This window comes from Lepidothrix coronata, unplaced genomic scaffold (genome assembly GCF_001604755.1).
Source record: "Lepidothrix coronata isolate B3197 unplaced genomic scaffold, Lepidothrix_coronata-1.0 Scaffold107, whole genome shotgun sequence".
In the NCBI taxonomy this organism is placed as follows: domain Eukaryota; kingdom Metazoa; phylum Chordata; class Aves; order Passeriformes; family Pipridae; genus Lepidothrix; species Lepidothrix coronata.
Genome location: NW_016690287.1, coordinates 3,972,958 through 4,101,969, shown reverse-complemented (window position 1 = coordinate 4,101,969; position 129,012 = coordinate 3,972,958). Strand labels below are relative to the sequence as shown.

Genomic DNA, 129,012 nt, shown 5'->3' with positions numbered 1-129,012 from the left:
ATCCACATGCTTGTACAGGACTGCACAGACTGAAGTCAAAAGGAGAACTCATATGCTTAGAGTTAAGGACATGCTTAAATATTTCCTGGACTGGGGCCTGCCTTCTCCCAGTGGAGAATTATGCTCTTACACGGGTTTTTGCCCCAGTGTGCCTGTGGAAATCTGGCCCTTTAAGTTCTGCAGAGCAGAACTGCTCCAGTCTTTCCGTAGCCATTTTGCAAGTGCTGACTGCTGGGAGCCTGTTCTGCCTCCCAACTGGTACCTGTCGTGCTTTTCCACAGCCCTCTCCTGATTTCTGCATCTCACATATGGGATCAAAAAAGGTTCATCTAGAGGTAAGTCTGACTTTTCTTACGTGTTTGATCATGGTGAAAATGCTGTAGCACATCATTTGCTGGTATGAATATCCATAGCCTTGAAAAATTGTCTCTATTCTTTAGCCAGTACTGAAGAGCAGGGTTTGTTCCAGGATGCAGCATTTTGCCAGATTACACTGATAAAGCAGTCCTCTGTAGGCTACTTCTCTTGCAATTTGAAGCAATATTTTTGTTTTTCCCTCTAGCTCAGGCAGCTCAGTGCTTCACTGTCATTAGTAAATGCCTAAAACAGGTGCAAGGCAGGTGTCCTGTTTATTGCATAAGCAAAGTTCAGTGTTCTTGGATTTGAAAATCCAAGGCAGAGGTAGCAGCTGAAGGTAATAAGAGGCACGGTAGCTAAAAGGGCTGTGATGTGTCAAACAGATGTCAATGGATGCCGCTCTCAGATCTTCTGTGATTCACTAACCAGCAGCAGCAAATGTTGCCACCTTTGATACAAACCATATTATGTCAGCTAAAAATATTGATTCCACTGAATGGTTTAAAACTAGTTCCTGAAGAGTAATAGATTATAACACTGGGATAATAAGGATACTGGAATAATAAGGGTATTGGAATAATAACTTCCGAATAATAAAGAATAGTATTTGCAAAAAAAAAAAAGGAAACAAATTTGGAAGCCTGATTTCCATCAAAAACCAGAATTTTTAATCGAAAGAGCTGACAGGCTTGTCTACAAATTAATGTTTGATGAAGCAGTAGGGGATCTACACAGTCTTCTTGTATGAATGTGGTTAGTCTGCAGGAAATTCATAAGTAAGCTCAGCAATCTACCCTTTCCTTCCAGCATGCCAGCAGCTTATCCAGGGAAAATGTGAGTAGCAGCTACTATGTCATAAAGCAGTCACTGGTTATGCTGTAAGATGATGATCTTTTTCTGCCTTGTTCCTTTTTCAAGCTTTGCAGGAGATTTAGGAAAAGCTACTAAGAGTTTAAGATAAAAACCCACAGAAGCTGTCGCTGTTCTGTTGTGTACCACAGCTTGAAGGAAAAATCTGAAACTTTTTGACTTAAACTCAGTGGGGAACACTGAGCTGGCAGAAAGCAGAGTGCAGAGATGCAGACAGTGTCAGTGGCTGTGTCCTCTGCTGCTACAAAATGTGATGCTTGGGAAGTGCTAGGAGTGTTTTCAGCTCCTGAGCCTGCAGTCTCTTGGATCTTGTGACCTGTGATTCTTCTGTGGTTCTTTGAGCATTGCCAGTCTTCACTGTCAAACAGAGGAGCCACTGACAGATGAACTCCTTGCTGCATTGCACCTGTTGCACTTCTGGAGTGCACAAATGCTCTGCAATCAGCCTGAGCTGGGGTACAGTTCATGTCTGTGCTCTGCCTGGGGTCAGTCACTGCAGTCACAGAATCACAGGATGGGTCACATTGGAAGGGACCACAGTGGGGCATTTAGTCTCACCTCCCTACTCCAGCAGGGTCATCCCAGAGCACATGGCACAGGACTGTGTCCAGACAGCTTTGGAATATCCCCAGTGAGGAAGACTCCACACCCTCTCTGGGCAATCTGTTCAGTGCTCGGTCACTGCACAGCAAAGAAGTTCTTCCTCATGTCCAGCTGGAACTTCCTGGGCATCAGTTCCTGCCCGAGGCCTCTTGTGCCATTGCTGGGCACCCCCGAGCAGAGCCTGGTCCATCCTCTGTCCCCTCCCTGCACACACTGACACACATGGATGAGGTCCCCTCTCAGTGTCTCCTCTGGAGGCTGAACAGCCCCAGCTCCCTCAGCCTTTCCTCCTCAGGGAGATGCTCCAGTCCCTGAATCATCTTTGCAGCCTCTGCTGGACCCTCTCCAGGAGCTCCATATTTCTCTTGAGGAGACAGAACTGGACACAACATTCCAGATGTGGCCTCACCAGGGCTGAGTAAAGGGGCAGGATCAGCCCCTTTGACCTGCTGACAATTCTCTTCCCAGTGCACCCTGGGATCCCACTGACCTTCTTGGCCTTTAGGACACACTGCTGGCTCATGGACAGTCACAGCAATCCTAAATCACGGGGCCAGGTGTTGCCCTGGGGGCAGTGGAAATGGTCAGAGTGGCACTGGGGCAGAATGAGAGTGTTCATCCCTCTGGGGTTCAACATGCCCCTGGGCTTCACTAATTACTTCAAACACCAGCAGCAATGAAGGCTGCTTTCCCAGCATCCTGCTTTTGGTGCAGGTGCCACAGGAAGATTTTTCCGTGGACTTGCTGCCCAAATGTTGCCTTTACAGGCACTAGAAAGCATTATCTGGTACAGAAGAGACGCCTGCTCCCAAGTGCATGCAAATGTGTTTTGATGTGCTGCCTTCCTACTCCTTGGCTGGTGTTATGGGAACAACATCAATATAGTGGGAAATCCTTTTAAAACGTCTAATATTTCACTGTTACTTTGAAGACTGCTGCCCTGGCCTGTGGGACAGAGCTGTGCTGCCACCCTGGAGGAATGTGATCCTGCCTTTCTCTCCACGAAACCGCCCTGGCTGAGGGCCTGGCAGAGCCTATTTCTGATAAAGCAGACGGTGTCTTCCCATTCAACCACCTTTCATTCAACCACCAAAGAAAACTTTGTTCTGCCTTGCTGTACAGCTGTTATTTTACAGTGCTGTGTTTCCAGATTCAGGAATCGGTTATATTTTTAACTTCCAAAATGTCTTTCCCATTAGTGCTTTCCCATTTGATCTGAGTGGGTGGCCTTCAGCTCCTTGGCCTCAATCAATGCTTAACCTTGCTTGGTCTTTTTACTGATTTATCCTGTCCCCTGCCCAGCCCAGAAATGGTTGATTGTCTTGCACCCAATTTGTCACTTCTATTGTAAACTGCTCATTTGAGGACTGGCATTTTGTCCCCATTGCCCAATGTCCAAAGATGTCTCTTCCCCTCTGCTCTCTCCTGCCCTCCCTCTCTCTCTCCACACCTCTCTTTTTTCACTCTTTGAAGCTGTTTGCCCTTTGGATTTCCATCTCCTATTCACCCTTCTGCATAACCCCTTTAATTTTCAATCAGTGTTAACACCTTTAACTTCATTTTCAGAGCTCACACTTGTGCTGCAAACACCTGAGTCTTCCTCTTGACAGAACACCTTAATTCAAAATGCTGGCCTTGTGCTTCTCACTCCATGCCACTTTCCTTTTCCTAACAGGGATTTGTAGATAAACCATAGTAGGGACAAGTCTTCCAGCCTGTGGAAGGCTTTTGGAATTGCAGAGCCCAGTAGGTCTGTAAAAAAAGAAATCAAAAATCACAGCCATCTCATGGGGCAAAAGGTAACCAATAACTATATAAATGTATATTTACCTTTGATTAACTATTATATTTTTAATTATTTTAAGAGAAAACTAATACCTTTATGAGATAGGTTCATGTTGTCTCAGCATTTGACTGCCAGTACCAAAGATCTCTCTCAATTAGCCCAAACACCCCAAAAGTAAGAAGCTCTTACTTTTAATCTGTAGGTGCACATCAAGCTGGGAGGAAAGTGGTCTGCAGATTGGGTTGTGATCTTGATAGATCCTCTTTTTGTCTTTCTTTTAAGTCTTTGATGGAATTCATCACTCCCTAAGACAGGGATGCCCAGCCTGTAGCACACAAGCTGCTTCCAGCTGGCCAAATAATTAATCTCACAGTCCGGTTTGGCCACCTTTCCTTAGAGTCCCTCACATATGAGTGACAAGCTGATAAATTAATCTGGAGAATTAATTAGGACAGAAAAGAACAGAAAAGGAAACAACCAGGAAACATGAACATCCAGAACATCCATCCAGAACATGAAGTTAACTGTTAGGGAAGAGAGATTTTAAGGCAAGTGTGAGCATTGTCCAACAGCAGTTTGTCAGCTGCAGTGACAACTATTAGTCCTTTGTTTTGAACACCTCTGGATCTCCACAGTGAAGGATGTTCACCTATCCTGATATCCAGGATGACATCAAACAGCATTTAAGTCAAAAATCACAGGAAGGAGCCATACAGGAGGATGCAGAAAGGAAATAACCTGACACAGATTGCCCAGAGAATTTGTGGCTCCCCCATCCCTGGAAGTGCTCAAGGCCAGGTTGGATGGGGCTCTGAGCAGCCTGGTCTAGTGGAAGATGTCCTTGCCCATGGCAGGGGATTGGAAGGAGGTGATCTTTGAGACTCCTTCCAACTGAAGCCATTCTGTGATTCTTTGATTCAAAGTACTTTCATTATCCCACATAAAGTTTAAGGATCTGGAGTACTAGTCAGATCACAAGAGACAAAAAGAGGGTGAGTGTTTGTTCACCCATTTCTCCTATTACATAGTGTCCTCTGCTGGTAAGAACCCCAAATCTCCCAAGCTCTCTTGTCATGGTCCTATCCAAATTCCATCTTCAAACATTTGAAAAGTCTCCTCGATGGTTTTATCCTTCTGCTGCCAAAGTAGTGTCTGTGCTGGAGTAGTTTGCACTGGGTGGGGAGGAGATCTCCAAAGTGCCCCATTAACAAGTACTTGCCTTTCTGCTCCTAAAGGGCAGATCATATGTTCCTTTTCCAGCAGCCATCAAGAGCTGTGGCTGGGCAAAAGCTGGGCACTGAAGAAAGTCTGCATGGATCATCTGCATGGCACTCGCTGCCAGCAAGACAGGAGGCTGGAATCAGCTATTTTTAATGGAAATAATGCCACTAAACATTGCTTCTTTTTGCTTGTGTTTGTCCCATATATGTTAAACTGGGAGAGGGAGGAGCAATCGTGTTGTACAACTGATATCTTACTTTTTCAGGCCACTTTAGGCTTGATCCACTTCCCTCTGGAAGAGATGGGTGCTGTGTTTTGGCCCCACTGCACCTAATCTGACACCTTGATGCAAAGTGCTCATGATTGTGAGCTGGGGAGGCCAAGCTGCAGATCTGTGTCCCAGTCTCTGCCACTCAACTTATAGTGACAATCACTTCTAATAAGGGGAGCAACAGCTTTTTTTGGCTCTGAGTTAAGGCAATACTGAGCCCAGCTGTCAACAGAAGGGGAAAGGTAAGAAAATGGGACCTGTTTTGCCTATAAGACACTCCATTTGTAAGTGGATGGTGATTTCCTCCCTTATCTATAAAACAAACACTCACCAAAACAGTATGAGAAGGCAAAAGTGCTCAACGTTGCTTGGGGTGACCCCACTCCCAGGTCTCTTGCTATGTAGGGAGAAGAAAAGTTACTTCTGTGACAAGGACTCTTTTAGTCTAGACAAGCAGTCTAATGCTGGAAGAATCTTTCAGCTTTCTGTGTGCTTGCTTTAAATCTTCCAGAGATTTCTGGAGCCGTCCATTAAGGACCTGGAAGGGCTTAGGACCTCGTTGTTCCAACTCAAGTGTTGAATGGGGTGTATTAAGGGTAGGAGGGAAAAATTCAGAGAAACAGCAGGGAAGTTTCTTGGACATGTAACTAAAATATTCACCTGCAGTTGTAGAACCTCCCAAGCAGCTCTATGAACAAGAGTCATGAGGCAAGGACAAAGTAATCTCAGATCATTACCTGAAACATTTTCTGTTTCCTCAGCACCTTTTAGAAAGTGCTGGTGTCAAACCCCTTATTTTAAGGGAAGTGTCCAATTTGCCTTCAAATATTGATGTGGGCACCTAAGTCACTAGGGTGGTCTTGAGAATTTCAGCCCAGACCTAAGGCTTTTTCCACAGTTACCCACTGAATGACTTCTTCCCTTGGAATTTCCAGTTACCTTTGCATGTAACTCATATCCCTTTCCCAAACACCCTGTCCAGGCAGCCACATTCATACCCAAGTCTATTTGAATGACTTTTTAAAGTGAGAATTTGTGAAGTACTGCCAAGTGCTTTACTGCTAATTTTGTGGTCTGATTTCTAAATACAATGAATGATCAGGGTTTTATTTTAGGTGTTTTGTTTTCTTTGTCCTATAAATCCATGGCACGCTATTGATCATGGTTCAATTACTAAGCACATAATTCAGGACTCACTAGAAATTTTTTTAAGCTTTTTGCAAAATTCCATAGACCTTGAATCATATCTTAAATGATTGTAGATTGTATTCCAGGATTTTTAAGCAAAATTTATAGGATGGGAACTATTAATCTTGCTCATATTACTGTTGCATGTGGTTTTTCTTTTTAGTGAATAGCTATCATTTCCAGGAATAAAACCCCTAAGGAACGTTATTATTACCCCAGGCCCTAAAATATTTGTCCATGTGCTCAGCTTTAAGCACAGGGTTAATTTTACCAGCTTCTAGACGGCTCTTCTTCTCTTTAAAACTGAATATAATCTTAAGGGCTATTTTGGATCAAGACCTGTGCAAGCAGGCTGAGTGAACTAAATCCATTTAACTGGCTCTCAGTAAATCCTGATCCTGATTGTGGTTTGTTTTTTTTTGGGCGGGGAAATGGATCTATAAACCACTCCTACAGAGACTCTCAGCAGAGACCCACTAAATGCTTTAAGGATGAAAACCTTCCTGACAGCAGAATTTCAGCTCAAGCTGTTATATTTTACTTTCATTGGAAAGGGATGGATTTTACAAGGCAGTAATCAGAGAAGAATGAACCCTATGAGGAAAAAAAAATAAAAATCAAAGGTCAGCTGATCTTTTGTCCTAAGATTGTAAATTTTGGATTTTTTTTTTTTTTTTCTCAGCTTCTACTTTTCTCTTCTATAGTTGTCCTTATTAAATTATGGTTTTGGCTTTGCAGTGAGTTTCCTGGTATCAGCTTTTGTGTTATTTGCTGTATTCACACCTCCTGAGCTGTAGTTTTTCACTTATGGAACCTGCACTGTTCCCACTGAACAAGGCATTGCTTGGGGCAATGGAATATTTAGTAAACACTTCGTGGAATAATGGATAACCTCAGGCCTGACAGAAGCAGACACTTTAGATTATGTTTGGGGATCATAAAATTTTTGGTATTTATGAAGATATTATGGAGAAGCAGATGAAGAGAAAAATCTCAGTGAAATTTTTCCAAGCCCACAAATTCAAGCTGTACACTCTAGTTTGCAGACCAAGTAAGTGCTAAAGGCTGGTAAAGGCTACAAAATTCAGGATGTGATGCTTACCCATAATTAGTCATTTAAGTTTATTTCAGATTATAGTTCTGGGATGTTTCTCATATTGTGAAAGTTATCATGCTAATTATACTCCATATTTACCTATGGAAAAAAGCTTGAAAAAGACAAAACATGAAGTTTGTGGTGAATGAAAAAGAAGCTGAGGTAGGCAGCTCTGTTCAGTAGGACTGGGATCTTTGTCTGCTGTTGTCTAGAGCAGTTGTGTTTCTGAACAAGAGCATCTTCACCGAGCTTGTAGTGTGTATATGCTATCTTAATTTCCCAGTGTTTCCCTTGTTGACAATAGCTAGGAATTTCAGAATTTAATTCTGAATGTCAGTACCTGCAAATCTAATTTTGAGTTCTTTCCATTTCTGCAAGCAAAACAAGGCCACTGAAGTTCCATCTGAAGCAAGAATCGGAGTTAATTTTGAATGCTCTGCGTTGTGGTTCTCAGGGGAGACTATTCAGGGAAAGCCCCTGGGGTTTGCCTGGGGAGCTGCACTGAATCAGTCTCAGATCTGACAGCACTATCCCTCCTTGCAGGGCAGATGTAGTTTAAAGCATAGAAGTGTAGGCCCCTATAATCTATCAGATTAAATAATTCCATTGGCATTCATCACGTAGCTATACAGACAGCAGTCATGTGGTATATAGAAATTGAGAGTCTGAACTAGTACAGAGCTGACCACCTGCTCTAAAATGTCACAGATGTAATCCCAAGCTTTATTGCATCAGTAAAAACTGGGATAAATCCCACTGAAGTCAGACATTAAACCTGCGTGAGATCGGAATAAAGGTTTTATTAGTTGTATGTGTGATTTAAACACTTCCCACTATTCACATTGGTTTTTTTCGTACATCCTAGATGCAAGTTAAACTGTTCAAGAGTAAATATTGCTAAAAAAATCCCACCCACTTTTGCCTTCCTCGTTAGTCTTTCACTTTGTGTGAGCTAGGTCTATGCTGCAGCATTGCCTTGATATTTCCTAAACTTGATGTGTGAAATGGCAGTATGGATCCTTCCCTTAGAGATCCCATGGAAGGAGGTGAAGGACCTGTCTGGGATCAGCCTCTGAGAAAATGGAATTGACACCCTCAAGTCTCTCTGGAATTTAGAAAAAGCCCCTCTCCTCAATCCATCACAGTACTGCTGTGCTTTTGGTTTCCACTCACATGCAAATCCTCCCCTCAGCAAGATCTGCATCAGAAGACTTCACCACACAATCTTGTAGTGAACCACCACCACTGTAGGAGGAAGCCTAAAGAGAAAATAGATCATTACTAATGAGAATTTTCCTCTTTCTGTCAAAGTTCTGCTCTCCAGCTCCCTCGTATCACTCTGAGAAAACTACATGCAGCAGGCCTTTCTCAGAAAGCCGTATCTTCCATTTCTGTGGAAAAAAGAAACCAAAACAAAATAAGAAAAAACCATGAGAGTTTGAGACAAAACTGTTCCCATGAGAACTCCCTTTTCCATAATTGCTGTTATCTGATTATTGTGGGAGAAGGGGGTTTTTTTCACCTTTACCCCCGCCTAGGACAAGTACCATGTCCCGATGCCAAGTCTCAGGAATCCAAGACGGCCGAGATTATTGACCCAGGGAATATGTGCCTCTGAGTCAGATCCTGAGGTCAGGAGGATCCTGACAGCTGTGTTTTATGTGTTTGAAGGATCTAATTTTCAAGGAAGCAGGGTAACAGTTATTGCCCCCCATCCCACTCTTTCTACCCTTCAGCTCTCCAGCTGATCAGATCCTACCCCCTCAGGACTTGACTATCCTTGTGATATGGCACAGACACTGTGACTGCGGCAGCTGAGCTCTCACTCCCTGCCGAACAGAAATATTTCCTTCCTGGTAGCTTTTACCTTAGGATATAAGTCCAGAGATCCTGCTCTGCCCTGTTCTTTGCCTCATCTATTGGGGTTATTCTGCGTGCTCTGCCAGCAGCGTGGAAATGAGCAAATTTCTGTTTTCTGAACTTAACGAGAATCACATTTAGTAGATTTGTGCAACAATGAAGATTAAAAAAAATTATCCTCCATATGACCAGTGGGTTGTGTCACATGCAAATCTGACTAGGGCTATTTGTAATAACTTGACAAAAGCTGTCATTCGATATTTTAAAACATATTTAATCTCGGAGCCTGAGAAACCAATTCTGTCACTTTCACACATTTGGTTTCACTGTCTACTGTACAAATGTGGGACTTGAAACTTCTACATTGCCCAGCAGCTTTAGAGCCATGTTTCTGCTTCATTATCCACAAAGACTGCACACCACAAACATCTATGAGCGGTAAGTTGAGGTGGTTATTGTACAAAATATGGTATGTAAAACAAAACCAAGATTCGTATTAAAATTCCTTTCTCAGACACTGAGAACATAAATAAGAATCAACAGAGGTTATTTACAGTGCTAGACAATATTTTACTGCATACTTCCATTTACAGGGTTTTTTTCTTTTGTAAATTGCTGCTAAATATGTGTGTACTGGTCATACCAGACAGTTCAAAACTTTCTTTAAAACCTAAATCTCTGAAACTGTACAAAGTAATGAACAATTTTTATGACACTGATGTTAAAAAACCTTGGCTTGTGTTGTGTGGTAGATAATGCTTTTAATTTAGGCTCCCCCTTATGCATTCAATTTGGATTTAATACCTTCTGAGCCAAATTCTGCCCTCACTTAAGAGCCTCATCATCCCAAGTGCTGACAATGGGGACTGCAGAGGATAAGTGAGAGCAAGGCTTCATCATTTGTGCTCAGTGAGCGTGGTTAATTCCTCATCAACACAGCGAGATTAACCCCAATTAATAGAGGTTCATTTTCCTTTTGAATTACTGTTTCAGATGATCTAATGGTATTTATTTAACCCTTATCATAGCAGGAAAGAGCCTTTCATCTGATGTTACTGTTGAGCAGCTGAATTCTCCTTTGCTTTCCTAAATCTCTGCAAGAGGTTTGCTACCCAACAGTTTTGACTCCCTATTTTTTTCTGCACTTACTTTCCTTTTTTCACACCCTCCATGGGTGTGAAATATTTTTGCTTAGAGGAAAGGAATATCCTACATTCTTCCTTAGGGGCATCTTCTGGACGCACTGATGTTTTCTGTTAAATGGTCTCAACATAATGTACAAATAATGGAGCGGGTCTGTCAATGATTCTCTCTCCTCCCTGTGACACAGCTAAAGAGTCACAACATGCTGTGTTTTAGAGAGGGTCAATCGATCTGCTGCAACCACAGCATCCTTTTACAGAAGATCTATCCAGATTCACATAAGGCATGTTCCTGGGCATGGAAAAAATGTGATCTGAGAAACTGTCCTTTGTCCAAGATCACCCCTGGCAGTGTCCAAGGCCAGGTTGGATGGGGCTCTGAGCAACCTGGTCAAGTGGAAGGTGTCCCTGCCCATGGCAGGGGAGTTGGAACGAGGTGATCTTTGGATCCCTTCCAACTTAAAGCATTCTATGATTCTGTGATCTACTGGGCATCTGAACCCTGGGACATGCAGAAAGAAAGCTTTGATCACCGGCCCTTGATTGTGCAACTTGCAGCTCAGAAATGAAGGGTGTGTGAAGGTGGATGTGAAGATGGCCCAGGGCTGCCCCACTCTCTCTTTGCTCCTTGCTGTTGTGTACACAGACACTTCTCGACCGTGATTTAGAGCAGCCTGGTCATGGTTTCATCCAATTGTGTGGGTAAGAGCTCCAAAATAGGACCCTGTGATCAAAATGTCCGGAAACATGAGGTCATGACATCAAAAGGCCAGTTCCGTAGTGAAAGTATGGCTTTCAGGTGCCGCTGCCTTCAAAGGTCAGCAATAAAACAAAGGAGAAATCTATATTTGGGAACATTCATGCAAAGCACTACCGTTTGCTGTTTGCCAGAGGTACCAAGGCAATTAGAGATTACAAAAAAAAAAAAACAACAAAAAAAACCCCAAACAAACAAAAAACCCCCAATCCAACCTAACAAACAAAACCAACCAAACAAAACCCAAAACAACAACAACAACAACAATAAAAAAAAAAAAGGAAAAAAATTTTCCAACTCGTAGAAGTAAGAAACAGAGGTTAGTTACATAATTAAACTAGGAATGTCATTACTGAGCTCTGCAATAACCTGCACAGAGCTGCATGGACCTACAGTGGTAGCGAATGGCCAACTTTCCCGGGAAAGTTTTTTGTTATCCTTGTATTGCTTGGTTTTTTTACACCACATCTGTGCTTGCTTCGTCATTCTGCCATCTGCTGTAACAAAATACAGACAAAGCATTTCAGAGAACAACCTCTCCACACTTTAAAATGCTCCAAGCCAGAGAACAGCCTTTTATTTCTCACAAGCTGTAGTGCTTATCATCCTATCCTCCTCCTCCTCCTCTTCCTCCTCCCCCTGCCCCACATGCATGATGAATTACACACGCTTACCAAGCGTGGAGAACACAGAATCCCATTGATTTTGCCACAATGTTTCTATTAAAGGAAATGAATGTTTCTGCGCTTTTGCTTCGCTGAAAGGTCAGAAATAGCAGGTCATTATCATCAAATTTTTAATTTTGAAACTCCCAATCAGGCTCGTTTCCTGTTTGGTATTGTCTGCAGATACACAATGTACAGCAGAGAGAAGGACTCGGGTTGCTAAAGGATGGAAATAACAGAGTATGAGGAGAGTGGTTTTGAGCACACACTCTGTAAAGTCCAGTCAAAGTTTCTTCCTGGTGCAGCCGCACAAATCTCTTGGTAGCAGTAAACTCGCTGCACAGACTTCATTCCTGAACACATGTTCAAAGGTGATAAAATAAATGCAGATGGTTTCCCAAAACCTCGGTGGAGCATTTTTTGCTGTTACTAAATGGACTGTAAAAAAACCAGGGGGAAAAAAACCAGAGAAAATACAGTTTGACACAGACAGGCAATTTCAGAATAGCATTTGGTCATCTGGGAGAAAATCTAAATAAAATGTGTGTTTATAAGATCCATTGGCAAAACAATATTGACAGAGCATCTGAGCTGCCTATTGGAAGTGATTTTTAGAATGGTTAAATTAAACAAGCGTTGCGAGCTGAATATTTTACTTATTTACTTAACACATCCAAACAAATAGTTGGATAGGAATTTTGAATTCATTGTGCCACGACCCAAAGTTGACAATAAAACCATCCCCAGCTACAGTGAAAGCAGAATTAGACCTTAACAAATTTATTACAGGCTTTGTTTACAAACTTGTTACAAAATTATACAGCATCTTATGCGTACACAGGATTTACAGGAACGCGTTACTGATGTGTGTGATTGCTCCACTCTCTGGTCAAGATCTGCAGGTTTTTCTTCACCTGAGGCCTGATCCAGCTTCCACTGGAGAAGGTGAGATTTTTTTTTTCCATGGACTTTAGTGGAAGCTGGATCAGATCCAGAGGGTAACACTTCCGTTCATTGTTTTCCTGGGGTGGGAAAGAGGCAGCTGACCTAACAACCTTACACACCACGCTTCTTTCTCATTTCATGTGTTTCAGATGACAGGAGTGTTTACTCTGAGACATTTTTGCTGGCTGCTTGTGTTAGAGTTAAGAGTCAAAGACCAGTTCCTCTTACTGGATCTACAGTGGAAAACAACAACTGGTTTTTTTTTGAACCCTTAAAGAATGAACCTCCCTTGATTTTCACTGAGAAGAAACTAAGGTATTAGGATCAACTCTGATGTTGTTTACATTGCTATAAAGCTACATTTTCTCCACTGTCTTCAAGAGAATTTCTCTGGATTTACAGTGATGTAAATAAAAGTGGCATCCTCACTGCAGCAACAAGGTAGTTTGTGATTAACAGGATTTAACCAAACTAAGTTAGTCTTCCTATCTCCTCTTCTCACATGGAGATAGACCTGTCTGGCATGGTGAAACAAGATTTCTAAACTTAATGATCCATGACAATATCAGCTCTCAACTACTTCCAGCATCTGCAAATGATCTTTATTTGGGAATTCAGGGTGCAAAATTAGGCTTTTAACTTGCAAAAAAAATCCAGTGGGACAAGACTCTGAAAAATATGCTTTTACGCCCAAGCTAAAAAATTTTAGTTGAAATTTAAGCTTTCCTACTATTAAAACTAGCAAAAGCTCTGTGGGGGATTTTTTTTTTTTAATGTTTGCCAGGGAATGAGAAAACTGGAAATATTCTAGTCAGATCTATCAGATACTGAGTTCCTTGTTATATTACATCCTCTCATCTTAACGATTGCCTTGGTATGGAACCTCTGAAGCTCTTATTGCTTGAAGCAAAGTAAGGATTTAGTACTGCAAGGTGATGATATTTCCTGGGAGGTAAATACCCTGGCCTCATGCTGAGAATTGAGATGGTTCTCAGAAACCTTGCTTATGGCCTCCCCTGCAGAAACACCACCTACACTCTCCAGCCTGGCTTCCAGAGACAGGACTATTCCAGTGCTTGGCCTCATGGGCAACCTGTCTGGTTCTCCGGCGGGTTTATGGTGTGTAACACTCTCTGTAAGGGATTAGGGGAGACCACACAATTTGCTGCCTGTCACGGCCTGCTGCAGGTTTGAAGTTGGTTTTCCAGGAGTGAAAGCTGCACGAACAAAAGAATCCTGAAACCTCGGGTTTGAGTGCTCTGATCTCATTTTCACTTGTGATGCTGAACACACAGAGAAAGCCAGAGTGGAAAACCTTCAGACACTACAGCTGTAAAGCTGTTTGAGTGGCTGCTGTTTTCCAGCCCTGCCTGGGTGTTAGATCTATCTGGACACAGATAACATACAGTCCAATCTTAATTCTGTTGATAGCCATGGACTCTCCTTTATTTTATGGGAGTGGGATCCCATCCAGGGCATTACACAGCTAGCGTGTAATAGACCTTCTCTTCAAGTAGTGTCATTATTCCTGTCCCCAGTGGAGCTATATGACAATCCAAAGAAGAGTTTGAGGTATATATTTGCAAGTACATTTGTCTGTCCTAAGCAACAAATCTGTTTAATTGAGGAACTTCATTATTACTACAGACTCTGTGGATTTTAGTCACCATCCATTTCAAGTTCCTGTGAAAGGTACCAGGTTTCTCCAGCAGTTCTAAACATTTTTCACCCTGTGAAAAATGAAGACTGGATTGTTGAGAAGAATGGCTTTGTATGGGTGTGTGGCTTTGATATCCATGCCAGGATATTGTATCTTTCTTTTCTACAATTTCCAAGCCAAGGGCTCTTTTCAGGTCGAGACACCACCCGCTTTGTTTCCAATTTAAAAACTCTGACAGAGAGAAACGATCCCGCAATGCAAGCAGAAGATAATGATTCATGTGAGGAGAAGGAGGCTGATCACAATAAACCATCTTTCATGTATTATATTCATGATCCGTTTAGATTGGTCCTTGGCTTCAGTAAGTTTCAGCTACAAATATTTTATATTTTTTCATATTTTTTCAATGATGCACTGGCAGCATTAGAAACAGTTGCAAAACAAATGTGCTACAGAAACATAAACGGAAGTTGCTGGATTATTAGCAGCCATCCTGAAATGCTAACAGAGGAAAAATGGTAATTTCACTGGCAAAACTGGTATAATACACAGAAACTATTTTAGGGCTACCTGACGTCTGTAAATTTGACATCATCTGCAGGCTACAGCACGTACTTTGGTCCATGTTTGTTTTGGCGGTGAGGAGTCAACATTGCATCCAATTAAATGTGAATGTATAGAGCAGGGAATATAAATATGTACACAACTCTTGGCATTGATCTGATTTTTAACAAGTTTACTAAATGACAGTCACTGGTTTGACAATACTGAATGAAAAATACTGATTTTACACAGATTTTACAGGAAGGTTACGGTATGCTGCCGACAAGCAGTGTCACAAACATAGTCTAAAAAAAACCTGGAGCTGCCCACAGCAGAGGCACACACCCTTTGCTCTTGTTTATTGAGAGAGAAAGCTTATATACTGTAGATTTGCTGAAGTTTAATAAATAAGGTCAACTTATAATATATATAAAACAATATAAACATTTATATGCTACATGCATATCATATAATTTAAAGTAATAATTTATATAGCAAAGAGATGCAGATTTATGTTCTTCCTATTTTCCTCGACAACGCGCACACGCAGGAGGTGTCTATCCTTATCCATCTCCAGCCTACCAGTTTGTTGTTTTCTGAAGTCAGTGCTCTAACATAAGTTTGGGATGTCTTGCATTGGGAATTCCAGTGCTTGTCATCGATGCCACGGCAGCCGTTTTTCACGGGCTTGGCTTCTTTACACCTCGTTTCATAAAAGTATTGCTTAACTGGAGAGTTGCCCGTTTTAATTTCTCCCAGAACAGTTACCTGGTGTCCTCTGATGTCGATGGCAGAGGATTTGTCCGTGACCCACAAACTTTCACTGTCACAAACGGAATATTCCCCTCGGTGGCCCTTGTGCTCCGCGTACCTCTTCCGCCGGGAGGTTCTGTTCACCACGGAATTCCCAATATAATCCTCCATGAGGTACAGCGGCGGCGGCTCCAGCGGCGTGTTGTCACTCAAGAGGACTCGGGGAGAGTTGTAGCGTCTCTGCTGCCTCAAGAGATCTGTATCCACTGAGATAACTGGCTGGAAGTCTGATTTCACATTTTCCTCTCCGTCCATGTCTTGCTGAGTGTCTGCTTTCTGCACCGTGTTTTGATAGTTTTCCTTAATATCTACCATCTGCTTGGAAAGCTTGTTTTTTAAAATGTCTGCTTGGATAAGTTTGATAATAAGAGAATTTATCGAATCTTCTGGCAAACTCCTTTGATCCATGTTGGTAGACTGGATGCCACGAAGATAAGCGAGAAATATCACATAAAACAAGATGGACATCACCTTGTTCACCTGTAAGATCTGCAAAGAAACAGAAAGTCAACATAAAAACAATTAAAGGAGGAAGTTTTTCAGAGGCTGTTAGCATGAAAATTGAGAATTTTTATTATAACATCTGCACTTTATAGATGCAGATATATATAGATACAGAAACACAGGCTATGGGTTTCTTTGAAAATATTTGTTACACTTTATAAAGAGTGTAACTCATTTCTGAGGGGTTTTTTTCATTCTCTTTCTCTCTATGGTGCTATAAGGGAAAGTACTCTTGAAGGAAAATCGTGCAGACAAGCAGCGAAATGGAGTTTTTTGTATTTTGAACTTCAGAAAATACTAGCTAGGCCCCTGTAGTAAAAGTAGGGAATTCAGATGGATCCACAGATCTTTTGGTAGTGATTTTTTGCAGAGCTGGAACCTGTTGTTTTAATTTGTTCAATTTGGGGTTTTTTGTTAAAGGAAGTTGCTTCATTACATTTATATAAAATGGAACAAAACTGACAGTAATTAGAAATATTCAAGAGCAGGTGGAGGACACCCCTCTCCCCACCCCCCTCAAAAAAGAAGAATTTAGTTCAAAGGTTGAAGATTTTGAAAACTGTGCATAAAAACGTGTTATTTCTTTGCCATCCACTGCTATATGTAGATTCCTGTGGGTGTCCTTTCAATTACAGCTTCAGACCATATTCTAGAAGCTCCCTTGTAATTTCTTTTTAAGCCTTTGTGGGGTTTTTTTGTGTAGTTGAGAACCATGCACATCCATCTAAGGAGGTGTTTTTATTTCCTGTGGACACCTGTATATTTTGTATTAGCACCCATACTCAAAGGAAATCAATTTTCAATGTAAAAATACTGATGGAAGCAAACCATTCACTTCAGAGCACACCTCCTTTATAAACTTGTTGCAGAAGTAGTGGATTGAAGAATGAAATATCAAACTGAGAGCACCTTCATCCCATGTAATGAACTCTGGCTGTAGCACTGATTCAACTGACTCCGAACAGTCTTGAATATGATTCTCCTGCACTGCCAACACATCCACCACACGTCTGATACCACCAGCACTCTGGGATGAGGGCACAGAGTCACAGATCATGGAACAGATGGAGCTGAAAGGATCCTCAGGACATCATCTAGACCAATCCCACTGCTCAGAGTAGCATCAGCCAGGGCAGCTTGCACAGAGCTGTGCCTAGTCAGGTTTGGAATATCTCCATGGATAGAGACTCCACAAGCCCTCTAGGCAACCTGTTCCAGTGTTTGACCACCCTTGCACTTAAAAAAAAAAAATTGTTATGTTTCAGTAATATTTCCTATATCTCATTTGTTCTCATTGCCTATTGTCTTTTCATGGGACACCTCTAAGAAGAGTTTTGCCCCATCTTTTTTACTGCCTCCCATCAGATATTTCTGCACTTCAATAAGATCCCCCTGAGCCTTCTCTTCTCCAGCATGAATAGCCCTAGGTCTCTCAGCCATTCCTCATATGGCAGTTGCCCTAATCCCTTAATCATTTGCATTGACTAGCTCCTGTATATCCAGGTCTCTCCTGTACATCCATGTCTCTCTTGTACTGGTTGGCCAGAACTGGACACAGCACTGCAGACGTGGCCTCCCCAGTGCTGAGTCGAGGGGAAAGATCCCCTCCCTTGACCTGCTGGCAACACTCTGAGCACTCTGTTTTTTTCACAGGAGAAACTGTGGAAATATCAGACATATTGAACAGAAAATTTTCCACTTTAAAAAAAAAAAATAAAAGAAATCATAATTTTCTGTTTAAAAGAGTGAACCATTTTCTGTATAAGAAGGCAAAGAAAAAAAAGATGAAAAAAATTTTACTGCACAACCCTCTATCCACAATAAGTAAAATTCCTTTTTGCAAGATTGAGTCCCCACTTCATAGTTTGGAACTGCAGCAAAATCAGAGCTACCCTCTGTGGATGTGTGAGCTGCCCTTTTATGGACAAGAAATGTGTTTTCTCCGTTCTCAGTTTGTCACAGTATGAGTTCACCTAAATCTAGACTGTTGCTTGCAGCAATGTTTTGCTTTGGGGGGAAAAAAATCTAAGATGTTCAGTTACCATACAATTACTGTCACACCTAAATAAATACTAACTTAATGTAGATGGATCTCAGAGCCCAGACTGTACTGTATGAAAAATTGCAGAGCAATTTAGTCTTCTCTCAGAAAATTATTTGCTTTTAAAAACAGTAATAATATTATTAAACAGATGTCATTCAGCAGATTTCTTGCAGCACTCAGGAGAGCAAACCCACATGCAGCATGACACACAAATCTATAGGATGGTGAGCAAAGCTCTGACAACGCTCTGCTCAAAGGCTGAAAGCATTATTCATGCCAACGTGCAGCTGCATGCAATCACTGCTCTGCTTAGTCTCAAAACTAAGTGGCACTAGCAAAATACACAAGTTGGAGCAGGTGATGAGGTGGGAAAAGTAAGATTGGAGTTCCTGCAGACTCTCTTTAATGTCATACTGCACACAAAAAGGAAGGGCTGGGGACGTCGGAGTTGGAACAGTTCAAATAAGCTATTTTTCTTGTCCATGGAGGAACCCCATTAATGGGAAAAATGCCTAAAAGTATTTTGCTGAACTTCATGTGATATGTCCTGTGGATTTGGTGGGAAAGATGTTAACCTACTCTGAAGTTTGATGTGTAGTTTGATTTACAGTTGGCAAATTATTTGCTGCAAAGGTAAAAATATGCCAGAACAAACCTTTATCCTTTTTCTGGATGCAAAATTTTGACAGGAGACACAAACGTTTGGTAAGATTACAATTTTCAGGGAGTTCTTCCGAGACAATTCACCAGGAAGGTTCATCAGTGGTGTTCAGAAATTCCAGGACTAGAAACAGTCAGTCTGTCCATAAAGTCCAGCACCTCAGAATATAAGACACTGTTTTAGGTGGGAGAAATGGACATTACTGGGAAACCACAGCTGTTTTATGGCCTTGGCTCTAATATGGTCATAAGACACCTTAAAAGTATATCGGTTTGTAGGTCTGGGGAGAATTGCTTTTGATAAATGGCCCATTTGCCCAAAATGGAACATTGTGCTTGTCCGAACTGAAGATAATTTGAAATTATTTTTTTTGGCATATGTGTTGTTAAATCCATAAAAAGCAGAGGAAAATGTAAAACTTCAAAATATTTATGTTTTCATATTTTCAAAGAAAATCATTCTGATGTTTCTGAACATGCTTCAGATGTTACACAATGGAATTCACAAAGCAGAGCAAGTGCTTACTCAGAGTAGCCCAGCGAGTAAGTTATCTATGGAGGAGACTTGTATTAAAGGTAAGATTTCAACACAGGTATCCTGTCTAAGAGAAGACTGACTTAACTTCCAGGCTCCTGGGGCGTGGGCTTATATGGATCTCAGGAGAAGTTCTTTCTTTGGCCTTTTGAAGAATGGTATAAAAATCTCCCAAGTATTTAGCCCTTCACATGACTTCTTCTTTTCTTTCGTTAATTTTTTCTTAAATTCAAATGATTCATTTCAGGTAGAAAGACAGATTTTGTTCAAGCCAAAGTTTTCTTGGTCAGCTGATATCAGTGAGATATTTTCATTGTTCTACAGGGTTCTTCTTGAGATTTTCCACATGTAAATTCCTAACAAAAGTATATTTTGGCTGTCCATGTGGACTGTTGGTAGTCAAGTAAATGTGCTGAATGGCCCTAGAAATGGACAGAATACATATTTACACTCCTACAGGTAGCACAGATTAGATTACATTTAGGATCTCAGTTTGGGTCCCAAAGCCATTCCACTGGGAAGTCATTCCCACTTGTCCTGTTGCTAAAATTCCTGATAAAGAGCCCCTCTCTGGCTTCCTTGTAGGTCCCTTCAGACACAGGAAGGCTGCTATGAGGTCTCCATGCACCAGTCTTCTCTGCTCCATGCTGAACAGCTCCAATATTCCAGAAAACTGTTTTTCCTGAGCTGCTGAGAAGGTATGCACCAGTTCTGCTGTCGTGCTCTGCTATTCTTTGTGCCCTTCAAGATGTTGGGTCACACCTTTGATGCTTTGAGCTCTAGCTAGAAGTAATTAAAAAGAGGGTGAGGAGCATATGGCTCTCATATCAGCCCTTGAGTGCGCTTGGAAAACACTCTGCTACGTGCAGTTTGGAAAAGCACTGGACATCAAGGTAGGAGGATTCTTAGAGTTTGTCCCTTTGCAGAGCTCTTCTTTCAGAAATACACTGGCTTTCAAAAGTGACTACAGACTTGGCAACAGAAACAAAGAAGATCCTGAAGGGAACAAGGACTATAACTAAGTGACATTAAGCATCATGAATGGTCCAAAGGATTTGTGGGAGAATATATCACAGCATGGCTGGAAAACCAGTATATCCTGGTAGTAGACTGCTAATTTGCACTAAGCAAGTTTGACTCAAACATTGCTGACATTGTGGCACAGCAGGTAAAAGCAAACAGCAGAGAAAAGGAAAGGTCATGCATTGCAAAGCTGCTTGGTCTTCTAACTGTGGCTTAGTTTTACTTTATTTTAATGGTTTATATTCCTGCCTATCACTACAGTGCCAGTGGGGTACTAATGTTGTCTGGTGGTCCAAGGAAGGTCTAAATTTAGGAGAAGTAAATAAGGTTACCTCTTCCCTCCATCAATAAATTAAATCCTCAATAACCTCTGGCAAATCACTTTCTGCTCTTTTCAGACTCGACACTTTATGTAGTAGAGGAAAGCTTGGCTTCATTTTGGAAAAAATAAATAGATTACTTTACTTTGATCAGTCTCTGAACAGTCTACACAGCTGAGGAGCAAAGCATCATCTAAAATATTCTGTGAAAAGAATGAAATCCTAGTACTGTGAAAATTCCTTAAGTATTTACTTGTAAGTCATTGCTAAGAGGAACTGGAATAGAAGGAAAAGTAACAGGTGAATTTTACATTCAGCACTGGAATCACAGAATCACAGAATCACAGCATATGATAAGTTGGAAGGGACCCTCAAGAATCATTGAGTCCAACTCAACTCTGCACAGGACCATCCCCAGGAGTCAGACCATGTGCCTGAGGGTATCATCCAAATGCTTCTTGAGCTCTGTCAGCCTTGGTGCTGTGCCCACTGCCCTGAGAAGCCTGTTCAGTGCCCAACCACCCTCTGGGGGGAAGAACCTTTTTCTAATATTCAACCTGAATCTCCCCTGACACAACTCCAGGCCATTGCCTGTGTCCTGTCCCTGGTCCCCACAGAGCAGAGTTCAGTGCCTGCCCATCCTCTTCCCCTCCTGAGGAAGTTGTAGCTGCAATGAGGTCTCTTCTCAGTCTCCTCTTCTCCAGCTGAACACACCAAGTGCCCTCAGTGTCCTCACACGACTTCCCCTCAGGGCCCTTCACCATCTTCACAGCCTCTTTTGGACACTCTCTAATGGCTTCATATCTTTCTGATATTGCAGTGCCCAAAACTGCCCCAATGTTGCAGGTGAGGCCGCCCCAGGTCAGAGCAGAGCGGGACAATCCCCTCCCTGGCCCGGCCGGCCATGCTGGGCCTGATGCCCCCAGGACAGGGTTGTCCCTCCTGGCTGCCAGGGCACTGCTGACTGGTGTCCAACTGGCCGCTGACCAGGACTCCCAGGGCCCTTTCCCAACACTGCTCTCTAGCATCACATTCCCCAGTCTGTTTGTACATCCAGGGGCAGAATTCGGCACTTCCCTTGTTGAACTTCAAATGGTTGGTGATTGCCCAGCACTCTAATTTATCAGGGTCTCTCTGCAGGGTCTCCCTGCTTTTGAGGGACACAACAGCTCCGCCCAGTTTTGTATCATCTGCAAACTTGCTCAGTGTCCCTTCCAGTCCTAGGTCTAAGTCATTTATGAGGATGTTGAAGAGCACTGGGCCTAAGATGGAGCCCTGTGGAACCCCATTAGTGAAGGTCCCTCCTCTGATGCCACCCCAGTCACTGTCAGCCTCTGTACTAGACTCATGAGCCTATTGCTCCCCCACCACACGATGAGTTTATCCAGCTGTGGAATGGACATTTTGTCCAGAAGGATACTGGGAGAGACAGTATCCAAAGCTTTACTGAAATCCAAAAAGATCACATAAGCTGGCTTCCCCTGATCAACCAGGTGGGTCACCTTGTCCCAAAAGAAAATCAGGTTTGATCAGCAGGACTTTCCCCTCATGAAGCCATGCTGGCTGTGACCAATGACTGTGTTATCTTTCAGGTGTTTTTCAATACTTCCCAGAGTAATCCTCTCCATAACTTTATCAGGCACTGAAGTGAGACTGACAGGACTGTAGTTTCCGAGGTCCTGCTTCTTGCCCTTCAGGGCAATGTTTGCCAGCTTCCAGGTAGCTGGGACCTCTCTGGATTCCCAAGACTGATCAAAAATCATCAAAAGAGGTTTTGCAATGACATCAGCAGCTCTTTCAGGATTCTTGGATAAATCCCATCAGGCTCCATAGATTTGTAGGGATCCAGCTGGAGCAGCAGATCCCACACAATTTCAGGGTCGACTGGGAGTTGATCATTCTTGCAGTCAAGGGCACTGAGACCCCCTTGGTCTGTCATCCATGTTGAAGACTGAAGCAAAGAAAGTATTAAACACCACTGCCTTGTCTGTCCCTGTTTGTAAAGTGACCATCCCCATCCTGTAACAGGCCAAGGATATTTCTATGCTGCCTATTGCCATTAAATATTTGAGAAAATTCTTTTTATTGTCTCCCATATTTCTGGCAGCTTCAACTCCAGTCGAGCTTCGGGCACACAGATTTTCTCCCTACAGCAGCAAGCAGCATCTCCGAATTCTTCCCGTGTCACTTGACCTTGCTTCTACTGGGCATACATCTTCCTTTTTTTGCCTTATTTCCAAGACAAGATCCCTGTTCAGCCAAGCCAGCCTTCTGCCTCGCCTGCTTGCCTTTCAACATTTGGGAATTGCCTGCTCCTGTGCCCTTAGGAGGTGATGTTTGAAAAGTGACCAGTGCTGATGGACCCCAGCACCTGCAAAAACATTTTCCCAGGGGACCTTACTTACTAATTCCCTGAGCAGCCTGAAGTCTGCTACCCGGCATGATTTGTGTAAGTCCGCTTGAAGCATTTGCTACTTTCTAAAAAATTTAGGAGCAGCTTCTGTTCTTCAGACCAAGCAACTAATGATCATTTGTGGTGATTGACAGCTTTTTCAGGCTTTCACCAAAGTGTAATTAATTTAATTACATAACTGTAATTAAACTCACTGCTTGCTAAGCACTGCTTTCCCATACTCTCAAGTAGTAGAAAGCCCTGTTGATTCTCTCTTCCTAATAACTATGTTGAGAAGAAATACATCTCTTCTCCTTTGTGCTTAGGGGAAAATGCAGAAGGTACAGAATAAGAAAAGTGTCACTGCATTCTCAATGTTCAAAAAGATGGGAATATGAAATAATTGCATATGAAAATTTGCACCGTAGTTCAGAGTAGTAATCGACTATTTGCACAACATGTGCCTGCAGAAGGATTTATTGAACTAGATTGCTGCAGAGTGCTGAATGTCCCTACAGGCACTATGACCCTCCTGAACGTTTCTACTTCTCAGGATACGGAAATTTCAACACATATGGATTGAAGCTGAAGCTTTCACAAGAGCCAGACCCTCTAAGAAGCCAAAGAATTCAGAGACAAAAATCTAGTGGGACTGAGTTATGGCAGCCTTGAGTGTTAACCCTCCCATCCTGGGTGCCAACCAAACTGTAGTTAGAGAGAAGGAATTTAAAACTAATTCATTCTTCTTGCAGATGGGCAGGGGAGAGCGGTTGCACACTACAACTGGGGGAGACCACCAAAGTTTCTTAATTTCTGCAGCAGGTCAATTGCCTTTAATAATGCTTTACTCAAGGCTATTTTCAAAAAAGACACATCTGAGCACTAAGCCCAAACAGCCTCCAGTGACTGGTATATACCTAATCTCTCATGGAAATGGAGTTCAGCCTACTGAGTTACTGACATTTCCTTTTCCTCTTTAAATGACTGGCGGAGCAAAACACAGCAGGACAGCTGCTCACTCCAGCACAAAAAACTCATCTGCACTTTGAACCAATCTACAATGCTACTTATGATTATCATTGTGACCATGACCCTACTTGTCATTGAAGAAAGCTTTCCCAACTGGTGACATCTTCCTGAGGAACACTTTTGCAATAATACATCTTCTGCAAGCAGCAATCTGTTCTTGGAGCAGTTAAATGAGCTATGTAGAGTCACAGCAACATCTATTCATTCACACAGGTGATTGCAACAGCATGTGTGTCTACATTTGATCTTTCCACCACAAATATATCTATATCTTTTTGGGGATGAAGATGTGGTTGCCTTACACGTACCTGCCCTTTTCTAAGAGAAAGGTCAAGAGCAGTTCCTCAGTGCTTACCTCACTGTTTGGAACAGCAGCTGCTTCTCACACCTTGTGCACAGTTAATTCTGTTAGGTTTTGGCCCTGCACCTCCCTCCCCCGCCACCAACATCGGGTGGTGTTCAGGGCACTTAAGACCTCCTTGGAGGCATTTGACACTCCCCAGCATCCTCTCGCCATCCCACTGAGGGGCTCAGTCATGAATAATGTCCGGTATAATGTCAGCCATATAAGCTCCATCCCCAGCTGTATAATCAGCCACAGAAGTTTCCTCAGTCACAATGAGGTTCTTCTCTGGTTTAATTCCTTTCCTCCCTGACATTTATGTGACACGTTTACATATTTACACCTGTCTGTCTCTGCTCCGACTGCCATGGTATGATTTTGCATTAACCAGTCAACTGATTCCTCTGTGTATTGAGAAGGTCGGAAGAAGTTTGAAGGCTGGGATCCCAGTTTCTCTGATTTGTTGGAAGAGTTTGGCCTAGTCTAAATCTCTTTTCATTATTTTCTATATCTGCAAAGAAAGAAATTCTGTGCAATGATGTTGGGGGTTTATCACCCTAGATATATACCCTGGTATCCTTTGTTTTTTCACTCCAAGAACTGCCTGTTTTTCCCCTACTGAGAGAACAAAAGTAAGGATTTCTTCTCTCCACACAAGGCACAATAGCAGTGCAGTAGGATACCCTGTGTGCTGCATGTCTGTTTTGAGAGTAACAAGACATCTTAACAAATATATTTCCATAAATGTACACAGTGTAAATCATCCTCTGGGTACTTTTACCATTCTTGAGGATGAACAGCTGGAGACCAGCTGTGGGGAGAATGACTTGGGGGTGCTGGTGGGTGAGAGGCTGGACCTGCCCTGGCTGTGTTCGCTGGCACCCAGAAAGCCCCCGTGCCCTGGGCTGCACCCAAAGCAGCGTGGGGAGCAGGGGAGGGGGGGATTCTGCCCCTCTGCCCCACTCCGAGGAGACCCCCCTGCAGTGCTGCCTCCAGCTCTGGGGGCCCAGCACAGCAAGGACATGGAGGTGTTGGAGTGAGTCCAGAGGAGACTGTGAAGTTGGTAAGGGGACTGGAGCAGCTCTGCTGTGAGGAAAGGTGAGAGAGTTGGGATTGTTCAGCCTGGAGAAGAGAAGGCTTTGAGGTGACCTAATTGTGGCCTTCCAGGACCTGAAGGGAGCCTAGAATGAAGATGGAGAGAGACTATTTCCAAGGGTCTGGAGTGACAGGACAAGGAGGAATGGCTTCAAACTGACAGAGACCAGGTTTAGATTGGATATTAGGGAGAAATTCTTCCCTGTGAGGGTGGGGAGGCCCCGGTACAGGTTTCCCAGAGAAGGTGTGGCTGCCCCATCCCTGGCAGTGTCCAAGGCCAGGTTGGATGGGGCTCTGAGCAACCTGGGCTAGTGGAAGGTGTCCCTGCCCGTGGCAGGGGGTTGAACAAGATGGTCTTTAAGGTGCCTTCCAACCTAAACCATTCTATGAGTCTCACATCACTGATATTTGAACAGTCCATAAACATTTATCTTGATTAATTCTGACAAAGTAGGAGGGATGCCATTGCTCCCATTTTAAAAGAGCATAAACCGGAATACTCAGAAGTTACATGATATTTGTAATGTCATACAGATTGGGGTTTTCATGTTGCATTGACTGGTCAGGGAAGTCAACCTGCAATACTGTATGGAAGTTTGGTTGATCAATGACAAGAGTAAAATGCAAGGAAATGAAAAACAAAGCCATTTTCTTAGTCATGGCAAAGAAATAAAGCTGTGGTTGAGCAAACAATTTCCACAAAAGCTGAAGTATTTCTACATATTATTCACTGTGTAGCTCTGAAAACTGCCCAAAGTAAATCATGGTAGCAGATAATTTAAGCTGATATACTGTGTGTTAGTTAATATTTTCATTACTCTTTGTTAATAGCATCAGGGCCAAGCAGCAAACAAATTAAATTTGCAGCTGAATTTGGAGGGGATGCAAACAGCAGTAAGCAAAGAGAAATACAATCTCTGCTGTGGAGATGGAGACATAAAATATTGGCAGAAAATTGCAAAATGAAAGTCAAAGTAGAAATTAAAAGCTAACATGCTGTGGGAATGCTGGTATTGAACAGTGATATACAGAGGGGGAAAGAAACTTAGAAAGGAGCAATACCTGATCAGACCCAGGAATGAACTAAAATTTTTGGAAAAGCACAGTATTTAATAAAGGTAAATACTGAGGCATTTCTTTGCAGAGCTAAAAGGGAATTGTAGCTTTTTGTAGCACAGGAGTGAAAGTGGGAAAGCTGCTTGAAAGGTGGAAGGTATTGTCATATGAAAACAAAATCGGGAAAGAACAGTAAAAATTACTGAAAGGGTTGGAAAACTGACCTCTGAGGAAATTGCCTTGAAGGTGCAAGGCTTTGCTATGAGCTGACAGAAAGGCCATGAGAAAAAACCCAGAGTAAAGATCTGGAAAGCATGAGCATTGGTGAAAGAGAACATTCACTTTGGGGTGGGGCAAAAGAGTGCAATCAGGAAAACTGGGATTAAGCTAAGGAAAGGGAAGTTAGGCTGATCATCAAAAGCAGTTTTCCAGCTCTGCAAGATGTTTGTAACAAACCCAAAGCCACACCAAAGAGGCCTGGTTTCATGTTTCGTCTCAGCCCTGAAACTCCATCTAAGTCTTTTTTTGAAACAGTTTGAAGATCCATTAACCTTTCAAGTCAACCTGCACCTACTTTGGCTCAACCACGGCTGATTAATTGTTTTGTATTAAAATCAGGCCATTGAGGGCTTAAGTTTTCCATAATTAAAGTTGAGAGCAGTCTCCCAGACGAAACTCGCTTCTTTCACCTCCCCACAATTCTGAGGGGTTCAAGCCTGGCTTTATAAGAGATTATTCTCACTGTTCTATTTATAAATGCCAGAGGTGGGTTTTGTCTGTTTAGGTAGCAGGAGGCGAAAGGGAAACATCTCTCAGATGATTAGAATTTTGTCCCTCTCCTTAGGCTATGAAAGGCCAGCCTCCTGGAGACCCTGTGATGTAGGATGATCTGGAATGTTTTTGCATTTACATTCCCACTGGCCAATTCATTTTTTTGGAAAAAAAAAGTTACAGAAAGAAACTAAAAAGAGAGTTTTAAACTGCTATTTGTTAGTTTTTCTGATATTAGGAATCTCAAAGGGACAACTTAAAGTTTCAATTTCAATATATCATTATTTTGCAAGATTTTGCATGGAGAGCAAAAGCTTTCTCTTTTCTTTTCGTTCAGAAGCTGAAAACTTCCTCTTCTATCTTTTTTAATACCTTCCATTTCTGTTTTCATTTATGAAGTAGAGAAAACAGTGAAATCAAGCAAGCAAAGAGAAAAAAGCAAGGAGTCCAACTTCAAAAATGTTAGTCTCATTGTGAAAAATCTTGCATACCTAATCCCAGTTTATGGGTACAGACAGGACTCCCACCCATGAGGAAACAGAAATACTGTAATAGGGAATACTAGTTAGAAATGAAATAAGCTTTTGTTCAGTTAGAATTAAAATAGATCCTGAAGTTAACCTAAGACCAAGAAAAAAAAAGGATTTATTTGGTTTTCTGACAGCTCTGCTGTGACCCTTGAATACAGATGTTCGCATTGAGAGTATGGAATCACAGAATCATTAAGGTGGGAAAAGATCGCCAAGATCATCGAGTCCAGCCCTGACTGATCATCACCTTGTCAACTAAACCAGATCACTGAGTGCCTCATCCGGTTGCTTCTTGAACACCTCCAGAGATGGGGACTCCACCACCTCACTGGGCAGCCCCTGCCAATGCCTGACCACCCTTTCAGTGAACAAATTCTTCCTCATGTCCAACCTGAACCTCCGCTAGCCCAATTTGCGGTTATTTCCTCTTGTCCTGTTGCTTGTTCCCTGGGAACAGAGCCTGACTCCCACCTGGGTGCAACCTCCTGCCAGGGAGTTGTAGAGAGCAATAAGATCTCCCCCTGAGCCTCCTTTTCTCCAGGTTGAGCATCCCCAGCTCCCTCAGCTGCTCCTCGCAGGACTTGTGCTCCAGACCCTTCCCCAGCTCCGTTGCCCGTCTCTGGACATGCTCCAGCCTCTCAATGCCCTTCCTGCAGTGAAGGCCCAGAACTGGACACAGGATTTGAGGTGTGGCCTCACCAGTGCCCAGGACAGAGGGTATGGTGTGAGAGCAGCACCAGCTCTTACAAGGCCCAGACAGATTTTTTAGGTACCATTTGCTCAGAAGGAACAGCTTTGCTCCTCGAGAGTTTGTCCCGGTCACTGACTCTGTGTGAGCCTTGCTGTACCTCCTCATGCCACGCGTGCTCCATGGGACTGGGACTGAGACAAACTGTGACACAAGAGGCTTGGTGGGGAAGATATGCTTCATTTCATCCAAAACTACACCTGTGTTTGCTTTTCAAAAGCCCGTGACTCTGGGTTTCTCTGAAACCACACAAATACATCCATGGCCACTTCGTGAATCAAAGTCTGCTTTCTGAATGTTCCCTGTTCCTCAAAGGTTCACAAACCTCCAAATAAAAAATTCTTGTTAGGCTTGCAGGTGCAAAGTATCTGATGCAGCATTCTCTAGCAAAGGACCCTAGGCCTGATCCATATACCTTAAAACCACCAACAGGAACTCACTGAATTCAGCACGAATTGGACAAAGCTTTTGCACAGTGAGGGGTGTGGGGGAATGACAATGTGAACACACACAGTTGATGTTTGATCCTTATTTTATCATACATGCAGCACGTGAGCAATTAGAATAGCTTTGTATAATTAGTATCTTTTCCGTGCCATTTGCACAGGTGCAGTAGCTTGCTCACAACCAACTTAAAATTAGGTTTTTAAAGTTATTCTCAGAGAAAAGGGAGTCTTGTATTTCTGATGAAATACAGGTTAGTGCTTTGGAGGGAAAAGAGGAAAAGTGTGCTTCCTTGCAAAAGATATAAGACTTCAAAAAGAGCTTGTATAAGTAAAAGCTTTTCTATTCTGACCAGCTAAGTAAGCTGGTTAAGAGGAGAGATCACCTCTACCAAAAACCCTTCTCACTTTTACACTGTGAAATCATGAGGGCTCTCCCAGAACTGCTCCCAGCCATACAATGAGACCCCTGAATCCTTCCTGTGGAGAAGAGCTCATGAATACAATGTGTGCCCATGAAAGGCTTGTGTTTTTTCACGTTGTGTCTGATTCTTTCAAAAAGCCATTGCCCATTTAGAGAAAAAAGTCATTCTACTAATTGGCATTACTTTATAGCAAATTGTTTACATGTAGGCCTGTCCTGAGGGTAAAGACCGTTCTGGTAAATCGGGCTACTCTGCATTTTTTTTGCTTGTAAAAATCTGCCTGAAGTGGAACTTTGCTTGTGAGTCCCCTAGTTCATCAATGTGCATGTGGATAAAATTTCCAGTATGCAGTTCTCCTCGAGACATGGAAGTTTTCCAATTTTAACTCTCAGTTAACACTTTGCTGTGAGTTTGACTATATTTAGGGGTTAATGCTCAAGGGGTGGAGAGATTATTCTGGTCTCAGGCTAGCAGTGTATGATTTTTAAATTTGTGTGTTGCCCTGATGCAATGTAGATTGCTCACACATTCGGCTCATGGTTGAATGCTTTGCTAAATTGCATCCAAAATCTTCTAATTTGCAGACAAATTAGGGTCTCTACAAGCATTTCTGAAGTCAAAGAATGATCTCTGTGTTCTCCTGTTGTGCTAATGCAAGCTCTGCCCCTCTGCCAGGTCCAAAGCTCATCTGAAAACTGCCTTGGGTTTTGCTTTATCCTTATCTTTTAATCTAGATGCCATTTTGCTGTTGATACACAATGCCTTCCCCCTCTCCCCTGCCAAAAATCTTTGAAAGGGGAATTTTAGAACTGGGAATGCTTTAACACATGTTTTCTCTCACCAAGCATATGATCTCCAGATATTTCATAGAAAAGCAAGGTTTTAACTGGGCATGTGAGGGAGGCAAATGAGACGCACAGCAGCTGGCCTTGCCTCTCCTCATACAGTCAGTAATTAGTATATCTTTTTAGAAAATTTCTTCTTACTGAAGAAATTCTGGTCATGAAAAAAAATTATAGAAGGTCAGGATTAAAGTAACTTTCAGGGTATGAGAACAAGGAATGGAAACTAATTTTTTTAATAGACTTTTGTTCACCTCTTGTTGTATGCACACTTAGTTCATGTCATGAAAAAATCCTACTGACATCTAACCACCACAAAATTCATAGAATCACAGAGTCATAGAATGATTTGGGTAAGAAGGGGCCTTAAAGATCATCTAGTTCAACCCTCTTGCTAACAGAGGGTAAGAAGAGGCTGCTGGCAGCCTTGCTGCAGGCACGGCAGATTTTCTTCATAACTAAGAGTGGCTTTGTTGACCAAGTGCTTTTGCTGTTGTTTTACAGTTTAGAAACTAAAGCCCAGGCAGGTTGTGTGACTTTTCCTAGATCATGGGAGGCCAAGGTCATGTGAGAAGACAGTTGGAGAGTGGGCATTCAGATCTTCCTCTCTTGAAGTGTAGGCTGTGGTTAGTTCTACACCCTGGACTAACCTCTTCCTTCAGGTTCTTCCCCAAACTCTGCTGGACTCAACCAAAGTCCACTGAGTCAGCTAGCCAAAACCAAAAGTAATTCCATGCAATATTTCTTCCTACTGAAGTGGTAAGGAAAGGAAACAGTCCTTACTCTAGCAAAGTCAAAAGTGACTGGGAAGCAAGCAAAGGGAGGAAAAAGGATGTGGAAAACATTGCCAAAGGTGTCCACGGCTGGCTCTTGCAGAAGATGTCAGGTGCCTTGAGGAATTAAGAATAACTTGGAATGAGCTTTAAAAAAGGATCAGGCCAATGTAAATCGGCTGTAACAGTTCAGTAGTTTTCCCCAGGAACCAACAAAACAATCAAGGGAGGGATTTTTAATTCTGCACTTAGGAAAAGCCTGGTCCTAGACTTCAATTTGCACAGTAGAAATCCCTGATTAAAAAGGAGCCAAAGACCGTTGTGTTTCAGGAAGTAGGAGAATTAGGAATGCTTACTTTGGACGATGGTGTAACTTTACAGTGTAGCCTATACGAGGGGAGATGCACAGCTGCATCTCCCCAGGAGCAGAGCACAGAATATATTGTGAGTCAGTCACAGTTCCTCCCTATCTTCCCTCCACCACCACATGCACTCCCTTTGCTCTGCTACAAAAGTCAATTACTTCATCCTTATTTTTTTTTTTTTCATGGAGCAGTTTTCTCTCCCATGCTCCCAGCCAGCTCCTTTGGCTAGCAAGGAAGCGGAGTGGGGTGAAGCCTGGGCTCTCTGCACTTCTGTCATCTCAGCATCCCCTCTCCACCCACTTCCTCTCAGCAGGGAGTATTGGGTGAGCAGTCCCTGCTCCTCTTGCTGCAGGCAGAGTTGTATTAACTTTAACAGTCCTGGGAGCAAAGCTGGGGGAGAGGGAGGGACACTCCTTCCTCATTCCCTCCCTTCCTCTCTCTTATATTCCTGTCTGAATGCCAGCACTGGCAACCTGTGGTGACTTTAACCCAGCAAGTGCATTCAGTATAGATTCCCAAGTAAAGACCCATGTCAAAATGAGACAGGATGTTACCAGAGCTGGAAAATGAGGGCACATGTATCCTGAAACCTGTGAAAGACCAGCCTCTTCCTAACCTGCTCTCAGTCTGTTGCTAGAAAATATGGAAGGGAGCCCATTGCACAAACAAAACAAAGCAATCACATCCTTAGGAACTTTGGGGAGGCAAACATATGGGGAAACTCTTTACTCAAGGTGAGAGGTCAGTCAACATCTTGGGATAACTGCATGTAAAGGGGATAGAAAGTTCTCAGGCCTTTCTGACGGTGGGAACGCAAAGAGCTTTGCTGAGCTACATGCAGGAGTAAAGGGCTTTTTCAAGGGTAGGCAACTTTTCCTGTGGCTGGCTCTGATGGGAAGCTTACACACGTTCAGGAAATATCTCCTGTACCCTCCTAGGAAAAAACAAAACCCCTCACATATGCCTCTTTTCTGACCTGTGCTCCCATCATCTCCCCCTAAACCAGCATCTCGGGGTTGGAAACACTTCAATCCTTAGAAGCTTCTTCCTTGACCATGTCATGAAGACCTCTTTCTTGTCAGCACACATAAGGCGGGTACCGTTTGTGATTTCAGGCTTTCAGTATAGCTTTGATTAGGATATAGGTGAATGGATAGCAGAATAGAACCTGGCAGGTCAAGCCTGGGGGATTGAGACCATTTGGACTGTGGAACTCGAGTGCATGTGCAGAAATCATATTTACAAGCAAAATAATTTGCTAGAGATATCTAGAAAAGATAAGACACATATTTGTGGACTGCTAGAAATTAAGGAAAGTTACTGGGAACATTTATTCCCGTTTTAAACAATTAAATGGTATTATGCTTGGAGACAGTTGTGTGTATGGAACTCTTAAAAATCAAAGCTCGAGGCCAAATTCTGCTCTTGGTCACGCAGAAAGCAGGCGACTGTGGACTGAGTTGCATGTAACTGAGGTCATAATCTGGCATTGAGTCCGAGCTGGCTCGGTTTTCTACTAAGCTAAAATCAGTCCTGGTAAGTTGTTCTGAGGAAATCCAATAGGGAATGGGTCCGGTGCTAATGCTCACCAGCAACATGATTCCAAATAAACTGGAGGAATTTAAGAAACAATGGTGTGTCTTCTGATTAAAAGTTGTTCATACAGACTTAAAATAACTCTGTAGACTTGAGTGGTGCTACTTCAGATTTACCTGGAGAAAATGTGACTTTGTGTTTGGAAGACCTTCCGTGACAGATCTCAAACAAAAGTACTTAGAAAGCGTATAGAAAATTCTGAACATTGTAGTAAACCCAACTTATTTTCTTTTTCTCTTTTCTATGCTCTGTCAACAAGTTAAAACTAAGATCAGCATTTCTCCAAATTCTTTCCTTTTCCTTAAATTTGGGAAAAATTCTGAGCCTCCACTGTAAAGCTTGAAGTGGTCTGTTTTGCTGGTTCACGTGGTCTACAGCTATGTGAAAGGAAAAAAAAATAGCATTACTGCAAGAAAGGGGACTGGTTTGTCTGCATTCTAATGAAAGAAATTCCTTAAAATGCAAGTATCACTGCACAAAAACATATAGTAATTTTCCTGCATTCTTCCTAACCTTGCAGTGAAAAATAGAGTTTTATGCACAGAATAAAGACAATATATGATCTCTGAATTGTCCTTTATTTGTTTCTAACTGAAGAGAAATTTTAATACTAAAATAAGATATTAGGTTAGAGATTTGAAATAAAAGTTCTGGATTAACAGAAGGACAGAAGGACATTGATCTTTTGGAGGAGTCCAGAGGAGTCCATCAAGATGATCAGAGGGATGGGGCAGCTCTGCTGTGAGGAGGGGCTGAGATAATTGGGATTGTTTAGCCTTGAGAAGAGAAGGCTTCAAAGTGACCTTATTGCCCCATGTCTTGTTCTGGTGATTGCCTTCTGGTGTCTAATTCAAGACAGATTAAACCATGAGAACATTTCCAGGACATGAATTTTTTTCCAGACAGGTAAAAAAAAAAATGCCCATTTTGTATGGGAGAAGTCTTATAGAACTCCTAGTGAAAACAAAAGAGAATATAAAGAAAGAAGATTGTAAAACATTACATGATGAACATTAAAAAAAAATAACCTTTAAAATGTTATTAGCTCCTGTCCTTTGTGTTCTGGGAAGGCAAAATTGCAGCCAAATGAAAACAGAAGAAACTAAACTCTACAAACAGCACAGAAAGGTGAAAAGAAGAATGAAGAATGTTTATCATTATTTCTCTTCAGAACACAGATAATGACTGACTCTCCTAAATAAATACATAAATAAATAAGAATTGTATTCCTTTTGAAGCTTCCATGGTTAGAAATTTCCTTATGGAGTTCCCTGTCATTTTCTTTCTTGAAAACATTCATGCTCTTTGCTTTAGTTACCCTTTAGGGTAACATGTTCCATATGTCACATAGCCTTTGTATGAAACAGTTTAGACACAAACCTCCTTTCCTCCCCCTGACCCAATTTTAAGGTCTTACTGCTGTGGAGGACTAATCTGGACCAATTTGATCAGACCCTCCTATGTTATAAACGTCATTCAACTCACCACAACTTTTTTTCCCCCCTTTCCATAACAATAAGACCAACCAAGTTGTTCTTTGGTAAGTGTTGCTATTATAAACTCCCTTAAACTCTACCTCTAATTGAACAGTGCTTCCTGACTCAGTTCATTATTGTACTACTTGCTTTCATGCAAGTGAGTTTTTAGAGTAATGCAACACAGAAGCTTATTATCTTCTTTTTTTCCTGGTTACTATTCTCTGGAGTAGATGCCAAAGAGGATTTGGTTTTGCTAACAGTGGCTTCCCAAGTATTTTTTTATGCTTTCCATACAACACAAATTTTTTCCTGCTCAAATACTTCTTTTGATCTGATTTCTTGGAATAAATTGCATTTAGCATCTTCACAAGCTTTTTTTTCTTTATGCTTTCTCATTAGTCTTCTGTGTAAGAAATGTATGCACTAAAAATTGTTCAGATTGTTCAGTTCACTGATTCAAAAATTCTCTCTTGTTCCCTGTGCCTCACCTCTTTCTCTAACACTAGTTTAGACTGGAGGAAGCTCCAGTGCAGCTGATAAAATGAAACTTGTGCAAACCAAGCACACACGAGAAAAGAAGGGCCCCCTCTCTTTCCGATTCTGTTCTCCCAATATTCACATTCTTCAAATATCCAAAACTATAACCCTGACAAAGTGTCTTTTCAGTGAGTTAATCTGCTTGCTATCAGTTTAGCTCGTGTTTGTTCTACTGGTAGGAAAAAAGGATCAAACAAATTGTTTTAGAATGGATCACATAGGAAAGTTGCACCAGTTCAAATTTTAACTGAGCCTGTATCAAAACCACACTGGTTTATACCAGGATCAGTCAGGGACTGCACTGTTAGGAAAAATTTCTTCATGGAAAGTATTGTAAAGCATTGGAGCAGATTGTACAGGAAAGTAGTGGAGTCACCATCCCTGGAAGTGTCCAAAAAACATGTGGATATGGCACTTGAGGACACAGGTTAGTGGTGAACACAGTAGAACTGGGTTACCAGTTGGACTCAATGATCTTAGGTCTTTTGCAACCTTAACAATTCTTTCTTCTTGCCTTTGACACAACTATATGGGCAGAAGGTTCTCTAAATCCCTCCTGGCAAAAGTGGATTTTCCCTTCTCCAGTGTGATTTGCTGGTGGAAAATAGCCCCATCTACACATGATTTTGCCTCTGGTGGCTGTTTCTTGATGGAATCAAGCCAGCAAACACACTGTAGGCCCAGGCCAGACCTACACATGTTTTAAAATGAACAGCATGGACACAGATGTGCTGCTGCAAAGGCCTTGTGTTGTACAGTTTATTCTTGGGAAAGGGCATGGCTCTGTTGGTAGTTAAATCCCTTTTCTTGTCATGTGCTGTCATCCCATTAGAGAGCTTTGTTGGCAGGGGCGACAGGTGGAATCATGGCTCCAGACAACCCCTTCTGTTCTCCTCAGCTTTAGAAAACTTGTGATTTGGTATCTCCATAGTGTGTACTTTCATGATATTCCCATCAAACTGAACTCTTCTCCAATTATTCCTGTTTTCCAGGTGCAAATCTGTCTGACAAAGAGACGAGCTGACCTGCCAAGGCCTGCAGGAGGCCCGTGGTGTGCCAGCATTGGACTGAAATGAGCCAAAGTAAGCAATGGCCAGAGAAGCTTCTGGGTTTGAACCTGCTGATTCCTGCAGCAGAACACTTCCTTGAGTAGTACCAAATTGTTTTGCTGTAACGTAGTGTCTTGTGGTTGGATTCTTTGGTTTCCTAAAAAGTCAAACCGCAACCGAAACTCCTGCAGCAGTTGGGATGTTCTTAAATTCTTATGCTGCAGGGATTGTCTGCTCCTGATGTCTCCAGGATTCGCTCTCCTGGCTGGACTTGTCTCAGTGAGAGCACTAACACAGCACTCCCACCTTTTCTCTCTGCCCTTCTGTTTCCATGACCTTTAAAAAAGTCAAACACCTTAAGATCCTCTCTCAACAATGGCCAAGTTAAAAGTTTATTAGGAGGAACTGAGGAACAGACACATAGAATTTATCACCAAATAAGCCTCACATATTACAGAAATTGCTGGAAACTGGGTGAGAAGAGCTAAGACATGGAGATCACTTCTGGGTTTTGCCCCTTTACCAACAGCCTCTGTTGCACAGAGCTGTTATTTCATTCTCTCTACTGCAGCCTCAATTCCTCCTGGTGTCTACTCTACCAATAGTCCTGAGCAACATCAGGAAACATTCCTCTCTGCCATCTCTGCAGAACAGCTTCCAGAGGAAAGGATAGGAGCTGCAAAATCTAGGCCCCTGCTCCCCTGCTGTTAGGCAGGTACATTCTTACTCCAGAGAAGCTCCTGAAAGCTTTAATTCAGGTAGGCAAAGGAGGACAGGCTTTGAAAGCAGAAAATTGAGCAAATTAGCAGGCAACAACTGAAGTTTCCACCTCTACCCTAATTCTTACACTGGTTTATAGTCACTTAGAGCCCTGCAAAGTTGAGATGGTGTTGAGAAGTACAGAAGAAATTGGTGTTAGGATATTAGCTACTTGGAATTTTTCTGGTTCTGAGAGAACAGCAGTCTGACATCCCCTCAAACATCATTTGTGATGCACCACTTCTGTAGTGTTCAGGAATAGTGCATGTCTTTGATTTGAGTACAAATTGGCTCTCGGGCATAAATAAAGATTGAGAAGCCAAAGTCTGTGTCAGGATCTCAGTTTTGAACTCAGTATCCTTGGAACTGAATCTGTGCTTTGATTTATCACTTTTGTTGCAGCTTGAATTATGTTATAACCAGAACCTGCACGAATTCCTTCTCAGGTATTTCTGTTCTTTATCATTATCTTGATTTGTTTCTATAGAATATTTAAGACAAAGCCCTTCATGAAAGGATGAGAAATCCTCTATTCACACTCAGGAGAAATGTCTGCCACAATGCTGACTTTTCTGAGTAGACTGCAGGATTCTGTCAGCCTGTTTAAGCTCAGAAAAAAAGTTTACTTCGCTGAACAGTCTTTTTTTAGTGTAAAGAAGAGTAGAACATTCTTTCAAAATGAAGAAAACTTTAAAAATCCCACCAAATCAAAGTGCAGTCACATACTCTACTGATGAAGAGAGTGTAGGAACCTATATTGACTACAATTGTATGTAGAGAAAGAAACAACATTTAACATAAAACAAACAAACAAAGTAAGCGGCATTTCTTAAAGCTAAATTTAGGAATTGCAAAGAGTCAAAAATGCTTTAAATCACTGGAACTTGTTTCAGGTACAAAGAAACTAATTGGGATTTGAAGTACTATTTATTATGGAGAAGAGTGATCCCGAAAGCTGAGAGAGTGTCAAAGAGTTAAAAGTTATGAATTTGCCAAGGAAAAACATGAGTCAATATCAAAAAGTTTCCAAGTTGACCATCTGAAAATATTTTGGGTTCAATTCAACAGATCAAAATGGCTTGCTTGACTTGAACTTTAAAAGAAATATAAAAAAAATAGGTTTAGAAGTACAAGTTGTTTAATTGTTTGAAGTGAACAGGCTTTCCTTCCACACAGTTTGAATTTAATTTATTAGAGTTTTCTGATTCAAAACCATTTCATGAATTTGGGAAGACTGGGCTGTATGGTGCGTTTATTGCAAAGTGAGAATCTCATCTGGTTGCTGCAAGTCAATGCAGTCAATCCTTGACCTGAAGGATAATGCCATTACAGAGGAATCATAAGATCTTACAATATTGTCCAAAGGATCTGAGGGACAAGTATGTAAAAGCCTTGGAAGTCTATTTTGTCTGACAATACAGGCATCTGAATTTTGTCTAGAAGGTTATATTTTCTGCAGTTTAACGTCACTGACTAGTGGTTTGCATCCCTGTGAGGATCTGGCCCTTAACTGAAAATATTCCAATGCTTTGTGAAATTATATCATTCAGTGAAAAAAAACCAACAAATCTTGATTGTCAGCATGTGTCACGCAGGAGCTGTTTTTTGGTTTGGTGCCAGTGCACTTTTTCAGCAGTTCTGAGATTGGCAAATGTATTTCTTCATGATAAATTAAAAAAAATAAAATAAATCTCCTCTCCTCCCTCCTACCCATCTTTGCTCTTCTCCCAGCTGTCATCACTGTTTACAGTTTGAGTAAGCAAAAATATATATATTTACAAGTACAGCTTGCTGCTGTGTTTGCTGGTATAGACTGCCTGGGGGCATATCTGTGAATGGAGCACATACATAAATATACCCCCTTCTCCTGTCAGCCTCTCCCCTCCCCTGCCTTGTTTTCTTAAGCTGTGTGTTAAATCTCTTCTGTTGGATTCTGTTGGATTCCAATTTTGGAGGGGGACTAACGTCTTCCCTCATGGCTATTCGTGAGTGCTGTCAGATCTTGGGCACTAAGCATGAGGTTCCCACCACTCCCAAACCTCCTGTCCTTCCCAAACACTGCAGTTCCCTCTCTCCTGCCCTGTGAACCTGCCCGCTGGATTAACTGAGGTCACGGAGCAGGAGGAACGTCATGTTGCAGCTGAACTGTTCCACCTCTTGGGGTTGTGTGTGAAAGTAGGAGAAGATTTTATTTTCAGCTGCAGCCTCATGCTAGTGGCCCTTCTCCTGACTGGATATGTGCCCATTGGACAATCCCAGAGCATCCTGGTTGCCTGCCAGCCCCAGATGCCAGAAGCATGTCCCCACTTCCTCTCCCCTTGCATGATGAAGTCTGCGGGGTCTCATCCACCAGAAGGCAGGAAAGTTGCATCTTGCATGCTTTTGGGGCAGTGGATCCTTACGAAGGCCTCCAGATGTTATTGTAACAGCAATTAAAAATCTACCATAACTAACTGAATAATGGACAATAAATTTAAAATTGGGCTTTTTATATGGTTTTATAAAAATGTGACAAACATCCGTGGTCTCATCAGAAGTAGGCTTCAGCATCGTGTTTGTGGCATTCCAACCGCTCCCGACTGCAAGTCCTGCTGAGGCCAACTGAAAGCTGATGGTTCCAGGAAGTTTTGCAGGATTTCTTCTCAGTGCTCATCTAGTCAGGAAGCAGTCACAGCACCAAACCTGACACAGTTCAAGAAGCGTTCGGACAATACTCCCAGGCACGTGGTGTGACTCTTGGGGATGGTCCTGTGCTCGGCCAGGAGCTGGACTCAGTGGTCTTTATGAGTCCCTTCCAACTCAGCATACTCTGTGATTCTGAGTGTCTAGCAGTTAAATTCACTAACCTGTGTTCAGTCCCTAACTCCCATGGGAATTGCCCTTATAAGTTTGGGAAAGACATTAAGGACTTGTTTACGCTGCTAAAATTAATTTGATTTTTTTACTCCAGTGTTACTGATGAACACGTAGCTGCTACATGTTATACCAGTAAAGACAAAACATGTTAGTTTTAGTCTGAAGTGTATTTGCTGAAGTTGATTCAGTAGCACAGTTGAAGATTTTATTTGTTTATTTTGTAACTAGGATGCATTTAGTGGTTCTGAAGTAAAAGAAGAATGCAGCTTTCTAAAGATACTTTTCTACCTAGGAAATGGGCATGATAGTAATTAAATTTCTCTCCATGACACTGTTGAGTACAGTGTAAAAGCTGACAGACTGTATTTGTTGTGGGAGCCATTGTGGGAGATGAAGATAACTCTGTACCCAAGGTTCCCAGGATATATTCATATATGGACAAAAATATATTTAGATATTTGTTTCAACTCTGCATTTCACTCATCTGTGTCACGATAACTAAAAATAAAAACTACAGGGAAACTAGGCTATTGCTTGCCACTCTTTTCCTATCTGCAGGGTATCTGTAGCAAAGGTTTACACGAATGTAGCTGTAAATTATCCTGATAGACACAGACCTGGTAGACTTGTGATTGATGTACACAGTGATCACGTGGTCTGTGGGTAGTCTGAACAGGGCTTGAGAAAGGTGTGGACCCACTCACTCCTCACCTCCACAAGGATACTAACAGTGTTTTCTGCTGATGGTGCAGTAGATCATAAAATCACAGAATCATAGAATGGCCTGGGGTGGAAGGGAGCTTAAAGATCACTTAGTCCCAACCCCCGTGCTATGGGCAGGGACACCTTCCACCAGATCAGGTTGCTCAGAGCCCCATCCAGCCTGGCCTTCATATATTTGGGCTTGGTTTTAATACTGATGATGATACTGATCTTGCTAACAAGATTTATCTAGGCACTAACTTTGGATCACAGATTCTTATTCGATTTTTGGAAGGCCACGTAGAATCAATCTCTTTCAGTTGCCAGAAGTGCTTTGGTGCTTTTACAGGTCTCAGAACAAATTACCAAACACTCTGGGAAGTGAAAATAACTTTAAAGCCCCCATCCTCTGATGGCCTTTGAAAAATGGCTCAACCTTTTTAAACAGTATAGATATTTGAGGAGTATTACTGAGATAGTGCTCTATGCTTTGCATCCACCGTCTGGACAAGTCCTGATGTTATGCCGTCTGTCAAAGACGCAGATTTCCTGGAATGTGGAATTGATAAAAAATAGAATCCGGTGTTATATTCCCTACACAGATAAACTGTATCAACAACAGATTTAGCACATGAAGTTCGAGTAGAACTACCTTTGGCTGATAAGTTTGTTCTGCAAAAAAATACGTTTCTTGGTTAATGTGTGGAATCACTGCGATATTTTTCATCAAGTCCTCTCCTCCAGTTTTCACACTAAATTGATAACAGAAAGCATGAAAGTGGTTTCTAGTTGATAAATTATGTTAGTGGAAAAAAACCCCAATTTATCACCCTAAAAAATGGACACAGTGAAGTGAATTAGAAGTCTGAAGTGTTAAGTGGTCATAGTTTCACTGATCCCAAGGGCAGACTTTCCTTGTTTTTCTTTCATGCAGGTTACATGACATAATCAGAGACTGTGATCCTGTGTTTTTCTCCATCTTTTATGACTATTTTGTTGATCATTGATTTATAATCTGACAGTCAGACACATGAAAAATAAAATGAACACAATGTATAAAAAAAGAATTCCAGCTAAGGACCATCCATGCACTTTGTCAATTGTTTTTAGCTATTTTTTGGGCTTCTAAGCAAACAGCTGTGTATACCCTATACAACATGTTTCAGGACCAATCCAGCTCCAAAAGAAATTAGTGGGAGTCTGCCTGTCTCCTTTTGGAGACATGGAATGGGACTGATAAAGCTGTGAGAAACACTGGGGAAACCTTTGGGGACACTTACTCAGAATTACTTAATGAGTCAGGATGAAAATACACAATCCCTCTGGTATTCCCTAATCCTTCATATTTTCAGTACTACAATATGTCAACATGCTGGAGACCAGAATTTATCCTCTAAACACACTATACCCACAGTGATACCAAACAGCGGGGGCTGTAATCTCTTTACATCATTCATGTCAGCACTGTGTCCAAGGGATGCAAGTTCTGTGAGTTGAAGAGTGAGATCACTCATGTCTCCTCCACCTTTTGGTCCCTAACGCTCCCAGGCATGACTACATCCAGGATGGCATGGATTACCAGTTTAGGAATATTAACTATCCAGTGTGAATGGTCCTCTGCATTCTTAGGCTAAGCTCTAACTGTTGGTACTTTCAAATACATTACCTGACATAATTTCTGCTTTGAAGGCCTGAAAAGCCTGGCAACGTCTATGAATTCAAATCTTGGTCGCCTATATATGTATGAACACATTCCTGATGTCTTTGCCCTTCCTTTTTAAAGCATCACTTTTTTTCCCAAGACTTAACGTGCTCAGAATGTGTTTTTTATCCACAGTATTGTCCCATTAAAATGGCAACTTTATGACTGTCTGTCACTCCTGTTTGAGCCGGACCGTCTGCTGCAACGTCTGACTGATGGCTGACCCACTTTGCACCCTCAAATCTTACAGCAGGGACTTCTGAAATAACAAATCAGGATCTCGTTTGCCTGACAGATATTAATTGTGACTAAGCCATCACAGTGTGGCACAGCAAGAGAAATGCTGCTTTATATTTGAACCATCTGGGAACAAGGACCTCAACAGGCACAAATGAAAGTTTTCTTTAAAAAGAACACACGAGTCACTCCAAACAAGTAATCTTTCAAAATGCCCTGAGGAAGGAAACACAGTCACTATGTCCTGTAAAGCTCAAAGCAAATAAGAAGAGCTAAGTATAAATAAAGTAAATTGAGGATGAGTACTGAAGAAACTCAACACAGATAAAGCAGAAAAAGTGATGCAATTCTGCCATAAATAGGTCATGCTAACTACCTATGTATAATATTTATACTTAACAATAAAGGAAATTCATCCAAAGGCAAGCATTCATAAAAACTAGTAACATTTTCATTAAAAACAGACTAAGGCTTGTCTTCATGTTAAGCCCATTATGCTGCAAAAGTGTAATTAAATGAATTTCAGCAACTCTATACCTCTTCATTTTTTCAGGAGTCTAGGGCTACTTAATAAGCCAGCATCATTGCAACTGTTTCTTGTTTTTACAAACACAAAGTCAAACCACTAAAGGAGAAACTCTTAGAAACAATTTTTCAGTATTGAGTTTTACCTGCAAATTCAGTTTTTCAGGATTTACTCTGTATGTAACAGGGGGTGGGCTCCTTCTCGTGGTGCATGGAAGTGCATGGAAGAAGAGACATGGAGCTTCAGTTTTATGCTTTACTCAGAAAGAAGTGAGGCAAAACAGATTTGGTTGCCTTAACTCCTAGGTTTTCAAACGGGGTACAAATGTTCCTCATGTTTTTTAAAGGTTTGTACTATCAACAATGATTATTAATCCTCCATTTCATTTTTCACCAGAAGTGATTGTAAGAGGGTGGATGAAATACTCCAGGGATCCTGTTCTCGCATTCCAGCCCTGGGATCAAACACAGATTTCACCTCCTAAAGTGATTCCATCTTACAGTTGAAAGCTACACTGTCTGGGGAGGCCACAACCCAAGTTGTGGACTGTAGAAGTTTCTCTCAGCACAGGCAAATCTTCAGATTTCTCATCCAGGTTTTTTGTTTTCATTTTTTTATGTTGCCTTCATTTGGCTCCAGTTGGCACACCAGTAGATCAGAGGCGTCAAGTTTCTCCTCACAAATCGTAATAGCCATAAGGACTGTATTTAATGAAGTGACTCCCACCTCAGCAGAATGAGACTGCTTTGACTATATTATTATGATAATCAACAATTAAGTTGGCATTTGCCAGCCATAACCACAGATGTCTTCCTTGAAGTGTGGGAGAAACAGCGCTAATGTCAAATACCACAGTGTGGGAACACTTGGCACACAACACCAGCATAAGAAAGTGGAGCATTTGGCCATGCTCCTGGAAGATACTGTGATTGAAGTGACATAAATACTTAATTAGGAGAATCCATGCATCAACAAGCACTGCACCTACTTTACTGTAAAAGTGTTGGAGAAATCGCAGCATTTTTCGTTATTCTTCAGCTCTTCTGCCATGGAGGTATCTGAGACAAACATATGCCTGACTCTGATTTTAAGAAGGCTGCTGAGAGGCCCTCCTTTATCTTTGATCTCTACATGTACAATAAGCAGAGCCTCCACAGCAATGCCTTTGAGCGGCGAACCACCTCTAAATCACAGCCCAGTAGTAGTGTTCATATTTGGCTTGTGCATGTCTTTCTCAGTTCCAGTACAGTAAGTTCAATCGGCTTGGAGCTGAACTGCAGCACAGCCATTAATCAAAAACCCTATAAAATTGAGTTCCAGGAATTTATAAATACATAATACAAATATGAGCTGTGGGATCCTTTTCTGTAAACACTCCATCTCAGCAACGCTTCATGTCTCCCTGAGCACCATAACTTCACCAGCCAGAATAGCTCGTTCTTGATTTCTATCTGTCTCAACACTATTACCTTGCTTTGTGCCTCTTTTCAGTTTAGAGTCATTGTGAAGGGGAGAGAGGAAGAAAAGTGCCATCACCACAAAAGCCTACCTATTTTTTTCCATGGGACAAGCAGGTCATGACTCATAGGTTTGTATTCAACTGTTTTTGTTATTTCTGGAATGAGATGGACAGGACTGGATCCCTCCTACCCACATTCCACTAGCCTGTCCAAGAAGTTCAGTGTAACTCTAAAGTCCATCAAAGTACCTAGGATTCTCTCCACTAACTTCGTCTGGATTGGTCTATGGGGTACTAATATCTTTGCTTTCAGAATGGGCAAAAAAAACCAACTACTTTTTGTTTTTTTTCTGAAAGAATGTTCTCTCTGTTTATGATTTCCTTTTATACGAAAACTCTCCTTTCTTTCCCTTCACTGCTATTCTGTATTAAAACCCCCATTTTCAGCTGTCATAGGGGATGATCTAATACTGAAAGTTTTTCCATTGCTTCCATCTCCTGCAGACATCGCTTGACTTGACATTCTGAAATGCTGCTGGGTGATTGTTTTGCAGAGTGCTGAGTATGGAGATCGGTTTCTTTGCCTTCCAGGATTGACCTGCAAAGGGCTTTCCCAGTGAGTTAATTTGCTTTCGTGTACTCTGCAATGCTTTGTTTTGTCCTGTCTTATTCAGACTACACTATGATGGCATAAGCACATGTTGGTCTCTGACTCAAGAAGTCTTGTAAAGTGGAGAGAAGGGTTTTCTTGTAGGTGTTTGGGTTTTTTACTTTTTACTTCTAGTTTGGAATGTAAGCTGGACTCGGTAATTCATAAAGCACAGAAGATATTCATTGTAACCAAAGTAAGTGGAGTTAATGTTTAATTTTTCATTTTTAAGTGCTGATTCAGAACATAACACTGCATATGCAGTTTGCAAGGCTCCCACCACTAGCATTTGGACTCCATTTTAAACATATAAATCATAAGCTAAGTATAGTGCTTGTTTGCGTCTGTTAAATATTTCCCTCTCGTTTGTTCTTATCAACATCCACTAATGATATATACATATGTCATGCAAGACAGCAAATATGTAGAGGTTTCAAGGAAAAGTTCTGTGCCATATCTCTGCTGATTAATGTGTAAATGTGCATAAAATCTAGGACAGTGATAACCTTTAGCATAGGCCGGAGGAAAGAACACAGCAGATAAATGTGCTTCTATGAAAAGCGAGACAGCAAAACTTATGTGCCACCCAGCCTCCATTTCAGGGACTCCAGATGATTGTGTTCCTTAGTCCTGTTCATTCCCAGGTGTATTTCACTCAGTCTGAGAGGCAGGAAATTGCATTTTCATCTTTATTCTTCCGCCAGCTGTAAGCTAAACCCATACTTGAAGGCTATAGCAACAAATCCATTAAGCACAGAAATCTCCTGCCACTGTGCTCATCCGTCATTTTAACTCTGTGCTTCTATTTTCCATGGTTGTACCATATGGAAGAGGAGTCTTGCCTACATGATGCATCTGTGAGAAGTAGCAGGTGAGGCTTTGCACAGTGCTGCTGGTGCTAGAACTAGCAAGAGTAGGTTTAGACTAGATATTAGGAAAAATTCTTCCCTGTGAGGGTGGTGAGGCACTGGCACAGGTTTCCCAGAGAAACTGTGGATGCCCCTCCCTGGAAGTGTTGAAGGCCAGGTTGGATGGGGTTCTGAGCAAACCTGGTCTAGTGGAAGGTGTCCCTGCCCATGGCAGGGGGTTGGAACGAGATGATCTTTCAGGTCCCTTCCAACCCAAACCATTCTACGATTCTGTGATTAAGAAATGGAGAAGATCCTCGACTGCATACCTGAGGATCAAGCCAAATGATGCATTGGAGACCAAGAGATCGTATAAACAACCTGTTCAGCAAACTTGTGCTAATTTTCCATCCAAATCCACCTACTGATACAACCTGGTTACAGAGTGAGACCTTACTTATACCTCTCTTTCTAAGTGATTGTTTCATGAGGAAAAAATTAAGATATGAGCCAAAAAAAATGCATGGAAATAAGTGTAGATATTTCCTGATACTTCTCAACACAGGAACCAGTGGAGTAAAGACCATTTGCCTTGTAACTGTCCCAAGACAGATAAGGGCTTTACTCAGGTGCTCACCCACTGGTGTTTCTTTCCATTCAATATTCCCAAAGGAATTCTGCAGAGTCTCCAATAAGACACACTGCTCCAGAAGGGTCTTTGATAAATTAGAACAAACTTTGCATGGATGTTTCAGGCATCTCATACAGTTCTTAAGACATTCAAAAACATGAACTTTTTTCCTGACTGGCTACGAGAAGGAATCCCAGTGATGTTGCAACAAACAACCCCTTGCTTTACTTTTCCAAGGTATGTGGCATTAACAATGTATTTCACATGAGAAAAGTCATAGTTCATGCTTTCCAGATCTTGCCATGTGGGTTTCCCTTGCTGATAATTAGCTCAAGCTGCTGGTACAGATTTTTGTCCCTCCTAATGCGACAGTGAAGCAAGAGAACTGCTTGGCTGAAGGATCAGGCAGGCACAGGACGTCCTTCTAACAACAACAAGTTTCTTAGAAAACATTTAGTTTTCTTCACAGGAGGTGACCAAGAACAGGATAGATGAACAGATATTTATTCACAGAAAGAGTCTTTGAGCCAGAGGATGGTGATCTCCTCATTTCCATTTATGACCCTGTGGGATTTTCTTAACTGGATCTTTTACTTTCTGAGAGCTCTAGGGCTGCTGCAAGAGGAGAGAGAGTTGTGTCTCATGCACAAGAACGTGTTTGCAAATTTATGGTTAACAGATGACAGAACTTGCACAGAAATACTATGATATGTTATTTCAAGTTATGTATGAATGTCTATTTCTCAATTCACTGCCTTTGTAAACTCACTGGAAAGCAAAAGGTAACAGATCCTAAAAAAAAAAAAAATCTAAGTCCCAAAACTACCAGATTAAGTTTGCTGGATTTCCTAAACTTTTTTTTTCCTTTACTTATTTATGTATCACTGTGTAAGAAAAACACTGAACATCACACTGATTCTGAACCCACACTGTGTATGGGCAGAAATCCAGGTTTGCCAGCCTGAGAGGGAATGCATTTGGCCCTGTATCTGTCTGTCTTACTAAAATAGTTATTGAGAACTGGTAAACAAAACATGTAACAATGATTTCATAACTTCCTTGGATAATTGTATGCAACCACGTATAATTACAATTATCAAAAATGTCCTCTGTTTACATGACACCTCAGTAGATCTGCTGACTTCTCTGCAGCCTCTATACGTACAGTGCCATGAAATGCAAACACTTGCATCTTCCTAAACAGCCATTAGCAAACATGCTGTGAAAGGCTGTGTATGGAGGGGGATATCAGCCAAGAATATCATAGTCTGGGTTTATAAGGAAGAGCTCAGAATCTTTTATGCCTGCATGAATTATGGTTAAGTAGTTCCATTGTAAGAACAGAAAACATCCAGTAAGAATCTCACAAATACTTCAAAATTCATAGAAAACCGAAACAAACTTGTTGGAAAGGAAAAACTGGGATGAGGACAATGTTTTACCCACAGTCACAGGTAACAATAGGAACTGTAAGTATCCCATCCTTGCAGAAAGCCAACAAGCCCTCTAGTAGAAGTCTAGCACATAGCAGGTGTTGAAAATGGAAATGCAATTTCCCAGCTAGGCAGACATCCAATATTTATGAGTCAAGTCTGTGGAAATAGCAAACTGCCAATAGGGACAGAATAATTTAACGGAAAATCAAGGAAGTTTTCCACTTCAAGAAAAACTGTCATTCACCTTGTGTCTGATCTTACTCCTACTGCTGTCTGAATGCATTGTCTGGTGATGAAGCAATCACACAAGGTACTAACACAAAGACAGTATCCTCATGGCTGGAGCTGACCACAGCTATGTAAGCATTTGGAAGAGCCAAGGGATGAATGGGTGAGAAACAGAAAAAAAATCACAGGCACCTGACAGGAAAAAACAGCCTCCTGACTTGCAGCAGCACCTCTCCTACTTCCTAAACAGTGCTTTAGACCCAGTTTAAATGCAATCCAGTGTTGAATTTATATTTTCTTTTGACAATGTTGCAGTTTTGTCAGATATGCTTAGAAACTTCTGCCATATTGGGTGGAAATATTCCATGGGAAACAAAAGGTGCTGTGAGATTTCTGGAGCATGGAAGTGTGACCCTTGCACTTTTGGATCAAGGTCAGAACCAGCACTGCATAACTAGAATGGCTCTGGAGAGCCAGGCCTTGAATACACCTCCTGCCCAGGCAGAATCTGAAGGCACTTGGATTTGCTCTGTAGTTATAAGGGAGAAGAATTGATAATTGCCAGACAGAGGGATCTGTGCCTGTCAACACTCCTAACTCGAAAGTCAACTCCCAAATTTGCTTGAGAATTTCCTGTCTCCTTCTGATAAGGCTCCTGACTGCTTTTGGCAGGCTATCTACACGGAACTGCCAAACTATGCATAACAAGCCGTGTTTCATGGGTATTATCACAAATTTGGATACTGCTGGCACCACCACACATGGCCCAGATATCACTGGATCAATGCGGAACATTAAGGTGTGGAGAACTGAATGAATATGTCAAAAATATTAATATATTCAATGAATTCCCCTTTTTCCTTCTGTCTGAAACTCCCTCTGCTAGAAGACTAGGAAGGAGGCTGGGCTCAGGGAAAACTCTTGGAAAAACAGGCCATGTGATCAATTTGGTGAAAGAGCCCATGGCCGGGTCTCTGTCAGGGGTGAACTTCAGCTTTCAGAACTAGTTTTAAGTGAATTATGACACCCCTGCCACCACCCCAGTGTGTTTGTTATTCAGGCAGACGCGCCAAATAACCTCCGCGAAGCGACTGTTTTTTTGAGCTGGAACTCATTCCTGGAGAGTTTGTTGTAAGCACTTGGTCAGAGTCACAGCAAGACGCTTTGGAGCCTGTTTTGGCAACCCTTCCCCCTCCCTTCCCTCTGCTTTGGGCTCCTTCCAGCTGTTGCCAGCAAAGACTCCTGCACCCCCAAAGATCTCCAGGCCCTCCTGTTGGAGAAGGGCAATGGCTCTGCCATGTGTCCCTTTTGAAGCCTCTCTGAAGTGATGACCCTGATCACCTTATTCCTTGCTTGGCTGTATATGAACTGCTTAAATGTCAGGCTGTACTGTTAAATATATGAAATGGGTTTGTCCCACCCTCTCCAACACACTCCACTTTCAAGAAGTCTCCACACAGATACTTATTTTTACGGATTTACGATAACTACTCTCAGCTCAAAGTCCAGAATTCCTTCAAAAGTGCATGAACTTAAAGGAGTGATTATGGAAAGCAAACCAAAAAGGGACACTAAACACTGGCAAAATGATCTTGATAGGCAATTCTTTTTCTGTTCATGAAAAAATGTTTCTGTTCCTCAAACTGTAGTTATTAATATTTATTTTTTTTAGGAGACGCATCACCTATAACCTGGAACTACATAGGTCAACATAAAAGGCATTTTTATATCTAGAAAGCAAGGTGGGTTGTATCAATGAGTCCACAAAATTTATCCTGTGGAGTTTTAGAGATGGAGGCTGAACAGAGCTTTGCACCTGATCCATGAAAGGTGAAGTCTGATCCGGCTGAAATCCCTCAAAACCTTTCTGTTCATCTCAGTGAATCTCAAGGGCTGAGTGTAGAAATGGAAAAGTGTAAAGAAATCAACCTACCCCGAAAATAAAAGAAACAAGAATGAATGAATGAATGAATAAACAACTGAATGAATGACAGAAGGCTAAGCTGGGTTTTAGCAATGCATTACTAATAAGAGCCAATGGAAGGGTGTTTAAATATGCAGTACTTGGGTTCTAGCAATGCATTACTAATTACAGCTCAAGAAATCTTCCTTGAAGCATTCACTCAAACTGGTTTGGATGTGAGTTAATCTGTGTGGATGTGACATTGGCAGACCACTGCCTGAGAGATTCTCACCCCAAAATATTTGTAATGCAAGAGTTCGACATGAAAATACATATCCTAAGGAGTCAATACTTGGGGATTTAAAAACACATGGTAAAGGTAATCCAATTTTTTTTTTAAAGAATATAGGGATTTTGCTGTGATGAGCATTAGCTGTCTGTCAACTGGTATCTTCAACCCATGACTTGAAGGCTCTCACCCAGTTATATGGGAAACTCAGCTGGAATTCGACAGATGAAGTCCTATGAAAAGATTTCGCACTATAATATGATACATTGGGTAGTACCTTTTCTTTTGGGAAAAAATCACATCCCCATGCCCAGTGAGAAGGGCTGCATTTTTCAGATGCACACCCTTCTACAGTCTAGTAATAAAAGGAATTTACTCACTTAAAGCTATGAGCTAGTGCAAGTTCCTACTTGCTGTGGGTGAAAGGGCCTGAAAGCTTTGGTCCCAGTCTTCTCCAACAGCACAGGTATGAACTCTCATGGACTGCTGATCCCTCTGAAAGAGCTGTACTGATCAGGATGTCAGACAAATACATTTCCACTACCAAGGCCCCACTAAAACCTTTGAATTCACTGGGTTTACAGAGGCAGTAAATAAGACAACTGTACACACTGGGCCGTCAGCACTGAAGATCACAAGTTTAGGCTGTGAATGGCTGCTTCCCTTGATGCAATGTGCACTGAATAAACTTAAACAGGACAACAAATTAACCTTGTTTATGAACTAAAAGAGAAAGCTATCTTCAAATTATTTGGGTGTAAGCAACCATCAGAAAACAAAACAAAAATAAGAATCAAGAGGTGGCTGGACTTCCAGAATTTCCCAACACAGAGACAGTCTGGACTAACTCCCAGTTGCTCCTAAATAGTGGTTAAAAATAGGTATGATCACAAAATAAACATGAAAATATTTCTTGGAACAGAAATATTCTTTAGCCATATAGTTATTGCTTTAGAATTGGGATTGTTCAGCCTGGAGAAGAGAAGGTTTTGGGGTGATCTGTTTGTAGCCTTGCCGTACCTGAAGAGAGCCCGCAGGAAGGATGGAGAGAGACTATTTCCAAGAGCAGGAGTGACAGGAAAAGGAAGAATGACCTCATATTGACAGAGAGTAGGGTTAGATTGGATATTAGAGTGAAATTTTTCCCTGTGAGGGTGGTGAGGCCCTGGAACAGGTTGCCCAGAGAAGCTGTGGCTGCCCCATCCCTGGAAGTGTTCCAGGCCAGGTTGGATGGGGCTTTGAGCAATCTGGTCTAGTGGAAGGTGTCCTCCTGCCCATGGCAGGGGAGTTGGAGTTAGATAATCTTTAGGGTCCCTTGCAACCCAAACTATTCCATGATTCTATAATTTTATGATTAATGCTGTACCCTGCAGATCCCCCTATGCACTCCCACTGCGCCTTTCTAGCCTGTTTTGTCAAGGAAAAAATTTTTCAGGATCACATTGCCTCTAATCCCTCCCACTAATTTCTAAATACTCAGGTTCATTTCAAGCAAATCCGCTAGTGTGCAAAATTCTGAAAAACACCAAGTTCCTATGAGTTTCATGATAACTGGTGGAAAAGGACACTCAGCGTAGTGTCTGTCTCAGTAGCTTTTAAACTGTGCATAAGCAGAGCTCTCAAATAGCTAAAGCACATTTAGGAAGTCAGAGAACATGGAAAAGAGATAAAACACTGTTAAGGTGCTCACAGGGCAGGGAGGTGAGCGAAGGACAGGAGGAGGAAGCTGAGGTGCAGCAGAATGAAAGGGAGTGAAGCTCAGGGAAGGAGTACAGGCACAGGAGACAAGTGATAAGAAACCAGACTTCATTCATGTAACTGCCAACAAACAACTAATTCTGGCTTAGTTGCTGTTATTTGGAAAACAATTTATGTTAAAATCAAATCCAGACACTTTTATACCAGAATGGGTTATGCACACATGGACGTGCTGATAATTTAAAGCCTGCTTTAAATTCACACTTTAGGTTTTACCTTAAAGTTTGGGATTTCTTTGTTGTTGGGGAAAAAACCCAAATATTTTTTACATGAACAAAAAATTTATTGTAAGGGAATTAGATATTGCCAAGAAGAAAAAAAGAATTAAGGTTGAAGAAAAAAAGAATTAAGGTTGAAGAAAAGTTGACACAATTTTTATTGTGGAGAGGTAATTCTGTGGTTAAGACACAACCATTACACTAAATCTGTACATACATCTAGGAGGGAACACAACAAGGGTCAGAGGTACTAAAAGTCTTTCATGAAATGGGAAGGCAAGTAAACAAAACTGTAAAATCATCATCTGATTATGTTGATGGATGTGTAGTGCAGAAGTCTGATACAGCCATTCTTTTTCTGTGCCTCTAAACAATTTTGAAAAAAACCCCTTGATTTTAACCATTAAAGATGGTTTCAATTTCTCTCTTTACAACAGAGGAATGCAGTGATGTCTTTTTCCTTAATTCCTTTTTCTGTCTGAGTTCTGTCTAACCAGCATCAAGGCACAGTGCATTGTAGAAGGAGAAAAATGAGGAAAAGTAGATTATATGTAAAGCATGAAGAGCAGAAAGATGATGAGAAAATAGAGATGCCAAAGGTCCTTAAAGAACCTAACCTTTTCTGAAGTCAAGAAGAAGGGATTCAAACAGGAGTTTGTCTTCTCACAAAAATAAGGAATGCATTGAAAAAGGACATGAGCAACAATAATTGTGTCATTTATGTCTTGGGGGCTTGGTCAGAGGTCATAGATTTGCTTCATACCATGGCATTAGGAGAGGAAGAGCAAGACAGTGACCACCCTGTGGTAAAGACATTTTGAAAGGTATCAGCATCACATAAAGTTAAAAAAAAAAAAAAATTGTTGGGACAGAAGTTTTTTTACACCACATGTTTGAGGCTTTTTCAATCAAATAGGAAATTTCAGAGCAGTTTGTGCCCCCCATCTGTTAAGATGGTGCTGGAGCACAGAGGCATCAAACTGAGAAGAAGAAAACTACAAACTCCTGATCTATGTTTAGGGGGAGAAAAAAAAGTAATGAAAAGTTGCCAGGTTGCACAGCAGAAACAAAACAAATTGCATGTTTTGGAGGAAAAGCAGGAGACGGCCACAGCTGACTGGGTTACCAAACCACAAACCCATAGGAACAGGCAGACAGAGAAGATAATTGAGGACTACAAGCAAAATTTGACAAAAGGCAATCAGAGCCAGCTTGTAAAAGAAGCATAAAGGATTTCATTATGCATGGAAAAACAGTACCAGTTTATGCAGCTCCAGCTTTTGGAAAGATTTGTTTTGCAACTAAGAAGCGAAATTGTTCTGCAAAAGATGGCAAAAGAGGGCTAAGAGTATTCATCAAGAAATTCAGTGTGTGAGCATTCTGTGTGGCTGAAGAAAGGAAGTATTGATTGAAACTGTTGGATAACTTTATATATACATATACATATTAGAGTCATAGAAGCAAAAACTGGTTTGGGTTGGAAGGGACCTTAAAGATCATCCAGTTCCCACCCCCTGCCATGGGCAGGGACACCTTCCACTATCCCAAGCTGCTCAGAGCCCCATCCAACCTGGCCTTGTACACTTCCAGGGATGGAGCAGCCACAGCTTCTCTGGGCAGCCTGTGCCAGGGCCTCCCCACCCTCACAGGCAGGAATTTCTCCCTAATATCCAATCTAAACCCTACTCTCTGTCAGTTTGAAGCCATTCCTCCTTGTCTTGTCACTCCAGGCCCTTGTAAATAGTCTCATTCCCATGAATCCAAATTAGAACTTTCTGACTTACAGATTTTGCCTTTGTATTCAGGTTAAAGTTTGAAATGATGGAAAAGCCTCAAGGAATGCTATGATGTTATGTGAAGGTGTTTAACTCCAAAGTTGCCCCTAAGCTAAGTTAAGAGATACTCTGGGGTCCTTTTTTAAGAGAAGTAGGTACACAGAAGTGGAAAATGTGAGGAAGAGATGCAATATATTTACCTCAAAAGAGTGTAGGAAAATCAAAACACAAACAAAAAAGCTTTTAAAAAAGTGGAATTCATGTCACCAATGATGGTGAGTTCACAGAACTTAGATCTGGGCCAAGGTTGGCACAGGTTCCCTATTTGTATTTTTGGAGATCTGCATTGCCAGTCTCATTATTTGCTGAAGGTGTGTTGTTTGCTCAAATGTCCTTTAGGGAAAGTTTAAAAGAAGGACACCTACACATGTAGTCATAAGATTAAAGCCAGAGGTGGTGTGAATTCTCAAAATTGAAATGCAAAGAAGAAAAAAAAAAGGAAATCTACTAAGTTAAGGAACACGAAATCTTCATTCTTGTTCTGTGTCCAGTCAGTGCACACATAGATATATATATATATATATATATACACATATATATATATACATATATATGCACACATATGTATGTGTACATATAAATATCTATTTAAATATATATATTAATATATACACAAGTAATTTCCAATATTTAAAGCAGAAAAGACAGTGAATCAGACCATATCCAGAGACTGAACTGCTCTGTGATGGTTTATGTGCTTCTAATTTCCCACGCTAAGATTTACAGGTGCTATATTTCCATTTCAAACTTATAAGAACAAGGTCCAAATTAACTACAAATAAATTTTAATTGGCATAATATTAAAAGATTAGGATGGAGCTAATGGACTTTAACTGAAATGAAGACTGCAGTGTTAAATGTAGCATCGGAAAGACCAAGGCAGAAAATTTCCTGTGGCATAAGAGGTAAGTCTTCAAATTAATTTCTTTCATATTTTGTGCCTAAATGTGTAGTTTTCAAGATAGCTGAACAATTAAGAGACAAAGAGATACTGAAAGAAAAGCCTTTGCAAAATCATTTATCTTTAATGTAATTTAGGCCTTGTTGACACTAGGTTTTGATGTTGATAATTGGCAAAGCTGGCTGGCAATGAACAAACTTGACACCTGGCTCTCTTCATACTAATCTTTCAGTCTTTCCAGATGGCAGAGTTTACTTTTGTTCCCATCTGTTCCTTTTCAGTAAGAAAAAGGAAGGGAAAACCAAAATTGCTAAAACATTTTATGGCTTTTAAAAGTATCTTTGAGGTTCTTTTCAAGTCCTTTATTCTGGACCACATTCCAGTGCAAGGCTGGTGATGGCACCTACGATTATTTCCCTCAGATCAAAGGTAAAATGCTGGTTTCAGATTTCATATTTTACCTGAGATAATTCGTCTGGATGAAATACATGGATGGAAAAACTGAAAGGGCTGGAGTCACCTCATCAGCACTTACTTGCAAAAAATGTAGAGAAAACAAGCAAGGAAGCAAACAAACAAGAGTAGTATCAGACTTGTGATTAGCCAACATTTGATGCCATCTCACAGTAGACAGGTCAGAGCAGAATTTCAGATGAAGCTTTGCTAGTTCAGATCTGGAAAACTGTTTCTACACTGAGAAAACTTTGTGTTTGTTTGTTTGTGCAGAAACAACCACTCTCATTTTCCTGGTTATTTCTAATAGTTTCTCTGTTGAGTTCTCAGGTCTTGACTCTGGTCTAAATTTTTACTGCCTCAAGATGAACTTATTCCCTGGGGGTCCATTAGGCTTCTTCCATGTAAGTGGGGTCAGAAATAGGCCTCTGTTAAGCTAGTTATCTCCAGAGCTAGCAACTGGCTATTCAAGAAAATTTAGTAGGAGGAAAATAGAATCTGATGGATGGGAAAAGAGAAAAAAAAACCCAAAGTGAAATCCATCAATGGAAATCTGCCAGGTAACCAGGAAATAATTTTGGATGCTACTTTGTAGTCTATAAGTTTCCATGTATGACTAAAAAATATCAGTTAATCAGTAAAACATTCAGAAAACAATTAGAAGAAACAAGTCTCCCCAAATAGCCATAAATATTTAGGGATATTAATAAATCAAAATGAAAATAATCAAATGCATGGACCTTACTGAAGGAAGGTTGTGGTGCCCATACGTACTCTGCTCTTGTGAGACCCTGCCTGGAATATTGCTCCATTTCTGGTGCACCCAAAATAAGAAAGACATGGAACTGTTGGAGCAAGTCCAGAGGAGGCCATGAAGTTTATAAGGAGACTGGATCACCTCCCCTATGAAGCCAGGTTGAGAAGGTTGGGGCTGCTCGACCTGGAGGAAAGAAGGTTTTGTGGAGGCTTCACAGCACCTTCCAGTATGTGAAGAGGCCTACAAGGAGAGTGGAGAGGGACTTTTCTTCAGGAATTGCAGTGACAGGACAAGGGGCAATGGCTTCAAACCGAAAGAAGGGGAGTTTAGGTTAGATATAAAGAAGAAATTATTTACTGTGAGGGTAGTGAGGCCCTGGAATAGGTTGTCACAAGAGAAGTTGTGGAAGACCCATCCCTGGAAGTGTTGAAGGCCAAGTTGGATGGGGCTCTGAGCAACCTGGGATAGTGGAAGGTGTCCCTGCTCATGGCAGGGGGTTGGAATGAGATGGTCTTTAAGGTCCCTTCCAACTCAGGCGATTCTGTGATAGCGAGAAGCTGATTACACCTTTCTCTTGCCAGTGCTTTGGCACAGTTCCTGTAGAGGACCAAGAAGATTTCTAACTCCAGTCATCCTAAAAGATCATGTTGTCCTGAGGAAACTGGAAACAGGCTATGGCTTATTTCATGTGTCCCACCAAGCAGCCTGATTACCTGAGAGGACCCTCAGTATGTTTGCATTGACCTGGCGGAGGAAGGGACCACTGTACACAGCAGGATGTATTAACATCAATCTGCAGAGTGTTTCTGGCAATCTGTTCCTGGAGATCTCTGCAATGTCATCGAAGCAGAAATAAGGTTACTTCTCCTGGTGCAGTTTTGCTAATAGATTGGAGGATCTGGAGACTCTCCATAAGCAAAGGTGCAGGCATCTTAATTTGTATAAAATTACCTTCTTGAATTCTGTCACGGTTGTTTCTGGGCTGCAGATACATCAGTTATCTTTGGGAGATGGTACTAAACCTCTCACAGACTCACAAAATCATTTAGGTTTTGAAGGACCTCCAGGATCACCAAGTCCAACCAGTGCCCAATCCTCACCTTGTCACCCAGCTCAGAGCACTGAGTGCCACGTCCGGTCATTTCTGGGATCTCCAGGGATGAGGGCTCCACCACCTCTCTAGACAGCCCATTCCAATGTCTAATCACCTTTTCAGTGAAGAAATTCTTTGTGATGTCCAACCTAAACCTTCCCCTGGCCATTTCCTCTTGTCCTGTTGCCTGGGAGAAGAGACCAACCCCACCTGGCTTACAACCTCCTTTCAGTAGGTGATGAGGTCTTCCCTGAACCTCCTTTTCTCCAGGCTAAACACCCCCAGCTCCCTCAGCTGCTTCTCACAGGACTTGTGCTCCAGACCCTTCCCCACCTCCATTGCCCTTCTCTGGACTCACTCCAGCCCCTCAATGTCCTTCTTGAAGTGAGAGGCCGAGAACTAAACACAGGACTTGAGGTGCAGCCCCACCACTGCAACCTCTTTCTTTTGAGAAAGGGCTGTTCTCCACGAACAAGTTATTTATTAAAATATTTCTGTTACTCTCAACAATGATACCTTTTATTTTCACTTCTTCCTCAAAGAATGCCATCACAAAAAATGATCTCTAGAAGTTAACTAAAGAAAAATTAAATGGGAACCAAACTGCTACTCTAAAAAGGTCTGTTGCCGGTTGTCCTACTGCCATCCAGGATTGTGTTGTTGCTAACAACTGTACATGGGAAAGCACTCAATACTGTAGTAATGAATGGCACTCAAGTTGGATGGGGGATGGTATGAAAATTTTAAGTGGAGTGGTGGAAGCCCAGTCACTTGATGAATTTAAAATTAGACATGACAGAGCTTTGAAGAATATGCTATCTGGCTGGCTGGGATCTTAGAACCACAGACCATATTAGGAGATATTAGACTGTGCTAGGAGATAGATTTTGTTGGGTTTAATGCTCCAGTCCTGAGGAATTTCACTTTACCTTCCAAGTCCAGCAGCTTTCAGACTCTCTTGTGGGGGAACAATATCATGCTCTTGGTTGTTCCAGGTTAACAGGCTTCCCTGGTGTTATCCTTGCAGCTCCAAGTACCAGTTCCCTAGTCTGTGGATGGCTGGTGTCTCTAACAGCCAACAGATGGGTCAACAAGGACACTGGGTTTTGAGCAAGGGGGAAGCCTGCCAGCTTTTTAAACTTTGGCGTCCACGGGGACTTAGTTGAGATTTAGTAGAACAGACAGGGGAATGCTTTGTTTCGGAGGAACTGACAAATTCCAGCAAAAAAAGAAAACAACAAAGAAAAGGATTTATTGCAATTTTTCTGAACAAATATACCAGTGATCTAATATAGGCATATTTTCCCCCCTCTCTGATTTTTATGATTCAGCATACTAAAAGGTTTTGGATGTGCATTCATTGTTTGGGAAAAAAACCAACAAATATGCAAATTCAAGGTTACAGACCCATTAATTTTAGTAGGATTCCCTGGGTGCAGCTGAGGGCAGAATTTGGCCTGCAGTCAGGTGGGTTTCCGTGTTTGCTCAGCTGGGGACCCCTGATTCTGTGTCAATCAGAAATAAATGCATTGGGTTCAGTGGATGTGCTGGTGTCAAACCAGACACCGAGTCAGTGAAGGCACAATCTGAACTGGAGATGCAGAGAAAGATTAAGGCAAACAAATGAACTCACCAATGAACAACTAAGCCAACAAAATTTGCTTAATGGTGGTTCAAAGGACTGATAACACTAAAAATTCATCAGCTCTTATTTCAGACAAATGAGGCAAATGAGAGCAACTTATGACAGAAATGTAAAATTAACAGGAAGATTTCTTAGTAGAGAAAAGATAGAAAAAAAAAAAAAGAGAAAAATCACTGGACTTTAAAAACATATCTGTTTCCCCAAAACACAAACTCTTCCAAGGGAGACCACTCCCTATCCCAGCAGATGTGAAAAGCAGCTTTAGCTTCTCAGGGCAAGATTTAACTCCATGAAGCTTTTGTTTGTTTTTGTTTTGTTTCATTAAAATAACACAACAACAACAACAAAGGCTCCACCTGAAACTCATCTCATAGTATTTAGATTGTTTTACTTTTCTGAGAGACTGTAACAGTTACCCTTTCAACAAAAAACTAAACATAGTTCTTGAGTGTTTCAAACATATAGAGGTAATTTGAACACAGAAACGGAACCTCTCAGCAGAAAGGAAAAAAAAAGTCTCTTCCCTGATTGCTTCATGAATAGCTTTTGTATTAATACGTTGATCTAAGTCCATATAGAGCCCATGTAGGAAGAAAGACATATTAAGGTAATATTTCCTAAAGGTGTTCCAACATGGTGAGATGTTTGCCATCTCTCTCAGAAGGAGTTTTATTCCATAAAAGTCATAGAATCATAAAATGGTTTGAGTTGGAAGGGACCTTAAAGATCATCTCATTCCAACCCCCTGCCATGGGCAGGGACACCTTCCACTAGCCCAGGTTGTTCAGAGCCCCATCCAACCTGGCCTTGAACACTTCCAGGGATGGGGCATCCACAGCTTCTCTGGGTAACCTGTGCCAGGGCCTCACCACCCTCAAGGGAAAGAATTCTTTCCTAATATCCAATCTAACCCTACTCTCTGTCAGTTTGAAGCCATTGCCCCTTGTCCTGTTGCTCCAGAGATGTTATAATACCACTCATTGCTCATCAGATGAAAATGTCTTCCCCCTTTTTTTTTTCATAGAATCATAGAATATCCTGAGTTGAAACGGACCCACAAGGATTATTGAGTCCAACTCCTGGCCCTGCACAGGGCACCCCAACAATCCCACCATGTGCCTGAAAGCATTGTCCAAACACTCCTTGAGCTCTGTCAGGTTTGGGGCTGTGACCACTGCCCTGGGGAGCCTGTTCAGTGCCCAACCACTCTCTGGGAGAAGAAACTTTTCCTAGTATCTTACCTAAACCTCTCCTGACACCACTTCAAGCCATTCTCTCAAGCCCTGTCACTGGTCACCAGAGAGCAGAGCTCAGTGCCTGCCCCTCTGTTTCCCCTCCCGAGGAAGTTGTAACTGCAGTGAGGTCTCCCCTCAGTCTCCTCTTCTCCAGCTGAACACACCAAGAGACCTCAGTCACTCCTCATACGGTTTCACCTCTTATTTTAAAAAAGAAGTTTATTTTGTTCAAAATCTTGAAGGATCTCACTTCTTCCAGCCTAAGTCATTCGGGTTTTTTATGTTACTAAAGAAATTGGTGCTTGAGAGAGAACTGAAATTAGAGGATAGCTATGTGAGACCTCTGGTGGTCAGGAAGGACCAGTTGGGACCACTGTGAGGGAGTCTGGCCTGAGTACAGATGCTGCTTGTGTGAGTGACAGAGCTGAGGTGGATGTGAAATACATCAGAACACCATTGTGATGACAAGATCACAGAATCATAGACTGGGTTGGATTGGAAGGCACAGCAAAGGTCATCTCATTCCAACCCCACTGCCATGGACAGGGACACCTTCCATTAGACCAGGTTGCTCAGAGCCCCATCCAATCTGGTCTTGGACACTTCCCTGAGAGGAAAGCAGGCACAATTTGTAGAAAAATTCCAAGAGTTGGTCAATGCAACAAAGAGCAAAACTATGGCAATCTTACACGGCCTAGAGGGAGGGCAAGGGCAGTGCTAGGAAGGGCAGGAAGAGGAGGACAAAGAAATCAGATGCCAACCACATATTGACCTCTTCCCATTCACATTCTTGCATGTTTACACTCTGTCCCTGCACATATGGACATTCAGCTTATATGTGACTCCCTTCTAATCTGCAAAATAAACCTGGCCTGAAAACTGGATGCAAGACATAAAACAGGGTGCTGGTAAAAGTAGTGCAGTTGGAACAGTGTCTGGTGACCTCACACTCCTTTCAGTTGTGTCATTGAGCAGTCTGAAAGCATTAAAGGGCAAAGTTGAAATAAAACGGAACAGGGCAGAAGGAATGGGCTGCAAATGGATAGAAAGAACGTAAAGGTTAGAAAAAAATTTTATGTAGAAGGACAGAGATTGGTTAGAAAAATGGGCAGAGAATAAGAGATTCAGCAGAGAAGAGCCTAAGATAATAGATCTAGGGAAAATCAATTCAGAGCACCTGTATTAAATTTCAGGGAGGAAGTTGGAAAAGCATAATATTGAAAATTAGCTAGCTGTGATTTAAACAATGAATTAGTGCTATATTTATTAGACAGATGTTCTTTTATAGTAGAAGGAAGACACGGAAAAGAGAAAGTGCAAAAGTCAGTGTAATTACAGAAGGCAGACAAAGAAATGAAAGAGTTCTCCTGTTTTTGCTACATCACCTTTATTCCTGAATACTCTAGTGCCAGAAAGTTGTGAATGAAATTGAGGGAAGTCAGAAAACTGAAAAAAGTATAATTAAAAAATAGATGAAAAGGTTTAAAGAAAAAAAACCAACATATTAACTCTTTAAGATAAAGAATGGAATTAAACAAAGGACAGCTTAAGTCAATTATTTGAGGAATATATTTAGTAAACAGTGACAAGGAAGGAACGTTGCTCAAGATGTTGGGGGATCCAAGTGGAATAACATGCAAATGTGTATAAACAGCAAAGAAAACCTATCCTTTCAGAAGGATTTTTTTATGTTGTGGAATTATCTGCATCATTCATTTGGAAAGTCAGTCATGTAAAACAAGACTCTGCAAATTATTTAAGAAATGAGTGGAGGAATTTTTTTTTACTTATCACAGGAACTCAAAACATTGAAGTGAATAAATATTTTATAGTTTTTGGATATACAAATCCAGGAAAGACCACCCCCACCATGTGAAATGACATATCCTTCTTAATGGCTGTGGGTTTGTTACGTAACCCAGTGCAAGGTAAAGTTTCTCTGTTTCTAAGGTGGAGTTTATTTTCACTGTTACCTTGCAGTTTGGTTTTGTGCATACCATGTGCTAGGACTGTGTAGGAAAGTGCAGGGAATGCTACAGAAAGGACACACGGAGACATGTTTGCACATTCTTCCAGAGCATTTCTTAAATATTTCTGCCGTAGCCATTGCATCTAAGGAACATTTTTTTTTGTTTTTTACCTCAACTGACTATATATTATTTATATTATTCTCCTAAGACATCACTATTATCATTTAACATTTCTGAAACCAATCTCATCACAGACCTCACCATCTAGTGGTACTACGAGTTTATCTCACATATGGCACACTGGGGAAACTGGTGAAATGCCTCCCTCAGATATACAAGGTCTGTATTTGATTTGGCTTGAAGCAGAAACAAAACATTGCCCAAATCCCATCTCTTGAGGAGATAGAGTCTGATTTTGTGGCAAGTGTGTCCACCTCCTGGTTGAGGCAGAAGCCACAGGAGAGGATGCTATCTTAGAACTTGTCTAACCACAGAGCTATTCAGAAGCAGCTGTTGGGTTTAAATTTCATGCTCACAACCTGAATTCACTTCAGAGCGTAGACAGGCCTTTAAAAATTTACATAGAGCACAAAGTACTTCATCCTTCTGCAACTCTACAGTTCACTGCCAGTTACCTCTGACTATATTGATTCAGACTTCTGGCAAATGTGGGTGAATTTTTGTAGGGCATTGCCTAGAAATACATATTTTTGAATTAACTAGATTAACACTTTCTCACATGCTAACTCAGCTAATGTAAGATAAAACATGTAAGATCTATAGCGGGGCAAACTCAAAATAAAGGAATTTATTGTTGGAAGGAGTGAAAGAGCAACTGAGAAGAAGCTCATTTATTGCAGTGGTTCCATTATGGGTGACATGCACAGTGGAAGCACAGGAAATGTTGGAGGAGTGCTGCAAATCTTTCCTTGTAGGATGCAATTCCCCAAGAGCGTTTCCATCACCTCTGGTGTGGGTTTGGTGTAGATAACACAGAAGGACCTTGTCCTACAGAATCTGTATATTTACATGGTTAGGAAGTGGTGACTCCCTCTGAAGTACCAGCAGACTGGCAACGAGCCATGTACACTGGTTTCTCAGCACTGCCTGATGGAGACATGGAATACTCTGTTATCCTTTCCATGTGCATTGAAATGCAACCAGTGCATTACTTCTCTGAACCACAGGTAACTCCCAACAAACTTTGTTTCAACACGTTCAGACACACAGTCTTCCCCAACACACCAGCATCCTCATTCACACACATCTTCATCACACATTCCCTCGGACGGAAATTTTGAACACCAGCTTAGAAGCCAAATTGGGAAAGACCCTTTTGCCTGTGCGTGAAAAGGTGAAGAGAAGAGAGAGGCAGAGAAAGATAAGAGAGGGAGGAGTGTATGGTCCTGCTCTGACCTTTCAAATGCTTGCTGCCCTGAAGGAAAGGGCCACCTTGCTTAGTTTACTTGGACAATGAAGAAAGGAGACTTAACTGAAGTGGATGCTTGAGTGTGGTATTTCTTTTAAGGGAAGTATAATCTTCCTTGAGGCTTTCTGTGGGGGAGTCCCTTTCCCCTATGGACATGATACAATCAGGAACATAGCTGTGTGTATTCCCTCTAGCACTCATTGCACAACCTTGAAACTACTCCACATCCACCCTTATGGCTTCTCTCTTCACACGCACATCCCATCTGTCCCCTCGGAAAGTGCCTTATCCCCACATCCCCCACCGACAGATGCACGAACACTCTCCCACACAGGAACAGCTGCCATCCACCTCTGTCATCCCTGCCCACGCCACTCTGCTTTCCACTGTCCACTCCCAGTCACCACCGGGGGGACACACACGTGGCCCTGCACCAGCAAACATCTGCAGGGACACCCAGATGTCCCAGCCCTTGCAAACACATTTCTCTGGCTGTGTCGTGGCTGCGAAGGAGTCCAGGCAGGCACAAACACCCCCCACACAGCTCAGTTGCTCTCGCTTTGATCTCCTTCCTGCAACAATCCAGAAGGAATTGTACCCATCAGCCCCTTTTCTCAGCCAGCTGGCAGGTTGATGCCATGGTTTGCTTTTTATTTTCCCAGAGGCCAGGCCATCACCCTGGGTCACACTGGTGGCAGTGGGCTGAGCAGGCTGTGGTCTGTGGTTCATGCAAGTTGAATCCCAGTGTCTGGGACTGCATCTCCCCCTCATGGACAAATGCTCCACTGTTCTTCCACCTTCGGCCTGCCATGATGGGAAGTTCACTCCCACCACAGGAGAAAGGTGCTTTCTGCAGACAACAACCAGCTGCAAGCACTGCCAGGAAAACTATCCAGCTGGAGAGCTTGAGCTGGACTCCACAGTGGGAAACAAGTGTAAAAAAACTAGGACAATGGGTTCCCTACACAACCCATGGCTACACAAACACTAATTGTCTATTATTTTACAACCTGCTTATCTTTTTTAGCAGGAATGGATCCTTGGAATAAACAGGAAAGGGACCCATGAACCACGATCCATGTGACTGATGGTATGCAAGGTCTGGGCTCAGAGGCTTCAACTTTTAAGCTAAGAGGTTCTTTGTGATCGGTCTGACTTCTTCCAGTGCAAGTCTCCCAGGATTACTCACAATCTTGTGACCAGCTATGGGTGGAAATGAGCACTTTCCTACCTAGTGTGGGGCAGTACTTAAGAAGACACTGAAGCCTTAGGCAAGCTGGACAATTTGAAGATGTTCGTAGAACACATTTGAAGAACGGATGCATTTGTTTTGAAGGGAAAGAAGTTCTTAGTGTTTCTCTCTCACACCCAAGATGTATCCTATGTTTTCAACCTTCAACCAACTGCACTGCTTCAAGCCATGGATAAAGCTAGTCCTGTTTCCTTTGACTGACATCTGTAGTCCTTATGTACACTTCAAACCAATGGTTGTTCATCCAAGAACCTTGTTAACTACCTAGTAGCCCTGTTAACTTGTCCCAGAGAAATCCCCCTGCCTTTTTGTGCCAGAAGCACTGAAGTTTTAACTCACAAAAATAAGCTACATTAATATGCTTCAAAATGAAGCCGGTTTAAATGCTGTAGTTAGACATACTAGGATTTTCTCAGGATTATTCAGCAGTTTTTCACCAAAAAAAAAACCTGCAAAAAAAAATCTCTGGAGGAGCGTCTGCTTACTGTGCAAGTCAAGCAGAAGGCAAGTACCTCTAGCACACGTTCGGTGCTACCCACGCACCAAACCATTTTCTCTGTTAGTCATCTTTCCCTACCCTCCTTCTAAATGCAAACATTTCTTTCTTAGCACTCACGAAACTCACCTCTGTGCTGTGCCTTACATAACTGATTTCGACACGGAGCGTTGTGCCACAAGCGCAGTGGACACGTGATCCTCCAGTCAGCCTCTGAAAGCCATCTTACCCCCCAGCATGGCTTCCTGGGTGGCTGTTTGGAACTTCAAGGCCCTTGCAGCACTCCAGGACACTTACAAGCCCCTAAAGGGTTTCAGCTTCTTCCTGTGTTGTTCTCATCTCGTGCTCGCCTCTGCAACTCCACCAGTCGCACAAGCACAACACTCACTGGGCGTATCTGTCCCCAACCCTCACACAGAACCAGCATCCCATATATCCATGCTCTTATCGTCAGTGACTATATGGATTTACCTGTGCCTCTTACTTTCTCTCCCCTTGCACTGAACTCCCAGTCTGCTCTCATTCTGCATGCACGTAGGGCCCCTTGCACACTCAGCCTGCCTTAAACTAAGAGGCAGATAACTACAGATGGCTTAAACCATCATAAACTTTTTCTCACTCCTCATCACTCTTCCCTCCCCCATAAGCGGTTTTCCTTCTCCCAGGCCCCACACCCAGGTCTGCAATCCTCACCTGTGCTTCCCTCATTTATTCAGACCACGCTGTGTGCACAAATCTCTCTTATCAGGCACAACTTTTCACTCCTTTCACCTTTCTTTCCACAGCCCTCGCGAGCAGGCACGGGCTGACAGGTACCTTCCTCCCTTACACACCATTGTGTGTCGACCTCCGCTGAGCTTCTCACCCCTTGTAACATGAACTGTCATTCCCATTCACTTCCACTTCATGCTCTACAGCTCCCAACTCCACTCTCCTCCCCACAAACTTCACACTTTACTTCTGACCTTAGGACAGCCATGTGGCTTATACAGCCCTCCAGGTAGTTTTCCCTCCCATTCCTTCTCCTCCCACCCCTTGATATCTTTAGTCATTTCTCCACGAGCACATTTGTTCCATTCCCTCTTGTTGTTTGACTTAGCCAGTACCTACCACAGAGATATAAACACATTTGCTACGTCTGTTGTAACAGAAAATTGCTCTTTTATTTTTTTTTCTGTGTGTATGTGTTCTCCTCCTCCCACAGTCTTCACATTATTCCTTACTCACCATTTTTGGCCTCAAATGATTTCCCTGTAACATGTTGCCAGTTCTTTCCCTGTGTTACTCCACCTGCCCAGTCAGGAGGCATCCTCTGTTCTGCTGACCAAACCACTACTGCACCATTGCATTATTTCCTCTCTTTGCCTACTAAGCAATAATATCCTAAATTTCCTCTCACCCTCTGCTCTTTTGCCCTGTGTCTCCTCTAAACCACCTCTTGCTGAGGCATCTTTACAGAAAACCCAGCTCTTCATTTCTTCCTCCTACATTCCTTACTTTTTCCCCATTCTCATTCTTCTCAACACCTGTCACGTCTTTATATTCTTGTTCGCCCTGCCCCTATGATTTCCACTATCTTGAATTTCTTCACAGCACCTTCCCATGGCTTTTTCTTCAGTTCCGTCTCTCCCTTGTATTCAGTCAGCACACTCCAGCGGGTTTCCAACCTCCTCTGAAATTTCTCTAATCAGCTACCCCTTCTCATACTTATGGGACCCTATATCCCTTTCCCCTCATATCACCCTATCTCCATCCAGCTCATTTTTTCCTCTGCATTCCTGTTCTCAGCACATTTCCACCACCATGCGAGCCTCCCCTTTCATAGCACCTTCCTTGTAAACACATCCTCGTATCTATTTCTTGACAGAATCAAAGGTGTCTCCTTTTGACGCCCCCCACGAGCATCATGTAGCCGATTATTTTCCATACCTCTCTCCAAATAGCCAATAGTTCACATTTTAATTCCTCCTCCAAACATCCTTTGTGCCCTGTGCTTTCACCTTTCTCCCTCCACTCCCACTCCATACCCAACCTCCCCCTTGCAGACCCTGGCAACCTTGTTTGTCCCTTTCATATCCTCACCCAGCCTCCAGTCTGTACCTTTTGCCATCTCTCTCAAGTGTTACTTCCCCTTCCGAGCTTCTACACTTTTTTCCACCCACAAAGATCCTCTTTTTCCAGTTGACTTGCAGCAGTTTCCTTTTTGGGTTGACCACCTTTGCACAGCTCACCTGCCCTTATCAGCCCGATGCACAACAATAATACATAGCACCTTATTCCTGATATATAATACTTTCCCTTCAGACTCCTTTTATATATCTTTATATGTAAAATTTCATTTTTCTTTCCCTGAGGAAAAAAAAAAAAAGAAAAAAACAAACAACCCACAACAGAGCAAACCAAACAAAACCTCTGAAATCTACTTATTTTGCGTGCCTCAACATACAGCACCCTTCTCCACAAAGCACTCCCCTCCTGGCTCTGCTGGTCCATCCTCTTCTCCCTGTGTTTTGGGTCCACCACCTGCAATCATGCCCAATTTTCCTCCCCCCACCACGCTCACACACAGAGCTCCTGGTACTGACACGTGTATCTAAAACCAGTCTTTTTACTACTGGCAGCTGGAACCATGCTGGACTCCCTTCCATTCTCTGCTGCTTTTGTCTGCCTTGACACAAAGCAAGGCTTTTTTTTGCCTTTTTTTTTTTTTAATTATTATTAGATTTTCCTTTTTCTTACATCCCATTTTTAGGTGTTTCTTGCACCACTCCTCCACTTACAGGCTTGCACAGATCAGGTATTTCTGTGCATGAGAATGTCTCTCCTATTTGTCTGGATATTTTCCTGAAGGCACAATGTAAAGGCAAAACTTTACATACCATTTCCACTCCTCATGCAACAAATCACACAAGCCTGAGAGCAAAGAGTGCTTTCTGAAAGGTTGTAGCTCATAACAATTGTCTGGACCATATAACACACATCCCTGTCTATTTAAAAAGGGGGGAGGGGGGAGAAGCAACCCCCCTCACACTCACAGAGTCATCTCTAAATAACTGGTTTTGCAATATAGGAACCAGAGAATGTGCACATAGCAGCCCTATTCAATCCAAAATATCCATCTCTCCAGATACTGCATATTTATAGTTCAGGAGATAGGACCAACACAGAGCTTTCCCGTTTATTTTAATGAAGGATTAAGAACTGATCAGAAAACTATCTGAACCATTCAAGGACTTTTTCCCCTCTTGGCTACGAGCAGTTTGGTGTCTCCATAAGGACTCGCCAGTAACTGACGCTCTAAGCTGCATTTCAGCTGTTTAGATGAGAAACAGCTTTCTATTTTGCTCTCTATATGTGCGTCTACGTTGATTAGTTGTGTGCTGCATTCCTAGAAGGAACTTACCAAACGCTGGAACCTGCAGCGTAGGAATAGTTTCCCTGCCATCCTAGCACAGAGTGAGTGTTTCTTTTCCACCTAGACACAGATGTGCAGGGAGTCTTTTGATCTCCAGTTCCTCGCAGAGAATTTAGTGTTTGGGTTTGAGGAGAATGAGGATTGATTCAGAGGTCATGAATAGGGTTTCCAGTGTCTGGCACGCACACACACAAAAAAAGAAAGCTCCAGTGAAGCTGGTTACCTGAGACAGACGAGGTCTAGAAATTGGGAATTTTGACTTTGCTTGTCAGGGGCTCTAACTTTGCCGGAGGGCGAGCGTGCTACGTACTGAGGCTGGTTCTTGCAAACCCACGGTCAAGACTTTCAACGCCTTTTGTTATATCTGAACTTGCTCATTTCCCTCTTAAAAAGAAGAGTCTCCTTTGCTTTTGCCTCTTAAATCAGACTCCTTTAGCACCTTGTATTTCTCCTCTGCTGTTTTCTTGCCAGGGACCCGAACAACAGCGTGAGGAGCCGCAGGAGAGGGGAACCTCAGGACTAAACTGTAGGGCAAGTAGGGGTGGGGGAAGGAGGAGGCACAATGGGAAAGGCAACATGTGGGACAGATCTACTGCTTGCAAGACCCCCACCTCCTCCCCATTATACTTCTTTAAAAGACCCCTCTCCCCCCCTCCCCTCCCCGCCCTCTTAGGACCCTATTAGAAAACGTCAAATTTCCCTTACCGTGGTAGGAGTAACCATGGCATCCGTGTGAATGTTTCCAGAAAAGTCGACATGAAGAGAAAGGTGGATGTAAATACGTTCATTCAAAGTCCCAAAGTTGGTCTGCTTGGGTTGTGCAGAGTTGCTCTATGGGAGAGGAGCCTTAAACTCTGAGTCCCGTGAACATAATCTGCTCGATTATAACAAACCAGCTCAGCCAGATGGCTCTGTGCTCCGTGGATTAACCCCTTTATTGCCACACTCTGCTTTCTCTACCTACCTCGCCTGGCTGGGGAAATTCAGAGAATAGGGCATTTTTTTGAAAATGATAAAACTGTCGTAAAGGTCATTTTCCCCCTAAGAAAACCATCTTGTACCTATTTTCTTCTTTTTTTCCTTTTTTTTTTTTTTTTTAATCTGATTGACGGTCTTATTCCTCTTCCTGGCAAAATGTTTTCATATTATTAAGAACAGTATTAGCACCAGGGAACATTTTAGAGAATTCTTTTGTTAAATCATAACCATCTCTTCCAGACTGCAATTCTCAGAAGATGAGTATTTTATTGCAGGAATGTCTCTGTGTTTGCACTCTAATGGTCCATGCACTCCCCCCACCCCCCTCTCCCCCACGCTCTCTCTGTCTCCCACATGCACACTGACACACATGCACACATTTTGCTCAAATTGCCAGCATGTGTTGCTATTCTTACCCATATTCAGAAGTCATTATAGGACATGTAAAACAGGTGAAATAGAGACACGGAACTAGAATGCCATAAGCTCTCTCTCGCTCTGGTTCCTCTTTTTATTTTCTTTTTTTTTTTTCTTTCTGTCATTTGTGAGTCTCAGACAAATTTATTTCTTTGCTCAGCATTTCTGTCAATGAAGTCACCCACCATGACACAAAAATAAGTGTTGCAAGAAATATCCACTGTTAAGGACAGGCTTTAGGATGTATTTGTGTCCATTCCTCCTGTTCTGACTTGCAGATTAGTCCATTAAGTAAAGGATGGGAAGTGCCAAAAACATGGAAAGTTCATCAGCAACCAGCAGCGACTGGTTTTTCAAACTTTTTATTTAGAGTGATCACTCACAGAGATGGCTGATAAATTTAGCTGCATGCCTCAAAGTCTCCCTCTAAATTTACATGCTTAAGTCATCTTCTGTTTGATTCAAACATAATTGAGCAAGTCATAACCAAAAGAACGTGGTCATATAAGATGTGATACAACACTTTAAATCTTAAGGGTTGCCAGATTGTTTCCTTAAAGAATGCTTCCTTTACTAGCTAATGGAGTTTTTTCCTTTGCTATTTAACTAAAGAATTTTTCCTTTCTCCCCTCCCTGTGTAAAGATGATTGGCCCTCTCATTCTGCCAAAGCATTGTACCATCTTCTTTAAGACATTTCAATCTGCCTAGAGAGTCGTCACAGTTTTGCTGAAATATTTTCCACCATGGATTGAAATATGGATGATGTTGGTTGTTGTTGCCCTTTACCTGAATGTTTTCAGCCATAAAATTATACTCTCTAGGGCACTTTACAATTTGCATCTGTCTCATAAATTCTGCCTGAATCGCTTGTTCCCTTTGGCTGCTGAGAAGGAAAGAGTCATCTTCCACCACTGCCTCCTAAGAATTCTCTACTAAAACTTGCTGCTCTGCCAATCAAAAAACCACTCAAACTTTGAATAACTCTAGAATCAATGGGTTTTGTATTCTCCCTGTGCCTAAATGCTGTTTTCATCCTATTTAGTGCTTTTTCATCTAAGAGGAGGGAACTAGAATTAAATCCTGTGAGTCCCCCACCCAGCCCTGGTACTGCAGTCAGATCTGAGAAATGCCTAAAATGTGACTCAGCTTTTAATCTCCTGAAGTAGACAAACAGTGCTAGGAATAGAAGAACTTTCCTGTGGCTGGTGAACGTTCCTCTGGAGACAGGCAAAGGGTTAAGCATGTGAAGGCAGCCCCTGCCCGGGAACTTCGCATTTGCAGCAAGCCCAGTTAAAAAAAAAGAAGCAAAAGGAGAAGTCTAGAAGCAAATGTCCTGAGCAGAGGGGCTGCCTACCTTTGGTGGGAGGCAAACCTATCAGAGCACAAGTGGAGGGGTTTTACCCTGTGTCTGGGTCTGTGGGCAATCAGAGGCCTTGTAATTTGAGACCTGACACCTTAATCTTGCCAAATACGTGTGCACTGCAAAAAGCATTGTAGGCAGGGTGTTTTCACAGCTATAGAAAATGGAGACATGTTTGGTCCTTCAAGTTTTCTAACCTTTCTTCTATAGATGTTTATGTTCAGAAGCTGCTTCTTTCTACATATTTTTGCCTTTTCATCCATTATTCTGGGGGTGGGGTGGTTTTTTCCTAATGCTAACCCTTATCAGAAAAGGATTTCTTTTATGCTTTAAACATGTTTCTGAATTTTTTATGAGAAGCAATCAAGCTCCCAAATGGTCACCTCATTTCATCTGTTGCCCTTGGGTCTGAGGTTCTGACATGGCAAAATAAAAAAAAATAAAAATGTTACTTTGAACAAGAACAAGGCTCTGTTCTGCCTTGAAGAATCTGAAATATTGCTCAGAGCATGCTGTGGAAAGTCATCTTTGAATTCTGGTACTTTTAATTGGAATAATTAGTAGACATTGATCTGATTAATTAGGCACTTGACCAGACTTCAAAACATGTGATATTATATATACTTTGAAGACACGTATTTTTCTTTATGCATTAACAGATACCACTGTAATCGTGTTTGATGATAAAAAATTGAATATTTATAGGGAAGATATGCATGTGAGTATGCAAATAGATAAAAATTTTATTGGGTTTAATGCATGCCTTGGGCCATTCTAAAAGCAGGGGGTGTGTGTCATAATGTTTAGCTTTTGCAACAGCACCACTTTGTGGTTGAAATCCCAAATAGATCCAGAAAGGGGAAGTGACTGTAGGGACACTATATGAGCCTCAGCAAGTTTGAGCAGTTCCCATGTTGGTTTTATATCCATCAACAAACACACCTGAGATGGAAATATGTTCCAGCCACGTGGTCCTCCCTTCATAAGAGGGTAGTTTTGAAGTAAAGGCAAAGAAGAAGCAGAAGATTAACTCTGAACATTTTGTCTTAGATCTTCAATACAGGAGGATGTTCACCTTTCCAATGTCAAAATCACTTTCGTTCAGGTTTCCAGAATTTATTGAAGGGTCTGACAACATCTCTAGAAAAATTTCTTACTTGAAATGTGCTACAAATGCTTCGTTAAAAGTAAAAATGAATTCAAGTATGGTTTTCTGGTGGTAGAAATGGTGGTGGGAAAGAATAGGTTATTTTAGAAAATATTTATTTAAACATTATGTTGTTTTAAGACTACAAATGGTGCCATTTCAGAGTTGAAAGAATTTCTGAAACCTCATTAACATTGGGCTTCTATATAGAATCCCAGAATCACAGGACAGGGAATGTTGGAAGGGTCCACAGAGGGTCGTCTGGTGCCACCTCCCTGCTCCAGCAGGGTCATCCCAGAGCACATGGCACAGGGTTGTGTCCAGACAGCTCTGGACTATCCCCAGGGAGGGAGACTCCACACCCTCTCTGGGCAATCTGTTCAGTGCTCAGTCACTGCACAGCAAAGAAGTTCTTCCTCATGTCCAGCTGGAACTTCCTGGGCATCAGTTCCTGCCCGTGGCCTCTTGTGCCATTGCTGGGCCCCCCCTGAGCAGTGCCTGGTCCATCCTCTGTCCCCTCCCTGCAGACACTGACACACATGGATGAGGTCCCCTCTCAGTCCTCTCTTGAGCCATCACATATACTCACATTTGGGTTTTCTTTGCACCCAGGCTAGACAGGTGAGAAAAATTAAATAAAAATTCCAAGCAGGATTCAGAAACAAGGTCAAACTTGGTTCTGACATGGATTTCTTGGAAGTTATCTTCTGCAGTTTTTCCTCTTTCTCAAAAAAAATAATCTGCTAAATTCTCAAAATAATTACAGCAGCTCATAACAATTAGCATGGTAGATCAAGGATGACACAAACAGGTACCCAGAGCTGTGGCCATGCCAAGGGGTAGGACGGGAAAAATGCATGTAAATAAGCAGGAATGACAGTCACATCCTAAAAGCCATTGTTCTTTAGACCTCTTCCTGAAACAAGACATTTTACAGTTAGCTTTTATGCAGTTCACCTGCAAACCTATTTCCTTGACAGAGAATGAGCAAAGTAAGATTAGATGGGATTTTTAAAATAGAGTTAATTGAAATAATAAGCTACAGACTATTTTGCATCTACTAATTAAACTACTAGTACTTTTTTGTGAGAAATATTTTACATACATACACAACACAGCAGTTTTACATGCACAACACAGCAGTATTCACCCCAAATTTTTAAGTGTTTTACAAATATTTTTCATTTCAAAGTTTCCCTGTTGCTTGGAATGTAGGGACCTGTACTCCTATATCAAAATAAAGCCATATATTAAGTAATATACAAGAGGGGACTTACACTTGCCAATATATAGCTGTGTTTTTGGATTAAATTTATGGATGATTACAAATCTCTCTACTACTAATGTGCTACATCATTTATTAGCTTAGCACATATTTGGGACTTACATTTTTTACTTACTTGTTTGCCTTTTTCTGATGGTATCTAATTTTTTTCAGAGACGATCTTTATTGCAGGAGCAATCCAGAATTGCTGCAGCAGGACAAAGTTAGTTGATGATAGGCAACATTTTGGGAAATGAAATCTATTCCTTGTAACCATAAGCATACTTTTGCAGCCCTTACTCATTTGTTATGATTGCCAAACTAGAACTTCCATGAATATCTTAAAAAAAAACCCTAAGGAAGAGAATCAAATTAAAGCTATATGAAGAAGTTTGGTTCCAATGTTTATTCTGGAACTGGGAAAAGGTGCCTTCAGTTTTTAATGGTTCAGTTTTTAATGTTACTCCCAGTAACAGCACCATTCTTTTGTGAGGAAGAAAAATTCCAATCTGGGACATAAAAAGCACTTTGGTAAGATGTCAACTGGGATGCAGGATCCCGCTCTTATTGTAGTCAGATCACAGAAGACCTGGAAAATGACAGAAGCAATGATTAAAAGATATATTAACATGATTAAAGATAGTTTAAAACACACAATATGATGAAAAATGAAAATTGGAATTGCTTATAAAAGATGAGAGAACTTGCAAGGTGTTATGATTGAATACTTTGAGCAATTCTGCATCTCCAAGAAAGCAGATCACATCCTGAACCACTGGGAGAAGAAATTGCAGCACGATTTAGTCAAGTTAGACACGAGGAAAAAGCAGACCCAAGCTCCAGATCTGGCTGCCTTATTGAAGGTCCACCCCAACAGAGTAAAGAAAACTGTCAGGACCCACAAGGCTGTAAATGATCCTGCACTGAGGCAAGGCAAGGTCTAGGTAATCTCTCTCAGCCCATCTCTCCCATGACTACATGACTTAGATCATCTTTGAAAAATCAATGTTTTCAGGAACATCACGTACTTAGGACTCTGACCAAGGTTTGGAAGAAAACTTCCCAGCAAAATCATTCAGGAAGTTTCTATTAGATATTCATATCCTTGGTTTGGGACATGAAGTGTTGTTATCACTGGGGGAATTTTCCCAGTAGGGAAGTAAACCACAGGACTGCTTTTCTCTCCTGGACTGATGCTTCTGTATCTTTCAGGTGCAGTGGAACCTGAATAATATTGGAAGCAACTTGAAAGAGGATGAAGAGAAAGAAGACAAGAAGTTTAACTTTTCCAAAATGAAAATAAAAATATCTGCCACGAGGTCAAGCAGTTCCAAAATGAAGGACCTCAGAGCATCCCTGGTTTCATTATCTGAGTCTGTTAGATCCAAGCAGGTAATTTAACCCATCACTGAAATGAAATGCTCAGTTCCACAGAATACATCTGATCACACTCCAGCTGCTGAGAAATATGTCCTGACGTTTGTGTTTACATTCCCACTCTTAGTGTCAAACATAAGTGTCCTTCTCATTTGTCAGTACCAGAAGACATAGAAAATAGGTCAAAGCAAAGAAAGGAAAGCTGGATAGTAAAACACTCCAGGAAAATCAATGCTCCCCAGCCTTGCTCACTCCCTTGCATGCAGAACCAAAAACTGGTGTAACAATGGAAATACAATTGGGCAATGATTATTTTCATAAAATAATTTAGTTAAGATTCCTCTTTTTGTTTCGAGATTATGTCTTTCAGAACAGAAAAAAAATGTCTTGATTCAAAATACAGCAGACAAGGTGTATTTAATAGCAGAAGTCAGCTTTTGCAGTCAGTGGGACATTTCTCAGCACTGGCTTGTATCCCCTGTAGGCAGTACTTGTGTGTTCTGACCTTACAAGGCAATTTTATTTGAACTAATGCAATTTTTATTCAAACTTTTTATCTGATAGATGCTGATGCCCATTTGGCTGAGCTTCTACATTTTAATTCTCTAAAAGCTTAGTGTGAAATCACATCTGCTGGAGGAGGGGCAGGGCAGCAAACGTGGTATGGATCAACTTTCAGGCAGCCGAAAGCTGAAGTCCTGTTTGAGCTAATGCAGATGTACAGGCAGGGGGTTTTAAACAACTCTAGGCCAAAGTATGCTCTCTGTCAATCCTGGCCTATCTTTTTTTACAAAAATAAGGTATTTCCCAAGCCTGGTAAACTCATGTAGCTTTCTAAATACTCTTGAGGATCTATAGAAAAAAACATCTTCCTACAGTGTTAAGTTTAAGCTCATTGTGATTGTCTGTGAACTAATGAACTGTTTGGAATTCTCTGGATTGATTTGGGACTGTTTCAAATGATGGTCACCTCAGCAGCTTCCAGGCAGATCTGGCAGCTGGACCACTCCAGGTCAGCCTCTGTGCCCCCACCCTCTTGTAGGCAAGGTATGTGTTGTTGCTCTGCATCCAGAGGGAGAAATACTCGGGAAGAGAGAGGATCAAGGGTGCACAGCACACTCACCAAGAACTGTGAACGGGCAGCAGGGCACTCAAATAAAAGAAAGAGAACACCTTTTATTCACTGCCATGTATGTCTTTTTAAATCAAATAAATGTTTTTCACCCAGAATCCATCCCTCCCCACTTTTATTTGGAATGAAAAGTTCAGCCCGTAAGGGGATAAGGAAAGAAGCAAAGGCACAGAGGGTTTTAAAATTACAATTTCTTCTCAGTCTGAGGACCTTATGGCTTTTGACCCCATTACTCATGGTGGGAGTAGTGGGTAAAAAAACAGGCTGAATGGAAAAATCCAGCGTGTTCTTTTGATTGAATAGTACTACTGACAGTTGAGGCTGATTGTGCTTCAGGCTGTCCATGCCTGAAGCTAAGTTTAAGCTAAGTTCTTAGTTTATAAGTAATTCTTTTCTCTTTCCTCTGAGGCAGCTCATGCCAAACACTGTTCTGCTACATGGTCATGGCAAATCTCTCTTCCCAAACATCATCGATGTTCAACCCACGCCTACAATTGTATAAAAGGTTCCTACTCACATGTTTTGCTGTCTGTCCTGTGTCCCATTCCAGTTCTGTAGTTGGGCCATTCCTTTATCAAGCCCCACTAGGACCAGAATAGCAACTGAGGTTAGTGCCCTGCAAGGCAGGAAAATGAAGGAATCGGGCAGAGGACACAGAGGGTGTTTATTGCAGGAAGATGGGCACGGTCACACAATGGGCCATGACTGGCAAAGCCAGTGCATGAGTCACACAGGCCTGGTCACACAAGTAACAATAGGAAACTTTATGGGGCTTCACAACTGTTCTGAGGTTATGGCATGTGTGTTCTCTCCAGTGCACATGCTGTGTTTGATTTTCATCTTTCCTCTAGTGATTGATGCTTTTTCTCCTTGCTGGGAAGTTCCTGCTGAAGGCAAATCCCCAGTATGGCTTCTCTCAGTAGCCAGACAGGCTCTATCCCTTCCAGCTTTGTTTTTGACATAAAGCAAGACATCATTATGTTCACAGAATCACAGAATATGCTGAGTTGGAAGGGACTCACAAGGATCATTGATAGTGGCTTGAAATGTGTGTATGTAGTTGCAATCTAAAGATACTAAGGACAATTTTTATGGCACTGTTTATAACCTAAGTCTGCATCTTGGCTTTCCATTAATTCTTGTGGTCTCTGCCTAAACATCATGAAGTGAATAAGATGAATTTTTTTATCATGAGAGCAGATAAAGTTCTTTTGCATGGTTACTTTCCCTGAAATTAGAGATTGTTCTTGCAGCAAGGCACGAGTCAGTGTTACAGTGAGATCAAGCTGATAAAGACAAATATTTTGTCTCTCATCAACTCCAAATAAAACAAAACTCCAGGAATCCCTAATTTCTTTTTGGAAACATGATTATACTGAGCTAGGCCCAGAATATTAAATAAACAATCACTTGTTTAAATCTGTCCTTACCAGACTCGACATCCTCAGTGATTAGCTCGCTTTCCTCATCACACTTTGATACTTGATCTTCCCTTAGCTTTTTGCAACCTTTTCTTTTCTTCTATGCATAACTTCTATTTTTCAAGATATCTCAAGAAAAGAATGGATATTTTACTGTATCTAACGAGGTAACAGATCTGGTGCCTTAGTGAGCAGGTGAGTGAATAGCAGAAAATCCTAAAAAATGTCCGTCTAGAACCAACAAATTCCCCAGCATGCAATGTAGTTTTAAGTCCTCCCCCCACACACAGGCTTTTGTCCTGTGATGTGATACCTACAGCAAGTCATAATTGTTTCACTTGGAAAAAAATGACCATGCAGCATGCCTTACTTTGCACTGAGAGAAATGCCACATGTCATTTCTGCTGCTGTCTCAAGTTCTTTAAGGCAATTTCCATGCTTCACTGTGCTTTTCCCAGGGATGATATCCTGAATCAGCTTAATAAAATGAAGAACATTCAAAATTGTCCTTGGGTTACTTATTAAAAGGCAGTAAGAATGTCCCTGCTCACACATAAACGGCTTGTGATGTTAAAACACCCCAGACACACACACACACTGCTGTGGAGCTTGGTTAGCAATTAATGCCTGTGTCACTGTCTTGTGTGTGCCTGCGTGGGATGCCCTGATTGATGGGTGCATCAGAAAGGAAAAGAGGGCAGAGTCAAAGGAAGATGTAAAAACCATTCAGAGTTTGGGGACAGCATCTGAGTGTGAATTAATGAAGCAACATGTCAACAGAGAGGTCCCCATCGCCCAGATACCTGGTGGGGTCATAGGTTCATTCTTCTTAGGGTGTCTGTGTGGTACATTTCGTTCTTCTGAATTTCAGCTTGCACAGAATTGGTGCCTCGGGATAAAATCTTCTGGTTGATTTTCAGTTCATGGCTCTTTTTCATCTTCCAACACAGACCAGGTGGATGTGCCAGTACTGTGTGATCCACAGTGATTTCTGTCAGCTTGCTACAACCTAGCAGAGCTGTAGCCAGGCGGGGGTCGGACTCTTCTCTCAGGCGACAGGACAAGAGAAAATGGCCTCAACCTAAGCCAGGGGAGGTTCAGATTGGATGTCAGGAATAATTTCTTCATGGAAAGGATTGTCAAGCACTGGAATGGGCTGCCCAGGGAGGTGGTGGAGTCCCCATCCCTGGAGGTGTCCAAGGAAGGACTGGACGTGGCACTCAGTGCTCTGGGCTGGTTGACAAGGTGGGGATCGGGCACAAGTTGGACTTGATATTGCAGGTCTTTCCCAGCCTTGATGAGTCTGTGACTCTGTGGTTCTTTCTTCAGGGCCGATCTATCATTGCAGCTCTCCCATGTGCAGGCCACTCTCACTGACCCCTGTTTACAGACCATTTCATCTCCTTCTGCTTTGCACTCCTGGCACTGTGTGCCAGAACACAAGCTCTGAGGTCCCAACCAAGGGCTTAACATCTCACTTACCCTTTTATAAGAACGATTCTGAGAGTTGTGTAGAAAAAAAAGTGAAGCAGAGTGAGAGTGTGTAGGAAGTGGGAGGCAAACAAGAAGACAAAAAAAGTAGATGGAATAGCTGGTTGGAAAAGTAAATAATACTGAAAAGAACAAGAATAACTGCAACCAGAGGAATTTAGAGAAACAAAGATAACACTTGGTGCACACTCAGGCTACAAAATCATGTCAACATGCAGAGGAAGGTGATAAGACACGACTTTACTTATACAATGGCCTGAGGCACAATCACTTTTGCAACTATTTACACTCCCGCCTACTCAGGCCAGTTGTTAAAAGCTACAATTGAATAGTCACTCTTTCTACTCAAAAATGCACCCAAAGTCTAGCTCTGACATGAAAAAACACTCTTTTGCCACTAGTTCCAGATTAGGATGAACAGCTTGTGCTGGTACTGAACGTTTCCAATATCTCAAATGAGATATTTACTTTGCCACTGGATTAAAAAACCAAACCAAACCAATGGTTTTGTTTCTGTGAAACAAACAAAAATATTTTAGTAACATTTTACACAGGGAAAAATTTCTACTATTGGAATTTCTACTTAAAAGACTAATTTGATTTTGAAACTTTTGTACTCAAAAGGATTCAGCTTTCAAAGTCCACTTAAGAATGTCAAAGTTAACAGTAAGACCAGTCAGGATCAGATGTTAAAAAGTGTTCAGTTAGTATTTTAATCTAAAAGACTGGAAAACCTAAATGAGAATGACATGCTACTGTAATACTTACCTTATAATTATGTATTTATTGCAAAAATTGTATTTTTGATGAATAGATTTCCACCCAGCTTGCATTAAGATGTTAACACCCTTAGATGACTGTTCTGGCCAAGTGCAGTACAAATGACTCAGGAAATCTGATCCTGAATATTTTGTTAATAACTTCTCCCAGAGCAGAGTTGGAGTTGGCTGACTCACACGATTATGCTCTGACCTTTCCTCCTGGTAAGAGAGTAGGAGGGTGATGGTAAATCTTCTCCTGGCTTCTCCATATATAAAACTCAAAACAAATGTGCACTTTGCACCTTTTCAAACGTGGATAAGGCACCAGAGCTCCTGCATTATGGATAGATATGAGTGAGAAAACACACAAAATGTTTAGTGATCACAGGATAGAAATTAAAGCCCACACAAAGGGTCCATCCTTTTTATTTTGCTGGGAAGAGCCAAAATCATCTGGGGTTTTTTTGACTGATTTTTTTGTAACTCCCTTGTGCCTGCCAATGTCACACACAGGGCAGGCAAGACTAACATTTGGTATCAGGGGTTAACATAACAAGAAAGGAAAAACACACTTCAGCCCCCAGGGAAGTGGATAAACACTGTGATCCCTTGCTGGCTGCTCTGCTGAGAAATGTCCTGGCTTTTGGTCTGGGTTACTGGAGCAAAGGCATGGAGCAAAAGACCTTTTTCTTCTACTAGATGTGACTGTGGATTTCTGCTGGCTTTGTGAACATGGAGTAGGTATTACTGATCCTTAAACTGCTTTGTGAACACCAGAGAGGTAAAATGACCCCTTTATCAAGTTTTAGGCAGTTCAGAAACTCTCTTTATGCTCCCACGGTCAAAGTGTTTAAAGCCCACTGAGAATAAAATTGTTTTACACTCAGCTGAAAACAAATCAATAAAACTGGTGAGCCCAATGCAATTTCTTGCTCATGTTATATCTCCTCTTCATCACCAGGGTGAGACCACAGCATAAACTGGACTCTTGCCTTGTAATATTTGTCTGAATTTCTATGAAAACCACTAGATTTCTTTTCAGGAAGGAAGACAAAGTTTCCCCCCATTTTGGTTGTTCATTGAAGACGGGGGGGGAAGTAGAAAAAAAGTAGGATATTTATTTTTTTTAAAAAAGGCAAGATAAAAAGCAATATATTAGTTATTCTAAAACATAAAATATGTTTCGAAGCAGAATTGTTTTTTTTTGGGTTAGTTCCACACTAGTTAGGCTCTCCCTTTCTCCTACAATATTCCTGGGAGCTGCAGTTCAGGTTATCTCACAATACCAGTTTTCTATGCAGGCCAAACTCTTTGCATGACTGATCACATCTAACCCCAAGGTCTAAAAAGCTGCCAGTCACAGATATCAGGGGGGTAAAGCATATCTCAGGTCAGTTCTGAACAGCCTTAAAAGCATAATTAGTGCTATTTATCTGCGCCTCCCCTTTCTAGTTATGAGTATGAGTAGTGTTTTGTGCCTTTGAAAAAATGTGAAGCAAATATTATTAATACAAACTTCACAAAGTCATATATTCTCTTAAAATGTTATAAATAGTGGTAATTCTGATAAACTTCTCCATATATATTTATTTGTATCCCCTTTTTAACATCAATTTTAAAATTTAAGGAGTCTTACATTTAAAGCATTTTGCAATTTCTGAATAGTGTTAATAAATTTACAAGTTAAATCTTAGCATTTACCTTTTTTGTCCTGGCTTAAAATTTAATTTTATTTGGCTTTTTTTTCTTAGCCCACAGATTTGCATTACATTTCTTTCAGCCTTTCACTTTATCTTTCTATAAGGTTCTTTTTAACTCCCTATCTAATTAAAACAAAATGGCAAAACCTCAAGAGAATTCTTGGAGACATTAGAAGATGTTTTAGAAAGGTGCTAAATTGTGTTAGATCGACAGGAGGTGTAAAGCAGCTGTTTCTTTTGCTTCAGAGGAGCTACAAGAATTTATAACATTAAAATTTGCACCTTTTTGTTTGTGTTCCCTGAATAAACAACTGTCCACATTTTCCCTCCCTAAATGCACTGATAAAATTTTCAAAGAAACCATTTTTCGTGGGAAGATCATAGAATTGAAGAACCTGTGGATTCAATGGAAGGTGTATTGATTTATTGCAGGTGAGGATCTTTGCCTCTGAACTCCTTTTCATTGTTGCTCCCATGACTTCTGTCCTTTCCGTGATGAGCAGTACAGCATATAATTTATCCAGTGATTTCAAAGGCTTGTTTCCATTTCCATCACATCATTCAATGATGAAGAAGTAAATGTTGTTTGCTCCTCAACAAGCATTTACGTCTTTTGAAACATTGATTTTTCTAGAGACTACTTACAGGCAGCTTATACATGTATAAATCTCTTTCACTTGATATTAAAGTAAATATATACATATATGTATATATATACAGGGTCATTAAAGATAACTGTGCTTAATTCTATTTATTTTATGTATACTATTTGCATTGCTGACTTTTCCCTCCACAGTATTGTGTCTGAAGTTCACTAATCAATATTGTAAGACGATGGAATCATTCCAATTTTAAAAGTGAAGACGGAGTTGAACAAGCTGCAGCACATTATTCAGTGGCAAAGTTAAATTAGAAGCTGAGAGGAGCTGGGAAGCATCAAGGAATGAACAAAGGAAGCAGATAACACCGAATGGTTGGTTTCTGCTGCCGTCGGGGGTGGTGCCAAAGCTCTCAAAACATTCCTGTTGGTTTCCTGCGGTACCTCTGAATTGCACCCCGTATCAGGACAAGCGTAATCTGCCTCCTGAGTGAATTAAACGGGAACAAAACACCCTGGCTGGCTGGGAGCTGGCAGGAGTCCCGCTCATTGACTGCTGCCTCCGTTCATCCCCAGCTTCTCGAGCAGGTTTGATTCCGAAGGCGCGCTCCGCTGTTGTTGTTGGCACGGGGGCCGGAGCTGGAGCAGGCGAGTGGTTTGTGTAATCACCACTCCAGCTTTCCAACCCCGTATCGGTTTCCCATAAACAAACCACAGGCCCAGGCCCTCCATGGGGGTCACTTCATTCAGCTGCTGCTCTGGCCCTCGCACGTGTAAACCAATAACAGGCCCGATTAAAGCAGTGGGTTTGCAGTAGTGAAATCACAACCAAAGCCTTTAATTTTCATAGCAGGACTCGACCTCTTACAGGATCAGCTCCCGTGGTAGCCAGAGTCTATTAAAGATTAAATCTTCCATAACAGTCTCTGGATTTTCATCAGCATAGCTGAGAAGGGAGCACAACCCTCTTCGGAGGGACTTAAAGGTGTCTGTGAGAGCCTAAGATTAAAGATAGTGTAGGAACAAAGAATTGTGTGGGAAATGGACTCAGAGGTTTAAATTGGATATTAGAAAAAGATTCTTTCACCCAGGGGGTGATTGGGCACTGGAACAGGCTCCCCAGGGCAGTGGTCACAGCACCAAGGCTGACAGAGCTCAAGAAGTGTTTGGAGGATACTCTGAGGCACATGGTGTGACTCCTGGGGATGGTCCAGTGCAGGGCCAGGGGCTGGACTCAATGATGCTTGTGGGTCCCTTCTGACTCAGCAGATTCTGTGATTCTATGATTCTGTTCTCTGTGGAAACTCCAAGCAACTTGATCCTCTCACTTGCAAAGAAAAGGCAAGACTGTCCCAGCTCATCATGTGTAGTGTCCCTACTCCTGAGACCCTGCTGTGTTTGACAGGACAAGAGGACATGGCCTCAAGCCACACCAGGGAAAGTTCAGGTTGGACATCAGAAGGAATTTCTTCATAGAAAGGATTGTGAAACATTGGAAGGGGCCGCCCTGGGAGGTGGTGGAGGCCCCAGCCCTGGAGGTGTTCAAGGAAAGACTGAACGTGGCACTCAGTGCTCTGGGCTGGGTGACAAGGTGGGGATGGGCACAGGCTGGACTTGATGATCTTGGAAGTCTCTTCCAATCTCAGTGATTCTGTGATTCTGTGTTTGAAGGGAGTCCCCAACAGTTTTTTTCCCTCAGGAAGAAGGAGAAGCCAAGCTAGCCTTTAGGAAGACTTTTGGCTCCCTAAGCAAGGACTGCTAAGTGACAACACATGCTTTGTCAGATTTTATTACTGGGTCACAAACTATGCCCAGGGAAAGTCTGGCAAAAGGCACTCCAAGGTTTTTCATGGTCAGCCTGTTGTGCATATGTGGATTTCCAAATTTTGATAGGTGTTATTCTGCCTACCTTCTCACAGCTATAAAGTCAATCTTTAATTCTTTTTCTTTCCCCTAAGTGCCAAAAATCCAGGCAAATAAGCAACTTTCTTGATGTAAATATACTAAATATGAATATTACTAAATATAAATATTAAATATTAAATATCACTAAATTCACATATCTGTAAATGTAATCTTTTAAACCCGACCCCAAATCAAAATAAAAAACTGAAAATATCTAACGAGGGAGAAAAGTTGATATTTTCCTGTTAATTGTAAAAGAAAAGTGATGGACTGAATAACAAATGAAAACCAGAAGAATTCAAAGCACGTTGCCTGGATTTCACATCTCCAGGGGAGCTGCAGGGTACTTAACTCTTTATCTCTCCAAACTCTTTTCTTTAAAACAAAATCCCCAAACCACTAAAGAACAAGATATATATCAGTTGCAATTGATGATAATCCCTTGAGAATGATGCTAAAATGATGGCCAAGTATGGGGTAAAATATCATGGTGTTACCATGGTGGGTCTCACCTTTCAGACCTCGGAACATGCACTCAAGCTGAAATTAAGCACAGTGTGTATGGGGGCCTCCTGGAGGAAAATGGATCATTAAACTCTTATTTTTTACAAAATTAGGCTTATTAGTCCTGTTTTCCTAGCAGAATTCTTCTTATCTAATAATTCCACACCCAGGCAACATTCCTGTGAATTTCTCATTGCTATTAAGTTGTGATATCCTGTATTTTTTTTCCAAATCTCTGATGTTCTGGCACCAAGGCTGTTGAAACTGCATAATGAAACAGGTGCTGTTTCTCTGTATATGAAAGAAACCTTGATCCCACAACGACTTTCAAACAGGAATTTATCATATCATTGCCAACACCTAGAATAGCAAAAATACAACTGACATTTCAATTTTTATAGTTAAAAAGCAGTTTACTGGTGACAGTCTTAAAGGCTGTAACAGGAATGCAAGCAAAACAATCAAAATATGCAATACAATCCACAGTCCATTAGTTGGGGGACCCTTCTTTAATTACTGATCTTGCAGCACTGTCAAAGCAAAATGTTAAAAGTCTTTCTCCTTAGATTGTAAACTGAGTTAAAATGCATATTTTTAAAAGTCTATCATTTTAGTAATTGTCTTGTAGTCCCTTAGGCCGGTTTGGAGAGTTTTTTTTCCCACTCTAGTACTATAGAAAGTTACTTAAATTAATTGTGAATTAAGACATTCTCAGATTCATCTTCTTGCTGTAACAGACCCTCAGCATGTCAGGGAAACTGAAACCAGGGAAATCAGCAGTGCCAGTAATGACAGTGGAAGTGTAATTATCATTCCCCTTTTTCCAGAAAAAGTGTAAATTCTCCTTGCTCTGTGCTTGCAGAGGATGGATTTTTCTGTGTCTTCCCTTTTATTCTCACACACATACACACAAACCCTTGTCTCCAATGTTTTAGCAAAATGAAAAATATTTGAGCCCCAAAGAAGTCAGGATACAGACCAATATGTTGCTGTTTTTAAATACTCATACAAAGTAGATTAAATTTCTTGTTGTGCAACTCAGGAATCATTAATTGTTTTGAGTTTGACCTCGTAAAAATATTGGCTTATTTTGAAAATATATCTAATTATATTCTTCTAAGGGGTTGAGTTTCCATCAGTCATAAAATGGGCTGTACTTTCATTTCCATTAAACTACAAGACGCTTAACTGGATTTCTAAATGTCTAATGTATCCATACATGGTTGTATTGCTGCACAAGTCTGGGGATGGTCTTATGGACAAAGTTATCTCAGAAAGCCTTTCTGTAATATGCTGTACCCAGAAAAAACTTCTGTTTTTCATCCTGATGGCCTCAAATTTGGATCTTTCCATACTTTCCATCACCTCTGCAGGGCTGGGTCCTTAGACACCTTCAAATCATGACCTGTAGTGATGAGTTCATTTGGCAGCATCCAGGTTATGAAAGAAATGTGACATTAAAATTCCCCACTCGGGATTGCTTTGTCTTGTTCAACAGCCAGCCATGAGAATGTTTCATTTCACATTCATGTGTAAAGGGAAGATGGGGGTGGGGGATGTTTCCACGGCAATTTTTTTTCCTTGGGGCTGAGGAAATGGGATACAGGAATGAAGGTTAAAGCTGAGACTCCAGAGAAGGGCAGGGAGCTGAGGGCCAGCCCAGGGATGACACGCTTAATGTGAGGCATTCTTCTTGGTGGAAAGACTTTGGCACACATTCCAGAAAGGCTGGAGCTGGCATTGTGACTTGGAAATATCACAGCCCCTCGCACTTTGCGAGGGTACTTAAACCGACACGTTGGCTCCCTGCCAGGAATATTACAGCATATTAGTAGAAAGACAAGGCTTTCCTTTCTAAGAAGTCATTGTAATTTTTGTAATTCAAGACGTAGCCAAAAATGGGCACAAAGTTACACTGTATAGCTGCAGTCCTTTATGGCTCAGTTTTTCTTGCTATATCTAAACAGTTGGACAGACTGCTGTCAGAATACTCTGCACTTTTTATCCAAGTGTTCCTATTTCTCTTGTCATAACTCCCTGGACTCAAGGAGATGCTTGCAAGCCATTGCCAACTGAGCCTCTTCTGTTGCTGTCACCTCCTCAGCCCTGTTCCTCTCCACCCAGGAGTCACAGAAAGCCTCCAGGTATCCTCCCTCCTCCTTCCATCACTGCTGCTGCCACAGCATTAACTCCCACCACTAATTCCTGCCAACGTGTGAGGTGATCTCAGGGAGCCCACAAATTTATGCCTCGGTGATTTCCTCTGCTTTATAATTAGACTTCTATTCATTAAATAAATCAAACACACATGCTGTCTGCTGGCTTAGGAGCAGCAAAGCAGGTACATGGAAAACTTACAGCTCTCTCTCACCTGCTCCCACAGCTGAGCCAAGTACACCTGGGCTGCAGGGTCCCAACAAAGCTGGGGCAATCAGGGGTTTGCTGTGAGGGGAACTGCTCCAAAAACTCCGTGTAAGATACCAGTCTTACAGACACTTTACTGATGTGATGCTTCCACATGTAAAACATTTCCATCAAAGGACTGTTGGTTTAGGTGCCCACAGTGGAAAAGACATGGTCATCATCTCGCTGCAGGAATTACACTTCCAAATGGGAGTAAATAGAAAGGACAATGTTTACCTTCTGGTACTAAGCCCACTTGGTAAAGAAGAGGCAGTATATTGGAGAAAGAGAGGAGCAGAGTGTTCTTGTACACACACTGAGATCTAAATGTATATTTATTTTAGATAAATGTTTAAATAGTGGCAGGAATATTATCAATAATATTATTGCTATTTCTGAGCATATCTGTTGAAAGCTAACACTTTACTCAGATCCCAGTCATATCTGAATAACATCAGTAGCCACTTGAACAGTGGCCAGTTATTCCTTGGACCAAGCAGCAGTTCAGTCACCCTAAACTTAAAAATTCCAGAGCATCATTTCCATGGGGGCCCATAGACCCCAAATGACTCTGCATTCTGAATTTTCACAGCTGTCAATGGGATTGGGCTTTGGTTAACAGCATATTCTTGGTTTAGTAACCTGGTCTAAGCAGTGACACCATAACATTGCTGTTTCTAATTACCTCAATACCATCTTGATAGAGGAATGGCTCACAGGATTAAGAATAATCGGAGAATTATGACAACAGAAAGCCCCTGCCAAACCCCTTGAGGTATTGTACAGTTAGAAACAAACTAAAAGACAGTTAAACCCACTTCATAACAAGCTCTTAAATCAAGCTGATGAAAGCAATTAAGTAAACACTGGAAAGGGAGAAGAGTGATTAAACTAAAGGAAAATACTGGCACAAGAACAAGTGGGTACAACCTAGACAGGAATACATCCAGGCTGGAAATTTGATAAGAGTTCTTAAGTTCTCAAGGACTGCAGTTCCTGCAACAGCTGTTCAGCAGGAGCAAAGGGGATGTGAGGCAATAATCTGAGCAGGTTTTAAGGTAGAATTCCATGGGTTACTGGGATGGGATGATGTTCCCTGAGACAGGAGCTAGGGTGCAAAAAAAAGACCAGGTGAAAAACTAGTTCAGAAGAGCGGATAACTGGGAAAATAAGTGTATACAAGTGTCTGAGGGAGGGGGCCAGAGGATGGACCAGGCCCTGCTCGGGGGTGCCCAGCAATGGCACAAGAGGCCACGGGCAGGAACTGATGCCCAGGAAGTTCCAGCTGAACATGAGGAAGAACTTCTTTGCTGTGCAGTGATTGAGCACTGAACAGATTGCCCAGAGAGGGTGTGGAGTCTCCCTTACTGGGGATATTCCAGAGCTGTCTGGACACAACCCTGTGCCATGTGCTCTGGGATGACCCTGCTGGAGCAGGGAGGTGAGACTAAATGCCCCACTGTGGTCCCTTCCAACCTGACCCAATCTGTGATTCCTGTGAGATGGAACATTTGTGCCAGGCAGGCATAAATCCTACTGGAAGAACTGCCTACTACAGAGACCCAATGCTGACTCTGAATCTATCATTAGCTTGTCCCAGCTTGTTGGAAACTCTTCATATCTAAGGAGGTTAATCCCTCCTGAATTGCATCCTTGTAAAGTTCAGAGGGACAACCCTGTCTGTCAAGCATCACCTTTGTCTTTACTTATCTTTAATGCTGCAAATCCACCTACTTTGATTTAATGGCTGCTCTGTGCATCCCACTTCCCTCCCACATCACTCTCCAGAGCTCTTCTTTGTAGCTCCTTCATCTGAGCCATTTTATCTCTGTTGAAGGTCTCCTCTAAGAGACTCTCTTATTAATATTACTTAGTCTGCTAATTGCCCAGGAGGATCATCTATCTTCTTCTGTTGGTGTGTTCAATTAGCCTGAATCTTAAGAACACATTTTTTCCCACATTTCCCATCCTCCTTTCTCTTTCTGCGCTCTCCTCTTCTCCTCCCCTGTACCCCGTCTCATCTTTCAGGAAGCAATATATTGTGCCCTCTATTTACATCTCTGGCTTCAAGCCCATTTTGAAACTGAAATCCCCATTAGAAATAGAGACACGAATGATTAAACAAATCTTAAAACAGGAACAGGGTGTAAGAAAGTAATTAAATACTCTATAAATGCTGTAAAGCTGTAATGAAACTGCCATACCACTGAGCCAGTGGCTTGTGGAAGGTGCTGCCCAGGGAAGAGCTCAATCCTGGCATTCAGCCACAGGGAGGAATTCCTACAGGCTTAAACTCTTTGTCTGAGGCTTCATTCCTTAATTAAATGATAGATCGTTGCAAGTTTGTTTGATTAGAGGGATGGAGCAGCTCTGCTGTGAGGAAAGGCTGGGAATATTGGGATTGTTCAGCCTGGAGAAGAGGCAGCTTTGGGGTGACCTAACTGGGGCCTTCCAGTACCTGAAGGGAGCCCACAAGGAAGATGGAGAGAGACTATTTCCAAGGGCCTGGAGTGACAGGACAAGGGGCAATGGCTTCAAACTGACAGAGAGCAGGTTTAGATTGGCTATTAGGGAGAAATTCTTCCCTGTGAGGCTGGTGAGGCCCTGGCACAGGTTGCCCAGAGAAGCTGTGGCTGCCCCATCCCTGGAAGTGTTCCAGGCCAGGTTGGATGGGGCTCTGAGCAACCTGGGCTAGTGGAAGGTGTCCCTGCCCATGGCAGGGAGTTGGAACAAAATGATAGTTAAAGCCCCTTCCAACTATGCCATTTTATGACTCTATGTTTGTAAGAAAATATCATCAATAATTGAAAAAGTATTTATGTAATGTGTATCTCTGGAAGACTTTGGATATTTCTGGGTAACAGTCAAAGCAATAGAAACCCGAACAGATTTTTCTTTTTGTGGAGTGCTCCATTCCATTTTAACTTCCTGAATTCAGTTTCATTCCCTGTGTGGTAAATTCTGTGTTTTCAGACAGACATTCCCCCTGCCTTAGTCAGCTCTTACTTAACCTCTCTGCCTCTTCCCTCTATGTCAGTTCCTCCAGCCCCTTGATCAGGGCTGGGGTTTTTCCCTTTGAACTCCATCCAGTTTATCTCCAGTACATTTGTACACAACAACTAACAAAGGCACCTATCTGCAGCTCTGTAAATATGACTAAATGCCGTGCAGCTGCAATACCTTAAGAAAAGAGATTGAAATGACTAATTTTCCTACAGATTGCTATACACAAGGGTATCTTACCTTATTGCAGGATGTTTAAAACTTTCCTCTCCCACCCAAACATACAGGGCTTAATTTAATTCCATAAAGTATTCTCTCAAACTCTGTAGGTTTACTTCTATGAGTAAAGATAAATCATTGTGTAAGTGCTCACAAGGCATTTTTCCTTTTGCATGTGTGAATTGGATATGTCTGCTAGATTTGACATATTATGTTTTGTTGTGTCTCTCACAAACTAAAGGAATAAATGTTAATGGAGGTGACATTTCCTGAACAATTAACAGCCTGGGAAATAGTTTGTAACACTAGTTACATTCAAATAATGAAAAAAATATTAAATGTCTTCTTCTTTTTGTGTATTTCTTCTTGGTGTGTTTTTACTTTATTGTGACTTCCAAATGCATTTTAAGTATTTTGCAAAGGGGTTTGGTTTGGCATGAAATCTGAAGTGGTTTTTATGCAATTTTCTTCTGTTGCCTTATTTCTAATTCTCAACTCATTTGGCCAGCTCTAACTCACCCTGACTTCAGAGGTCATCTGGGGAATTGCTGCCAAACCACGTCATATCACCTAGAATGTGACATGCAACCAAATTCTTCCCATGCCTGTCCTCTCCCTCAAACATCTCTTTTCTTTCTGGCATAGTTACAAGATGCTGGTTTGATGCCAGCAAATATTCCCAGTACTAATATGGGTCTTGTTCCAAACAATTTGTACAATGCTAGGAGCATCAAATGGCCTGAGTCAGTCCCAGCATCTTTCTTTAGTTTATTTCTTTTTTTTTTTAAAGGCTTCTTCATTTTCCTTCCACATTTGCACATGGAGCTTCATGCCCACAACCATTTGGAACAGCATTTGTGCAGTCACATAATGAACCTGCTGCAGATCTTCCTTAGACCCCAATTTCTCAGGAGAACCAGTTCCAGTCCTGTTGAGGCTGGGTTTTTTTCCCCTGAAAGATTTGTTATCTTTAATTGTGTACAATGATACTGTAAATAGCAGATTCCTTACTTTTACACCTATTTTTTAATGGTTTGACATAGCAATGTCTTTTCTTTTGCTAACTGTCTGAGGAACAACCCATAAAATGTTAGCCTGAATTTCTGGTGTATTGTTGTTAATAGTAACTTTGTCTACTGAGGAAGTAATTTCCTGAATCACAACTTTATCTTGCAATAAATATATATCAATAGTCCTCCTATTGCATGATGATTTAACCTACTCTAAAATCCTCTAACGACACATACCTGATAAGGTATTTTCATGCAAGTTTTCATGGAGGTTTTGAAAGACTAAATTAAATCTATAAAAGGATATAGATTATTTCTGAACAAATAAAATACACTCTCTCTAAAACCAGGTAATCAATCTTCAAGCATCACTTAAGCCCAGAAGATTTACTTTGGTTAACAGACACTGGATAACAGATATTAATGAAACATGAGATATGGTGTGCTAGGGGAGACCAAAGATCCATCTGGCCCAATATACAGGGAAATAATGGATGTGTACAGCAATCTGTATTCTGAGATGCCATATTATTTTACAATCATAAACAAAAGCTTCAACATCTGGAGGTTGTATCTTTAAGATGATGTTTAGTAACTCTGTAGCCTCCAGGAATTTCTCTTGTACCTTGTTAAGTGTGTCTATATATATTCAGTGTACATAGTCTCCTGGGATAATGAATTATGTAATTTGACTCTGTGCAAAAGCATTTCTGATTTTTAATTTGTATCCTGTCTCTGGTATTCCTGAGTTCTTGCTCTGCAAGAAATAAGGAATGATCCTTCCTCAGTCATTTTATTCACATCATTTGCTACTTTATAGATGTCCATTATAACTCATGCTTGGTACATGTGCATCACTTCACCAGGCTGTGTTTCCACAACTTTTGAGCTTCTCACCTCTCTTCCCTGACACCCGAAGGCCCAGGACTGTAGAGAATGTTTTCAGGGTTTTCACAACATCCTGTTATCTTATGCAAAAACTCCACTTCTTAAGGCAGACAGAAAACAATCCAAAAGCAACCACAATACGAGAACTTTCCCACACTGAATATTCTTAACACCTTCCAGCCTCAAGGCCAATCCAGAGTGAAAACAACTCTAAAACCAACTTTGATTTCTCTCCTCATGAACCTTCTGTTTTCAACTCCTTCCTCCCCACACTGAGTGAGAACCTACCTTGATTTATGAATCCTGAATATATATTTTTGCTTGCATTTATCAAAATTTCATTTCAGCATTTCTTCCAGTCAACCTTCTCGCTTCTGAATCACTTGTGAACCTGACTTTGCTGGTAACTTCCCATACTCACATGTCTCTTGGCTCTCAAGAAGCTCCAAAAGGTCTGTAAGACATTCTATGCAGTTGAAGCAAGCGATGCACCCACAGGACTTGAACTGAAATAAAAAAAACCCTCTGACAAATGGACTGAGTTTCTCTTCCTATCTCTACGTATTGCCTTACAAACTGTGCCTCTGTGTGTGTTTATGCACACTGGAACAGGTTGCCCAGAGAGGCTGTGGCTGCCCCATCCCTGGAAGGGTTCCAGGCCAGGTTGGATGGGCAACCTGGGATAGTGGAAGGTGTCCTGACCATGGCAGTTGGTTGGAATTAGGTAATCTTCAAGGTCCCTTCCATCCCAAACCATCCTGTGATTCTACAATTCCATGAAAGGAGAGAAATTTCCAACACTGATGGGAGGCATGACATGCCTATGATTGGAAATCGTCTATAATGCCTTGGAAGGAGCTTCATGTAGGAGGAAAATGCTGGGAAATACCTGAGGAAGTCAAGGACACAAAGACAACCTAACCTCAAGGGTGGTCAAAAGGCACAGATTTTCTAGGGAATTGGGTAGAGCCTATGGAAATTTAGGAAGGTACTAATACCTGCTGGTCTGAAAACAAGTCCAAAGGGAAGAACGTGACGCACAAAGAACTGGTCATTTGGTCAAGGCAGTTTTCTTTATTTCCTCCTGATTTTTGAACTTTTCTTGTCTAAAGAGTTTTTTTATTTTTTTTAAAAAGTGACTTTGTACTAGTTGTGTATTCTGATTACACTGAGGTTTAATGTTTTTAACATGACCACTCATAGAAAAAGGCAGAGCTAAATTCACATTCAGGCTCAGGTTATGTGGGGTTCTTGCCATGCCCGCAAGACAAATTTTTGTCATGCACTATTTGTGCAGAATTAAAATCCTTTAAATATTGAAAAAACCCCACTTTTTTTTTTTTTAATTTCTATGAGCAACTCCCTTATTAACTCTACCCTTTAATTCTTGTAGAAATTAGTGGCAGCTTTAAATGCATATCTTAGTCTTGGCAGCAGGGCTCAAACATGTCTAGTGTAAGGTACGCAACAGTAGAGGAACTAAAAAATAGAAGCCTCTATTGAAAATATGCATCTGTCAGCATAATTTAAAGAACTTTTAAGCACTTCGGAAAACATTACTGTCTCTGAACTGGTAGGAAGTGCTGGAATGTGTGCACTGGAAACAGAAGATGCAAGAAATCATAATGAAGTATTTCTTAGAATCACTCAAAGGAAGAAAAAACTACCTAAGATGGAAATTAGTTAGGTAAAATGTATTCAATCTGAAGGGCAATGTTTTTTACCATTTCACAGCCTATGAGCTGTCAGGGTCTAAATACATTTTTTAATTAGTTGATATGTTGGGATCTAGCGCATGTGAGCAAGAGGATCAAGGTCTTGTTCCTCACTTGTGAGCAGGGAAAAATTCTATACAACCAAGGTTTGAAGCTGGAGTTTTCCAAATGTCTGTACATGCATAGCACAGCACAAAATCACAAATAAGAGTGCACATTTAGCTTTCTGAAAAGGGTAAAAGATTTTCAAAATGCAGCCTAAGATTCCTCTTGCTTTTGTGGGCTGGTAAAAGACTCTGAAATGAGCAGGTCTGATTTCAGGACTGGAAAACCCCTAAAACACAAGCAAATTATTCTGGTCTCATGAACTGTGAGCTTGGTGTCCCAAGTTTGTTGAGACAAGAAAGTCTCATCAAATCTTAGAGAAAAACTTGTGTTTGCGTCTAGTTAATTATCCAACTAATTGTTTTAATTATATGTTACCTAATTAGCTCGAAGTATTTCATTCTCACAGCCACAAAGATGAAGCTTTTGTACTTGGGGCACTTGACCTCATTTAGGTGTTTAAAAGAGGAAATGAGATAGCTCAGACTTCTTCCATAATCATTAAGAAGAAAAAGACCCCGGTACCAGTCCAGGCTGGGGATGAACAGCTGGAGAGCAGCCCTGGGGAGAAGGACTTGAGCTTGGGGGTGCTGGTGGGTGAGAGGCTGGACCTGCTCCGGCCTTGTGCACTGGCATCCAGAACCCCCCGTGCCCTGGGCTGCACCCAAAACAGTGTGGGCAGCAGGGGAGGGGGGATTCTGCCCCTCTGCCCCGCTCTGGGGAGACCCCCCTGCAGTGCTGCCTCCAGCTCTGGGGGCCCAGCACAGCAAGGACATGGAGCTGTTGGAGCGAGTCCAGAGGAGACTGTGAAGTTGGTAAGGGGACTGGAGCAGCTCTGCTGTGAGGAAAGGTGAGAGAGTTGGGATTGTTCAGCCTGGAAAAGAGACAGCTTGGCGTGACCTAATTGTGGCCTTCAGTACCTGAAGGGAGCCCACAAGAAGATGGGGAGAGACTATTTCCAAGGGTCTGGAGTGACAGGACAAGGAGGAATAGCTTCAAACTGCCAGAGAGCAGGTTTAGACTGGATATCAGGGAGAACTTCTTCCCTGTGAGAGTGGGGAGGCCCTGGCACAGGTTGCCCAGAGAAGCTGTGGCTGCCCCATCCCTGGAAGTGTCTAAGGCCAGGTTGGATAGGGCTCTGAGCAACCTGAGCTAGTGGAAGGTGTCCCTGCCCATGGCAGGGGGATGAACAAGATGGTCTTTAAGGTCCCTTCCAACCCAAACCATTCTATGATTCTATGATTCTGTTCTTCATCCTAGTTACAATGTTCAGGGAGAACAGGTTATTCTTCTCTGCAATATTTTTTCTCACTTGATGGTTGCTGCATTGATTACTTTTATACCTCCCTAAGAGGAACACTTCAAGCTATTTTGACCTTTTCTCACTGGTCATATATTTTAGGCATCCAGTTGTTCTTACTGCTTTACTCTGGGCTTTCTTCAGTAGCACTCTATTTTTCATGAGCATGAAATAATTATTTCTACCCACGTGCAACTAAGAGAAAAAAGGAGCAAATGAGTAACAAATCAATGCACCAGTGATTTGTATCTCCTCCCCTGGTATTCAGTGGCACAGCAGAAAGACGAGGAAAAGAAAATTACAGAGGCCTGACATTTACTTGAACCGATCCTGCCACGTGGCTCTTTGCATACTGAGAGACTTTGTGTAGAGGAACAAGATCCAAGTTTCCAGAAGTGCTAAGAAGTAAGCACCAAAAAGCGACATAATTTTCACTCACAGAATTATTGCCTTTGTGGGGTTCAGGAGGCAGCAGGGAGTAGAAGGATGGTTTCTTGTTTCGTTCTTTTGCCTGTGGCAAAACATTCCTCTATTAATTCATTGCTGTTTATAAAGTGGTTTGACTTCCTCGGATGAAAGGCATGACATAAGTGCTTGGTATTAGATGATTATTATTTATTTTTATTCCTTACTATTTTTCAGGCCAAGGTCCTATTACAGGCCTCGTAAAGTTTAGCACTTCAGCCCTTGAACTTTGAATTAAAAAAAAAAAAAAAAGAAAAAGAAGAAGAAGGAAAAGAGATTCAATCTCTGTAACATAACAGAGTCGTCTATGGTCTAGTCCTCAATTTATATCCAAAGGAAAAAGTAGAAACAGAAACCAAAGAGATTTCTCAATGGGGGAAAAAAAAGTAATATTTTTAAGAAAGAGGTCACTGCTTGTCAGATTTTTCACTGATTTTGTTTGGGTAGTCTGTGGTTAACATTTTCACATTCAAACTCCAAGGTAATAAACTTTTCCATGGTACTCTCAATAAACCTTCATTTGGGAACATGAAGGCTATTGTGTTTATAACACAGACAGGCAGTCAAAAACTGGTGATGTGCAGGAATAAAGATATGTGAACACATTAAAAAAGTTTAGGCCAGCACCTTGGCTCTTGTAAATGAACTTTGCTGCTTGGAAGTCAGGAAGGTTTTGCTGACCAACGTCAAGTCAGTTTGTGAAGCTGTCACTTAGAAACTTAGCTTAGCCACCAAATTCAAAGTGAAATAAAAAAAATAAAGAATCAGAAAAGAGATTAAAGTATATAATTTCTTCTGACTTTACACGCATTATTGTGACCTTCCACTAGCAGAACTGCTGCCATCCAATTGCCCTTTTTTGACTGATTGAGGCAATTTTTCCCCTGAGATGTGATATATTTGTTGTGATTGATGTTTGCTGCTATAGTCACATAATTCCAGAATTCCAGAATGGGTATGCACAGGAAGGGAGCACACTGGGTTATCTGCTCCCACCTCCCTGCTCCAGCAGGGTCATCCCAGAGCACATGGCGCAGGGTCGTGTCCAGACAGCTCTGGAATATTTCCAGGGAGGGAGACTCCACACCCTCTCTGGGCAATCTGTTCAGTGCTCGGTCATTGCACAGCAAAGAAGTTCTTCCTCATGTCCAGCTGGAACTTCCTGGGCATCAGTTCCTGCCCGTGGCCTCTTGTGCCATTGCTGGGCACCCCCGAGCAGAGCCTGGTCCATCCTCTGCCCCCTCCCTGCACACACTGACACACATGGATGAGGTCCCCTCTCAGTGTCTCCTCTGGAGGCTGAACAGCCCCAGCTCCCTCAGCCTTTCCTCCCCAGAGAGATGTTCCAGTCCCTGAATCATCTTCACAGCCTCTGCTGGACCCACTCCAATATGTGCATTTTGTTGCTGACTGGAATTTTTCACATACAACTAGAGAAACTCCTCTTCAGACAGAATATGATTTCATTTGAGGACATCAGGGGCATTTTTTTCCCATTAGCTTCTGAATCAGAATCCAGCCTCTGAACTTTGGCGAAGAGTCATCTTGCTAGACACACAATGCAGTTCATAGCACTGTTAGTCCTGTTTGTTTGGCAATGTCTACACTTATTTTACATCCTGCAGGGAAAACTGCAGTCAGCCTTGTCTGAGGAAGCTGCAAGGAAATGCTATTCTTGAAATTCTTTCTTCCCAGGCAAGCTTTCTAAATAAGGTTTGGTAGGGCAGAATGAAAGGATTCAGGCAAAAGATACGCCAAACAGTGTAGGTCAAAACACAAGAGCAGCTACCTGTGATGCCTCTGACTTCAGCCATCAGGTAAAGTTTTACATGGAAAGCCCACAGTCCCAATTTACTCTCTGTGTTGTTCATGAGTAGCCATCATTCATGGCTGGCAGCCCAGTTATCTATAAAACATGAATGTGGCCACCTCAGAACCAGTAATTCAATGGATCACTTTCTACGTGGCCACAGACTTCACTATTCATGTTATGCTTCTGTCCCAGTTTTCCTCCTCTGGGCTATCAAAGAGATTTCCTCACAATGTTGTTCAAATTTGAGCTATAAAGAAGTACCCCAGAGTTCTAGGCAGCCCTTCAGAGGGACCTCAATAGGTTGGAGAGATGGGCAGAGAAGAACTACCAGAAAGTCAAAAAAAGAAAAATGCAGGGTCCTGTACTTGAAGAGGAATAACCTCAGGCACCAGCACAGGCTGGGGGTGATCTGCTGGGAAGCAGCTCTGCGGGGAAGGACCTGGGGGTCCTGGTGGACAACAATCTGTCCATGAGCCAGCAGTGTGTCCTGGGGGCAGGAAGACCAATGGGATCCTGGGGGGCATTGGAAAGAGTACTGCCAGCAGGTCAAGGAGTGTAATCCTGCCCCACTTCTCAGGCCTGGTGAGGAACATCTGGAGTGCTGTGTCCAGTCCTGGGCTCCTCAGGACAGGAGGGACATGGAGCTCCTGGAGTGGGTCCAGCAGAGGCTGCAGAGATGATTCAGGGACTGGAACATCTCCCTGAGGAGGAAAGGCTGAGGGAGCTGGGGCTGTTCAGCCTCCAGAGGAGACACTGAGAGGGGACCTCATCCATGTGTGTCAGTGTGTGCAGGGAGGGGACAGAGGATGGACCAGGCTCTGCTCGGGGGCGCCCAACAGTGGGACAAGAGGCCACGGGCAGGAACTGATGCCCAGGAAGTTCCAGCTGGACATGAGGAAGAACTTCTTTGCTGTGCAGTGACCGAGCACTGAATAGATTGCCCAGAGAGGGTGTGGAGTCTCCCTCACTGGAAATATTCCAGAGCTGTCTGGACACAATCCTGTGCCATGTGCTCTGGGATGACCCTGCTGGAGCAGGGAGGTGGGACCAGATAATCCACTGTGGTCCCTCCCAACCTGGCCCACTCTGTGATTCTTTGAAAGTAATCAATAGTAGGGTTTTTTATTGTCTGTGCTTCTGGTAGGATCCTGTTACCTACAGAATCAGTATCTGAATAATCCCCACAGGTGCCTGTAACTCCAGGTTCTTTCCCTAGCTGTCTCCATGAGCATGCTACTCCCATCACTCTTTTCTTAACCACCAAGAATCAGAGGACTGCCTCCAGTTCTGCCTTGCTCTTGACTGAACATGTTGTCAGAGCCTATTAACTGTTAATAGTTAACAACAAGTGCAAAAGCCAAGCTCTGTTTGCAGATATCTTCACTCAGCTTAAGGGTAATGAATTTCCACTTAAGGGTGGAGTTGTGGCTTGTATTTAAGTGGAAATTTACTATAGAAAAACATGAGGAAGATGAAAGTCATCTTGCAAACAACATTGTTAATGATTCATAGGTCATTTTTGCTAGATAGTTTTATGAAATAGTTGTTTAAAACAGTAACAGAGAAACAGACCACATTACACCTCAGCTACAGTCTAACAAGACAGTGAGTCAGAGAAATCTGTGCAATGTGAGGGTTTTTTCTGAAATTTCTAGACATCTGCCTCCCTGGCTCATTACAGCTTCTGCAAATTGCCTAAAGAAGCGATGACATAAAACTACAACAGTATTTTAAAGCAATAGAAATTTTCTCTGACAAATGAAAGACACTTTGTGCAATTTATTGGCACATTAAAAACTAAAATTTGCATCCCACTGTGGAATGCTAAAATATTATGAGACACTCAGACAGGAAAAGAAGATGAAAGTAGTATGGATATAATAATACATGTCCTCAAGAGCTTCAGAAGTCCATTAAGTATCATTTTAACAATAAAAAAAGATGTGATAGGGGCTGTACAAAGCATAGGAAGTGGTTTCTTCAGTGTTCATGAGCTTCTTTATGGTGTAAACCTTGTCCTAATGAAACTCAGAAAATTTGTCAGCCCACAGATTGTAAATTAGTTCTCGTTGCCTGGCTGACCAGAGTGCCCTACAAACCAGCCTCCTTGGGCTGGGCACTCTTCCAACACTGAGCATGGAAAGACCAGAGACCTTGTCAAGTCAGCACACATGGCTATAATGATAATTGTCCAAAAATGTTGCCAGACCCTTTTCAGGCAGTCTGACTGAAGAAGATGTGGCATCTATTTTTCAAAAGGATGAGCACATCCATGGCTTTTCAGATTTAGACAAATCCATTTCTTTACATGACATGAAAATTGGGGGGTGGTGTTAATTTTCTAACTGTGTTTCATTTCACGAGGTTTTTAAGTTCTGTTAGTGATGGTACATTATTAGTTCACCTCAGTGTCTTACAGGTATCCAGTCAACGCTAGATATTTAGGCAGCCCTTGTGATTAAAGGAACAGCACCTCCAGGAATGTATTCAATCATTCCAGAAAAATGGGATAAGCTGCCACTTTAGGTATCCTTCCCATCAGCTGCAGAAAAAGTCTTGGCAGACTTTTAGTGTGCCCTAAATGCCTTAACTGTATGTGTGAAGTGATGTGAGATGAATGCAGTCTTCCACGTGATTCTACTGATTATTTTAACAACATTTGGTAAGCGGAACTTTGGACTATTTTTATTTGACAGTTTTCAGAGATGTTGTTTTGTCAGATTAAAAATTTACTGAGATTCAGAAATAAATTTTGAACCATGGAATGATTGTAAGGGATGGAAATTATATTTTCTTGCCAACAGGAGGTATAACAAAGAGGCAGAAGAGAGGTCTTGGTGACCCTGAAGGTCTGGGTGACTTGATAAAGGTAAACTATGCAAACTACAGAAGTAGAACCAAACATTAAGGTACCTTCTCCTAAATCATGTCGTCTTATCCTAAATGTCTCTTCCACAGACTTTCCTTCTCCTAAGAAGTAAACAAACTTTTACCCTCTTTCCTTTCATACTCTTTTAAGGACTTAACAGTTAGAGTAATTTGAATTGCAGGGTGCAGTATCATAAACAGGAACCATTCCATGAACCATTGCTCCATTCTTCCAAACTAGGACCTGCTAAAAACCACCTCCATAAAACCCAGTTTCATTCATTAAGTGTAAATGGTCTGATGGCGAAGGGAGGCACTGGCTGCAAAACCTTGACAGAGTGTGGATTGTGAGGAAAGGTCATTTGGGGTCATGTCTGGCAACCCTTCACTGCTACTGAATGAAAAGCAACAGGTGCAGGGGCACTTCAAGAGGTTCAGCTTTACTGTGCTTAGATGCTGTGTTGGTGCCCATTTCAGTAATGATGCCAGGGGTTGTTTTACCAGGGATATTGTCAGCTGTGAGCAAGTAAGCTGCATGAAAGGGTGCTACAATGGAGTAGGTAAGGAGTTATTATTTGAGTATGTGCCCAAAGTATGCAGCAAATGCAGCTTGTTGCATGTGTTTGGAACACCAGGTTTGCTTTAGCACAGCGAAGGAGTTGAAAAGTGGGTCCCTTCTTAGAGTCATAGAATGGTTTGGGTTAGAAGGAACTTTAAATACTATCTAGTTCCAGCCCCACTATCGTGTACAAGGACACCTTCCACTAGACCAGGGTGCACCAAACTGTGCCCAACCTGGCCTTCAACACTTCCAGGGATGGGGCAGCCACAGCTTCTCTGGGCAACCTGTGCCAGGGCCTCACCACCCTCACAGGGAAGAATTTCTTCCTAATAACCAATCTAAACCTCCTCTCTGGCAGTTTGAAGTCATTCCCTCTTGTCCTGTCACTCCAGGCCCTTGGAAATAGTCTCTCTCCATCTTTCTTGTGGGCTCCCTTCAGGTACTGGAAGGGCACAATTAGTTGACCCCAAAGCTTCTCTTCTCCAGGCTGAACAATCCCAACTCTCTCAGCCTTTCCTCACAGCAGAGCTGCTCCATCCCTCTGATCACCTTGGGGGTCTCCCCAGAGCAGAGCAGAGGGGCATAATCCCCCCCCCCCTGCTGCCCATGCTGCTTTGGGTGCAGCCCAGGGCACGGGGGTTTCTGGTGTGGGTCATGTCCAGCCCCTCACCCACCAGCACCCCCAGGTCCTTCTCCCCAGGACTGCTCTCCAGCTGTTCATCCCCAGCCTGGGTTGACAGCAGGAGTTGCCCCAACCCAGGTGCAGCACCAGCACTTCTCCTTGTTAAATTGCATGAGACCTTTGAGGTCTGAGCAATACAAAGACTAAGGGAGAAGATGTGCATTTGGGCATTTTTAGCAGACTGTTTGGAACAGCAAAATTGCAGCTGTGTGCCCTCAGCCTTAATTTCCTAGGGTTTGTGGGCTCAAGTTTTGCTGAACTGTGTGATTTGAACTTCCAAACAGACTTAATTGTGCATTTAGAAAGGGTTGGGGCTTTTATGGCTTATCTGTTTGTTCACTCTCTCTCTTTTTTTGCTTTTGTTTTTAATCAGAAAGCAGTACTATTCTTCAAAACTATCAATAATTCAGGCATCTGAAACTTTCCCTGGAAGACAGGCATTTTGTGATTTCTAGGAGCACCTGCCTTTTTCCTCAGTACCACAGATATCCAGGAAGGGTGTATATCACTTCTCCATGCTCATCTCAAAGCTTTTCATTATGGCCCATGACCAGTGAACATGGCTGTTGTTTGAGCCATCCCGTTACCATGACAGTGGTCTGTCTGGGAATACTCTTACACAGGCTTGCTATACATGTTGTCTCCAACCTATTTCTTCTGGATATTTATCAGTCAAATTTGTGCTTTAACAGCCTTTTAATCCTGCCTTCAGACTGGGCATGACAGGGGGCCTTGGCTGGGTGTTAAAGCATCGTGGTCACTGAATGCCCACATGGGCACCTATTAACTGGTTAAATTCAGGTTATAGGTGCTGCCTGTTTCTCAGACCAATATAGAGTGATTTGCAGATTATTGTAAATATGAATGATTGCATTCTTTCCAGCTTCTAACTGTCTAATCATTTTATGTAGGGATTGATTCCAATCCTATATCTTATTGGACCAACATAATCTGACTCCTGTCAGTTAATACAAGTCATCTTTCGTGGAACTCAGGAAGGAAAACCAGAATCATGGCTCCAAGCCATACATTTGAAATTTTTGTGGTCTCTTCGTCTACTTTTGCAGTGTTTTCATATCAGCATGTTTTACTTAAATTCTGTAGAGCTACACTGTGCTAAGGCTCAAAGTCAGAGTGGACAATTGGTACTAATGAAGAAACTCATTAGGAAAAAATGTTTCAAGTTTACAGAACTGAGTTGTGAAGACAATTTTCAGGTAACAGTCCTTCAAAGGAAAGTGATCAGAATCCCGTTAATTCTTTGAAGAGAGTTAATAAACATAGCAGATATTTTAGAATTTTAGGGTGGGTGTGTGTCAACTTCAGAGACCCACAATAAGTATAAAAAAAGATCTTTCTGATACGTCTTTAATGAGAAGTGATGAACAGTAACAAATAAAATTTGTTACTATATACAGTAGTAACAAATAAAATTTGAAATCCTCATGGAGAAGAAACTGCGATACAGCTGTAAAAATAAGAGCTCAGTCCTTTTTTGAGCCCAATTATATTCAGCTGAAGATGCTTGAATATGCATTAGTGACTGGCAAAGGGTCAAAACCAAGGCAGTTTATATGAAGGTAGATAATATTTGCCAAGGGGAAGGGAAAGTGAATTCCTACAGGAAAGGGAACACTAGACCAGTCATAATAAAAAAAAATCAAATAAGATCTAGTCCAAACTTGGGTAAGGGGGAGGCCAATTCATCACTAATAATCTATTTATAAACTAAAGTTAAGATCCATCAGTGGTAGAATCAGAAGTCCTGGTGAAGACTGAAGAAACATAATAATTCAGAATTAATTAATATTTTCTGACTTTTGACTTTTAAGAGTAAAAATGCAAGGAAAGAGAAGGATTTAGGGGTGGTTGGGGTAACAATACTGAAAATGAGCAGACTGAAAAAATGAGTTCTCTCTTTTCTGTCATTCCTTCTATTATCTAAGGACTTGATCAACTATATACATTCAGACATGAATATGAGATACTACTATGCATGAGCATATTTAAGTCATCAATGAAATTGCCTCTAGTACTAAAATCTATATTGAAGATAAATACAAGACTGGCCCCTTAGGTCAGAGCTTCACAAAGATTTATGGGTGCATTTAACTTTATGTACATGAATTATCCCATTGATCTCTTTGAGACTGCCTACACATGTAAAATGAAGCACATTTTTAAATCTTTTATGAATTATATCTTCAGATTATGAGCTTCTCCATCTATGCACCAGTGTGCAAAAGTGGCCCAATCCACAGCAATATAAGCCCTGAAACATTTGTAGGACTAACTGACTCTTTCAAAGCCATTAGTGGTTCAAAAACCTAAACACTGGAGAGTCTAAATCTAAATTATTCTCATCTCACCTATCATATTGATTAGAAAATGACAGTCTTTAGTTAAATATGCAGTGTATATCATGTCTGCTTTTACAGTGACAGGCAAACCTTGCAGGGACAGATAACATTTTTATTAGACCAAGAGAAAAAGCTGCAGAAAAAAGAAAGCTTTGAATTCACAAGTTGTAATTACAAAGGATTTTTCTGCAATCCAAACAATTTGACTCAACTATGCTTTCTGCAAAGGTCTCTTTTTTTCTTCTAGAAAATCCTGAACACATGATCATGTCTAGTATTTAAAAAGTTTTGTCCAAAGTGCTTTCTCAAAGAAACAGAAAACAAAAAAAAACCCAACAAACCACATGGAAATACTGCTTAATATTACCATTGATTCTCGAGCATTCTTATATTGTGTACAAAAATTTAATTATAAAAAATCTGAAAGTAAAACTTACTTAGCCAGTTATTTGCAGTGGTTCTAGAACAAAAAAAAACCCTCTTTTTCTGGACATCAAGCAAACTAATAGATAACATACAATAATAATACACTGGTTCTAAGTTCTGCTTCATGTAATCTTGTGCAGCCTGACCAGAACCACGTTCTGCATTGTGTGTATCAGTTCAGACCTCACCCTCCTTTCTCCAAAAATGCTGTGTGTTGCTGACACTGCTAAAGCCTTATGCAAAAAAACAAATCTCTGAGAGTGAGCAGAGGGGAAATGTGGCCTATGGAACACTAGTGGCAGAGTGTTTTAAGTTGCTCCTTTAATCAAAGACACCTATTTCCATATGTTATTTTTCGCAGGAGAAATACAAACCCACATTGCATAGGACATAGATTTCTTCTGTACTGCTAAACAAAACAGCCCCAGACTGGTGCACCAGCCTTGGCCCAGGGGCCAAGTGCCACGATCTGGCTCTCTGTCCATGTGCATAAAATTTCTTCACCCCTGAATGCATCTGAAGTGCCTGTTGTATGCAGGTTTTGGGCTGTCACCTTCCCTGAACCACACCAAGGATATCTAGCCTGAGCCAGAAGTGTGCTAGGGAGTATGTTTCCCATTAAACACTCACTGCAGAGCTCTGTAAGTTAGTGTTTCAGTCTGTTTACTTACACAAATGTATAAATATATATTTGGTAAATCAGGGTGCATGTGACTTGGGCACATAAAAATACATAAGCCAAAACACTGCTAATAAAAATGTGTCCTTGAGATTCATATGACTTCCAAGTTATTCCAACACAGAAGGATTGAGTTTTTTTAACAGAAAAACAGCTGATGTCTGAAGCTGATGGTCACAATGTTCTGTTAAACACTGTGTTCATACAGCAGTGCTGATGAATGACTAGAAGAAGTGAAAGAGCTTTCTAATAAGAAACGACTGGGCTAAAAGCAAACATGTCAAAGGCAGATTAAACTGCGTGGTGCATTTTAAGGCTCCTGCTCTGGCACAGCCACTGCACTTCAAAAGAGCAGCTGGAATTTTTTTTCTGCCAATGTCTTTAGATCCCAGCAAGGCGAGTTCACTCACAGTTCCAGTTGTAGAGCATGTTTTGCACGTAGCAGGGCACATCCACACAGCATCTCTGATGTGGCAGATGGAGGTTTGCGGTGCACCGGTGAGGCCACATCTCAAATCCTGTGTCCAGTTTTGGGCCCCTCAGTACAAGAAAGACATTGAGGTGCTGGAGGTGTCCAGCCAAGGACAACAGAGCTGGGGAAGGGTCTGGAGAATCAGTCATATGAGGAGTGGCTGAGGGAGCTGGAGGTGTTCAGAATGAAGAAAATGAGGCTTGGAGGGAACCTTCTCACTCTCCACAACTTCCTGACAGGAGACTGTAGCCAGGTGGGGGTCAAGCTCTACTCCCAGGGAACAAGGGACAGGATAAGAGGAAATGGCCTCAGACTGCACCAGGGAAGGTTCAGGTTGTACATCAAGAAGAATTTCTTTATGGAGAGGGTGGTCATGCATTGGCAGGGGCTGCCCAGGGAGGTGGTGGAGTCCCCATCCCTGGACATGTTCAAGGAATGCCTGGATGTGGCACTCAGTGCTCTGGTGTAAATGACAAGATTCGGTCACAAGTTGAACTTGTTGATCTTGGAGGTCCATTCTGACCTTAATGATTCTGTGGCTCTGTAAAGCTGCTGTCTGTGAGGGTTTTAATGCAGAAGGTGGGACAAAAAGCAATTCCTAACAGCAAAATCATTGTCAGCCTGGCTTCTGAAAGAAGTGCAAACTCTTGCAGGTCAAGCCCCTTCAAAAGTATTGCTGAAGAGGTGAGTAGGGACCTGGAAAAGATCCTCAAGGCAAGGCTGGTTCCACATTAGGACTGATGCTTAGACTTAGGTGGGATCTCCTACCCGAGGTGTGACCTGTGATACCCCTTTTAATACCTCTACTGGTTCCCATTCAGAAGCTGCCTTAGAAGGAATCTCTCTCTTTAGGTTCACTGCAGGAGGCGTAAAGCTTTCACCTTCCATTCAGCTTCATTTCACCAAAGACAGTAGAGATGAGTACAGGAATAAATAATCACTGTGTTTTTCACACCACGAAAGTTAAGATATGACTAATCTCACAGAACCTCTTACAAACCCATTAAAAACACTGTGCTTAATTTTACAGGGGAGTTTTGAATTCACATCAAGTTCAGCCGTAGAGATCTGTGCATAATCAGTTTATTAAAAGTAGCAGTTGGAGAATTATGAATGTGCAGTGGGAGTGGGAACACATGAGGCAGCTTTTCCAAGGCAAAAGGGTGGGAACTGTTATAAGTAAACTGCTGAGTTATGTTCATGCAGAAACATCAGTCATGCAGAAACATCAGTGTTTGTAGCTGGTTTTCACGTGAAAGGTGGACAGTTTCAAGCCTCTCTGATGCAAGGAGGTGTCAACTGAAGAACCAAGAGGGTTTCTAGAAGTCCTAAACAATGTAAAACTAGTGATAATAGTAATAATAATAGTAATAATAATTCTGGTTTTGCTGAACTTCCTCTATCGAGGCAGAACGCCCTCTACTCCATGTTTTTCCACATCTGTGTTGCCTCTTCAACTCACTTTGCTGTTTGCTCTCCTTGGAATAGCAGCAAGGAAGCAATAGGAGTAAATGGTCCATGGAGGAAGAGGTGACATGGATGAGTGATCCAACAGGAATCACAGCATTTTTCCTGCACATATGCAAGGTATGTATGAGCCTAAAAACACAAGGCTGTTAGTTCTCATCTGTATGGTACTGGATGCAAGGAAAGGAACTAACTGCTCGGAAAGAGAAAGACAGGAGGAAGAGTATGTGTATTCTTCCTACTCGTATTCCCTGTACAGTATAGATTTCAGTAAAAAAAAAAAAGAGAACTGAAGGAATTTGGATTTGTAAGGCCTAGTGGAACACAGCTCTGACACCAAATATGTGGGAAAAGGACATTTACCATGTGAAAGAGGAAGTCTTTAATTCTTGCCAAGGGAGAGGGGAACAAGAAATCTCAGGATTTCTCACTCCACAAGGATTAGCTTGTAACTACTTTATGCTCTCTCAGTTTATCAGATTTGGAGCGTGTTTCCAAAGCAGAGAAAGGAGACAGAAAGTCGGTTTTTGTACAAGATCAGCACTGTGAGAAATCAGGTATTTTGATTTTATGATATACTCTAAATAAAATAATTTTTCATGTTGTAAGTATTAGTGTCACTGGAAAGAAAATGCTAATTAAGTCATATTTATTAGCAAAACACAGCATCCTTCGTTTATTATGGAGTTCCATGAGCCGTGTTTGAATGGTCGCATAATAATAAATTTAATTACTTCAAAAGAGTATTAAAAGGCAGCTCTTGGGACTTGTTCCTCAAAGTAACATTGCAAATCACGATCTTCATTTTGTTTCTGCCATGAGGGCAAATGAAATAGTTTCTCTTTCATTACAGTAACCTCGAATTTTCAGTTGAATTTCCTAACACCCGTTGTCTTTGGCTTGCATGAACTTGCCTAGACTGATATCCATATAATAACTTAAGTGATATAAAAACATTCATAGATGTTTAGGGGGATGAACCTATTAAATCCAACAAGCAAAAAAGAAATACCTAAATTATATTTCTTTAACTTCACAGAATACAATACTTGAAAATTCACTAATTGCTTACACTCAAGGCATCATGATAGAAATTAGTATTGTTTTCAAACCAAATATCTCCAAAAGGTTTGAGGAGCTTTACCACACACACACACACATGCACACAGACACTGTATTTTGCTCTTTGCTGAATGAGGGGAACAGCTCTGTCTTTTTTCTGTGGTTTGGGAGCAAGGGAGGCAGGTGTACAGCAGGAATCACCTTTCCAGCAGGTGATGCAGCAGTGGGAAGCATTTCCAGTCAGCAAAGGAGGATGGGGAGGTCTATGTTGTCTGCACAACGTGAAGGACTTAATCCTGTCTCCCCCTGAAATCAATGAGGGAGGGGAAGGCTTTTGTTTCGTGTCTCATTCACAGAGACGAAGGAGGTCGGATTCTCCCACTTCCTACCCAGCCAACCAGCCAAAAATTGGAGCCCCACAGGAAGACTGGTCTGACACGTCGTGCTGCTCACAGGGGTTTGCAAAGGCAGCCCATCTGCTGCCACTGTCATGCTGGTGCTGCTACACAGAGGAGCTGCCAGAGGAGACACTTCACTCCTGGGCTGTTTATTGAGTCCTTGGGAATAAGAAGCGTGGTGTGCTCAGAGTGGCCGGAGTAGACTGTGGGAATGGGAAACTTGATGGATTTGGGGGCAGGGAGAATGCGAAGCTGCTGGATTTTCTGGGAAAGTGTGCATGAAATCAATGGGCTGTTGTGGGGGGGAGGGTGGAGGAAGAAGGAAGAATTTGTAATTCATCTATTTGTTCTCTGATAGGGAAATATAATACTGGTGGATTTGCTTTTGAGAGAAAAAAAATACTATTTGAGAAGAAGGTTACTTGCATGACCAGAAAATGATTGAGGGAACCCCGTTTTAAAAGAACTGGATGCCTAAGCCTGAATTAATAAACTAGGAACTGCTGTTGAAACAATGCAAAGAATTTCTGAAGGAAAGACAAAGGGGACCTTGGAAAAGCAAGAAGGTAGGAAAACTTATCAATTTAATGATCAAGTTCAAAGCAGATCAGAGATACTTTTGCTAGTTTATTTCCTGTCTTACTCTTTTAAAAAATATTTTTCCTCATAAATAAATATTAAAGCGGAAATACATGTAATTATGACTCTGTCAGTTCTTTGGTTTGGAAGGAAGGAGGTGAGGACTGGACTTTGTTTACCCTTGAAAAAGAAAATACATCAGAACTGAAAATTGACAAGCAGGCTTTTGCTTCACTTTTCAGATACATGAACACAGAAAACTTCTAGGCTGAGATCTCATAAATTTTCCTAATGTTTTCCACAGTTTGCTTTTGACCTGAGGGTTCCCAATAGCGCTAAATGAAGAGGAGTAAATGACAGAAATGTGTGAATCATTTGAAATGGAAAACCTAAAACCTTTGGCCAGCTCAAATTCTGTTCTTCAGCAGTGTTATCACTGGTATTTAAATGATAGTTTCATTATAATGTTGCTACAGAGTGAATTGGGAGAGGATTTCCCTCATGCCAGCTGCAATTCAGCATGAAATTGGGGTTTTCATTTTACCCCTTTTCTCAGTGTTCGTACAGGTTTTACCCAAACTCTCTCTGGACAACAGAGAATTTTCCTTCGTCTTGTTTCATACCCAGATCCCCAAAAAGTTTCCTTTATAGCAAGACCTACTTTTTGTTTCCGTTTAGTTCTAGAAAGCCTGAACAAAGCAGTTTGTATTTTGTAGGAAGGCGTATGATAATGCATGGAGAGCAGCAGGCTTTCTAGCTTGATTTTCTATGGGAACATGATTGAAGTTAACAAGCTGTTTGATACCTGCTATTGTCCTTTCTATCCATAATCTTAAACCCTTTTCCAATTTCAGCTAGATCTGACAGATAACCTCAGTTTTCAGAGGCACTAAACCGCAAATTTCAATAAACTGGGGGCTGGGACAAAAGATCCAAAGCAATCCTTAATGAGAGAAAGCTTGGAGCAGAAAAATATTACTGGAAACCAGGGCAGCAGGGCAATATTAGTGCTCTAGTCATGAAGCAAGGCTTGGCCAGAATTTGTAATTCAGAGGAGAGCTCAACCACAAAACCTGGGGTATCAGGCTTCAGGCATTGTGCTGATCATGGTTCTTGCTCCTAGGAAAGACGAAGACTTGTGAATGAAGTATTTCTATATAAATATGGAATTTTTCTTGTTCTTGTATTTGAAGTGAATGAAAAATGTTACTCTAAAAACTTAAAAGAATACGAAGAAAATGCTGCCCTCTTCCTAAATTTTCTGGACAACACTGGAAATCCCACATATCCATTCACTTCTTTTTTCTGAAGTCCTTCTATTCATTCATTTGCTTAGTGATCCCATACTTTTTTTCTTTTTATTTATGCGTGATAAGTAAGAAGTTATTGATTCTTTTCATTAAGTCAAAATACAAATGTTGCCAGAAGGAAGTAATTTGTACCAGAGATCACTTCCTTGTCACCATTTATAAGAAGATATTAGAGACTGAAAATGATAACTGTGGAGTGCTGAAAATGAATCTAATTTTGTAGGGCAAGTTTGTTGTTTTCCTGTCTTTCCATCATCGTAAACCTATGTACAATTTCTCTTTTGGATTGGAGCATCTCATCTTTTGAACTAAGAAATTACTTTTTTAATTTTTATTTTAATATGAGAGTTCAAAGAAATGCCCCAATGAAAAAAAAAAAATATGAGGAAAACCAAGTGATAGGAACAGTCAAGGGGACAAATAGAAGGTGTGGACCAAGGCAGCAGACCTACAAAAGGGAATTTGAATGTGAGTCAGCAGATTTACCCTGATCCAAAAAAGGAATCCTCGTACAATCTGTATAAATGAGGAGTGCGTAGAAGACATGGGAAGTAATACTTCTTTCCCAAATGGATAAAGCCCATCTGGGACAGGTAACAGTTTGAGAAATGTTTCTACCAATTGGCAAGACTCCAGAGATGAACAACAAGAGTTATTAGAGGTTCAGAAATCGTGGCTTGTGAGAAAAGATGGAACTCGTTGGGTTTGTTTAGTCTAGGGAAGGGAAGAATGTGGAGAGACATGATAATAGCCACTAGGAACAGGACAAGACAGGATGTGTTTGAATTGCCTGAACAGAGTTAGGGTGGGAATTAGAAAAAAAAAAAGGCTTTTTAATGGCAAGATAGTGAAACGCTGGATTAGCTTGCTTGGGAATTTGTGGAGTCTTTCATTGGAGATTTAAAGAGAGATTTAGACAAACATTTGCCAGGTGAGTTATAAGACTGAAGTTTGCTTATATGTAACCCTGCCTGGGGTGGGAGAATGGACTGGGTGACTTCTTAAAGTCTGTGGCAGCCTCCTTTTTATCTCAATTATTTTAAAGAGAGAGTGGATTTCTTACAATTGTTTAAAATCATGGTTTTTTATATTTTAAAATATTTTTTTAAACTGAAAGGGGCCTAATCCTCTGTTCCTCACACACAGCATTCCCATTTATGTGCACATCACTGTATTCAAACCATCCTTGTCTTGACTGATTATTATCCTACTGTTCATTATTTCAAAAATTTTATGTCCAGAAGCAAGTGACTTTAAAGGATATATTAGATTTTGAGTTCTTCCTTCATAGTAACTATAAACTGTGCAATATATATTTTTAAATACATATTCAGTAGTATTTTAAAAATTGAATGATTCTATTAATAACTGGCTTAGTAAGCTTTACAGTAGCTTTATAAGTCTGATACGTCTTTACTTAATATGACTACTTCTGGGATGTATTCAGTTATACTTTCTAACATGAAAAGAACATAGAGTATTTGTGTTTTTACACTTTTTTTGCTGTGAAAAATAGACACAGATAAAGGGGAGCTAATTGGACATTGACTGAAATATCCCTTCCCTTTAATCAGCTTTAAATGCAATGACTTCTAGTTCTACTGATTTCCCTCTGCTTCTGAATTATAGGTCAAAATAAACAAAACTGCATGATTTGCAATACTTATTCCAGTCCTTCCTGGTGCCCCTTCTCACTCACCTCTCTAAAATTCATGGACCTGCTATTTCCAGTCAGTCTTGCAGGTGTTCTTTTGTCTCCCTGTGTCAAAATTTACTGTTGACTGGATGTATTTCAAACAAGTGCATGTCACGTACACTGAGAGGAGAGACAGCTGAGAAAAGCATCTTTGGAGCAGCAGAATGACAGAGGGCTTTAGTTTGGTTTTTTGGACCATTTAAGAACACAAAAATTACATACAAGACAGGTTACAAGGCATTTTCTGTTATCTTAAATGTGATAGCAACTACCAGCAGAGATGGAAAAGCCTTGCAAGGTCCTTTCAGGAGGATGGTACATTACAGTCTACTTCAAACACTGCATTTCACCTTCACTGTAAGCCATCAGAAATTGAAGTGAAACTTGAAGAATAAAACTTAATAGTAGGAATGTTTTAAGTAATATTCTGAGGAGAAATAGAAGCAAGTGTAGCAGGGAAATATAGCACCACCTTCATCCAGCAGGGCATAGCTGGAAAAGAGAAACAAACGATTGAAAAATAAAACACCATACAATTGGGTCTGTCAAAATGTGAAAGCTAAATATAGGTTTTAAAAGGTCTTAAATGATTCCATTTGAATTGAGATGAAAGGGAGTAGTTAGATGTTTTGGAGGAGCATGTGAGTGACAAGATTACAATGAGCTACAAAATCAGTATCTGTACCAGGTCGGTTTGCTGCAGTATCTAATAGAGTAAAAAGTGTCACTTTTCCAGATGCAAATTTTAAAGGTTTGCTTCCCTGCAAAATCATCTCTGTCAGCTCAGAAACAGAACTATTATTTAGTGAAAAAAGTGAGGGGTGGTTGTTCCTATCCTTTATCTGTTGTTTAAAAGTTTGTCTGGGGACAAAAATTTTATTTTTTTTTTTATCTAACTTTTGGTGCATTGGATAAAGTTTGTCCTGCTTTACATGCACAAATACAGAGTTTGTGGTTTCTGTGGTTCTCTTCTGAGTAACTGCTAAATATTATTGTTGTGGAAATATTTCAGGAGGTTTGGAAGTGACAATTTCAACAAAGACTGTTTGTTTTGATTGCCATTTTTTTTCAATTATATAAATAATATAGAGTCTATTAATGAGACAACAGGTTGATTTTCTCCAGCACACAGGTAGATAAACACATCCTGTGATGGGTGGATCATGGTTTGGGCACAAAGGGTGACAGTGACTGGGGTGACATCAGACGAGGGACCTGTCACTAGTGGGATTTCATAGGTCTCCATCTTGTGCCCTGTGCTCTTCTACATGAATGACTTGGACGCAGGACTGGAAGGGACACTGAGCAAGTCTGCAGATGACGCAGAACTGGGAGGAGCTGTTGACTCTGTCAAAGGCAGGGAGGCCCTAAAGAGAGACCTGGACCGGGCAATCACCGGCCGTGTGAAGTTCATCGAGGGAAAGTGTCGGATCCTGTACCTGGGATGGGACAAACCCCAGGTGTACAGACAGACTGGGGAATAAGATGCTGGAAAGCAGTGCTGGGAAAGGGCCCTGGGGGTCCTGGTTGGTGGCCAGTTGGACATGAGTTGGCAGTTCCCTGGCAGCCAGGAGGGCCAACCCTGTCCTGGAGGTGAATTGGGGACGGCATCACCAGCTGGGCCAGGGAGGGGATTTTCCCGCTCTGCTCTGACCTGGGGCGGCCTCACCTGGAGTCTTGGGGCAGTTTTGGACACCACAGTATAGGAAAGACACTAAGCCATTAGAGAGTGTCCAAAGGAGGCTGCAAAGATGGTGAAGGGCCTTGATTCGAAGCCGCATGAGGAGCAGCTGAGGGCACTTGGTGTGTTCAGCTGGAGAAGAGGAGACTGAGGGGAGACCTCACAGCATCTACAGCTTCCTCAGGAAGGGAAACAGAGGGACTGGCACAGATCTCTCTGGTGACCAGTGACAGGAGCGAAGGGAATGGCCTGAAGCTGTGCCAGGGGAGATTCAGGTTGACTGTTAGGAAAAGGTTCTTCCCCCAGAGGGTGGTTGGGCACTGAACAGGCTCCCCAGGGCAGTGGGCACAGCCCCAAACCTGACAGAACTCAAAGAGTGTTTGGACAACATTCTCAGGCACATTGGTGGGATTGTTGGAGTGTCTGTGCAGGGCCAGGAGCTGGACTCAATGTGGGTCCCTTCCAACTCGTCATATTCTCTGATTCTGTGATTCTACCATTTTGTAGCCCAGAGGCCACAGCAGTCATCCAAGTGTCCAAAGGGGACAAAGCAGAGGACAGAACCTTGGTCTCCTTCACTGGCACGGTTGTGGTGCGTGTCCCTCAATATGTATTGCAATCTTAGGGCTGGGTTTTCTCATTTCTCCTAAGAAAGAAAGATTTCGTTCCAGTGAAATTTTTATTCCAGTATGTTTCTGGGGTTTTTTTCTCCTAAAACAGCAGGACCAAACAAATGCTGAAGCCCCTAAGACGTTAATAAAAATGGAAACTTTTGTCTTTCAGTCAGCTCTAGCTGGTACTTGTTACCAGTTCTGGGGAAGATGCTCACAGAACTTCAGAAAATTACCAGCAGAGAATAACTTTACATAGAAAATATATTCATTTATATGGCATCTGTGCATATCTGGATATAACTTGAAGACTTCTGTCATGCACAGTTCACTAAAAGCCATTTTCCACACTGGAAACAATGATGACCCAAAGTATCGGCTTGTGCTAACCAGTGTCAATGTTGTGTTGTCTTGGGGTTCTGCTCAGCTTTGAAAAGAAATTTCATTGCCACGGTAAAAAAAAAAAAAAAAAAAAAGGAAAGTAAACCAGCATATTTTCACCATTCTTTATAAGTTTTCTAAATGGAATTGCAAAGTGACATCTAAGTTGTGATTTATTTGCACAAATTAAGAGCAGGCCCATTATGCCAGTCCCGTAAGACTCTGGGTGTTTGCAACAGCCAATTACTGTGGAAACTGCTTAAACAAATAAATGTTTGGATAAGGATCTGGAAAAAATGCCTCCATTTTTTAAAAAATTCTTGCAAAATATCATTAGACCAAGCAATCCCAACCATTTCATCTGTTTGTTGCTACATCTATTTCCTTCTCTGGAATTCTTGACTGCAGATCTACAGAGGAATAAATGAAAAACTGCTGTTCTCCCACTTAACCTATAGCAAGCAGCCTTTGAAAACTACTCTTCTCATGTGTTACATTCCAACCATATTTAGTTGTTTTTATCAGAACTGTGTGGTAGGAAATGATCTACAGGGGTTTTGTAAGACTGAAATATGAGGATATTCAAGTCCTACTTTGAATCCACGATAATCCTGCACATGAACTTGTCCCATTGAAATCAAGTTCATAAAAGCATACCTGTACACACCCTTTCTGAAGTCTAAGTGTCTCTGGTACTGGAATCCTGCTTGCTGCGGCAAATCCTGCTTTTTCAGGGAAAACCATAGCATGACAAGTACCCAATGCCTTGCCATTCTGTTCTATTCCCTTTAATCTTTCCAAACCGTGAGAATGGAACAGAAAAATACATAGGTGGCACATAAATTAAAATCATGTCTTTTAATACAGGGGCACACGCAGGTATAGTTTTATACAAATGGAAAAGGAAACTCTGAAGTATTAGACTGACTGTTCCAGAAGTTTTAAAACCAACACTTGCTTTATGTAGATTCAAATAAAGGAAGAGACATATCTGGTTTATTAACATGTGACATTGAAGCCCACATACAACATGTTATGAGACTAAGTTACTAATTCTCTTTTCAGTGTTAAATATTTTTTATTAGTTCTATCTAGATTTCCTGTAATATTTTTACACTTACTTACTCATACAAATTTATTTTATCCCACTTACAGTTACAGCTTTTAACAGACTTCCCAAGGAACAAGATTCCCAGTCAATGTGCTGTTTATCCAGTTATCAATGTTCATGTTTCCCACTGCTTCTAGGCCTGATTATGGAAAATAATGCTGGATAATTAACATCCTTCTGTTTTTCAAAGATATACTTCTGTTAAGAAGGATAAAAATGTATTTTTTTATATATGGTATTTTAACACTTGAAATATGAAAGTTCATGGAAGGAGGTTGTTTTATTAAAAAGTACAAAACGGCAAAATGTCTCTTTCCCAAATATAAAAATTATAGAAATGTATATAAGTCATCACAAATTAGAACTATAGAACATAAACCAAGGTAATTCATGTTAATTAATAATTCTGATAGCAAAAAATCTTTCAGCTTATTTATTTTGTTTATTTATGGAGTAGCTGTATCTGCTGAAGGCTTGTGATGTGAGAGAAAAGCACAGTCCAGCAGTCCTTCCCACAGAAATAGTTTCAAAGGACATTCCAGAATTTGGGACTGTAAAAAGATAAAAATTAAATTAAAAAATATTACCAGAAATAATAGCATGACAAAATTCAAACAAATAAATATCGCACATTTAGCCTTGGAGTGGACAAAACACAAGACAGAACAGAGAGTCCAAACATGAGAGAGATCTTATGAAGCATGAAATTAGAAAAGGACAGGAATTAAAGGTGTAAGAGGTGGGATTTCTCTTTATTGCCCTTTTTTGGGGTCTGTTTTTTCAGCTTGATTTAGAATTATTTTTTTAAAAAATGGTTTAAAGTTTGAGGTAATAAGTCTGGAGGGAGAAATATTGAGGAGACACCCAAAAACGGTACCTGAGTCTGGAAATAAGAAAGGCAAAGGAAGTCCCAAAAAAGTACTTAATCAAAGTGCAGGTTTGAGCTCAGGCATTGAGGATGGAGAAAGAAAGACGCAGAGCAATTTGCACTGGACAGTCCCAGATCATACTTTGCATGTTCATCAAACCCAAAAAATTAGAATTGAGACAAAATGGTTCTGCTTTATCTCCCATTTAGGTACTATGAATAGGAGGAGACTGTTTATGTTTAAGCCTTTTGGCATCAAGCCACAAATTAAATATAATTAATAAATATAATTAATAAATATAATTCATAAAAAATTATTAAAATAAATTAAATACACCTCTTCATCCATTTTAAATCCAGGTGACTTTAAGCACCACAAGGTGCTTAAAGGTCTTCAATCCATGTCACACAGTAGGTGAGCAGTACAATCAGGAACAGATTCCAGATTTGCTGGCAGGACCACACAGAATTAAATCCAGGACCGATGGCTGAAACATCAGTCCCCAAAGAAGGAAATAAGAAGATCAAATATACTTTTCTAAGCACTTTGCGAAATAAAATGATGGTTTTTTTCCCAGCACTCCAATCACATAAGCACCTTTTTGTTTTCAGTGCTTGGTGATATTTGGTTTCAGTTTGTGGTTTTGCTATTGTTCTTTTAAATGAAGTAAAGAAATATATACTAAATACAAAGGGGAATGCAGCTGACATCTAACATTTCATGAAAGAGCTTGTTATGTTTACCCCATTTAAATGAAAACCAACTTTGACTGGAGCAAAACAAAGACTAGAAGGAATAAGGCAGTTGGATAATAGAGAGTTTTCCTAACAGGAAGCTCTTTTCAAGGTAGGCCTAGATTATGGGGCCAAATATTTAAGCAGACACTTGGCAGAAATATAAATTTACTGGAAACTGAGTGTTTCACAGCTCTGATATGCCTCTAAGGCAAGTGCCCTGGGCTGGTTTTATTCTTCTCCTTCCCTATTTTCTTGTGCACATCTTGACTACTGTCTCAAAATATCTACTTATTACCAACCTACTTACACAGTTAATGATTCTTCTCTCAATTACCCAAAGGGAATTTGTGATAGTGTATATACCAGCTCTGAAGATACAAGCCAAAGCCAAAAAATAATGGAAGTTGAAAAATGGAGCACTCTGGAGTGTGTAGACTTGGGATTTTGCTACCATTTCTAAAAAGAAGAGGAGTCCCAAGTAAAACACCAGCCTATGTGTAGGTTTTGAATGTACCAGAGCAAGTTTTTGTTTGGATCAAAGGAACTATTTTCCAGTTTCCATTAATGATTCACCTTTGCCTGGCACTTCACCGTAGAATCATGGAATCATAAAATCCTAGAACGGTTTGGGTTGGAAGGGAACTTAGAGATCCTCTCATTACAACCACCCTGCCATGGGCAGGGACACCTTCCACTAGACCAGGTTGCCCAGAGCCCCATCCAACCTGGCCTGGAACACTTCCAGGGATGGGGCAGCCACAGCTTCTCTGGGCAACCTGTTCCAGGGCCTCACCACCCTCCCAGGGAAGAATTTCTCCTTAATAGCCAATCTAAACCTGCTCTCTGGCAGTTTGAAGCCATTCCTCCTTTTTCTGTCACTCCAGGCCCTTGGAAATAGTCTCTCTCCATCTTCCTTGTGGGCTCCCTTCAGGTCCTGGAAGGGCACAATTAGTTGACCCCAAAGCCTTCTCTTCTCTAGGCTGAACATTCCCAACTCTCTCAGCCTTTCCTCACAGCAGAGCTGCTCCATCCCTCTGATCACCTTGGTGCCTCCTCCAGACTCACTCTAACATTTCCATGTCCTTCCTGGGCTGGGGACCCAGAGCTGGAGGCAGCACTGCAGGGGAGGGTCTCCCCAGAGCACATTAGAGACTGTACATTACATAAACCCTAAAGGCCTACCAAAGAAAGAAAGAAATAGGTCAACCCAGAGTGCTTCATCTGCCCTCACAAACCTTCTACAGATGAGTCAGTCTCAAGGTAGAATTTTAGGCAGCTCCCATGATAGTTCGAACAAGGGTCATGGTTCACTCAACATAAAGCTTAAAGACATGACTAAGCTTAAACTGCTTAACTGAGCAGCCAGCACAGGAAGGCTCCAAATCAGGTGAATTTTATGATCTTTTTATGAACAGTGTGGAAAGCAAAATATCCAAAAGACCTGCTGTGTGAGCTTGGAATTCCAAACTGCTCAAGTAGCTTTGGTGCTGCTGGTTCAGCTGACTGGTAGGACATGGGATAGCAATGGCTTTCATTACTAAGGTCAAAGCAATGACAAGTCTCCCCAGTTCCCTGTGGCAAGATTCCAGACAGCAAACATAATGGAGAGAAATAATGCTGTCTTTCTATGTGATACTGTTGTGGGAGGACTCTTCAAGTTTTTGTGCCACGAGATATCCTATTTAGTGCTGTCACCGAGACATTGAAGCGCTTCAAACAAAGAGCCTCAGAATTTTAATTCTAATTCAAGTCCTCGGACTTTCACGATAACTTTGATCCCATGGGATCCACACAGTCTTTACAAGTAGAGCAAGACCATGCTTGGAAAGAAGTGTGAAAATCTGGAGGTTTTTATTGCTTATAATTGTCCATTAAACACATTGTGTTTTGCTTTTTCTTTTTTTTTTTTTTAATCATCTATTTGCCAGCAAATTCTCTATTAATAACTGTGTCTAAGGTTGGTGTTATCTCTTTTTTTTTAATATTTAAGTTCCCTGGTTGGACAATGAAAACTTTTAAAAGCGGGAAAAGGAATAAATTTCCAAAGAGCTATATCAATATCCACCTGACATATATTTGAATAATTACAAGTTTGTTTCTTTTCTTATCTCTAAGAATAGGTAATTGTTCCTACAATGGTTGATCAAAATATAATCTTTAAAACATCCTGCAGTATTTGCCCAGCTATAGGTACAAACATTATCTTCAGCTGACGGTTACCTGCCACCAAGTAACTCTTCTGATTGTTCCTGAAATTAATACCCAGTAATTTACAGCAATATAGTACTCATAATATTGAAAATGCAGAGGCATTTGAAAACTAAGGTGGCTCCCAATCTGCCTGACATATCTGTAATATTTCCCAGGTTTGCATTTTGGAAACCAAATGTTTACACACAGCAGTATAATTGCATTGTAATACATGCATTTATAAATGTGCAATATTTGTGTGACAAAAGCCTCTGCGCCACAAATTAAAATGCTGATCAGTCTTTGATTTTCCTCATTTATACTTTCTACTCTTACAATCTTATTGCTGCTTTTATTTCACACTTTCAGTACCACATTGCAGGCTTTCCTGTCTGTAGTTGGAAAGAGTTTAGGCATCACTTATTGGATTTCAGATTGACTCACACTATCCCTTTCAGTAGAACTTAACTGCAAATGTCTTTGACCCGTTAGTTTTCATTAGTACTTTTGTAGGAATTGTGCAGCTGGGGGAATATGTCTGTGTCCAGTTAGGAATTCCACTTGGGTTAGGGAAGATTGTTTTAGGTGTTGCTGTTACTGTGATTTAAATCATTCATTGAGCAACATGAGATTGGCAGGTCTCAAACTCCTGGGACTGGAGTGGTGTACCATGAACATCCAGCTCTGTTGGTGTGACAGGGGGTAATGCCATTAGTTATTCAAACTGGTGCTGTCCAGCCTTGCCCACTCCTCCACAGAAGGAACTGGAGATGGCAAACTATTGCAGTGTGTGGAGAAAAAGGACATTGCAATAAACATTAAAATGTCACATATTCTTCAGCTGCAAGTACTGAGTGCAAGGAAATGCTACAGAGTGAACACGAAAGGGAACTTCACCTTTTATCTTGAAGATACTGAGCAAAATCGACAAGTTGTTGAGTTACCAGAATTTCAGAGGAGAGTACAAATGCTCTTAAAGTTTTGCTCTATCCCCATACATGCTATTCCTAACACTCATTAGTGATTCTAGGAATAGAGTGGTACATGTGTGTGAAGGTATGTGGATATTATTCTCCATTTTCCCCATCCCTGGAAGTGTTCAAGGCCAGGTTGGATGGAGTTCTGAGCAACCTGGAATAGTGGAAGGTGTCCCTGCCCATGACAGGGGGTTGGAACTAATTGATCTTTTGGGTCCCTTCCAACCCAGGCCATTCTGTGATTCTATGATTTAATAAATCTTTGTCTTCGTTATTTCATCAGGGACACAATCCTTAAACGCAGTAACTAGAAAAAATCTTGGTTTGTCTGATTCCCTCCTGTTCCACAGGAATTCCCGAGTAACAAATCCAGCAGAACCATAATGCAGGGATTTTTCAGTAAACCACCCATCATAACTTGCTTCACAGTCCCACAGAACGTGTACTACAGCTTCTACCCACAGTTTTTGCACCTTTCTGCCAAATCACTTTAGACTGCAAGTACACATGACAGGGAAAGGTAGCTGTGGCAGAATCTTTGTCCTACACAAACTTATCCCTGGATCCTAGCTCAGAGCCAGTGCTAGGAGAACCAGTAGAGTTTGCCAAGTTTCTTTGTAACTCCCAGATACCAAATCAAGTGAGATTGCTGATGAGTGACTTGCAAAATCCTAATCTGGTCTCTGACAGTAACACCCGGTGTGGCTTTCAGCAAGTCTCAACGCCTTCCTGCTTCTGCCTTCCCATGGCTAAAATGTTTATTTGTCTGTTAAACTAGGTTTTTAGGGAGACTTCATTACTCAGCACATCACAGAAAACAGTGCTTTCCCTTCTGGTGCAAGTGAGTTGGAATAAATCAAGTCATCAAAAGTGAGAGCATTTGAATACAAATGATTATTTGTTGCCTCATTGCAAAAACTACTCACTCTAACTTCCTTTGAGATAACCTGAGCTACTCAAGGTCCTAGTCCTCCTGTCTAAATTCATGTTATAATTTTATAATTAGTCCTTTATAGACTAAGGAACCCAAATGAATTAATAATTTCTAATAAGTTTATCAAATGCAGCTAAACTGAAGAAAATCTTAAACACCTGCCATCCTTAGGCATTTTTAGAAATATTGGAGGATGAATCATAGAACCGTAGAATCATTAAGGTTGGAAGAGACCTCCAAGATCACTGAGTACAAGCTTTGACTGGACACCACCTTGTCACCCAGCCCAGAGCACTGAGTGCCACATTCAGTCGTTCCTGGAACACCTCCAGGGGTGGAGACTCCATCACCTCCCTGGGCAGCCCCTTCCAATGCCTGATCACCCTTTCAGCAAATAAATTCCTCTTGATGCCCAACCTGAACCTTCCCTGGTGCAACCTGAGGCCATTTCCTCTTGTCCTGTCACCAATTACTCAGGAGCAGAGCCTGAACCTCCTGTCAGGGAGTTGTAGAGAGTGAGAAGGTCTCCCCTGAGAAAGGACTTTCTGTCTGGGATCATTTTAGGTCTTTTAACCTGTCAAACACTGGATAAGAAAATCAATGCAATGCAAGAAAGAGAAAAAAATTTTCAACAGAAGCTCAACACAAGAAGCACTTGCTGAGCACAGGTTAATCATTTAAAAGTAATAGCTCCACTTGGAAAAAAAATAAGATAATAATTGAAGGTATCATCTGGGCTGTAAAACCTGTCTCACAGCTGTCACAAGTGATAGGCTTTTAGTTTAGTGTGAATGAAAGAATATCCATCACCAAGAACTACTTCTCACAGAACACTCTGCTGTCATTACAGATTCAGGAGCAACTGCATAATATGAAGAATGTTCAGAACAAAACTGGCACCAGGCTTGGAGGACTCCTTTAGAGAGTTGAAAGTGTGATATTAATGTGACAAGGGCATCTCACAAAGAAAGGGAATTATTCCTTCTTTCCAAGAATAGCCTAGAAACACATTTCTTCTCTAACTAAGATGGAAAAAGCAAAGTTAGTCGTTAGTAAAATGGCTACTATAAATAGAGTGAGTAAAGGAATTGATTCCCTCTTGATTTCTTCTCTCTGCAACAATTGAAACCCAGATATATGAAGATATGAACATGATTAAATGACAAGGTATTGAGTAGTCTTGCAACGTGGCAGGGTTCAGATTGTTTTACTCAAGAGAGGTTTGGGGTTTTTAGGACTACCTCTGACAGCTTTTTCTAGCTGTTATGCCCTAATGTACAGTCCTTTGGATAGACACGAATCAATTTTATGTCCACATTTCTGTAGGAACAATTAAGCACTCTCACAGCTGACAGATGACAGAAAAGATCTGCCTGGCTATCCATTTTCTGCAGCTCTGTGCAAGTGGTAATTAAATTGTGCAGCGCAGAATTAAAATTCATAGAATCACAGAAACTGGAGAGAGAAAAGAGCTGCTAAGGTCATTTTTGCCCGTGCCCTTCCTTCTGCCAAGTGCTTTGTCCAGCACTTTGTAGCCAATTTGAAATGCTCTCTACTTACCTAGTGCTTTTAAGAGACCTGCCTTTGATTTATGCAGGGTGGAAAATTATACCTTTTCTCTGGAGATGGACAATTTGCCTCATTTGAAGAGTTGTGTAATCAATTTCATTTACCAATTACAGCCCTTCGTTAACACACGGCCACCGGGGCACTCGGCAAAGCAGGAAGTTAATGAGATTGAGGATGGGATCAGGGGGTCTCCTGGATGCCTTGTTTTGCCCTGACAGCCCAGTAAATCTTTAGTCAGCTGAGTGCTTCTGAAGGAGGAAGCAGGTTTAGAGGACTCATTTGAGACGTATCACCCAGCTGTGGATCAGATGGGTTTGTTGCTTTCCAGGGACAGGTGGAGCTTGGCAGGGCAGAGGGGAATGGGCTGGTGAACCGAACTCCCCGAAAGCTGCCGGGTATTCCCTGGGAAGCGCAGAGCACCTCACACCGGTGGGGTGGTTTTCAGTCTTCACTGTCAGCGTGGAGTAAATTCTACATGAAAAAAGAAACTTGCTTTTCATGTGGCATGGATGGGAATTTCACATCTGCCAGGGAATTATCCTGTTTCTAGCCTAAAGTGACTTTGCATGAGCGTAAGCTCCTCCCATACCCCTGAGGCTTGAGTGTGTCTGAGGCCCCCAAAACCCCTTCCAGGGTTCTTCAAAATGCTTCTCCCCAGGGACTGGAGAGTGTCTTGTCCAAAAGACCAAATATTTATCAAGCTTTTTTTTTTCTTTTTTTTTTTAAAGAGATATAAATCTTCTCTTTAAAGCACAGGCCATAAATATAAAACTAGGCTTTCCCCAGGCATAAATTGCAATAGTCTACAGATGATTTTCTTTTGAAATAACTGGCACTGCCTGCAGTCAGAAACAAAACGCTGAACCGAGAGGGATACAAATGTGATCTGATACAGACTTCCTAGGTCTGCCCAAGCTCCCTTCATATGGTTTGCCTTGAATTTTCACTCACCAGTTGCTTGTCAAGGGTCTTGCTTTTAAATGGTTGTCCCAAGCCGAATCCTTATATGGCCTAAATTGATGTTTCTGGTGACACATATCAGTGACAACCCTGTGCAGCAACAGGGTCTCATCTCCACCTCCTGCTGAGTGCCCTGCAGAAACCCCTGGACCGTTTCTATCCAGAGCTGGAGCAAATTGGATGTGCTGGCAGGGCAGATGATTCTGGAATAGGGATATCCTGGCAGTCCCATTTTCAGCAGACTTTCTATTGGCTCCAAATAGCACAAACATGGATCCATTCTGCTTTTGCTTCTATTTCAGATTACACATTCTTACTAGTGGGTGAACTTATATTACTCCAAAATAATAATAAAAAAGGGGAGTACAGCTGAATAAATACACATTTCAGGGATGGTCTAACTATAAATGTGATGGCAGTACACGTAAGTACAGAAAAGCCAGGCACAATGACTCTGAAGATGATGATGCAACAGACTGATTCTTAGAGACATAAACTTTTTGTTTTCTTTTTCCCTTCCCTTCATTTTTTTCTCATATCATACATGACATCTGGTATCTTAACAGAATTTCTATTTTAAATTTATTTCCCCTTGCTTATGTTCATTCAAGCCTATTTCAAAATGTGAGAGAATAAAAGCTTTTCTGTGGGTGAGTGGTAATTACCAACCAACTAAAACAATTCCTGTAAATTCCTGAAGGAAGTTTCAGTGAACAGAGAGAAAACTACTGATTCAAATGCATTTATAAGTGTTTTCCTTTTCCTATTCAGCTCTCAGAATGCACACAGGACTCTTCTGGGCCAGAAATAAATTGATTTCCTACAGAAGCACCTCAAACTCTGCCAGGACTACACACGTTCTTTTGAATTGCAGCAGGCCCTCAAATAATTTTTACTTCTGCTGTCCTTGTGACTCTTCATACAAAGCCCAGATTCACTCCTGGGTTTTGGGGCTGCTTTGACTTTGGAGAAGCTGTAAATAAAGGACCCTGTGGAGGAGTCTGAATGCCTTGATATCAATGGCAAGTGAGAATATCTTGCATTGCATATAATTCTTGGTTTAATGGGTCTGAACCAAGTCTGAGTCATTCCCAGATTTGCTCATAAATAGTGCAAAACCAGTGCAATTTTTAAGGCAGTATAAATGTCCTTTGTGTCTGGTTTATAGCTTTTAAATGGTTTTTAACTTTCCTCAACCTGAAAATAATGTCCTGTGGGTGATTGTAAGAATTCTTATGTGTGGTTACTATGAAAACTCTGTTAGCTGGGGTACCTGACACTGCAGAAGCTGTGAGGGTGATTAAAATACTCTGCTGAGAAGCTGCAGATAAGGGTTACATGCTGTAGGGCAAGACCACCTGCTTGGTCTTTATTTTGGTGTCTAAGAATGTCACTGTCACATTTGCAAGAAAGGGGAAGAACTGAAGTTTTCTTCAGTTCTGTGTTGTTCTCAGATTTTCTATCAGTTTTAAATAAACTCCCCTGTGCCATCCTATTTCCAATTTGAAAGGGAATTATTTGGCATGCAGAAATGTTTAGTTAAGTGCCTAAAGTCTTGACAGCTTAAGGGTTGACTTGGATATTTTCAATGGTTTTGTCGGGTACATTTTTTTCTTTTCTTTCAAAGAAATGATTCTACATTTATTCCACAGTTTATAGAATGTCATCCAAATTTCAAAATCAGGTAGATGAGGGCAGGAATCTCAATCCCTCAGGAGAACAGCCTCATGCAGACAGGGAGTGAGCCAGGCTGGGAGTTCAAGTGCAGCTCTGGGAGAGGAGGGTGGTGACGGTGGCACCACCCTGATGTTTGCTGCGAGGGCAGTGACTCAGAGATGCTTTACTGAGTCACAGTTTCTCCCTCCCCATCCTCTGGCCAGGGAAGGTACTGATATTCTGCTGGTGCCTTGAAGACGTGAATGATGATATTCCCTCCATGTTGCAACAGCCAAAGAAACAAAAGATTTCCCCCTCGTTGCTGTCCATGTGGATTTGCTCCAGGCAGTCTGATCAGGGGATGAAAACGAAATATATGACTAACATCAATCTGAGCACTGGAACCAGGGACTACTCAGGGTAGACAGCAGAGGAAGTCAGTTCCTCCAGGGCATGATTCAAGGCAGGAGGCTTCTCTGGAAGATATGAGTTTGTGTGGGAGTGAGGATGTCTCACAGTGGACAGAGTGCCCATTAAAATGGTCAGTCATCACACATTCTCTCTAGCACTGGTTGGATCTTGTACGTGAGCATTGATTGAAATCTCAGGATTAGTAGAGGCAAGCAGCAACTCCTACATATTCAGACAAGATCTAATTGCTTGGAAGAACATCCCGATTGGAGTCAGCAAATCAATATTCAGCAATGTATCTTAAATCGAAGATAAGGCACTGCCTACTGAAAGATCTGGTCTCTGTTAGTACATTGGGAAATTCCCTCTCTTAATGTGGTTTGGAAAATGATGCCAGACATTTTGTCAATGTTGAAAACACCTTGGAAGGCATGTAGCCTTTCCTTCTGGTCCTTCCTTACCTTCCATTTTTTTCCCACTCCTATGACCTCGTATTTAAGTCTTCAGTTATCTCTTTCTTGAGTCAAGACTTGTGCCTCTGCTCTTGGTTGCTCTATCTGCAAAACCAAACTGCCTTCACTTTTAATTACAATGTAAAGGTTGTTTTGGTTTTTTTCTGCTTTAGTTTTGGATTGTTTGGGTTTTTTTCCAAATGACACAATTTTTTTCTTTCATTTCCTTTCCTTGAGTTACAGAAAATGTCTTTGATCGTCACATGTTGTACCATTTTTCCTGGTTTTCCACATCTGGAATTCTGGTTCACCTTGAGTCTTCCTCCACTCTCTGGAATAGTCTTTTGCATTGTAGAGTTGTGGTGTGAGATCCTGCCGGTCCATCAGCCTGGCAGTGTCGTATCTTGGTCTGGTAATCAACATGGTGAACAATTCAAATGGTTATTGCTCAACAATACTTAAAATAGCAAAACTCTATTTATAGGTGCCCCAAAATCAATGGAATATGGATCTCTGCTGTTGCCTGGAAGATTAGTAATCATATCCTATTCATTTTCTGAGATACTAACTTTTAGTTCCTTGGCCAATAGCAGACTAAATTCCTTTCAGCAACTGAGCACACAAACACGATGGTTTCTCCACCCCAAGGTTTTCCTGACACACAGTAATAACAACTCTTGAAATGGAATCTTCTGACAGCGGTTAATGACAACCTCACTGCACGAATAAATTACAGAATCTGAAATTCCCCTTGGCTTGCACAATTCTCACTCCTTCATGATTGCAGTGCTTACAAATGGCCTGATCTTACTCAGGAAACGTGAAAGATTAGAATTACAAAGTGAGACCCATTATGAATATACACACATTTATATAAATGCTAAGATTATATAGTTTATTGCAAGTTACTCCTAATTGTCCCTGAGGTATTTTGTAGAGACTGGCAGACATAGTGATAACTTGGTAAAAAAAATAAGAAAACAGGAACCAAGCCCAAGAATGAACCAGATCCGACTTACTAGTCACAGCAAAAGTGAAGAAAAATAAATAGGAAAAATACATATCCAGCGTGCTTTCTACAGATGATTCCTCCAGACTCAAGGTCAATTTTCACACTTATTTACAACCACAAAGCAGTGATGTTTCACAGTCTGTAATTAGGAAGATAATATCTTTTCCAAACTTTCTAATATATTATATTCATAGAACTCATTGTTCTGATTTATTTATTCACCAGCTGCTAAATGCCTTTAAAAGTTACTTTCCTGTGTGTTATCTGAGCCCTTGTTTTGAAGAGGAAAAAGATTGGCCTCAAGTCAGATTTCTTTAACATGAGCCAGGGATTTACAACTCAAGTGAAAAAGATGACTCATCTTCTAAACCAGAAAAAGAAATAGCACTTGTTCTGATCTGATTTGGATAGTCCTCTTCCGTTTATCCCACTAATTTATTTTTTTTTAGTTCATATCTCAAAGCACCTGAAGTCTATTGAATGGATATGAAAAAAGTTTTGAAAGGCAACAGAACAGAGAGTGGGAAGACTTAAAATCCCTGTAGTGATGAGGTGGAGCTGTAGCATTAAATAATAAAATAAATTTTGCTAGTTCTGCTGCTTAATGTTTCAGTTCAGGATCTTAGTGCTTTAGATCTTCCTCCTAGAGGTGGAAAACCAGTGGAAATGAATGGATTGCCCTACAGCATTTAACCCATTTAACTTCACAGCAGAGTATCTTAATCATTCAGCATTTCAAGGACAAGGAAAAGACTCTTGACAAAGCTATGCCAGTTTATAGCAAAGAACTCAAGGTTCACTCAGGTCAGGGAGGAATATACACTTGCAAGAGTTCATGCACTTGTTGTAAGATCCTGAAAGAAGAAAAGAAAAGAGAAAAGAAAAGAAAAGAAAAGAAAAGAAAAG

General features: G+C 41.5%; 1 protein-coding gene across 1 annotated transcript; it reads right to left on the bottom strand.

The window, feature by feature from the left end:
• Window positions 1-11,807: 11,807 nt before the first annotated feature.
• On the bottom strand, window positions 11,808-69,880 carry NTF3 (neurotrophin 3). Its single transcript, XM_017824011.1, has 2 exons — window positions 69,723-69,880; window positions 11,808-16,266 (listed from the first exon to the last, which is right to left on the bottom strand). Exons 1-2 carry the CDS (start codon window positions 69,738-69,740, stop codon window positions 15,475-15,477), a joined length of 810 nt encoding a protein of 269 aa, XP_017679500.1. The 5' UTR covers window positions 69,741-69,880; the 3' UTR covers window positions 11,808-15,474.
• Window positions 69,881-129,012: the final 59,132 nt, after the last annotated feature.